General features: G+C 44.0%; 9 protein-coding genes and 1 long non-coding RNA gene across 22 annotated transcripts; 5 read left to right on the forward strand and 5 right to left on the reverse strand.

The window, feature by feature from the left end:
• Positions 1 to 9,624: 9,624 nt before the first annotated feature.
• LOC135259795 (carbohydrate sulfotransferase 11) lies at positions 9,625 to 38,424 on the reverse strand. 4 transcript variants are annotated; one of them, XR_010331378.1, is made up of 4 exons: positions 38,176 to 38,420; positions 21,062 to 21,147; positions 10,492 to 11,480; positions 9,625 to 10,461 (listed from the first exon to the last, which is right to left on the reverse strand). XR_010331378.1 is itself a non-coding variant. In XM_064344538.1 (3 exons), exons 1-3 carry the CDS (start codon positions 38,291 to 38,293, stop codon positions 10,626 to 10,628), a joined length of 1,044 nt encoding a protein of 347 aa, XP_064200608.1. In that variant the 5' UTR covers positions 38,294 to 38,424; the 3' UTR covers positions 9,625 to 10,625. The 4 variants fall into 4 exon arrangements, 3 of the variants coding, with proteins under 3 accessions (XP_064200608.1, XP_064200607.1, XP_064200609.1); XM_064344538.1 differs by having other exon boundaries at positions 9,625 to 11,480; positions 38,191 to 38,424; XM_064344537.1 differs by having other exon boundaries at positions 9,625 to 11,480.
• Positions 38,425 to 41,267: 2,843 nt separating this feature from the next.
• nfybb (nuclear transcription factor Y, beta b) lies at positions 41,268 to 46,492 on the forward strand. Of its 3 annotated transcripts, none has more exons than XM_064344553.1 (7): positions 41,268 to 41,417; positions 42,210 to 42,303; positions 42,494 to 42,612; positions 43,140 to 43,337; positions 43,984 to 44,062; positions 44,506 to 44,594; positions 46,068 to 46,492. In XM_064344553.1, exons 2-7 carry the CDS (start codon positions 42,210 to 42,212, stop codon positions 46,098 to 46,100), a joined length of 612 nt encoding a protein of 203 aa, XP_064200623.1. In that variant the 5' UTR covers positions 41,268 to 41,417; the 3' UTR covers positions 46,101 to 46,492. The 3 variants fall into 3 exon arrangements, with proteins under 3 accessions (XP_064200623.1, XP_064200626.1, XP_064200624.1); XM_064344556.1 differs by having other exon boundaries at positions 44,533 to 44,594; XM_064344554.1 differs by having other exon boundaries at positions 41,269 to 41,417; positions 44,515 to 44,594.
• Positions 46,493 to 48,551: 2,059 nt separating this feature from the next.
• Positions 48,552 to 59,318, forward strand: LOC135259799 (glycosyltransferase 8 domain-containing protein 2-like). The gene is made up of 10 exons (XM_064344549.1): positions 48,552 to 48,812; positions 51,701 to 51,736; positions 54,019 to 54,111; positions 54,655 to 54,919; positions 55,098 to 55,215; positions 55,459 to 55,543; positions 55,973 to 56,079; positions 57,322 to 57,488; positions 58,056 to 58,168; positions 58,552 to 59,318. Exons 2-10 carry the CDS (start codon positions 51,718 to 51,720, stop codon positions 58,722 to 58,724), a joined length of 1,140 nt encoding a protein of 379 aa, XP_064200619.1. The 5' UTR covers positions 48,552 to 48,812; positions 51,701 to 51,717; the 3' UTR covers positions 58,725 to 59,318.
• A 958-nt stretch (positions 59,319 to 60,276) lies between these two features.
• LOC135259802 (G/T mismatch-specific thymine DNA glycosylase-like) lies at positions 60,277 to 63,210 on the reverse strand. The gene is made up of 3 exons (XM_064344557.1): positions 62,734 to 63,210; positions 62,075 to 62,227; positions 60,277 to 61,731 (listed from the first exon to the last, which is right to left on the reverse strand). Exons 1-3 carry the CDS (start codon positions 62,996 to 62,998, stop codon positions 61,592 to 61,594), a joined length of 558 nt encoding a protein of 185 aa, XP_064200627.1. The 5' UTR covers positions 62,999 to 63,210; the 3' UTR covers positions 60,277 to 61,591.
• A 33-nt stretch (positions 63,211 to 63,243) lies between these two features.
• Positions 63,244 to 64,389, forward strand: LOC135259803 (uncharacterized). Its single transcript, XR_010331379.1, has 2 exons — positions 63,244 to 63,277; positions 63,651 to 64,389. It is a non-coding gene; the product is annotated as an uncharacterized LOC135259803 (long non-coding RNA).
• Positions 64,390 to 65,362: 973 nt separating this feature from the next.
• Positions 65,363 to 72,346, reverse strand: LOC135259798 (G/T mismatch-specific thymine DNA glycosylase-like). 4 transcript variants are annotated; one of them, XM_064344547.1, is made up of 11 exons: positions 72,196 to 72,346; positions 71,651 to 71,722; positions 70,715 to 70,890; positions 70,202 to 70,455; positions 69,645 to 69,714; positions 69,363 to 69,498; positions 68,855 to 68,937; positions 68,542 to 68,636; positions 67,811 to 67,982; positions 67,162 to 67,314; positions 65,363 to 66,800 (listed from the first exon to the last, which is right to left on the reverse strand). In XM_064344547.1, the coding sequence occupies exons 2-11, from the start codon at positions 71,704 to 71,706 to the stop codon at positions 66,661 to 66,663; spliced, it is 1,335 nt and encodes a 444-aa protein (XP_064200617.1). In that variant the 5' UTR covers positions 71,707 to 71,722; positions 72,196 to 72,346; the 3' UTR covers positions 65,363 to 66,660. The 4 variants fall into 4 exon arrangements, with proteins under 4 accessions (XP_064200617.1, XP_064200618.1, XP_064200614.1 ...); XM_064344548.1 differs by lacking the exon at positions 71,651 to 71,722 and having other exon boundaries at positions 72,196 to 72,330; XM_064344544.1 differs by lacking the exon at positions 72,196 to 72,346 and having other exon boundaries at positions 71,651 to 72,188.
• Positions 72,347 to 72,613: 267 nt separating this feature from the next.
• LOC135259800 (uncharacterized) lies at positions 72,614 to 98,358 on the forward strand. Of its 3 annotated transcripts, none has more exons than XM_064344551.1 (4): positions 72,622 to 72,730; positions 92,988 to 93,030; positions 94,474 to 94,993; positions 95,566 to 98,358. In XM_064344551.1, exons 2-4 carry the CDS (start codon positions 93,007 to 93,009, stop codon positions 95,925 to 95,927), a joined length of 906 nt encoding a protein of 301 aa, XP_064200621.1. In that variant the 5' UTR covers positions 72,622 to 72,730; positions 92,988 to 93,006; the 3' UTR covers positions 95,928 to 98,358. The 3 variants fall into 3 exon arrangements, with proteins under 3 accessions (XP_064200622.1, XP_064200621.1, XP_064200620.1); XM_064344550.1 differs by lacking the exon at positions 72,622 to 72,730 and adding an exon at positions 92,312 to 92,728; XM_064344552.1 differs by lacking the exon at positions 92,988 to 93,030 and having other exon boundaries at positions 72,614 to 72,730.
• LOC135259796 (proline-rich transmembrane protein 4-like) lies at positions 74,112 to 87,996 on the reverse strand. 2 transcript variants are annotated; one of them, XM_064344541.1, is made up of 3 exons: positions 87,627 to 87,996; positions 82,073 to 83,068; positions 74,112 to 77,688 (listed from the first exon to the last, which is right to left on the reverse strand). In XM_064344541.1, the coding sequence occupies exons 2-3, from the start codon at positions 82,977 to 82,979 to the stop codon at positions 75,764 to 75,766; spliced, it is 2,832 nt and encodes a 943-aa protein (XP_064200611.1). In that variant the 5' UTR covers positions 82,980 to 83,068; positions 87,627 to 87,996; the 3' UTR covers positions 74,112 to 75,763. The 2 variants fall into 2 exon arrangements, with proteins under 2 accessions (XP_064200611.1, XP_064200610.1); XM_064344540.1 differs by having other exon boundaries at positions 82,073 to 83,092.
• A 115-nt stretch (positions 98,359 to 98,473) lies between the features above and the next one.
• Positions 98,474 to 108,717, forward strand: rbm28 (RNA binding motif protein 28). Of its 2 annotated transcripts, none has more exons than XM_064344542.1 (19): positions 98,474 to 98,833; positions 99,067 to 99,213; positions 99,664 to 99,758; positions 99,849 to 99,924; positions 100,059 to 100,151; positions 100,370 to 100,441; positions 100,566 to 100,647; positions 101,107 to 101,315; positions 101,442 to 101,505; positions 101,809 to 101,918; positions 102,418 to 102,491; positions 103,731 to 103,866; positions 103,974 to 104,038; positions 104,451 to 104,609; positions 105,794 to 105,943; positions 106,580 to 106,654; positions 106,989 to 107,233; positions 107,639 to 107,756; positions 108,222 to 108,717. In XM_064344542.1, the coding sequence occupies exons 1-19, from the start codon at positions 98,716 to 98,718 to the stop codon at positions 108,357 to 108,359; spliced, it is 2,226 nt and encodes a 741-aa protein (XP_064200612.1). In that variant the 5' UTR covers positions 98,474 to 98,715; the 3' UTR covers positions 108,360 to 108,717. The 2 variants fall into 2 exon arrangements, with proteins under 2 accessions (XP_064200612.1, XP_064200613.1); XM_064344543.1 differs by having other exon boundaries at positions 106,992 to 107,233.
• Positions 108,718 to 111,857: 3,140 nt separating this feature from the next.
• On the reverse strand, positions 111,858 to 115,188 carry LOC135258625 (leptin-like). Its single transcript, XM_064342074.1, has 3 exons — positions 113,938 to 115,188; positions 112,913 to 113,082; positions 111,858 to 112,609 (listed from the first exon to the last, which is right to left on the reverse strand). Exons 2-3 carry the CDS (start codon positions 113,060 to 113,062, stop codon positions 112,244 to 112,246), a joined length of 516 nt encoding a protein of 171 aa, XP_064198144.1. The 5' UTR covers positions 113,063 to 113,082; positions 113,938 to 115,188; the 3' UTR covers positions 111,858 to 112,243.
• Between the last annotated feature and the right edge of the window lie 26,837 nt (positions 115,189 to 142,025).

The following is a 142,025-nucleotide window of genomic DNA, read 5'->3' on the forward strand; positions in this document are numbered from 1 at the left end:
GCTGTGTAATTCTCTCCTGGATGAGGCAGTCCACTAATTAAAAATAAAGAATGAATAAAGAGATGCTTCTTTGCTCGTACGCCCTCTGCGGTTAGAGTCTAGCCCTGTGGTAACAGGTGGATCTGGGAGAAGCACAGCAGTGTGTTTTTCCACAGTTTCTGTCTTCTGAATTTCGTCACTAGACAGGCCATCTATATTTACTCCTGACAGGAAATGGGGTTTGTGTGTGTGTGTGCTTGTACGCATGTGTGTATGTATGTGCGCGTGTGTTTGTGTGTATGCATGTAGGTGTATGTGCATGTGTGTGCCTATGTGCATGTGTGTGGCTGTGTGTATGTGCCTGTGTTTGTATGTATGTGTGTGTGTGTGTTTGTGTGCGTATGTGTGTGTACGTGTGTGTGTGTGTATGAGTGTCTATGTGTGTGTGTAGGTGTGCGTGTGCGTGTGTATGTGTGTGTGGATGTGTATTGTGCGGTGTGCTGTGTGTGGTATGTGCGTGTTGTGTGTGTGCTGTATGTGTGTGTTGTGGTGTGTGTGTGTGTGGTATGTGTGTGTGATGTGCAGTGTGTGGTGTGTGTGTGCGTGCATCTGTGTGTGTGTGAGTATGTGTGTGTGTATATGTGCATGTGTGCGTGTGTGTATATGTGTGTGTGTGTGTGTGAGTTTTGGGAAGTGGTGTCGGGCAGTTTGGGCCTGTCGTATAAACACTGCCATTTCCTCTGGAAGGTGGAACTTGGTAACTGCGGCAAGCATTCTTGCTTAAGACCAACTGAAAGCGGCATTAAGAAGGGAGGAAAAAACAGCTGGAGCCCTCAGAGCCTGTCGATCTCCCACACATTCACATTCACACACACACATACACACAAACACAGATACATACCCACACACATGCACACATACACACACAGATACACACCCACACACATAACACCACAAACACACCTACAAGAACACACACACGTACACACACACAAAAATGCCAGGGCATGCGCGCACATGCACACACACACACACACACACTCATAGGCACGCATACATGCATGTATACGCACACACACACGCCTGCAAACACACACTAATATTAATTACTTTCACCATCAGAACCTGTCCCTCACTGTGAGCATGCTCAGACCTTAGAGAGACATGAGGGCAGTAGCAGAACCTGAGGAATATTACAAACATCAAAATGGCATCATAAAAAGTCTTTAACCCAAATGTAATGTTCATAAGTCTTTTTCATTTGGATCATTAGCTCACAGATCAATCTCTTCATCCAGCCATTCTAAGCACAGCTGGTCTCATCTCAGGTGGTACTGGGAACCAGGAACCAGCTCCACTTCAGTCCATTGCTCCTCATCGACTGTACTGTGAGCCTGGCCAGGCTACTCAGAACATTAGAGTACTATGAGTCTGACCGGGCTGCTCACAGCCTAACAGTACTATGAGCCCGGCCAGGCTGCTCATAACCTTACAGTGGAAATAGGAGCCGGACCAGGCTACTCATAACCTTACAATTGTATGAGCCTCACTAGGCTGCTCAAAACCTTACAGTAATAGGAGCCGAGCTAGGCTGCGCATAACCTTACGGTTGTATGAGTCTGACCAGGCTGCTCATAAGCTTACAGAACTATGAACCTGACCAGACTTCTCATACCCTTACAGAGAGAGAGTGAGAAAAAGACAGAGAGAGAAAGAGAAAGAGAGAGAAAGCGAAAACCCACTTCATGGTGACCATTCTGCGAAGCACCCGGATGCATTACCGCTTTTAACCATGCGGTGGGGCTGCTGAGTTCAGTAGCAGAACTCCTCCAGCTCGTTTTTTGCTTTGAACGCTGGGGCAGCGCTGCGGTGCTCATCGGTCTCTGTACTGTAGCCTTCCATTACAAACGGGGAATGAATCGGCCCTGAGCCAGCCCAGCCACTAAAGAAATTGATGAGGTCATTATGGCTCTGACATCCAGTGTAACACTCCACCCCCCCCCCCCACCCCCCACCCCCAGAAAACAGCACCCTGGTACATGGTGTGTGAAATCTCTCTCTCGCTCCAGTTCAGTCCTTACCTGCCTCTACTCTGAGGCTAACCAAAAAAATGTTGGCTCATAACTGCCGCTTGAAGTAAAGATTAAAAGAATGATGAAAGTATTCTGTAACTGCGAGTTAAAATGTAAACCTCCTGGTGCTCCAAACAGAAATACTAAAATGGAAAGCAGTCGAGCAGAAAGGGCATTACTCTTTGAGTGTGCGCTTGTGTGTGTGTGTGTTAGTGGACAGGCCTAGACATTGCATGATAAACTAGCCATGTGGGCTTACTGTGCGCTCGAAAAATGTGAGAAAGGGTGAAAATCCTCCGGGTTGTGTCGCTCTTAAATCTTAAATGTTTGTACAAACAGCTGAATGTCACAGAGGACTCCAGAAGTTTAACAGAGGATGAGGGGCAGAAGACATGCCATTGCGTAGCGGAGCAGACTCACATGCATGCCGTCCCATGTGTAAACACGGGCTGTTTTTACAGTATTTAAGCGTCAGGATCCCATCATTTAGAGTTTTAATGGAGAAGAAATGCAGTTCTTCCTTTGACCTGAACACTGACCACCTCAGACATCACGGCGAACACGCTTCACCTGTCCAAATAACGCCCCGGAGACATCTCTCTGATTAATGCGCGGAATCTTAAATGTTCCCGCAAAAGGACGTTTAGCGGAGAGTGGATCGCGCTGAATTCCAATGCAGACGGACCGTACTTTTGATAAACCCTCCTTTCTGGTCTTGGCTCGAGTCCACAGCAGCTGCGAGATGCCCATAAGTAACCCCGTAGGATTACCACGGTAACAGATACCTGAAGAATACGACTACTGGCCTATATTGCTGTACAGGACACACGTGCAATAAGCCAAATTTAATCATCTTTTATTAAATGTTTGTTAAGCCCATCCATTAGATAACTGTTCCCTTTGATTACTATATTAACTGTTTTTGTACTTGCAGGGACTATAGCTGGTCCTCTGGATGTACGGATCTGTTCTCTCTGAGTTAGGGTTTGTCAATGCATAGAGACAGGGTGATTTTCATTGTCTCTGTTCTTTTGATACCTGTTTAATTCACATATCTGCGCTGAACAAACCGGTCAAAAGGAGCAGGCGTATTTATATTCATACGTATTTATACACATACAAATTTAGCTTTTTTGATATCGGGAATTTTTCCGCTGAAGGCCTTTTTCCACGAGCCGCAGTGTCTTAATTAGAAGGCCGGTTATAAACGTGGCTACAGGCTCGCGAAGGCAGCTGCAGACATCAAACGCTGCGTGCTCGCAGTTTCCTCCGCGTCGTACATGATTAAAGCCGTGTGTAGTTACGCCAGGAGCGGGACCGGAGTGGAAGGAGCCTGAGGTCTGATGGGCGGGGCCGCTGTTTCTCTAGACATGTGACTGGCGCTGGTGAGTGTGTGCATGTGAGAGAGGGTGTGTATGAGTGTGTGTGTGTGAGAGAGATGAAGTGTGTATGTGTGTGGGTATGTGTGTGTGAGAGTGTATGGGTGTATAAGAAGTATAAGGATTGAGTGAGGAGAGTAGTCTACAAGAGTGTGAGCGCTTTCTTCATACACACACATATATACACACACACACTTACATGCATGCACACACACGTACATGACCCCCCCCCCCCGCCCCCCCCTCCCCCAAACATATGCACAGACCTGAATGCTCAATCTGTCTCACTGTCACACCATAACTGATGTGTGGCGAACATTCTAACACAACATATGTCCAAGTACTAAATCTCCCAGAGGGAGCTGTACCCTCCTAATTGTGCATATTATTAGAACCCCCCCCCCCCCCAAAACCTATGGAAAGTGCTGTACAAACACAAAGTACAATCCTTCCCCGATCCCGTCCTGGTCCAGGCCATCTCTGAGGTGGTCCGGTGAGTCTGCACCAATATCAAAGATTCTCTATGATGATCAGATACTCAGCCCTTTTTTAAAAAGGAGAGCAGACAGACTGCCCTCCTTTTGCATTTTTAATTGTGCTTTATTCATGGAGGGGAAAGCTGAGACAGAGAACAGATCACAGTACAGAAAGCACCATGGTGGGGAATCAAACCCCTGGCCACATGGGGGGATTAGTATGTTGTAAGTTCCGCTGCTGAAACCAAAACATTTAAACTTGATGTGTCTTTTTAATATTCATTAAGGGGCATGGCAAAGTACAACACTATGACAGTGGATGTTCAGTACAGGACTACAGCACCAGAATCTCCTGTTGCCGACCAGAACCTGCTGTCGAAGCAGGTTGCATGGAAGGAATGCAGGAGCTGCATATCTAGTAAGTCTACAGCATCTGCGCTGCTACCAAAGAGAAAGGAAATCAGCATTCAGCAGCATCCTGCTTCCTCATTAGATATTTCACACAGGCAGACACCCCTGACCGGGGCCGCTATCAGACTGGAATGTATTAACAAGCCCGAATAAGCCGCTCATTAAAACAAATGAATCCTGTAATTCTAATAAATCCAGGTGCATGTCAGAGCCTGGTAGAGACAACAGGAAAAATAAATACCAAGACGATGACAGTTTAATCAAGACAAACAGCATTTGCAATACTTACTATGATTCATTTGACAGGACAGATTATTTACTGTAACAGTTCAGCAGGAAAATGGCCCCCAGATGCTCTACTGTTCTCCCTCCCTCCCTCTAGGTTACAAAGCCACTTCAAAAAAAACCTGTATAGATGACTGCTTAAATGTATGTTGACAGCTGTGGTTTTCCTGTCTCTGGAGGTAACTGTCATGAGATATGATTGGTATAGATCGGTTTAGGAGGTTATTGCTGCGAGATGTGATTGGTTTAGGAGGTGATTGTTGTGAGATATAATTGGTTTAGGAGGTGACTGCTATGAGATATGATTGGCTTAGGAGGAGATTGCTGTGAGATATGATTGGTTTAGGAGGTGATTGCTGTGAGATATGATTGGCTTAGGAGGTGATTGCTGTGAGATATGATTGGCTTAGGAGGTGATTGCTGTAAGACATGACTGATATGAAATATGTAAAGGAGAGAGCACATACTGTAAGCACAAGTGGTCCATGGATTTCCTACATACTCTTAGTAACACTTGAACCTTCCTTGCAAAACTAATACACCTCTGAAGGGAGTCCATCTCTGAGGTTCCTGTTGCCTTTAATGTTATTTAAACCTCAAAAACTCAACAGTAAACTGCTTATGAAAGCAATAAACACTCATATTACTTCTCTGCACTAAAATGGGTTGAGTTATTCTCTGTGGAACAGCCAATTTCCTTTTAAAAAGTACATCATTATTCTCCCAGCATCTCCACAGACTGGCAATATCAGTAAAGAACATTTATTATTTCCACTCTTTCCCAGGCTGACACTCCATGATATTATCATTCAGCTTCACTTTGTGTGTTTATTACTGTCTTTCTATTAAATCTACTCAATATCTGTCTGTCTGGAGGTCCTCCTTTTTTAAATTACGGGAATTGCGTATAAATGTGCTGATTAATACATGTGTTTATCTGACCCCATTAGAGGTTCTTTTCCTCGGGTATTTGTCTCTCAGTTTACTTGCAGCCCAGAATGCTGCCAGAGCAAATGTTGCTGAATTGTGTTGTGGAAGATAATACCTCTGTAAAATTGAGGAATTCAACCCTTTAAAGAGAATGGTGGTTTTTGGAATTTTTTTTTCAAAATTTAAAGTCTGTGTTCTAGAACTCCATTGCTTTCGAATTACTAGAAGTGATTGTTGCATCAGCAATCGCCTATGTGCGATTTTACCCCTTAAGGATTTAACTGCTAATATTGGGGAACCAATAAAATGGTTGCAGAAGTGGGGCTGATGTGGTAAGCGGCAGGTGAGGGGGTTGGGGGGTGGAGCGTGACACATAGTCAGTGCTGCGTCTGTAGCTTCAATGCTATAATCATAGCCAGTCTGTATTGCGGCCTCCCACCAAGGTCAGAATCAGCAGTGCTCCGCAGACAAAATCAATTTCCACACTGTCATTACCTCTGAAAAATGAAACACTTCAATAAGTGGAACGCAGCATGCTTTCCCAAACAAACCTGTCAGTTTGCGATAATATCGGCTCTCTAAATTGCTGCACCTGCCTCCAAATATGACTCGGCTGTCACATCCAATGGCCTTTGTACTCCATATGCGGAGGCTGATATCACTGCCAAAGAAAGTTATGCTGCTTCTGTTGCTATGGTCACAGCAGCCCTGAATTCACCCCAATTTGGTAGACAGATTCCTGGCACCTATTGTTGTAGAGCTATATCCACTCAAACCTGAAAGCTGGCTTACAATACCACTTCATCAAAAGGCTCATTTTGGAGGCGGGACTACACTCTGTGTCATAGACAGGTAGTTGCCGGGTGTATCCACAGAGCAATGTGTGTGTGTGTATGCCACAGTGAGCCGTAATGGCGACTCGAGTTAGTCTTTTTCATTGGTTGTTTAGGTTGGTTTTTCTTCCAGAAAAGATACCCCTGCAAAATCTTCAAAAAGGAACTGGCTCTACAACTGACGGATCACATTTGACAAATGTGCTCCTTAGTGCAAGACATCCTGTGCGTACTAGTACTGTGTCTGTGTGCACTGTAATCTCAGCTTTTGTAGGTGTTTTTTTTTTAGCTCTATATTATCTAATACCATGACAACACTAGCAGTGCAGCCTCTATTGGAACACCAATAAGCAGGGAGAACAGTAGCACCGACACTAAACTTTGCAGTATCCCTCATATAAAGACAACCTCCAGACAAAGGCAGATTTTGATGGATTTGTAGCCTGTGGGATCATGGGTAATTATAACAGTACAGGAGGAACCTAGTGCTTGTGAGAACTATGCAGCACATCCACACAGTGAATTTCCTGCATATTTTAGATTTTAAGATTAAAAAGACAACATCTGTGCTCACAAAACAGATAACATCAACACATTGAATCGTTTTCATTGTGCACACATTGAGTTAATTAAGGGGCAAAGGTGTATATGTACTTTGAACATTTAAACAATCATGTCAAGAACATATTACCACAAGAGTATCAAAACTGCTAGCATCATTGGTTGAACTGAACAATCTTTTAATCTCTAACATGAATAAGTGACCCTTTCATTTATTCACTATGAACTATACAAGATATCCAATATGAACAAGGCATCTAGAAGTGTTATGAAACTTCCACTTTGTCTCCCTGTTGGGTAACATATTAAAGTATACCGGACCCAAAGAGCCTTCACTTCAGTCAGTGAAGAAAAGGAGGATTTTGGAACTTTGGAGGGATCAGAAGTAGTTGGTAACTCATAACTACAGAAAAGTTAATCTGTACAGCTTTGTTAATGTAGTTGTACAGCATTAATTAATGTTAACAGTTACATTAGTTAATGTCACTTCATATTGGGATTTAAAAAAACATTTCACGTATTTGTTAATGGTAAACTAATTATAAATTAATCCTATTATTTGCTAAAGTATAAATAATCATGTAACTAATGCATTAGTTAATGTATTTGTTAACTACTAAATTCTATGCTTAATTAATGTATTTGTGCATCATTAGTTCATGCTAACAACTAAATTAGTTAATAATGATAATTCATGAAACCTCATTGTAGTGTTACTGAAAGTGCTATAGGGGTCATGCTGTTATTCTGGCCCATCTATGCTCTAAGTGAGGTTGAATCTGCTACAGACCTGTGCTGTGGAATCAATTTTTCAGCAGTAAAAACAAACAGAGAATACATTGTGAAGATACTGACCATAAGTTCTCCATATGCTCAAATCTCTGTAAATATTTCAGCCGAGAGTTTTTTTTGTTCACCCAACTCACATTTGGATTAATTTTGGTTGTTGTTTTTTCAATGTAAACCCAAAACAAAACGTTACTAGTATCAGAGTATCATGAGCCAGTGAGTCCACAGTACATCCACATGTCCTGTGCATGTGTGTGTGTGTGTGTGTGAACAGAGCAGGTCACACACCCACACAGACACATCAAGCCTTCTGCTAACAAGGACATCTGCTAGAAAATTTGTGATAATGCCATCAGAAGGTTAGAGTAAGCTAATAAAACAACTAGAATATTACAGTCAGCCGATTATTATATTACAATGTTAGAGTTAACTGATAATGAAATCAGAATGTCAGTTAACTGATAATGTCATTACAATATTACAGTTAACTGATAATGCTATTAGAATGCTACAGTTAACCGATAATGTGATTAGAATATTAGTTAGCTGATAATTCTTATGAACATGGGATTTGGCTGATTATGCTGTTGGAATGTGACAGTGATCTGATAATCCCATTAGAACATGAGCGCTATTTGACAATGTCGCCTGATAATACTGTCAGAAATGTAAGTTCGTTTTTAGAATGTAATGAGTACAGATTGCAGTCACACCAGGCACAGAACCCTGATTACATTTTTGAAGCTCTGTAAAAATATATGAGAAGGTTCATCATTTTCTAAGCTCTCTTTATTTCATAAACTATTACCTTTCAGGAGGAGCTGTAAAGAAAAAATGTTCCCAAATGAAATGTCACTCTCCTAGAAGAGGGAGAGAAACACAAAAAAACTACAGTAAGAAAAGGGACTGAGGGCATCTTCCCAAGGGACCTGTGGGAATGAGGACAGCCTGTGCCTCCGCCCCCCCTTCTCTCTCTCTCTCTCTCTCACACACACACACACACACACACACACTCTCCTAACTTTTTGCAGTGGGAGACACGACACGTCTTTAAGACACCCACTTCCTGCCTGTCTCTCTGTCTGTCACCCCGTCTACAGGATGAGTCAGAAACACCCACTGGATTTACAAGCTTGATCCCACAGTGCATCACTCCTTCACTTCTCCAGGTTTAGGGAAAGACCTGTATGTGGTGTGGGCCAAGCTTCAAGCACAAGAGGGCTCTCGATGATAACAGTGAGCATCAGAGGCAGGATGAACTGGGTGACCAAACGATGGCATGACACAGGTGGAAGGTGCTATATAAGGCTCCAATCCCTAAGAGGACTAGGGATCTGCAGTGGAGGATACTGCATGGGGCTGTGGCCACTAAGGTGTGGTTGGCTCGTGATGATCCTGGGGAGGGGATAGGATGACCATTTTGTGCACACCAGGAAACAATGTCACACCATTTTGTGTCATGTGTAAGACTGACACAAATGTTTTGTTTATTGAGAACAGTGTGTTTGCAGCTGGAGGTGAGTTTTTCTATGCGGGAGTTTATCTGTGGACCGAGGTACAGGTGCCAGCAGTGCCATACGGTAGTACTGGTAAAAAAAAATGTATATGGGCAAGCAAAACTTGCAACATGAGTCACATGCAGGAACATACTGCGTGGTGGTGGGACCATAGATCTGGCTGTGGTGTAAGGTGTGATGCAGGTGGCTACTAAGAAACAGAGAGATGAAACTCCAAAAATGGTTTCAAAAGTGGAGCACCTTTTTTCTCACCATATCACACAGTGGTGAGCTCTGCATTTTCCTCAGCCCCCAGGGCAGGTGAACACGAGCGATCCCACAACCCAGAGGGAACGTTCCGGTAACGCAAGGAGCACAAAAGCATGCAAATGAAACCATCTCTTATTCCTAAGTAATTTAAATAATCATTTATTTTGCTGCTCGCAGCAATGTTTCATCATGAATAATAATAATAAAATAACAAGAAACGGACAAAACAAAAAAAAAGCAAGAACATTTCTTAATTTACAATTAAAAAAACATTTCATCATCGTTCCATCGTGAAAAGCAGGGGTACTAGTTCCGGGTCACTCAACAAGGTGATGCTTTGGGTCGTTCATTCTTCACACTGAGACGCTGTCCCTTTAACACTGAAGGTGACCCTGGACCTGTGGGAGGAGTCTCATCAGCGGGATGAGTCTCCCAAGGTCATGCCCCTCTGTGTCCATCCCACAACTCAAGAGTTGATGGGGGCTTGTGCGTACCTGTGCTGAGGGCGGAGTCACAGAGGAGATTGACAGTTCAGTCAGCTTGGTGACAGGTTACTGTACCGATGGCCTTTCATAGACGTATCCCGCTATTAACCTGTCTGCTTATCATACTTTCCCTTAAGGCCTTTAGAAGTTTCTGGAGAGAAGGTATTCATTAACCACACCACCCCTCAGGGCCGACCCAAACGACCTTCTAAACTAAAGCTGAGACTACCCACAGTCCCACCTGAGACGCCCTGCATCCAGGCAGGAAGGACTCACTCCTTAAATCCCCCCAAAACATAAAATAAAAACTCAGCGGCCACTCCTGTCCCCTCTCACCACAACACAGCAAGCAGTGAGTCCTTCAATCTCTCCCCCATCCGAAAACAGCCAATCAGCTTGTCAGTGCAATCCCAACAGCCAATCAGCACATCCACGCCTTCCCAACAGCCAATGACCATGTCCACGCCGTCCAAAAGCCAATCAGCAAGTCCACACCTTCCCAAAAGCCAATCAGCAAGTCCACACCTTCCCAAAAGCCAATCAGCACATCCAGGCCTTCCCATCGATCTGAGTTCAGTTCTAGTTTCTAAATGAAAACCCCCAGCCTGAATGGCACAGTCAGTACCCGCTGATTGGTTTTTGCTGTTGAACGGGGCGCGTCACTGAACGTTCAGGTAGCTGGGCACAGAGTAGTTGAACATCAGGAAGTCCAGCTTGTACAGCTGGTAGAGCTGAGCTCGCTGGCGTCCGCTGATGTTCTGGAAGAACTGGGCCGCCATCTGGTCGGTGGTGCGGGTGGACTTGGCGTAGGTGGGGAAGCGCAGGCGGTCGCCCACGCCCGCCAGCCGCAGGACGTAGTTGGAGTCCTCCTCCAGGGTCTCGTACTTGCCCACCAGGTCGTAGCGGATGTGGCAGGGGTGGCAGAGCGAGTGCACCGTCTCCCAGTGCTCGTTCAGGGGGCCCTCCTTCAGGGTGGCCGGGTCCACCAGGTACTCGGCGAACTCGGGGAAGCGGACGTCCGCCCCGGACTGCAGGGCCTCCAGCGTGGCGTTCTTGCGGTAGCGGCGCACGATCTTGGTGCCGAAGCGCTTGTGGAAGGAGGTGTTGTACTTGAGGGTGAACTTGTTGCGGTAGGCCGAGACCAGCCTCTCGAAGGGCTCGCGCACGAACAGGAACTTGAGGAAGCTCTTGAGCCGGTGGTTGATCTCGGGGATGCTGTACTGGTTGAGCGTCTTGAGGTTGGAGGGGACGTGCGCCTGATTGGACGGGATCTCCATGGGGTTAGTGTACTTGCCCCGCCCCGTCATGACCATCATGACCCGCTTCCAGTTGGTGCAGGCCACTTTGGGCACGTAGCAGTAGATCAGCTCGTGTTCCTCATCCACCACCAGGTGCCTGAGGTCAGCGGGGGTCAGTACCCGACGCTTCCTGCTGGAGGCGCCGTGCGTCCGACACGTCTCTGCAACCTGATCCCGCCGGGCCTGGTGCAGGAACGCCGCTCCCGAATATTCCGACTGAGAGCGAGAGAGACAGAGATACAGGGTGGGAGAGAGAGGAGAAAGAAAGGGGGCAAGAGAAAGCAGAGCAGAGAAAAGACAGAAGGGAAGAGGAGAGATCACGAGAGATGGGGAGAAAGACAGAAGAGAGAAAGAGGAGAGGGATGAAAGATGGGGAAAGGAGGAGAGAGAGAGAGGACAGAAAAAAAAACACATCAGCTTGTTCCACCATCAGCCCCCTGCTACAGACCTCAAATCAGCACGACATTACAGTCTGACAAAATAATGAAAAGACATCTGAATCAATAATAAGCAAAAGCCGGCGGAAAAACTCAATTAATTAGTCAGTAAAAACGATGTTCCCCCGCAGGCCCATAAAACAGCCATTTGGATTGATTTATAGTCAGAACCTATTTGAATTTTTCCAAAGCAATAAAAATGATCAAAAATGACAAACAGACTGAACATAAGACGCCTGTTCCACATTTCTGAATCTGGCCCAAATGTGCAGAGCTCCATTTAGCCTGTGGTGGAGATGACTGCTACCGGCAGTCTCTGGGGGAGGAGAGCCGGGGGGGGAGCTACATCCAGTCTGCTCTTCCTCCTCCTCCTCATCACCACCGTTTCTCCTGAATCACGTTAAACACTGCAGACTTATGCCATACCACTTGAGACTCAAAGAAACCAAAACTGCGAAATGCTATAATTAAGACGCAGGACAAAAATTCTCGTTGGTCAGAGTCTTCTTCTTTCATCCCGTTGTCCTAAATCTGCAGGACAGAGGAACACTGGAGCACTAGAAGTCCAGGATTTGATTTAGAGTTAGGATTTTAAAAACAATTCATCGCAAACCCCATATACACCATACCATCATATCCTCATAAAATATACTGCAACACTATAACACCATATCCTCGTAACAACATACCATAACAGCATACCATTGTACCCTTGTAACTGCACACTTTAACAGATTTTATCCCATAACACTGTACGACCATCACACCTTATACTGGCTGACTGACAGGACTATGATGTGTGCATACTCAGGCTTCATCTCACTCAGCACCAAAGGAGACTGAAACAGACTCCTTTGTCCCTATTGGCTGGTGCTGTTGACCTGCTTGTTGTTGATGCCACGACTAGCCAAGACTAGCCTGTGGGTTTCCAATTCCATCTAACCCCACAGTGCAGAACCCGCTTTCAGAGATTCCACTGTGACTCTGCAACTTCTGTTTATTTTCTGTGTGACACAGACACAGACAGCAAACACAGTCTGCCCTCTTTCTGGAAACTCCTGCCTGTTTCTCTTTTAGAAACTGTGTGTACCTCTCAGGCCTGAGAGAAAGCACTCCCAGTATTAGACCAACGGTTTAGGATCGAACCCAAACCGTGCTGGTGCCGGCAGCCTTGTAGGGTGGCTAACAAAATTCTCCAGGTCTCCTAAATGGTGCTGGGTTCCTGGGTTCTGATCCACAGTTAAACCAGGCCCAAAACAGAACCGACTGTCCCTGCAGAAGCAGCTGCTCTGTTCAACTGAGAGAAAAACTGATCCAAACTCTAGTCCTTAGTGTCTGCAGGTTTAACTCTAGTCCTGGAGGGCCACAGTGGCTGCAGGTTTAACTCCAGTCCTGCAGGACCACAGTGTCTGCAGGTTTAACTCCAGTTCTGGAGAGCCACAATGCCTGCAGGCTCAACTCCAGTCCTGGAGGGCTGCAGTTCTCTGCAGGTTTAACTACAGTCTTTGGGCCTGAAGCGTCTGCAGTTTTTCTGGTTTCCTTGCAATCAAACAGCCAATTTAGTTCTTGGAAAAAAAAAAGCTGTGTGGACTCCAGTCAATAACGGGCTTAAATTAGAAACTTTAAGTGCTGAAACTCACCAAAAAAAACTGCAGACGCTGCGGTCCTCCAAGACCGGAGTATGAGATTCTGCTTTGTGCGAGAAAACATCTTTAAATGTTGACGAGCTGGCCGCAGGCTACAACGCGGCGCTGTGTGTCTGGTTTTCAGGACAGAGGCGCTCTGGTGCCCAACTCCCCGTTGCTTACAGCGCAAGTAACGCGCCAATCGCAGCTCTCCCACGCCATGACCTCACCGTCAGTCAGGTGGCCTGAAAGGTGAGCGCCACGGTGTCTCATTTCAGCTGCATAATGCATAATGGAGCATCTGACACTGTCCCAGGCAATGGTTACCCCCCCCCCCCAAACGCCTGAAGGACAGAAGGAAGTCAGCAGGGTTGCCAGATAGGAAAATAACCCCCAAATATAAGGACTTTTGTCTATTCAGAGTAAAACTGTATGGGTAAATTTAAAAGGAGATAGAGGGGAAAGGGGGGGAGGGGGTCAGTCTTGGAAGTTTATGTCGGAGTCAGTTGAATGGGGGGTGGGTTTGAGGAATATTTTGTAAGGATGTATTCCCAGGCATCTGGCAACATTATGGGCCAGGTGGAGGTGGTGGAGGACCTCAGGAAAGAAGAGAAATGTAAAAATATGAGTACGCTAAATACTCCGCCCCCCACCGCCCCCCGACCACCTAAAAAAACAACACGGTCACCACTCTGGCTTGCTTCTCTTCTCCCCTGAAAAAAGTCAACAAAAAGAGAGCGATACCAGGGTCCCAGATAAATCCCGCCCCCAGGACACAGCAGGGGACCTAATCCTAAAACAGCAGTGGGTTTACCGCCTCACAGCGCCCCGCTAACAAACCCCGCCCACTTCTCCCCGCGGAGCCCTCAGTGGGAACGACCTGCTGATCTCGCCGCAGACACTCATCCTACAGCTAAAGGCCAGCGGTTTGTTGTGCTTATTTGAAATTCAAAAGAAGGCAAATCCACTGAATTATTAAACGAAAGCCGTCTTGCGGCGTTCTTTGTCCTCCCGGTTTTCCCAGGGCTGTTCTCAGAGTTAATATTATAGCTTTTGGCACAGTAATAAGGACCTCATTGCTTAGGAGCAGGAGTGAAGTTTATCCAATGTGTGTGGAAAGCAAACTTCAACTTCCTCATGTACATTTACATGTGGACTGTTTTTAACATGCCAAAAGTGCACATACACATTTACAAGTGATATGCATTTGACTAGTGCATTCTTTCATGAGACTGGTGTGAATATTAGCGTAAAAGTGAATGACTTAAGTAGTGAATAGTATAAATATATCAATGTTGTGAGCTTCCTCAACTCCTCTCAAGAAGCACAATTTGGGAACTGCTGATCCGCAACCAGCTCTAGAAAACAAAGCTTATATGTTATTTTTCATGGGAAAATCCCCATTTTGTTTATGAGAAATGCCCCCCAAAAACCCCATCCCCATACAAGCCCCATGCTTACATTACGGTCTCCCCATACAAGATCACAGCAGCCCACCTCTGGCAGCACAGCAGGCCTCTCTCCCAGCCTGGGGCTAAATTAGAAAGGCTCACCAGGAGACGTGAGCTCTCCTGAGCTGCGTTGGTCTAGGGCTCAGGGCCATGCACCAGGAATCACTAATTGCGAAGGAGCTTTGGTTGTGAAATATGAGTTTTGACAAGCCAAATGAGCATGCCTGTGATTTTTCTCACTGATCAACATGAGTCAATAATTACAAACAGCTGCTGTACATTATATTTCCAGAGTCGTAGAGAATTCAGACTATTTTCCCACTAGCTGAATGGAGACTGAAAGCAGGGGCAGGGGGCAGTAATCACCAGCAGCTGGACTTGGAGAGGGTTATTGGGGGTTTGGTGGAGTTCTGGCCTTTGCCCCACCCCACACCGGTGGCAGAGCAACTGTGATCACTCAAATTTCTCTTCTCCTAATGCTTCTAATAGCTGGCTTTTCTCCTTCCACTACTTAAACCGTCGAAACGCATCTGAAAGCTCAACACTTCAGCGTGTCCTTTGAGTAAATATTTGCCTGGATGTATGTAGCATCACATCACTTCACTTCCTGTTTCTGCATTTCTTGCCAGTCTCTTTTTGTTTCCTATCATTAGCTTGTATGCAGCATTTATCAAAGTTAGTCTCTGCAGCATCTTATCTTGAGTTTAGTCTATTATTATCATCATCATCACTGTTGTTGCTATGGTCACTGAAGTTCATTCAAAAAGGGCTGTAGACGCCCCCCCTCCCCGACAGAACACAGAGACAGGACCAGCTACAGGAGTCACAGAGATGACCTCACACCCACGGTGAGCTTCACCCACAAGCTGTGCTCTTTAATACATGCAAAAACATTCGCATTTCATGCTGACTGGCTTCTGGGTTGTGGGGGGGTGTTCAAAGGGCTAGCAACTGGGCGTGATACAGCCATGATCACCATGGCAACAGAGAAGAAACCCATGAAAAGAACATGAGGATGATCCAAAGAGAAGGCGGGCCACTTGTTGCTGCTATTGCCCTCCGATTGGCTGGATGCACTGATCATGGGGTGGGAGGATGAGGGGTTAAGCCAACAGGAGCGGAGTAAAAGAATAAAGGAGGTTCACAAGGGCCCAGCCTCAGAACCAAAGTTGTGGGGAAGGGGTAAACGAAGACGGTTGGACTCTGCACAGGTAGGGGCTCATCTCTGACAGGAAACAGAGGGCGTATCCCAGGAAACAGGGATGTGTTTGAGGGCGGGTCCTCCTGTTTAAAATCTGTGCTAGACTTTGACAGCAAGTCTCCCAGCCAACCATTTCTCTCCTCTTCCCTATTATCCTCCTACTCCCCCCACCCACCCCCTGGCATTGGCACAGTATATACATCTGCAGTATAGATTTCACACTGTACCACCCCTTCTCTCTCTCTCTCTCTCTCTCTCTCACTAGTAGGATTCTCAGGGATGTGTCATAGCTTCTCATTGGAATAAGACGGTGTGTGTGTGTCATAGTGTACGGGGTAATCTTCCCTGAGCTTCCTTTAGAGAGAAACAGTGTGGAGCTGCAGATGTGACAGGATTTCCTCTAGGGATGAAAGCGAGGAACAGGCAGAATGCTAATCGCAAACACACATCTAACGAAATTAATGTTTCATAGAGCAAAAGCTCTGCTTGTAAAGGAGAGGGGGAGTGGGTCAATTTACACAATTAAGCAATAATAATTTCTCCTGCTGCTTCCAGCTAAAGAAGCTCTTCTCTTTGCAGTGACAATTCAGCAACCTATCCACACACACACACACACACACGCACATACACACACACACACATGCAAACACGTGTGTATGTTTAAGTACATGTCTAAGTGCATTTGTGTGTGTGTGTGTGTGTGCGTGCCCAGGTGTGTTCTTTTAAAAAAAACAGACATAATGACTGCGTTGGTTCGCCCTGTCCCATCAGCCGAAAGGCATTATCATTGTACATCAGGGAAGGGGGGGGGGGGGAGTAAATGACATACTTGCTCATACTTTCCCTGAGCCACCAGGAATACCTCTTTTATACCATTGTCTGAATTACACACTTCACTGAGAATAATTACACGCATACACACACTGTGTTACAGTGTGAGAGTGCTGCAGGAAGAGCACTGTGTTAAAGTGTAACAGTGTTAATAAGCTGGAGAGTGGTCCAGAGTAAGATGGAGAGTGCTGTGCCGTTATAAATACCACAGTGATGCACTGCTTTTAGATCCCGTTTTACCAGAGCCTGTATTTAGCCTGTATTTAGCAGACTGCTTTATGGTGATTTAAGTGTATAGGCCTGCTTCCACAAACAGAGAGAGAGAGAGAGGAGAGGAGAGGGAAGGAGAGACCGAGAGAGAGAAGAGAGAGGGAGAGAGACAAATGTGTACTTTTCGCTCTCAGACAGACAGACAGACAAACAGACAGCCCGACAGACCGGGGTGGTTGAGTTCAGTTGTTTGTGTGTGTGTGTGTGTGAGGGAAGGACTCTCCAGTTCTGTGGTTCCGCATGGCAGGGTGTGGCCTTTTCAAATAGACCTGCCCTTTCCAGATGCTGCCAGCTGCTCATTGTGGTTTATAAATGAGAAAATGACGAAAATAATAATAACTGCCCAATCGCTGCCCACTTAACAGCAGCTCAATATTCCAGTGCACAGTTTTAATGGCTACCTCTGCTGCACTGAGGCACATTCCAGACCGAACCCTCCAAACTCTCTGCTGAAGAAGCGTGCGGGATCTGAACCGCGGTGACAGAGCGGCTCGTTCCGCTAATGCACGCCGGACGAGTGAGAGAACGAGGAGCAGGAGAGCGACGGCAGCTTCTGCAGACCCCTCTGTACAGAGTTCCACTGCAGCCACACAGGAGCGGCTTCTGCTCCAACGCTCAAATAAAGAAACTAAAGGGGAATTTGACTGAAATCATCAGGGCCTGTCACAGTCATCACACACACACACACACACACACGCCCACGCACACGTGCCCATACAAATGCTCGTACACACACAAAAACACACTTTGGTCCTATTTCACGGAAACCAAACAGGCACCTGAACTTCCACAGCTAAAATACGCTAATGGTGTGCTACTCACACTTCAAGGGGTTAATGGGGAATGGGGGGGAACATTTGAACTAACCCCAGGCAGAGTGCAATTACAGAGAGGAGCTTGTGTGTGTGTGTGCGTGTGTATGTGCATGTGCGTGCGTGGGAGTGTGGGCATGTACATGTGTGCATGTGCGTGTGTGTTCAGTATATAGTATGTGTGAAAATGGGAAATAGATTCATTCAAAATGGAGTCCATAAATCTGCTCTATTTCTAAGCTATAGCAAGAGGAATGTTTCCGGCTGCATTGTTCCAGATCATTCATGAAATATGGCATCAGCGACAGTCATAAAATGCTGCTAAATCATGCATTTCTTCGCTCTGTGATCTACAACAGACAGAAAACATCTGCTCTAACTTTGTAGAGAACAGATTCCATCTATGTTGCATGTAAATCATGCGGAGAAAGACACAGACATTCAGTCCAGTCCTTTAAGATTCACTGTGACAGAAGTGAAAAACACAAAGTCCTTTCAAAAGTAAAACATCTTAATGGACCATCAGATTTAATCTGTGCTCAAACATGCAATGCGGTACACTGCAGAAAACCCACTTGTCTAGTTAAAAGACTGATTGTTTTGAAATTGCAATAGTCTATTCTGGACAAAGACAAGCAGCAATAATAGTTTGAACTAAACTAAATCCTAATTAAATTCCTATTTCACAATTGTGCTATCAAAATAGAAATATACACTATCAAGTCCTGGAGCTCCAATAAAAAGGTCCACAGATGTTGCACAGAATGACACGGTTTTACAAACTGTTATAAAGAGCCATTTCCGAGATAAAACACTCAGCAAAAACCTGTCTCTCCTGCTTTATTATTAGCATTTCTGTTAAGCCACTGGAGGAGATACCCACTCTTAAATAACTGCATACTGCACCAACTCACTGATAAAGCATTACAGTAAAAAAAAAAAAAACCACTGTAGGACACAAGGGACTACAGAAAATAATATAACTTTAAAGGAATTACGGTGGTTGAACAGACACAGACTCTCGATGAGAGTACTAACGACAGACCCATTCCTATGTGTACCCACCCACACACCCATAATAAGCGGGACGAGCATTGCGTTCTCTGTGTGTTCGCCAAGTTTACCAAGAGGTCAAAGGTTACTATGTTAGGGTGGCGTGCTGATGCTCTGAAGAGTCATGAGACGTCTCGCAGTAGATGTGTTAAAACACACAGAGCAGCCAATATGAGCTGACTCAACTTCACATACGCACACGCCGGCACACGCATACACACATATACACTCACACACACACACACATTCACACACACACACGCACAAACACACTCACGCACGCACATTCACACACTCACACAAACACATATCCACACACACACACACACACACGCACAAACACACTCACGCACGCACATTCACACACTCACACAAACACATATCCACACACACACACACACACATGCACGCAAATAAATATCAGAAATTTTTCTGTTAGAGGATTCACCTGAGAGTATGCTACAGAATGTCAGTCACTCAGACTTACAAAGAGACACTCTCTTTGTCTCATTAGACACAGTCTACACTCTCTCAATCACCTGCCTAAGCAAAAGTTAAAGAAAATCTTAAGATGGCTTTTCAGCAGGGACGTGACAGTCCTCGAGAACTGACTCATACTGTGTGACTCGTCCATTTAAGGTAACATATCTTTCATCAGAAAGATAAGATTGCAGCTTTCTATCTCAGCTTGTGTGCGTCTTTTTCAACATTCTCTGGACAGCAGTTTGATTACCTCAGTAAAATTTCACCGGGATTGGAAATCAGCAGAAACCAGCAGGTGTGGTTCCTGTCTGGAAATCTTAATTTAAGGAGCTCTTCTAAAGCGGAAAACACGCTGACTCACGTCTTTCAGACCAACGAGCGACTCCGGAAACTATTACACACCACTGCGCCAGACTAGGAATACACATTCACTCCGCTCCCAGATAGACTACTCACAACATCTGACTCCTTGGTACAATAGAACAAAGTCAAACTTTATTTCAATTGCACTGTAGTCATTTAGCAAATGCTCTTATCTTGACAGAAGTGCGGCTAATGTTCTGGATAGCGCATTAGCGTGGGCTAACCAAGCATGGATTCCAATTACAAAACCTATTATTATAAGGAAGTCCTTCATCATCATTATCTTCATTGGAAGACCTGATAGTAACCGACTATATTAACATCCGCCCGACACCCGCTTAACACAGGCAGAGGAATGCAGGTTTTAGGCTTCAGAGAGTCCGTAATTCATCCAGGAGGGTTTCAGCCAGCAGTGACCATGTTTGTCACATTAAACAGACAAACAGGCAGCTGAATTCCAATCTCTGGCTCTCTCCACAGTAACCTCAGAGGGGGGGGGGGCAGAACAAAACGACCACGGACGCCCACCACACAGAGAAAATTCCCAAAATAACAGCCTTAAAACCTTGGGTATTTTTAAACCGAAGAACAGAGCCAATTGCATTTCCTCTTTCGGGCAGACCCAATCGCAGAGCCACTGAGATTTCATCCTTCAGGCAGATCCAATCACACTGCCCTGAACTCTGAGTTCCCAGAATACAGAACTCAGGCTTAATGATCAGATTCCAAAACCTGAACTCACTAAAAACAGAAGAACCTACTCAAAAGAATCTACTCAAGAGAACCTACTCAGAGAACTTCCAATGTAGTGCAGCTTCCATCCTGCATAACTGCTCACTCTGGTCTCGCAGTATTGTCACCTTCAGTTCATTTAGCATCTCGCTAAATCCTAACAAAACACTTAATGGAAAACCATATTTAAAAACAGCATTACTGGACCCAATTAAAAACAAGTTTCAGCCACTTCTGATCTTAGTCCCCCTGCTCCACATATCAGTCACACACTGTCTGAACTAATAGCAGAACAACAACAGTTCCAACTACATAAAATGTGACAGACATGTCAGAACACACACATGCACATGTGCACACACACTCTCACAAGGACATGCACACATGCATATACACACACACATGCACATGCATACACACACACACACACACACACTTACACACATACAAACACACGCACGCACAAGCGTATATACACACACACGCATATGCACACACACATATGTACACACACACACACACACACACACATTCAGTACCTGTGTGGGGCTGTAGAGTTCCTGCAGTGCGTTCCGGGAGCTTTTTGGACAGCACACATCCGCAACGAATGGACTCCTACGCATGACTGCAAGAAAAAAGACTGCGTCAGAGACAGCGCATTCACTGCATTACTGCAGGAGGACACAGACAATGTTAAAGACAGTTAATTTAGCGCATTGCTACAAAAGGACACAGACAGTGTTAGAGACAGTTAATTTACCGCATTACTACAAAAGTACACAGACAGTGTTAGAGACAGTTAATTTACCGCATTACTACAAAAGTACACAGACAGTGTTAGAGACAGTTAATTTACCGCATTACTACAAAAGTACACAGACAGTGTTAGAGACAGTACATTTACCGCATTACTACAAAAGTACACAGACAGTGTTAGAGACAGTTAATTTACCGCATTAGTACAAAAGTACACAGACAGTGTTAGAGACAGTTAATTTACCGCATTAGTACAAAGGGACACAGAAAGTGTTAGAGACAGTTCATTTACCGCATTACTACAAAAGTACACAGACAGTGTTAGAGACAGTTCATTTACCGTGTTACTACAAAGGGACACAGAAAGTGTTAGAGACAGTGCATTTACTGCATTGCTGCAGGAAAACACAGACAGTGTTAGAGACAGCGCATTCACTGCTTTGCAGCAGGAGAACACAGACAGCATTACAGACAGTACATTTACCGCACTACTGAATTAAGACTGCAGTACGGACGGTGGGGTGGAGGGCACAGGTAACAGGTTCACGCCTTGGGCCTGCCTGCACGTGGACAGAGTGAGTCTGAGCCAGGGGTCTGGAGCAAACCGTGTGTTTTGAGGAAAACGGCTTTCTTATCGAGCCTCATTAGTCAAACGTCCTCATTATCTCACATACCAGCTGCCAAACGGTCACATTACATCATTAACTGTCCCCAGTGTTCAATCCCCGCCTGTCTGACCACCCAGTCACAGTCATTACTGTCACACTCCCATGTGTTTCCTGGCCAAAAAAAACCCAGCAAAAGAGTCTGAGACTATTCACTTCCCTTAATCTTCAGTCACACGCTTTTTTGTTGACAGTCTTGAAAGAAACCCATGTTAATAAAGGTTCAGTTTCAGGTCCATTTGTGGCTGTTTGGTTTAATATGCTGGAAACCTGCAATGATTGCTGTCAGAAGGAGGATCCAGAGGTCCTGTAATGTCCAGTACAAATGCACACGCACAAACATACACGCGCATGTGCACACACACACACACACACACACAAGTGATGGGTGAGCTCTTTGCTCTTTGCTGCTGTGCTTCTGTGCTTTACATCAAAGGTCAGTTAGTGTCCACACTGAAGCCCTACGCACAGAATTCCTCACTGTCTTACACTGCCCAAAAGACCACTTTTACACTGCTGACATTGCTTTTATACCACCCTTATGTCACTCTTACATCACCCTTACACTGCTCTTACACAACCCTTACACTGTTCTTACACCACCCTTGCACCAATATTACACTGCCCTTATACCACTCTTACACAACCCCTATACTGGTCTTATCAACACTTTTACACTGCTTTAACACCACCCTTACACCACTCTGACACTACTCTTACACAACCATTACACCCCTCTTAGGCTACTTTTACACCACCCATACCACCCTTGTGTTTACGTATGTATGTATGTGCCTATGGGTATGTGTGCATGTCCCTCACACGTTCACCCACACACTCACAGATATGCACGCGCGCGCGCACACATAGACACACACAGTTACACAATGACAATACGCCATGGCTGAGTCTGTTTTTTCTTTTGACCTTCATTTGACTTTCTTTTTGTATTTTTATCTAACTCCCAACAAGCTGTCACCATCAAAGGCCAAAGAATGGTGGCCTGGCACAAGAGGGTTCTGGAGCAGCGATGAGCCTTCAGCTCATCTATCTGCCCTCTTATCAACTGATCTACGTTTGATTACCCAGGCCTTGCTCTGGAACCAGGGCAGTAATGTGACTCTGGACAACAGATAAATGAGCTCCCAGTCATCGAGCTGCAGGGTCGTCGATTGCTTATTTGATCCTGCTCGATAGACTCAATGGCCTTCACAGCATTAATGACATCACACACCATGTGTAGAAGAGTTTGTGCCAAACTGGAATTTAAAGGGACACTGTAGATAACAACCTTGTCACTAGCTGGCCGCTAATAATAAGATATTTATTGGTAGGGTCTGAGTGTGCTGTGTCTCTCTATGATGCCATTTAGAAAATCAACACTCTCATCAACAGGCACTCTTGTGCTTTACACCAACTCACCTCTTAAGCAAAATAAGCAGAAGACTTGAATCTGTAAACCTTTCATCATCATTTCAATAAAGATATAAACTGACCTGCTTGAGCTTGGGGTGGATTTTGGTACAGAAATGATAATTGATGAGAGGCAGTCTGTGTGTGTTTGTGTCAGTGTGTCAGCATATATAAGTGTGCGTGTGTGTATGTCTATGTGTTTGTATGTGTGTCTAAGTGTGTGTTTGTATGTGTATGTGTGCCTAAGTGTGTGTTTGTATGTGCATGTGTGCGTGTGTGTTTATGTGCACGCATAAGTGTGTATCTGTGTTTGTATGTGCCGATACAAGTAGGAGAACAGAGGATGTGACAGAGAGGAGGAAAAGAGAAGACATTAGAGAGCCAGGTGATGCAGAGGGAGACAGAAAACTAATGGAGCGAATGAAGGAATGAATGAGGGAGAAAGCAGAAAAAGATGAATGACTCAGAAACTCTATTCGCCAGAGAGAAGGAGGCCAGCTCAGTAACACGCTGTGGCTAATGGAATTTTACCCCAGCGAAAAAATATCTCAACAGTCCTTCAGACTATCAGCCCTACAGAGAGATACAGAGCAGTGATTGATCTGGCAGAATCACAGCTGCTCTGAGGGAAGGCATGGGCACACAGGGGGCAGAGGACCCCTAACCCCTAAGGGCACAGACTCCACCCCTCCCCAAAACCTCAGCAGTGACCCCAAACTCCTGATTCACCGGCTCACGCACCGCCCCTCCAGAGCTCCGAGTGACTAACTTAGCTCCGCCTCGCAGAAAAGGAAACTCCGCTCTAATAGGATGTGGCCACAGGACCTCCCACTTACCGGAGGCTCCGCCCTCCAACCAAGCATGTCTAACAAAGAGAACCCTTTTTCACTGGTTACTAGGTGACAGAACGAACATAATAATACACATTGAAGGGAACAGGCCATTCATCCCATCTAGAACATTAGAACATAAGAACACATAATGAGGAGAACAGGTTAATCAGTCTATCTAGAATATACAGCATAAAAATACATAATGAGGAGAACAGGCCATTCAGCCTGTTCAATACGTGAACTTTCAGTGTAAATGTGCGTAAAGATCCTGGCCTCTCGTCTTGTATAGACACACACTGTCCCACTTAGCAGTTAAACCAGGATCTCAGGTTACCGAGGAACAGATCTGTCATTGACAGACCTACTCCTTCCACAACCTTTAGTGAAAACATCCACCTTTAACCCCAACCCCAAGGGACAGAGAGACAGGGTAGAGAGAGAAGGAAAGGAGGAGGGAGCTAAGGAGAGAAAGATAAAGAAAGTGAGAGAAAAGGAAAAAGGCGAGAGACAGTGAAAGGGAGAGAATTTGAATTTGAAATCTGAATTTGAGAGAGGGTGCCTGAAAGGATGCTCATGGTCAGGGACAGAGTGAATGACTCAACCAAGGACAGGGCTGCTTTTATCATGGTAATCCATCTCATGAAAACAAAGACTCTCAAACTCACACAAATGCACACACACATACACACACACACAGGCACTTGTGCACACACACACAAACACACACACGCATGCACTTGTGCATATGAACATACACACACACAGACACACAATTCTTAACCAGGTCACCGCTACACAGTGTGATCTACTGCTGTGTTGCCAGCCGCTCTTGTGAAGCAAGGTAGCATGTGCATGACAGTCATTCTATTCTATTCTATTGTGTTCTGTTCTATTCTATTGTGCTTACACTCCACAGTGAAGTCTGCTGTGATTACCATCATTTCTGTTCCCAGCAGGTCTGCTTAACATCTTCACTGGGGTGATTCAAGCACAGGTGAAGAGAGAACTGAGAGAGACAGACCAGGGGTGTTTGAGTTTCTTTGCTTGTTTGTTTGTGTGTGTGTGTGCGTGTGTGTGCATATGTCTGTCAGTGCGTGTGTGCACATGCATGTCTCTGTGTGTGTGTGTGTGTGTGTGTGTGTGTGTGCGTGCGCATATGTGTGCCTGTGTTTGTGTGTGCATGTGTGTGGAGGGAGGGATAGTTTCTCATCTCACAGTGTGTATTGACTTGTTTATTTTTAGTAACATGTTTTTATTTATCTAGTGTATTTGTGGCTTTAGCAAACAGCTCTCTTGTGCAAATAAAGCATAGGGAGAGAGAAAAAGAATAAGAGAGAGTGAGACAGAGAGAAGGTGAGAGAGATGGAGGAATGGAGCAAGGGAGAAAGAAAAGTAGCATTTTTCTGTGCAGTATGTGTTCTCTCACTGAGTTAAACAGGTTCACCCTGCAGCTCACCACAGGCTAATTATAGCAAAGTGTTACCATGGAGATGCCTTGTACACGCCCCCGAGACCCAGGGGGGTACAGAAGGGGAACCCCACAGAACCAGTGGGAAGCTGTTTGTTTGGCTTCTTCAAAAAGACAAAAAACATCTGTCATTCTCCCACAGGAACTTCTCTCATCTGCCTCTCCTTTCCCCTGATGTCCCAAAATGCATCACACTGTTTATAACAGTTATATGTTAGCAAAATGCCCACATGCTGCACATCCACCAGCAGTACCAACAGAGCTTTCCTGTGTCTACCAATATACCTGCTGTGTCTTATTGCATCCGCCAACAAAAGCAACACGTTTTCCCATAGAGAAGATAACAAAGATCGTTCCGATTTTGTAATTTCAAAAGCATTTTCTTCTCAATCAGGTTAAAGAAACCAGCTTATTAAAAAATGTATATAAACGTATGGAATAATAAATGATTTTGTTAGTGTGATTATATGAGCCAAAACCATGATAATTAAAATGGGGGAACAGCCAATGCTGTATTTCTGACCTGAGATCTTAACAAGAAGCATTTTCAAATGGCATTATACCCACATATACTCCTCCATACATCTGTAAAAACAGTTCCTAAAAATCTGTCTGCAAGCCAGATTTTCTAGGCTACATTAAAAAGAAGTTACAACAAAACCAATATGCACTAAGATATTTAGCTGAAATTAAACAGGATATATCCCAAAGCAATGCTGCTTCTATTTTCCCAAAAGCCCTTGTAATTTGGTCCTGCATTCAGCGGATAGCATAGCCGTTATCTCAGACGGTGCTGGAAATGCACACATACCGTCTCGTGCTCACTGTATGCATGCATGTACATTGCATTCACTGGAGTCGTAACACTCTGCTTCATCTTTATATATCACTGCTAACCGATTGGCCAATTTGTTGCCTGAATGGCCTGAATGGCTGAATTGCCTGAACGGAGCATCCTCAAATCATTTCCTCTGCATGTACCAACGAGCCGGACTCCGCAAATTGACCGTTTCGTAAAATTTTATGACCCGAAGCGCGACCAATGTGCTACACTGTAGCAGCGTGCTGGTTTCTAATGGCTGGGAGAACGACTGGAAAGCCATTAAAAGAAGAAAGTGGAGCTGATGTCAGCGGAATCCCGGCGGACGCTGTCACCGCCGCGCTCGCGTGAGGCAGCGCGTAATTGGGCCAAACCGGACTTATTCCCATGAGCCTCTGCTACAAACACATTGGTAAATGTTATACACTGCGAGAATCACAATGACATTCCAAGGTCGTGCACAACGCTTTCTCTCTCTGTTTCTCTCTCTCAGTTGAAGCTTTACTTGGAGGACAAATAAAACTGTGTTGGCAAAGCGTATTAAACAAGCTCACAAACACAAAAGTAATAGTATAAACAATAATTATATTCTGTATGTTGGTATACATGATCATGCATATACATACCCACATGCCCACTCACTCGCTTTCTCTCTTCCTCTCAATTTGAATTTTTTTCAATTTCAAGGTGCTTTATTCACATGACATGCACAGTGTTGCCAAAGCAGGAGTTACAAAGTACAACAGTAATAACAAAATCAGAGAAATAAATACAAATAATGATAATTAAAATACTACTAATAAAATAAAAATCAACTATACAGCCTGTAAACTAATATACACACATTATACACACATATGACATAAACAGCATACTTCCATATTTGTGCCATATAATATATACCATAGTATACTCTCTCTCTCTATATTGGTTGCGGTTGAGGAGAGCTCTGATCTGTCTCTCGGATATGGTTGAACAGTTCAACCATGTTCTCTGTCTCTGGACCTACCACTGGGGTTCGGTTTTATCACAACCCCCAATTGTGTGAGCCACACCCTGAAAGAAGGAGGGCGAGTCAACTTCAGGTTGAGAGAGAGAGAAAGAGCTAGGGATGGAGAGGGAGATGGAGAGAAATAGAGGGAAAGGATGGGAGGGGAGAATCAGGGAGGTAAAACACAAGCAAGCCAGTTGCAGACTGTACATGAGGTTATCTGCCTTTATTTAATCTGTGGTATAGACTTTGTTTAATCGTTTCCGTAAAACTTTACAATAAGGACACATGAACTGGCATTAACTAATGTCATTGTTAACATGAATTAATAATGTACAAATACATGAATTAAGCAAGAAATTTAGTTAGTAGTTAACAAATACATTAACAAATGTATTAGTTACATGAAATTATATTTTATTCAATAAGGTACAATTGAAATAAAAATCTGACATTTTTTTTACAATAAGTCCATGTTATTATATGTTAATTAATGATGTACAACTACATTAACAAAGCTGTACATATTAAGTTTTCAATAGTTAGTAGTTAACAACTACATTAATCAACACCAATTCATGTGACCTTGTTGAAAAGAAATGACCTTGTTGTCATTTCTTCTACCTGATTAATTACTCTCTGTGTTTGTTCCGTGATGTGCCCTGGGCTCAGACTCGAACCCGTGCAGCACACGGAAAATGAGCACGGAAATGGAAAGAGGCTGAGGCAGAGACAGAGGAGAGATGAGAGAGAGAGTGAGTGGGAGGAGAGAAAGAGAGAAGGACTGTGAATGAAAGGGTGGGAGGGGGCAGAGCAAAGGTTAAATGGACACAGGCAAAGAGAAAGAGCGTGCGAAAGATTCAATTAAAAAACTGCCATAAACAGCCACCTCGAAGAGAAAATGTGAGGCAATATAACTCTCTCTCTCTCTCACACACACACACACACACAATAAAGAACAGAATGAACAAAATTACAGAACTGTCACACACACACAATAGCGAACAGAATGAACTGAATTGCAGAACTGTGATGAACTGAGAGTGGGTGGGAGGCGAGACACAGAGGGGAAGTAAAGATGAAGAGAGAAAGAAAAAGAGGGAGTGAAGAGGGAAAGAGAAAGGAGAACAGAGTTATTTCGTTGGTAAAGAGGAACCCACAGAGAGCCCCAGGATGTGGAGCCCCATGTAACGAAGTTCCGCACATGACCTCTCTGCAAAAACTCCCCAAGAGTCTAATTTCAGCTGCTTACCAAAACATGCCAGCCAGCACCCTGATGAGAGAGAGCGAGAGAGAGAAAGAGAAAGAGAGAGAGAGAGAGAGAGAGCAAGAGTTAGAGAGAGAGAGGGCAAGAGAGCAAGAGAGAGAGCAAGCTGTATTTGCACTATAATTTAAATGTGTTTTTGGACCTGCCTTTCGCCGAATATAGCTGCGGTGAGACGTGCATTCCTGCGCCACATTTCTTTTTGCACCGTGAATCAAAAGCGCTGTTGTCCCCACAGCTTCGGCTGCACTTACACGCGCGCAGGGAAGCTATTTCTGAGGGGGGCGTGACAATAACAGAAATAGTTTCAATTCAATTTACTTTGCTTCATTAGCAAACCTGTAATTATCTCAACACTCCATTAGCAAGTAATCCCAAAAATTTTCCCTTAACTGTTCACACAGCGTTCTTTCTTCTCGTCAAGTTGGAGAATTATCTCCCCCGCCCCCCCCCTCTAAGGTCACTCTGGGTGGCTTCCTGCTTCTCCTCCAATGGCAAGTCTTCAGTTTGTTCCATGGGCAGCCTGGCCTGCTTACTGATGGCTAACAGGCTCAGGGGAGCTACGATGCTAATCTCCTCAAAAGGCTCTCTAACCTGGTTAGGGCGCTGCATGATCTTCAGCCCTCTGTTCTGTACTCCTGGCTAACCTCCCTGGTCTCCGGCCTCCCCACCTCCAGCCTCTGACCCTCAGCCCACCCAGAGCCCAACTCCAGGGATATACGGCCCCAGTAACAGAATGAATCTGGTGTCCCATTCATCTCCGCCCTGTGGCTGTGGGCTGCATTTGACATCAGTACCCCTCAACTTCTGCAGACGTACCGCTAAAAACACATCTGTACCAAGCCTCCCTCTTACAGGCAGTTCAGGCTGTGGCCCCCACAAACTGCGGCCCCCAGACTCTCTCGCACAGGGACGTCAAACCCCCTGCCCCTGGGGGGCCGCAGTGTTTGTGGAATTTCATTGCGTTTCTTGACTTAACTTCTTAGTGCATGTCACTGATTGGCTACAGCCTAAACTGCATGTGAAAAAAGTTGAAAGAATTGTGGGTCAAATACACATTTAAATTATTTCCATTTAGATGCTGGTAACATCTGAAATACTCCTGCAAATCACTGAGAGGTTCTAACAAATGAATGAGCTACAATCCCAAATGTCATATGAAATCATACAAAATAAGTCCTGAATATCAGGTGAAAATAGATGCTTATTTTACAATTGTCAGTAATCTTCAAGCGTCTTAAGTATTTCAGAAAATGATTTGACCCAGCCCCGGTTGCTGATGAAGGGCGAGAACGGTACCCTGGTCTCCACGAGCGACAGACGTCACGGTGACAGCCCGTGACCCCCGGCGACCTTCGGAACAGGGACCGTCTCCTCGCACGTTCGCGGCACATTCCGGAACGCTGCGGACAAGGGTTCCGTCTGTTCCGCTCTTATGTTGGATAAAGCCCGCTTCTGCCACGGCACTGTCCTAACCAAACACAGTCAGCTGTGTTCTGTAACCGGATCGCATCAAAAGCCTTCTACGCACAACACGGCCGTGGAAGGGATGCTTCGTACCCGCACGTATTCCTATTTTTATATTGGAATTATATTCATATTTTTTAATCTTTTTTCTATATTTCACTGCACGGTGAACACTGCACTGAAGGCAAATTTGAAATCTGCCTGCCCTTCAAGAACTATTCAGTTGGAGTTGTGCTGAAACAGACAGTTTAAAGTTTAAAGATAAAGTTTTAAGGGGGTGTTTTTCACGGTAGGGAGAATTCTTAAAGTCTGTAAAATGCACACACTGCTCTGTAGGATACTGACTCAGTTTGATATCCACTCATCTGCGCATCGTTGTGATAGAAATCACCCCGCGAGGACAGAGGATGTTGTCTGTCTTCATGCTTCATGTGCGGGTGGGAGAATCAATGCTCCCTGACCTCAGGCGTCGCAGTCACACGGGAGTCTGAATGGCAGTGGACGTGGGGGGGTCTGTACTGATCCAAACACCCCTCCTCTGATACCTCCATCAGTGCTGTCAGTCTCCTGTCAGTGTCTCAGTGACTCTCGTATCAAACGTGGAGATCAGAGACCGTCTCTCTCTGCGCCTCTGACCCATGCAAATATACACTCCCCCTGACCTCTCTCTCTTTTGCTCTCCCTCTTACTCTCTCTCTTTCTCTCTTAATCTCCCACTTGCTCCCAGTCTCTCACTGTCTCTCAATCTCTCTCTCTCTCTCTCTCTCTCTCTCACACACACACACACACTGTCTGAACTTCTGCTGTGGGAGACATGACATGTCTTTAAGACAACCACTTCCTGCCCGTCTCTCTGTCTGTCACCCTGTCTACAGAATGAGTCAGACACGCTCACTGGATTTACAAGCCTGACCCCACAGTGCAGAATGAAAAGCTGTTTTAATGAACATGTGTGGCGCACATGCCTACATGTTTGTGCATGTGTTTGTATGTGTATGTGTGTGTCTGAGTGCACACGCCTGCATGTGTATATATGCGTATGTGTGTGCAGGCCTGGATGTGTGTACGTGCATGCGTGCACATGCGTGTGACACACATGAAGAATGTTGATGCCATTAGTGTGGACGATATTTGCCCTGGGGAATGCTGGCTTATAAATCCTAAGAGCCTCCTTGTTTCTCACAATATCTTCCTTATTATAGAGCAGGAAATTACAGCATCCCTTAGGAAAGTAGAATGAGATCACTGAGAAACCAGTAAAGCATGTATACCTACTGTTTCACTGTACCTCTGTATCGCTGCCATCATTAAGAGTTTACCTACTGAGAACATGGTCAGCTGTCAATCACAGCCTGTAACCATGGCAACCCCCAGTCTCATCACTGCAGGAGAGTATGTTCTTAGATCACTGTTTCAAAGTTTTCACAGGTACTCCAGGCATTATGTAGATCACTGACTGAAAGAACTGCAGGTGCCTGGTGCGGGCCATCTCCATGGCAACCGTTAATAAAGTGTCTCAGGTTAAATGCCAACTGTGAGGAATGAATCATGAAACACCGCATGACTCCACACCACACCTGGACCAAACACGTACCTGAAATACTTTAACTCGCCCGCAGATCTCTAGAAAATTGCAATGAAAACCAAGATTCACAACCACATGAATACTGGTGAAACCTGGTAAGTCTTTTAAGATTGCCAGTAATTTACAGAATTGTACTGTTGACTTAGAAGTCAAAACATTTCAGGAAAATCATTTGCCAGGTCTGCTTCAGGCCAGGATTAGCAAGCAACTCCTTCCATAATGAGGAGCTCACCAAAGGGCCGGAACATTCTACCAACCGCATGTCTACCAGCCTTCCAGTCCAGCTCTTACAATGTTTCCACTTCTTCAGAAATGTGACATCACACAGCGGTGTGAATGAAGTAAAGATTGACTCAACAACCCTGAGAAGGTGGGGGGGGGGGGGTGAACGTTCAAGCAAAACGTTCCCCAGATGAAGGACGCCACTCAGGTGGACGGTGGGCCGAGGGAGGTTTTCGACCGAGCGGGACAGGTGCGCACGCGCACATCTGGAGCACATAGAGTTAGGAAATTGACGCTGGTATCCAAACCCAATTTATGTCTGAAAACCCCAGAACCTAGCTGCATTCCCCGGATAGAGAAAGCTAGAGACATTTGCCCCATGTACACAGAGCTTCTCTAGGGCTTTCTCCTGGCTCAACAGTCCACAGTTCCTCCAGCATCAAGGTATCAACGTGTTGACTGTGCTGTGCAAAGTTACGAATTGTAAAAAAATTTCCATGATGTTCCTTGGGGATTTTTTTGATTAACAAAACTGAATTTCGGTTTAACTGCTGCATTTAAAAAAATCTATGTTCCTTCTCATTTATTGTGTTCTGACAAGAATTTCCTCATGGGGACAATAAATGTTCATTCTGTTTACTTAGATTAAGATCTTTTCTCTTGAGCAGACGTGCACGGTTCCGGCTCTCCTGCGACAATCATAGTAATCTGTAACAGGAAGTCAGCTCGCTTCCCCTCGCCGCCCTCCTCAGACTGCTTGTGCGTGGCACGCCACATCACATCAAAGCGAAAGGTCACCTCCTTCGAGCCTCAGATCTCGCACCACGGTTCGATGCCAGGGTGAACCTGCTTGTCCTCGCTGTTCTAGAACACACTGAAAAGCTTTTTTTAGCACTAAGATGAAAACGAAATGGATACTAACAAACGACAAATCTTCGCTGAAATTTGCTTTTCGAAAGTTGAGGCTCGAAACCTCCTTTTGCGAACAACCACAGGCATAAATCAGCAAACGCTGACAATTTTTCAAGCTGTAATGTAATGGGGTGCGGCTTCCATGGTGGAGGCTGGACTTGGGGTGGGGGGGGGGGGGGGGGGGGGGGTGGGCGAACAAAAGGAGGTGTGCATTTCTACGACAACATGGGGGAACAAACGCAGTGACACAGCTTGTCGTTTCCTGTTAGGGGGTGCTGTGGAAGTCCAGGAAATTGTCCATGATGGAAAAAACAGCAGTCAACTGGACAACAATAAAGAAACAGAAACAATATATAATCATCTCAAATGGAATATCTTCACCAGTAAACCACTACACATCAAACTGCATAAATAAAACATTGACATCATAAAAATTAAGAGGAAGGCTTCAAAAAAAGCCTCAGACGTCTGCTGCATATATGACTGGGTTGTTATATTTCTAAATTTGGGTCCCCACCCTGTCTGTCCTGTTCTGAAAATAAGACAATGAGATGAAAAAAGAACACAGGAACACACACGCGCACACACACACAGACACACACTATCTCTGTTGCCGTGGGTGAAAAGGAACAGTAGACTCCTTTAAATAGGCTATTTTGGCACTAATTAAAAAGTCAATGACCCCCTTGTTGCACATGCTAATTGGGTAACTTTCTATCCGAGAGGCTGTATGCATCTCTAAGGATACGTGACAGCAGGGCCATCTATGGACAGGAGCCTGCTGTCTCACACCCTGAACTGCCCAGAACTTTAGCAGTGGCTCTGAGTGTTGGTGTGGAGTGGGGTGGGGGGAAAGGGGTGGGGGGGGAGGTCTGTATCGCTGCAGTGTTCCGGGAGTCTGCTGGACTTCACGTTCTGTCACACAGAAAAAAAACCTCGCTTTGGCTGGGTGCTGGTTGCCACACAAGCACCAGGCACTGTGAACCATGCCCAAATGTGGTTAAACGTTTCCAGCTCTAAACCTGGAGCCTGCTAACTGGCTCGCAATCAAATCAATATTTACCGTGAGTGCTACTGCTCTCTTACCAACACTTTAAAACAGGCAGTCCGCGCTCCCCTGAAGACCTAAACCAGACACGTATCTTTGTGTGTGTGTGTGTGTGTGATCACATCTGGCAGATATTTGTGTGTGTGTGTGTGTGTGTATATGTGTGCGTTCCTGTGTGTGTGTCATCACATTGGTGGGTACAGGCAGATGCTTGTGTGCGTGTGTGTGTGTGTGTGTGTGTGTGTGTCTGACCATATCGGGCAGATATTTGTGTGTGTTTGAGTGTGTGTATGCGCGAGTGTGTCTGATCGCATTGGCGGGTACAAGCAGATGTTCGTGTGAGCGTGTGTGCGAGAGAGAGAGAGAGAGATCATCAGACACTCGAGTGGAGAAGGTGATGCTTACAGTGGAGAGTGTGTGAGTCACAGGAAACAGAAGCAGGCAGTCAGACAGAGTCTTTATCCCTATGAAGAGCCATGTTCAGGCACCCACAGCTTTTTCTGCGTTCAGTTTATTTTAAACTGCAAGGACACAAGGCTTGTGGGAAGTTGTTGAAAAGCAGATGGCTCTTCAGTAAACACCATGGTTTATGAGCCATGAAACACAAATTCCTTTTAATTCCGCGGCACACGGTTGCCAGGATTTAATTTGTATTTAATAAAAACACTAATAAGAACACTCCAAATTAACATACTGATATGCATCCTTCAGTGACAATCCTGAGAAGAAGAGAGGAAAAGAAGTGAGAATCCACAAACACCTAGCAGCTCCGACAGTTTGGGTTCCAGAACCACAGCCTTGGAAGTCTCAACTAACAGACCCAGTGATGTACTTGGGATCAGAACCTATGACCCTGTGGCTCACAGACTGCTCATTCACATGTCCAGTAATGTCCATCAGATTTTTCCTGTTAGTGACCTCTTACAGATGTCATAGCTATCTTATTAGAGTGCACACACACACACGCACACACGCACACACACATCTTAGTAAAACAGACAAACAAAAGACACTCCTAGACCACTGTCTGAAATGGGGGGGGGCAGGTATGTAGTAATCAGACCCTACATATGAGTTACATACCACATTCTGCCTTTAACAAGCATGGTGAGGAATTTAGAGTTTCCCAAAGAAATTCCACTTCAAGCTCCACCTCTATGCACCCCCCCCCCCCCTTCCCCAGAGGTCTACAGAACCAGGGGAGGGTCTTTTCCCACCCCTCCTGCTTAAATTTCAGCTCCTTCTGCCCCATGGATGAAAGGCACTATATAAAACTCTATCCAAACGCTAAACAAGGCAACCCTGTCATTTGACACCCTTGTATTACTCTGAAGGCAGAGGTGCATTATGGGTTTTTTGTAACATGACCTCCGTTTCCCATCCAGTTCATGAGTCCACCGTGTGTGGGTGTGTGTCACCTCCACATGCCCCCTCACCTCGTTTCCATATGGGGGCTCACAGACGCAGTTACTGCTATATACTTCCCTAAATAAAAATATCAGAGGACGAGCAACTGCCAGTTTTACACACACAACCTGTCCATTATTGTTTTTATATTTGTTATTAGCTATATAACTGGTTTCTGCTTAAATTGTTACAACTGGGATAGGCATTATTCTTGCTGTTAAAGTGAACTGCATTGTGTCTCATGCACACATAATTGAACAGTTTGTGAGATGTTGTTTAATATTATGGTATTTTGAGTTTTTGTGATGCTGCTGAATTTTGTGAGGAATTATAAAGTTCATCTTTATCATAATCATTCCCAAAAGAATTATAACAGCAACATATTTCAGGCTGATAAACGGATTTCTGTTTTTATTTCCAGAGGCAATGTTGTGAAACTCCATACCTGGAGCATCTGGTCTCTGCTCAAATGCACCAAATTGTTCAAACTGCTCCCAGTGGTAGCCTCATTTTCAAGCTCATAACTTCACAGTACTATGAGCCTGACCAGGCTACACATTAACTTACAGTAGCCTGACAAGGCTGCTCATAACCTTACAATACTATGAGCCTGACCAGGCAGCTAATATCTTTACGGTACAATGACCCTGACCGGGCTGCTCATAACCTTGCAGAAGCACGACTTGGCTGTTCATAGCCTTATAATACTATGAACCTGACCAGGCTGCTCATAACCTCATGCCACTATAAGCCTGACCAGGCTGCTCATAGCCATACGCCACTATGAGCCTGACCAGGCTACTCATAACCTTACAGTACTACGAGCCTGACCAGGCTGCTCATGACCTTATTGTACTAGCCTAGCCATAACCTTATGGTACTATGACCCTGACCGGGCTGCTCATGACCTTACAGAAGCATGACTTGGCTGCTCATAGCCTTTTAGTGCTTTAGTGCTCATAATCTTTCGGTATTTTTTAGCCTGATCAGGTTGACAGTAATGCAAGATGAGTCTGTCCAAACTGCAGAGAAGCGCTTTGTTAATAAACAAAAAAAATATTCTGACCATTCAAGATCTTTTATAGGGTGGGGCAGTGAAGTCAAGTTGACCAGTAACCTGTAAGATGACTTGCTATACCTAATTGGAATGCTAGAAACTGAACTCACAACTCCAACTTCCCTTTTCCAGACACTGTAGAGACATCAGATCTGATGACTAGTCTCTCCTGCGCATAACCAGCGCCCTTCGGCAGTCCGCGCGCTGAGTCAAACAGACGCGCTTGACCGCTGAGTGCCCCGTCTGAGTCTCAGTGGGGGGCTCGCGCTGCAGACTTCTGCTGGAAAGCCACGGCTTTGGTGGAAGTTCCCGATTGAGTGGAACATTTCACGGTCCTGAATATGATATGTGAGGCCATCTCCGCTAATACCACCCTTTTCTTTTATAACAGGCACACCTGTGTGACTCTGTCATGCTTCACTTTATGTCTTTGAGGGCCACTGTCTCTGCCTGGCTCTTTCGGAGACAGCGTTTACTAAAGGAAAACAATCCTATGTACAAGTCGATTCCTGTTAGTTGTACTGAGACTGAATTATGGAGACAATTCAGGGAATTCCAGAGGCTCGAGAGAATAGCATCAGCTATATCACTGAATTACTCACACCCCCCCCTCCTCCGACTGATAGTTTAGATTTCGTATTTGACTACCATAATAACATTACTCTAAAATGTAGCAAGTTTCGAAGGTTTGATATCAATGTGTAATATATAAACACCAGACTGCAACATGACACCTGTCGCAACCTACTGTGCAAATAAGGTGTTTAAAGTAACAGCAGTTTTGTCAGCTCGTCCAACGCTAAAGTGGATACAGCATTATCGCGAAACAGAGCACAAAATAAGGCAGAAATACCGACTTATGTAAACTCTCTGTGAATTAACCTTTAAAACATTTTCTTGGAAAAGGTAGTTTCCGTATAGTCATGTTTTAATACTTTCAAACGTTGAGGATTTGTTGTAACAGTTGGCATACACGCCTGAATTCCTTGTTTAAGCTTTATATTTATTTTGAAATACGGCATGTAACCTATCCGTTTATATGCAAAGCTGCCAAGTTGCCAAAAACAAACTAATATTGACAATTACGCTCATTTAATTTACTCCAAGCATAAACTGCGCTAAATAAGCCAGATCACGTCCAGAAACCACTTCACTGCAGTCCAGTCAATTAAAAATTCCTCATTCCAAGTTTTTTTTTTTTTAAACAAGTCGTGCAGTGTAAATACATACTGGAAAATGTATGTTTTCACTGCAAATAGTCTAAATGTGGTTCGTCGATGCCAACAAGGTACAGTACGCCCACTGTACTGGATAACTTCATGTAGTTCATGCATGAGCCCCGCGCTACATCACAGAAACAATGGTCGTTTGCGAGAGTGATGCATCTACGATTTTATGCGCTGTACAATAAAACACAGCTGCGCGTAAAGTGGAAAGACGCGTTAAAGACAAGTTATTGCGTTTTCTTACAATTTACTTAAGTACCAATAAAGAGACTTCCGTATCAACGCATAGACCAATACAGCCATAAAGCGAGTGACGCACAGAGCAAAGGATTCATTGCAATCGCTTATCACCAGAAAGTCGACTGGTTTATGATTTAGGAGATAACGTTACATCATTCAAAAACGACACGGTCGTAGAAGCAGTACGACTGCGGTGCCAGGGGGGACGCAAACAGTTCAAATACACGAGGAAATGAATGAGAATGTTATGTCCTAGGAGACGACGATGCAGGGTCCTACCTGGTTGGAACATACTTTGGAAATAAAAGATGACCAGAATGAACGATCCCAAACAAGTGGCGAGTACCATCCGGCAAATCCTGCTCATCCTCGTTAGTTCTAGCAGAACCTGTTTCATGGCAGGAAATCGGCCAACGGCGGTGGAATATATTTTTGGAAGCTTAATTGTCTCGACCGCCGGTGACCAACGCGCCTGGATGGTGCTGATGATGATACTAGCGGGGTGCGACTCTCAATCAGCTCACTGCTACCCCCGGAGCGTACTACTCTTATCCACACGCTCAACTGCGGGGGGAAGCCAAACTCTGCCGCCCCCTCTGAAAACAGAGAGAGTGAGCACGCCCGGTCGCTCACTGAAAGGAAACGTCGGTCTGCTTGAAGAGGCAACCGCACCATTTCACAAATCGAAAATATGAATTAGGGCTGACCATTCATTGCTCTGAGGTTTATTGGACGCTTTCTCAAAATCCAACGTGGCTTACAGCGTTTTGTTCCAGTAAAATTCAGAATGCTCATGACTTTCTCGGTGCCATTGGATGCATTTCTATTCTACTCACACGTTGCAAGTGCATCCTGCAGACATGTAAGGTTAGAGACAGTGATCGGTTTGCTGCATTTGCTAATGATAGAGAAAGTGATCGACTTGCTGCATTTGCTAAAGAGCCCAGTTCATATGAGGGATTCATGGTAATATTAACTGAATTTGAACAATTAGTGCGCCCAACATTAATGACAAAATTTGCATCTCCTGAACTCAGCCCCAAACCCCCCTCCTCCAGCACCCCCTAAAAAACAGAAACTGCAGATTAATGGAATCAAAGCATAACAGACTCAGAGCAGGCTAAAGGAATCAAAACAGCCTCACAGAATTAGACCAGACTAATGGAAATAGGGCAGGGTAACTGTAACAGAGCAGGGTAACAGAATCAGAAGAGGCTGACAGAATTAGATCGGGCCAACAGAATCAGACCAGGCTAAGGGAAACAGGGCAGGCTCACGATATCAGAACAGGCAAATGGAATCAGAACAGCCTCACAGAACACAAAAGTAACTCTTTTGTTAGTCCCAAGCAGCAGTGAATGCCTCACTTCTGTGTGCTATGGCACCCTCTGCTGGAAACATGACATTGTATTACATTACATTTACTTGGCAGATGCTTTTATCCAGTGATGTCCAATAAGTGCATACTGAAGGTCATTGGAACAACTACATAACACAGGTCCGATAATGTACAATACTCATTATGTAACAGTTATTCATAGCCATGAACACATTAAGTCCAGTTCACACAGTAATCATACGATAGGTCAGAGAATAATGTTAAGTCAAACTAGGAGGTATGACAACAAGCTACACCATCAAGATAACGATTCAAGTGCAGTGTAAGTGCTGGATGGAGGTACATGCAACATGAAAGTGGTACAGGAGGTACATGTGTAACATGAAAGTACTACAGGAACAAAGCAGAACGATAAAAGTGATCCTAGATTGGGAGTGCCCTGCAGAGTGGTTATAATTAGTTCAGGTATTGTCTGAAGAGATGGGTCAGCAGTGTCAGACCACACAATGTCATATGAGCACTGTATACACACACACACACACACACACACCTACACCACCTACCCACACACACACACACACACACACACACACACACACCATGTGTTTTAAACGGTGTGTGTACAAGGCTGCAGCTCTCTCACCCCTGCAGAGCAGAGATGCAGGACCTCCAAACAGAGGTGAACTGCACCCCTGACAGTACCGCTGTAAGACCAAAACCCCTCTACTCCAAGACGCATTTAATCAAATGTAAAAAAAAACAATGGAGAAGTACTTCCCTCTGCCCTGCACTGACAGCTCAAACAGCTCAGTTTGCAGCAGAACAGCATGAGGGCCCAGCAGAGCTCCTCCGCTGATTTCACAATCCCCAGAACTGAAATGGTGTAATCTGTCATCCAAAGAAAGCAACACTGTGACAGTGCAGTCAGAATAAAAGCCAATACCTGGAGCACTGTTTGTTCTGTAGAAAAGAAGAACAAAAATTAAGAGAGACAAAAATGGAAATAAGCTTTTCAGGTGTCGTTGGAAGCATTAAAGCAAACATTTTATTCAGGAGTAATGTTTTGTATGTTGTTCCACACAGCTGATGTCATCATTTGCTTGGAAGGTGTCTTACGCAACATCAGCTAATAGCTTAATTTCGACATCCGAAAGGTATCAGGGCCTATATTATTAGTCACTCTAAGCATGGAGAGTTAAGATACTGAAACAGCTGAAATTGACACTGAAGCTGATGCTCTCAACAGCAAATTAAAGACAAGAGGAACTGAATGAACATATTTAACTTCAAATCGATAGTACGCTATAAGTTGTGTCCTACAAAAGCGGAAGACTTGAGATGTATGCAAAAGATTAGCTCGAAAACAACCTGGGGTAGCCACCCGTGCGTTAGTTAAATGGCTGGCTACTTGCCGCTAATCTTAGCTGTCGATGTCTCTCCATAAAATTCAATGGATGTCAGCTTAACGTCTACTTTTATTTTTATTGCATATAAGCACCAATTGTCTTTTGCTGCCAATCATGCAAAGCTCATTAGTTAAACAGTCCCCATGGATTGTGCCTTGAATAATTCTGAAGGACAATTTGTGCACCACAAGTTTATCATAAACATATTTCTATTCTCATATTCACTGTTTAGTATTTTTATACGTTATTTTAAATTTAGTTTTATATATTTTCAGTCAGTCATTTTTTGTTGTACTGAGACATGTGGCATGGCTAGGTGGTGGCAAGCTTACGCCGTTTCACTCCGGGTTCAATATGTTTGAACTGCCATTGCTGTTATTGCACACCAAATAGCTCATGTTATTAAATAGTAGCCTACTACCTACATTAGTTCACAACTAACGTCTACTATAGCCTACTAACATGTTGAAATATGCAAAGCAGGCTTTTTGCAAATTAACCTAAGCATTTCGTTAGATTAAACAATCGTATTTTGTCTGTAACTCAAACACAGTGCGACGTGTAAACTACCTAAGTAACGTTAGTAAGTAAAATATGTCCTGTGGACTTGTTATTGTCGGGGTCACCCTGGCAGAGAGGGGAGGTGGTGGCGCAGGCGGGCATGGGGGACCGGACTAGGACCATAGACCGTATAAAAGCCTAGGACACGACGCTCCGTGCTGGGACTGGTTCTTTTGCAGCCATTTTCTGTCCAACCAAACGGCCGATTGGAGAAGGTAACCAACCAGGGTTGCATCGCAGGCTTGTGTCTGACTCCGGCCAATGATGGCGAACCGATTTCTCGTCAGCTCGAATGGAAATATCCGCCTCTGTCTGTTTTTTATGTTTGTAGTGGAGCGGGAACTGCGAAGAATAGAGAATAATAATGAACAAAAATTCTGTTTTAAAACCATGCGTCGCGTCTCGGTTTTAGAGACAAACAGCAGGCCCTTTGTGGATCTTATCAGACGATGTGGATGTGGATAAAATGATTAGCCAGCTAATGATTTTGATATCTTAATTAAGTCAGCCATAATGTAGAGCTGGTGGATATGAGTCAAAATGATGTTGAATGTTTTGTATTATTGAGCGAAACAGCTGGGTATAGATTCAGTAACGTTGGCTTTGTGGAGGCGCTACAGCTACTTAGCTGCAACTCCTAGCAATGGTTGGCTAAGGCTACAGACAGTGTACTGCTGCTGGTTCTCCTTGCTTTTTAAAATGATAATTTTAACCACAGCTTTAGCTTAGCCAGCAACCAGTAACTCTATCTTGGAATAATGCTAAGTTAGCTAGCTAGTTCTTATTAATGAGCTTAGGCTGTTATTTCTGTCCCAACGCTGTAGCTAGCTGTAGTCTGCTAAATTAGCTATCTAGTTTCAGGGCCATTGTTCAGAGATATTTTAAGGCTTCAAAACCATGGTTAGCTTAACTACAAAGATCGATTACTGCTACAACGAAGACATTCTTTGCCCGTGCTTGGCGTTGTGTTTTTGGCAAAAAGACAAACCGATCTTTTATTATTGTAGATGGACGGGGATAATTCCACCACCGATGCCTCGCAGTTGGGCATAGCTGGTGAATACATTTCGGAAAGCAGCTACGTGCTCCAGTCTCAGGACGGTGAGTCGGAGTTTCCTTACTTCAGGTTTTCGGTAACAACGAATACCAATAAGATCCTACCACCGAATAACCCTGCCATGGATGTGGGGTCCCTGTCGATAATTGCTGTGAATTTAACTGAAAATGAATCGCCGCTGGCGGGGCTAATTAGCTATATTTATTTTTCTCCCCCAATTGCTTCTTCATCAAGATGATGGAGAGGACGGGGACGGGAACGGAAGCAAGGAGAACTTGCGCGAGCAAGACATCTACCTCCCCATCGCCAACGTGGCCCGCATCATGAAGAACGGCGTTCCTCAGACAGGAAAGGTACCTGCTTTTACCTGACATAAACGGCTAATTATCTCAACCTGTTCATACAGGTGTGTGGTTATTTACACAAGTTATCCTGGCCACTGTGCGTAGTCTGTATATGGCAACACCACATTTACAGTAAACCACCGTAAAATGCTTAATTTAGGGATGCACGAAGTGTCTTTGTGAAGTATTTTGTGAGCTTGTCATTAAAAGTATCAACAACAATGTCAGATCATGCAAATGGCTGAGCTGATGAAGTCTTCCAAGGCCCTGTCACTCAAATACAGTGAATACAGTCTGGCCAATCAGTTTCATTAATTGTTCAGTTACTTACCTGGTGGATAAGAGAACCAGGGCCGGATTTGGATCTGAGGTCCAGATTTGAGCACCCATGCTATAAGTCGTTAAGAACAGAAGTTGGTATGAAATCCCGAAGTGGACTATATCCTCCCGCAACAGGATTGCCCCCCACCCCCTTTTCAGTCGGCTTATTCTGCCGTCCCAGTACCCTCTTTTATAAACTTCTCCCTTGTTCTCAGATCGCGAAAGATGCCAAGGAGTGCGTTCAGGAGTGCGTGAGCGAGTTCATCAGCTTCATCACGTCGGAGGCCAGCGAGCGCTGCCACCAGGAGAAGCGGAAGACCATCAACGGCGAGGACATCCTGTTCGCCATGTCCACGCTGGGCTTTGACATGTACGTGGAGCCGCTCAAACTCTACCTGCAGAAGTTCAGAGAGGTGAGCTGGCGCCCGGTCCCTCTCCTGATTGGCAGCCCAGTCGGTGCGGCTGTAAATGTGCTCTTGCCAGACCTGGGCCAAATATGCATTTGAAAGACTTCCACACTTTAGATGGTGGTTTGTTGATGTGTGTAATGTTTTTTCTGTGTATTGGTGAAAATAGATTGGAATAGATGAAATTTATTTCATTCTGCAAGAATTGCAATGGTCTAAAGGGTTAAAAGTACATTTTTCAAGAAGTCCTAGGTTTTTGTCCCAGGTCTGTTTGTGTGGCCGGGGAATAGTTGGGTTCACATTGCTTCCCAACCAGGTGTGCTCAACCCTGATTGCATGTCCAGTCCAGTCCAGTACTTTGTATTTAGCAGATATTCCCAGTGTACCTTAACATGTAGTCCATGTATGCAGCTGGATGTTAACTGAAGCACATCAAATGGAGGGCCTTGCTCAAGGGTACAGTGGCTGTGTTCTAGCAGTGATTTGAACCCTGGAGTTTTTGAGTTATAAGCCCAGTTGCCTAATTATTATACAACACAGGTGCAGTAAATAGTTTTTCGATACTGATTGCGGGAGTACTTGAATTGAACAGAATCAAATGTAATCGGAGATGATGCAATAATACAGTTGTGATGTCATATCCCTTTTCCAGGCAATGAAAGGAGAGAAGGGAATCGGAGGCATGTCAATGGGCGAAAGCCTGGGAGACGAGCTCGCAGACGACACCTTCAGTGAGTGTGTGTGTGTGTGTGTGTGTGTGTGTGTGTGCGCGGGCGGGCGGGCGGGCGGGCGTGCACCCTCTGGTCATGTATTTGTTTTGGATTCAAATACTTTTCTACGCTTTACTGATATTGTCTGGTGTATTGGAACCAATGAAATACTCTTAAAAAGTCCAAACCCCATTTTCTGGCCATATTGGCAGGCTCAGTTGCACCAGGCAGGATCAATAGAGCACAGAAATAAGTATTTGAATCCAAAACAAATACGTATTTGACCCAGGTCTGTTGTAATCATTACCTTTCCTTGGGTATTCCTTCAGTTTGCAGAGAATTTAGATTTTTTAAAAATTGGTTTTACACTGAATAGCATCTTATGTAATTAACCTCTGTTACTTTGCCATAGGATAGCCAGATTAGTTTGATTTATTCTCTGATGTGTCCTTTAAAAAAAAATGATGTTGCAGCTAACCAGCTACCTGCAGGTATAATAACGACGGACGGTCAACAGCAGAACGTCATGGTGTACACAACCTCATATCAGCAGGTGAGATGTGTGTGAATACACAGCCTTCGGTTCACCGTTTTGCCCTCTGTAGTAAAATGCTTTAATACAAGAAGACAAAAACTTTACAAGAAACATTAAGCAACATATGAAGTATTTGAATATTTGACATTTTTAATCAAATAGGTATTAGGCTACTATTGATAATTTATTTTGTAATTCCTACCCAGTTTAAATGCTATAGCCTGGATACTCGAACATGGCCATGGAGATCAGTTGTGCTGCTGGGTTTTTTTTTCTTCTGCCTGACAGTTAATTGATTAATGTCACTGATTGGCCGGAGATTCCTCTCACCTGGTGTCTCAGGAGGTCTAAATCAGTCCCTGATTAGAGGGGAAGAATGAAGACCAGCACCACTGGTCTCCAGACCATAAGTGGAGGAGTATCCCTTACTCTGTGGAAAGAGACCAGCAGCCAAATATGTGGGCTACAGCTGCAGGATTATATAATCCTATTGGAAAACGGACATGGCTGCATTTTGAGCTGTGGTCCTGCCTAAAAGCATGTAGCCTGGCCTCTTTGTCAGTTGGTTGTAATTATTTGAGCCATTACAGTAACGGCATTTGTCTCTCTTCCCGTTTGTCTGTTGGTGGTTAGCGCTGTAGCTAGCAGAGCTGGAATAACAGCTACCATGTGATTTATTACACACCTCCCTAAATTAGCTAAACTCTGTATTTATGAAAACTGAAAATTATCGTAAATGTACGACAATGCAGTTTTTTTTGCCTCTAGAATTGAAGTCTCTGCTCAAAGTAGTTATTTTATCATTTTGATGTTAGTTTACATAGGTGACAGAAACTTGGAATATTCCATAAACTTTAAAATCCCTCCTGAGCTTCTTCCCCCCTAGCAACTGGGTGCGTGTTCTACCTGCAGACAACAGTCTATTTCACCTGACTCATCTGCTTGGTTTAGCTACTTGACTGACCTACTGATTCATCTACTGACACATGTACTGACTCATATACTGACACTGCAGTTTTCCCCTCCTCAAATCTCCAGTGATGTGTTGATAAGTAGCAATTGGGCGAGTGTGTACTACCTGAAGACAACACGGTCTATTTCACCTGACACATCTACTGACTCATCTACTGACACTGTACAGATTTCCTCTTTTCACATCTCCAGTGATGTGTTGATAAGTGTAGTATATGATCTATATTGCAGTCTACTTCTAAAATCTGTAGTCTGTATTATGGAGTTATGCAGTTCCAGTCTTTGTTCCTATAATGGATTGTCTTGTCACTAACAACTTTATGGTTGTTACTGTGTAGGACAGTAACATATGAGTACATGCGTGTTCAACAGGGACGACATGTACTCTGCAAGAACCGATTTAACACTGAACATTTGACTGTGTCGGAGCTGGAATTCCATTGTGGACGGTGTCATATGAAATGTGATTACAGGTCACTATGGTGATGATAAACGATGAAGCCGATGTTCTCTTTGCAGATACCTGGGGTGCAGCAGATTCAGTTCTCCTGACGTCTGACGGGACAGTGAGAAGTGGCGGTGTCTGTACTGTGGGCGCTGCGGAGTCCCGGGTGTATATATGCAATTCATCCTTTTGGGGGCGGACCTCAGTAACTGGGTTACATAATGATAATAGGGAGTGTAATTGGGTTGTGTGGTTATTACTTGTAAGTGTAAGACAGTATAAGGCAGAGGCTGTGTGTGTGTGTGTGTGCGTGCGTGCATGCGTGCGTGCGTGGCATTTTCCCATTTTTTTGTGTTTAAAATAAGACTCTTTTCCTTCCTCTGCAACAGTGTGGGTGGGGGTTACTCTTAATTTTGTACTGGATCATGTTAATCTTTTTGTAATTTGAGTATGGATATTGTGTGATTTCATGTTAATCCTTTTAATAAAAATGAAAATATGATATTTCCTGACTTTTATTAATATGTGTCTATATCATAGACTGTTTATGTATATATTTTTAGTCTGCACACAATGAATGCCATGTTTACTGAATCCAGTCAAAAGCAGGCATGTGGAATAGGTTTGGTTCAAGATAACTCATTTTACAGAATCTAATCAAATCTGTATTTTGGCTCAAAAAATGGACAGAGTTTACATCCCTTTCACAGCATACCTTTGAAATGTACCCAATTTGTGTTTGCATTGTCTCCTGGTTTTTGCTTAAAGCCAGAAACTGTGAGGTCTGTTGGTTTTTGGTGTTTCATTGTGCAAACGCTTGTCCCTGATTGGCTGTCCACATGCCTTGATTCCAAGGCCTGAATTGGCTGCTTATTGAAAGAAAATTGAAAAAGCTTGCAGACACCACAAAAGGGTTACAAAAGGTTCCTCTGTTTCCTTAGAGGAGCCCAATATACTGTAGTTCAGGGGTTCTTTGTTAGGAAAAGTGGTTAAGTCCAGGAGCTTCACACTTAACGCCTACCACAGAGGGAACGTCATAGGGATCCCCTGTGGAGACAAGTCAAATAAACCTTTTTTGCTGAGTGTAGAACTGCAGTTTTAGGTCCATGCGTTGATGGAGCGGTGGTGAGGTTGGGGGAGTAGCCAAGTCAAATGGAATTCCATGGGAACGCGCACTGGAACCCCGTGACGTTTTGATTGATAGCCTGCGCTTTTACGCGTCCCCAAACCCACGGTCTGGTAGAGGGAATCGACTGGTGTTTGAGGCGTCTGACCGAGAGACCGCTCACACGGGGAGTTTGTACAGATCCGCTGGGCTCTTAACATTTAGGATTTGACCTCACATTAGGGACCCACATAATAGACCAGGGAGAGAGGGAGGGAACCACTCTGTGCTACCATAACACATGACATCAGCGCTACAGTATCTGGACTGTAGCGTCTCGGCGCAAATTTATGGCTTGGCTAAGGCGAATACTTAGTATTAAAACAGCGGGAGCTGACGCTAAGCAAAGATATAGAAACGTGAAAACCTATCTAAGTCATGTCAAACCCTGGAGAATGAATAAGGAATTGATTTCTGTCGGTTACAGCCTCCGCGGCCTGCATAATGCAGAACACAGATATACAACAAGCAATTCAGAAAGAATCAAATAATGCTTTATTAGAGCTGAATTGTGTTGTACAGTAGTTATTCACAAAGTATTATTATTTGTTAGAATGCAGTATTATATAACTATAGCATTATATTATTACAAATACTTAGTAAGTGCATTATACGTACTCACAGTGCCTGGGAGCCGCTCACAATATACAAATTTAGCTGCGGTTAAGAGCGATCATATTGATGCGGGGCGTAGGATATTTCTAGGTGAAATCTGAGTAGGTACTTTATCATTACTGTGCATACCGTACTGTATCATTCGGAACTCGGACGTAGAGATTCTATGTAATTAATCTGCGGTTGCGGGTCGCTCACTTCACCACTGGGGGGCAGGTCGGTCTGTGCGATACTGTTCTGCTCAGCAACTGGCATATGTGTGATGTTCTACATTCTGCGAACAGCGGAGGTATGTTTCGTTATCGGACTGGGCGACCACGGAAAAGAGGAACCGATTATTATCCACAAACTGCAGGACGGTGATGAATGTTTATAAAAACCTTAATCACCAAGTTATGGAGCACAGTGGCTGTAGGCCTAATCAGTTTTTCAACTTTTCAGGAACCTTTTGTTGGTCAAAAGCAGTCTAAAATTCTACTACTGGAAACTGAAGGCTAATATATAAGCTCATATATAAGACAGGCATTCTTTCAATATTGTAAAATGAAACGGTGAATTCGACCTGTAGCTACAGAAAGTATGTGTTGTTGGTGGGAGGTCATATCAAGGGAGGCTTTGACTGTAAATGGACTGTAAAAATACAGTAACTTTTTTGTTTGTTTTGTTTTGCTGACTTACCAGAATGTAACAGCCAATTTATGAACCCTGACACAATCGAATGAAACCCCATACCTCAGAGTTAACTACTGTTTCCTATAATATACTTTGCGCGCCACCTTCTACATCCACATGGTCCCCGCGGGTCTGCTCCGAAGGCCCAGGGGTTGGGCAATATATGGGGCACATCTGGAAGGAACTTGGTGAAAGCCAAAGTCCTTTCGGGGAGCCTCTCTAATCGTGCTGTATGGAGCACCCCGCCTCCCAAAGAAACGCCGCTGACACGACACTCATGCCAATGGACACTTCGCTGCGGATTTCGGGGCATCTGGACTAACTGGAAAAATACATATTTTCCATCAATTATTGCATTACAAAATAGGTACGTGAAGTGATTTTGTCATTCTCGTAAATTTACTGTCGTGCGGTGTGTTTTTCAGCGGATGAGTGACACTTGAAAACCGTGTCGTAAAGATGCCGGAGCTCATCTCTGCCGGACTTCTAATTAACAGTCACACGTTAAAAAATCGAAAATACGCGTAAGTGATAATAAAGTAAAATAATAATTTAAAATAATCAATTTGAGAGGTTCACTGCGGTAGCCTACCATTACCTGATGCTTTATTAATAAAATCACTGTTCTAATAACCAGCTATTTAAATTACAGATTGAACTTCAAAAGATTGATGAATCAAAGTAAATAGTGGCAAGACAGCACGAAAGGCATCTGTAACTCAATATTGTGTTTCATTGAACGAACAGCCTTCCTAGATTTAATAGTTATAACATTTTAAGCACCAAAATGACCGGTCCATCTTTAGTGGTACAGTTGTACAGGCAGTTTGTTCTATGACCGTGGGTGCTGGCACCAAGAGTGCTATAATTCAGGCATTTTTTAAATATGTAAGTGCAGACCCTGCTGTGTTCGAATAGCTACCCTGCCTCCAAAACCAGCGGTTTTACTGCACTGGTGGCCGATCGTGACCTGCGGTTAAATGCTATCTTAAACCTTAGGTTAAGTGTTTTTTGGCAGATCATTCAGCATGCAGGGACAGTAGTATACCGATGTAGATTAGGCTGTAGCACAGTACATTAGCGTTTTGTGTATACTGAGCATGAGATAGATTAGCGTGTTGTGTAAAGTGAGCAGGGGTAGGTAAGTGTGTTATGTTAAGTGAGTGTGGGTAGGTTAGTGTTTTGTGTTGAGTGAGCTTGGGATACATTAGTGTTTTGCATTGCTGTGATCATGTTTTTTGTTAAGTAAGTGTGGGGTAGATAAGTGTTCCGTGTTAAGTGAGTGTGGAATAGATTAGTGTTTTGTATTAAGTAAATGTGGGGTAGGTTGGTGTTTTGTGTTACTGTAATAGATTAGTGATTTGTGGTATGTAAGCATGGAGTCGATTAATGTTTTGTGTTAAGTAAGCATGGGGTAGATTAGTATTTTGTGTTACGATAGTGTGTGGTATATTAGCGTTTTGTGTTAGCTAAGCATGGGGTGGATTATTGGTTACCCCACAGTGAACCTAGAGAAGCATTGGAAATTAAATCTTGCTGCATCATGTGGATTTAAACTGTGACTCAGTGAAAGATTGATCTGTGGTTGAGGGAGCAAGAGAGGGAAAGTAAATTAAAGATAAATAGACACATGAGAGAAAGAATAATTTGTGATTTGTGTGCATTGTTGCAGTACTCCTCTTTTTGCAGTAATTTATTAAACTTTGGGGGGGAAAAAAACCAAAGGAAAATGAAGTTTGCTGTGTGGGGTGTCAGTGTAAAGTTTTTGTTCTCAGTGCAGTGAAGTAGCTCGCACTGTTGGGAAACCTACTGCCAGATTCACACTAAAAACACATAAAAATACATATTCAAGACATCTGAAATAGCAAGAGGAACGATTGTTCAAAAATCAAGAGCTGGGAAATTAAATATTTTTGGAGAAAAAAATTTAGAATTTGAAACAAGGAACACAGAGGTTGACCTTTAACAGAGGTGTTTTTGTTTTCTCAATAATAATACTGCCTAAAAGTTTCCTGTTTTAAGGTCACACTCATGCGCTCATATATGCACACACAAACACACTCACAAACACACGCTGATGCTATCACATGCGGACGCATGCACACACACAGACACGCACGCACACATGTTTAAGTGTAAGATTCTGGGTATCGTTTTTACATATCCTCTCCTCTCTGCCGATGCTGGGTAGTTCTCCAGGTCGTTATGAGAGCTGTGTTGCTGTTATTAATATTTTCCTGTGTTTGGCGCTTGGGAGCACAGGACCCCCTGCTCTGTGTGCACGGTTTAAAATTTCATCCTTGAGCTTCAGCCCTGGTTTCCTGGCGTATCAGCAATTTGGGCTGGAGGGTATTGCCACGGAGAGAAATTGTTTGAAGGAAAAGTACACATGGTGGAAGTTTGTTCGTCTGCCTAGAGCTTTCATGTAGCTAACACATATCGACACAGTTCAGCTGCTGTGGCTGCTACACACTGATACTGAAAATCTATTGTGGCTATCACACACTGAAATAGCACATATAATGTGGCTATCACACATAAGGGTTGTCAGATTTAGAATGAGTTAAAACCGGGGGTTGGGGGCCAATTGTAGGTAAATTTATTCCACCAATTACTCAGACCGGACATTACATTTTCCGGTTGGGACCACAAAACAGACCTTTACGAATGATTTGAAAACCGGACATTCTGGTTGAAAACCAGACTTTTGGCAACCATATCATACACTGATATAGCACAGCTAATTTGGCTATCATACACTGATATAGCACAACTAATGTGGTTATCACACGCTGATACAGCACAGCTAATATGGCCACCACACACTGATGTAGCATAGCTGATATGGCTATCACAGATACAGCAGAGTTAATGTGACTATCACACACTGATACAGCACAGATAATATGACTATCACTCACTGATACAGCACAGATAATATGGCCACCACACATTGATATAACATAGCTGATATGGCTATCACAGATACAGCAGAACTAATGTGACTATCACACACTGATGCAACACAGCTAATATGGCCACCACACATTGATATAACATCGCTGATATGGCTATCACAGATACAACACAGCTAATATGGCTGTCACACTGTGAGGGTCAGTCTGAAAGTGCGGCGCTTCTGCAGATCTGGCCCTGTGTGGTCAGCATACGCTCGTTAGCCGCGTCCGCATGCAAGATGTACCGTACAGCAGCTGTCCCTGATTCATGACCCAAGTTTTAAATCTTCCTTTACAGATGGTGCCTGAGGAAAGATGGTCCAGCTGAGGAAGTGTGAGTGTTGCGCATGTTCCTTATTAAACTTTGTGTGCGTACAATGCAGCTTCGCCCTCATGCCAACAGATTCTGTGCTACCCGCCGAAGCTCACTGCGTTTGACATGGAAAAACACAAAAGGACGATCGCACTGCGCCCGTCCTGTAAACAATAAATCCTGCAGGATCATAAATACTGTAAGACTGTAAATCCTGTAGGACAGGTCCTGTGGGATAATGCATAGAGCTTGGTGTTTAGGGGGAACGGTGTGAGAGGAGTCTGTAAACAGAATAGCTGTGTGTCGGGCGGCTGGTAATGATGTGTTCGGCTCTGGCCAGACTCCGCGGTGGCGGCCCCTCTGAATGCAGGCTTTGTGCTCTGGGCCCTGCTGCTACCTCCCAGGCTTTCCCCCCGACGCTACTGGAATGCTCCCATACGTCTAACTCGCATGTGTGTGTGTGTGTATGCGTGTGTGTCCGTGCGAATCAGCGTGTGTGTATGTGTGTGTGTGTGAGAGAGAGAGAGAGAGAGAGAGAGTGCTCCTGGGCAGAACTGATGATGTAAGAGATGAATGTGTTAAGAGCTTGCATATGTTAGTGTATAACGTATAAGTGATGATCTAATTACTTTTGTGTGTGTGTGTGTGCATGGTGCATGTGTGTATGCATGTTCATGTGTGTGTGACTGTGTGTGTGTGCATGTTCATGTGTGCGTGTGCGTATGTGTGTGTGCATGTTTATGTGTGCGCATGTGTGTGCATGCTCCTGGACAGAAGTGATGATGTATCTACAGGGCTGCTTTAAGAGTTGTTGAGGAGAAATTAAAGAACCCAAATCTAAACCTTTTCCCTGAGCTACTGTACACTCACATCTTGCAACAGGCCCATAAAACTCTGTGGCGGCAGTTTATTAGCACTATAATGAAACCAGTGACTCACGAGCCCTTCTAATGAATGAAATTCTGTTAAATGTCACATTTTTAAAACACAGTCATATTTCTGTCATTAGTTTACCCATTACTGCATTCAAATTTACCAGCCTGTGGGCCACTGTGAACTGGGAATCAGGGCATTTCACACACCCTTCTGTCCATGTACTCACACAGACAATTCCCTAAGAGTGTGTTTGTGTGTCTGTGTGTGTTTGTGTGTGCACAATTGCACATGTAAGATGAGTGTTTGTACAGAGAGAATGAGATTTATGAATTTTGTGATTTCATTTCAGATAATAAATAGCACCATTCTCATGATTATATGGTTATGTTGTAATGATGTGATTATGTCTTTCGCTGAATGTATTTTTGAGGCTCAGTATACTGTGTGTTTAAGCAGTTACAGCTGGGTGCTTTCAGAAATAAAGACCCCGCTCACATTTTTTCTCACATTTAAAATGTTCATTAAGGCACAAGCGAGAGATTAACACTTTATTTTCACCCAAATTGTATTACAGGAAAGTAACACATTTTCCCATAAAGTTTGTCATTTCTGAGCATTAGCGTTTGATACATCTGTATTTCTTTTGCCCTTCGTGTATATTTTAACTTGCAGGATGTTTAAAGAGTGAAGCCGTCTGGGAAGGGCAGTGGTAGAGATCAGAGGTCAGCACTGCTTATTTAGACAGCCAGTCCGAGACTGATAGCTCAGCTCCAGGGCGGTCTGAGATGGAAGTTTGAAATGAAGGGAAGAAGGTCTTCATCTGGGGTGTAGACAGGTTGTGTGTCCCAAAGCACTGACCTGAGCGAAAGTCTTGTGCTTGACACGTAATGACGGGAAGTTTGGATCGGAGTGTAAATTAGCTGAGCCTAGATTCTCCTGCATTTCACCCTATTCACACTGACATGGTCAGCTTCACAAATCTCGCACACATTTCACAAGTGACTGCTGACTTTACAATGGCCAATGAGGTAAATTCTGAAACAGAGAGGAGGTAAAATAGGTATATTTTGAAACAAAGAGTAGGTAAAATTGGTATTTGTTGCACCTCCCCCACCTCAACAATATGTCCACCCCACCTCCAGTCGTGTCCTCTGAGTGACTGTTGTGCATTAACATTCAACTGCGGGTGAAATGTTGAGTAAATAAACCCTGTTTAGCCATTATTGAAAAATATGATTGTATGCTTGTGTCCACTGGCAAATTCTTTCTGGAAGGTTCCTCAATCTCTTTCCTGCATCACTGTAAATTAGATCCCTTCTCTCTGCCTTGTTACACTAAATTAGGTCCTGTCTCTTTCCTGTGTTGCACTAAATGAAGTCCCCTACATATACATGTATAATATACATTATTGTTCCTCCCTGTTACAGTAAACCGGGTGCTCCTGATGTTGCTGATTTTGATGATGTATATAATCCTGTACAGCAAGGTTCACAAAGTCCAGCTCCCAAACAGCAATACAGGTATGCTCAAATTCCTCGCAGCTAAAACTACGGTCATTCTGTCCCAGTCAGTATTGCAGTAGATTATCCACAGGGGGGATAGGAGTCAGTTACTTCACTTGAAATGCTTTACCTTCAGGGATCTACCATACTCCAGTCCTGGAGGATTTCAGAATGTTTTTGTAGCTTCTTTTTTTTATCAGTATCCAGTTTAGACCTTGGAAACAATTAGCCAATTAGCCAGTGACTTCAATTTAGCACTGCAGCTTTCATGCTTTAGATGTTAAATTTGGTAGAATTCAAACACTTTTAGAGATCTTTGAGAATATTCACCAAAACCTATTTCTAACCAAAAGGTTCTCATGATAGAAATAATTTTGTCCTGAATATTGATTAAAATAAATTGATGTTTTTTTGAAAATGATCAATAATCTGTGGGATTTTTTACTTATTTTTTTTTTACTAAAGGTTAAAGTAGTCCCGATAAAAAATATTGAACCTGGGTCTGGTTAGAATGTGTGGTCATGTGATGGTACCCCTGTCTGTGGGTGTTCCCTTCGGAAGGAGAGTCGGGCGGAGTCAAGATGGAGCCGGGAGTCACACACAAGGCAGCAGGTAGAGAGAAGCCGGAGGAGGCAGAGATGTTGGAGAAGGTGGAGACCGTAGCACAGGTGGAGGAGGTGGACGGTAACGCCATCCTGGTGGTCATCTGCGCTGCCAAGGAGAGGATGGGTGGTGCCATGACAACCATCAACAGTGTGCGCAGCAACACCGAGGCCAACGTGATCTTCTACATTGTCACCCTGCGCGACGCCGTCTCCTACACCCGGTACAGCACATAAACACTTCCCCCTCTCCCTCAGCTCCCGCTAAGGTTCCACCATCAAGAGTACCTACCATAATTTGGTCAAATACTTTTATTTGAAATGCTATAACCCTTTAGACACCAGTAATGTCTGCCAGGTTACTGACCATTTCAAAAAGAAACCTCTATTTTCATTTAATAGACAGTATATTGAGAACTCCGATCTGAAGAACATCAAGTTTAAAATCCTGGAGTTTAACCCAATGGTTCTGAAAGGGAAGGTGAAATCGGACTCCACCCGCCCCGACCTGAAGCACCCGGTGAGTCCAGGTGTTTGCATAATCATGTAACCTGTTTCACATACACCTGATTTACAAATTTCCTGCATAACTATCTTCAGCTTATGTTCTAGAGTCAATACTGAAGAGAAAGGTGATTTTGGACTCCATTTTGGCTCTCTATAAGTACACGTTTTTTGACACTGCAGTGCATGCTTATGTAAGAGACCATTTTGGACACCATTTTGGCTTAGTATAAGCATGGGCTGCTTTCCTGTTTTCTAGCTCAACTTTGTCCGCTTCTACCTGCCGCTGCTTGTCATCGGACACAAGAAAGTGATCTACTTAGATGATGATGTCATCGTGCAAGGTAAACACCTCAAGGTGAAGGTGCCAAGATAGCTTATGTTCCTTCTGCACTCAACTCCAGCTGAAAGAAAGGCAGTTCCGGAACATTTAAAACTCTCATTGTTTCAGTGCTTAAGTTGAACTCGCAGTGGCGGAAGAATCCAAGGCTTTTGTATATATTTAAATGTACTGTTACAGTGCTGTGTATATTTACAATTTACAAGTATGTGAATGATAACCTCTATGGTGGCAGCATTTCAAAGACACTTATTCATTTATTCGTCCTGGTTGAAATGTGTCATTTAGTCCTGTTGAAATGTGTGATTGTCTCTTTAGAGCTTTTAATTGCACACTATGTATGAGTTTACTCTGTCATGTATGATCAATGCACTGAACGAGCAGAGTCATTTACAGTGGTAATGGAAGCGGATGCCTGCTCTCTCTGACTCAGGGGACATACAGGACCTGTACAACACTAAACTGGACCCAGGACATGCTGCTGCCTTCCCCACCGACTGCGACCTGCCGTCTGACGTGGTCCGTAGCATGGGCATGCAGGTAAGGACTGTGACCTGGGGTTAGAGGAGGTCCAGAGCATGGGCATGCAGGTAAGGACTGTGAGCTGTCGTCCACATGATGTACATGCAGGTAAGGACTGTGACCTGGGATTAGAGGAGGTCCAGAGCATGGGCATGCAGGTAAGGACTGTGACCTGGGGTTAGAGGAGGTCCAGAGCATGGGCATGCAGGTAAGGACTGTGACCTGGGGTTAGGGGAGGTTCAGAGCATGGGCATGCAGGTAAGGACTGTGACCTGGAGTTAGAGGAGGTCCAGAGCATGGGCATGCAGGTAAGGACTGTGACCTGGGGTTAGAGGAGGTCCAGAGCATGGGCATGCAGGTAAGGACTGTGACCTGGGGTTAGAGGAGGTCCAGAGCATGGGCATGCAGGTAAGGACTGTGACCTGGGGTTAGAGGAGGTCCAGAGCATGGGCATGCAGGTAAGGACTGTGACCTGGGGTTAGAGGAGGTCCAGAGCATGGGCATGCAGGTAAGGACTGTGACCTGGGGTTAGAGGAGGTCCAGAGCATGGGCATGCAGGTAAGGACTGTGACCTGGGGTTAGAGGAGGTCCAGAGCATGGGCATGCAGGTAAGGACTGGACCTGGGGTTAGAGGAGGCCCGAGCATGGGCATGCAGGTAAGGACTGGGACCTGGGGTTAGAGGAGGTCCAGAGCATGGGCATGCAGGTAAGGACTGGGACCTGGGGTTAGAGGAGGTCCAGAGAATGGGCATGCAGGTAAGGACTGGGACCTGGGGTTAGAGGAGGTCCGTAGCATGGGCATGCAGGTAAGGACTGGGACCTGGGGTTAGAGGAGGTCCAGAGCATGGGCATGCAGGTAAGGACTGGGACCTGGGGTTAGAGGAGGTCCAGAGCATGGGCATGCAGGTAAGGACTGTGACCTGAGGTTAGAGGAGGTCCAGAGCATGGGCATGCAGGTAAGGACTGTGACCTGCCGTGCGAGGCAGTCTGCCGCATGGGCATGCAGGTAAGGACTGTGACCAATTAGCTATATATGAAATACAGGTAAGATAGATGTTATCTGGGTGGTATACAAGTAAGACACAGGACATTTACAGTACATGAAATAGATTGTTTAGAAGGTATGCAGGTATAAAAAAGGTTGAATATGAAATGCAGGTAGTTTAAGTGATGAAGAGGTGTGATATGAGGGTACAGGCAGTTTAAGTGATGAACATGTATGTGTGTGTATATGTGTGCGTGTGTGTGTCTGTTTCTCAGACGACGTACATGGGTTTCCTGGACTACAGGAAGATGCAGGTGCGGGATCTGGGGATCAACCCGAGCGAGTGCTCCTTTAACCCCGGCGTGATCGTGGTTGACGTGGAGGAGTGGAGGAGGCAGAAGATCACCAAACAGCTGGAGGGCTGGATGCAGAGCAACGTCAGGTTTGCGTTCAACCCTGCTGGGACTCAGTCTAAAATCTGCCCCTGCACGCCCCACAACTGCCCCCTACATCTATCACCTGCCCCTCTGTATTCCACATGTACTCCCTACATCTATCACCTGCCCCTTGATCCCACATCCCCTACATCATCACTGCCCTTGCACAATTATCGCGTTTCACATCCACCCCCCATATGCAACACCTGCCTCTCTGCATCCGAAATTCTGCCCCTCTCAGGACATGGTACAGTCCTGCTGAAAAGTTGCCAGATCAGACTCTGCTCTTTCATTTCCTCCCTCCCCCGCATCCTTCTGCACTTTCATTTCTTCCCCCATCCTTCTGTGCTCTTTCATTCTTTCCGCTGTCCTACTACACTCTTTCATACTTCCTCCCATCCTCTCAACCGTCAACCCGTCCTCCGATATGACACTCTTCACCTCTGGCTGCTTTTAGCTGTGGAAACAGCTTTTCAGTGTCTGGTCGAACGGTTAAAAAGTTAAAGAGGGAAAAGGAGTTACTCCGTGCCTTTAAAGAAGCATTGCCTCCACCACCCCCCCTCCCCCCTCAGGGACAACCTGTACACCAGCTCTATGGCAGGAGGCGTGGCCACTCCCCCCATGCTGATCGCCTTCTACCAGAAGTACTCTGACATCGACGCCAACTGGCACATCGGACACCTGGGTGAGACCAGATCATTTCACCTGTCTAACGGGCGTCGATCTCATGAACATGGTCTTGAATGGCAGGGGGAAGAGCACTTCCTTGCATCAACTGAAGCTATAAATTCTGACCTTCAGATAAATATATATGCTTGAGCAGATCCTGGTATGTGTGTGTGTGTGTGTAAAATACAAAGTAACTCCTGAGACTGCTCTCTCCTTGAATATGGGCTAACTGTAAAAATACTGAACCACTGCTGTGTCCTTTGACACAGGAGTCTCATTTACATTTATTTGCAAATAAATTATCCTCCCTTATTTTTTATGCTTTGTTTATTTAAACTCCAAGGTGGGCCTACAGCGAATTTAACATAACCCCCCCTCTCCCCCCCCCCCCCCCCCCAGGCTGGAGCCCTGACACTTGGTACTCCGAGGCTTTCCTGCATACAGCTAACCTACTGCACTGGAACGGCCGGTTCAAACCCTGGGACTTCCCCTGTGTGCACATGGAGCTGTGGGAGAAGTGGTATGTCCCGGACCCCACGGGCAGATTTGTATTGGTACGACCCGAGAGCTGAGACAGAGGAGCAACAGCACAGCCGACGAACCACAGCAAGCTGGTGCTCTGGACAAGGGGTGGGGGGGGAGGCAGAGAGGTGGGGGAAGAGAAAGAAGACAGAGAAACAATGAAGACCATGAAAGAGTGAAAGAGAATGTGTGAGAGTGAACAAAAGCGTGACCGCAAGTGTAAACCAAAGAAAGACGGAATAACTAAGAGTGTGAAAGGGTGAATAACTAAGAGTGCGAGAGAGGTAATGACAAAGAGAAACGCAGAGCATGGCGTCTCTACATTTCCCTGGCCGGTCCTGTACAGCTGCATGTGTGAAATTCACAAGGAACAGAGTTCTGAAAAACACCACATGGAGAAGAACCCAAGGGTTTGGATCTTCACAGTATTGAACGGTTTACCCTGACTGCTGCACTCCCCGTCGCCTGCAGGGGGTGCTGCTCCCATTCTGAACCACTTGGCATGCTGGAAAACTCAGAACACTCTTTGTCAGGTAATATAAATGAAATCCACTATGGACCGCACTCCGTGGGAGAACTGTTTGTTTTCAACCATTTTAAGGACATCCTGGCATTATTTGCAGGCTAATAAATAATAAAACATTCACCTTTACTAAAGCCTTTTTATTCAGTGACGCAGAGTGCTTCGTTTTCAACTGCTTTCAGACCCCAGATGCTTAAAGACTGCACCTTGGAAATAACGAGGCTAGGCTAACGGGCGCCTGTAATTACAAAGCTCATTAGCCGGCTGCACTTACATATCCACGTTCTCGCACTCACATATGCCACTGATTTAAGAGGTTTGCACGGTCCCATTTCCCCCAAAATTCAAGCGGTCATTACAGCAGCAGCTGGGTACATCAGAAGGACATCAGTTCAGCGACACACAGCGTCAGTGTCCCTGAGAACGAACGCTGCACCAGAACCAGCTCTTTCTTTAACCCTCGTATCGTCTTCTTGTTTTGCACGTACCCCATGTCTACAGGGTCAAGAATGACTCACCCTCACCAGACCCCCTGTTATAAAGCCTCTTCATTTAATTTGAAACCCTAAATCAATATTTTTCATGTAGAAACTACTTGTCGCTCATCAATACATAAAGGAAAAACTGTTTTCAGAATTTTAAACCCTGAATCAATATTTTTCATGTAGAAACTACTTGTCGCTCATCAATACATAAAGGAAAAACTGTTTTCAGAATTTGACACCACAAATCAATATTTTTCATGTAGAAACTATTTGTCGCTCATCAATACATAAAGGAAAACCTGTTTTCAGAATTTGAAACTCTGAATCAATATTTTTCATGTAGAAACTGCTTGTCGCTCATCAATACATAAAGGAAAAAAATGTGTTCCGAATTTTAAACCCCAAAGCAGTATTTTGTAATGTAGAAACAACATCAATAAATCACAATGTTTTCCAAGTTCACAGACCAGAAAGACGGTGTTTCTTCAGTCCACACACACCACTCGTTTTTGCGACAAATCGCAATGTCATTTCTGTTTTTGCTGTACTACATGTGTGGTACTTAACTTTGCTAAGAATGACAAAACAAAAATCTCACTACTGGGACCTTTAATAGACCATCAAGGGTCATCTAAAAAAATGCTAACATTTTTAAAAACATACATTGGAAACAGTAAAACATAACAAACAAAAAATAAAATAAAAAATACAGCACCAAGAGAATGTAAATATTGTAAACATACGATGAAGGCCGCCGGGACAGATCAGCGCGGACGCACTGAGCACGTGCAGTGTGGAGCAGCAGAGGCTCAGGGGGGAGGGGCCAGAACCCCCCACCCCCCCTTCCTCTCGTAGCCTTTTATTCCTGAAGCTTCTCTTCCCTACAGGGCGCTGCTCTCTAAAAGAGGCTGCAGGTGAGCGAGGCAGACAGTGGTTTTGACCTTTTTGGTGATTGGAAGCTAAGAACGGGGACATGGTGTGGGAGAGGTGGCAGAGGTCTGTATGTTTCTCTCCAAATACAAGATTTGGATATTTCCTGGTTCTGAACATCATCACAGCCATTATATTACCCCATTACCTGGGGGAATATTATTCAGAGCAACACTCTATACACTTTCTGTATGTGTATATGCGTACATATAACCGACTGTAATTGGTCATAATAAGAATGTTACAACTTTAAACCAATATCAGGTGTTCTCCTCGACCAGCCTACTGTCCTTAAACTGCAGCTTTGCATCTCTTGTTACCGCGTAATTGTCGTGGGTTTCCTCCCACAATGCACCTCCAGCAGCCATTTCAAGTAGAGGAATAACACATTGCTTTCACCCTGCGTGCATGCAAATGTGTGTGTGTGTGTCTGTGTGTGTGTGTGTGTAGAAGGGTCAAATCCTGCAGTCTTAGCAGGATGCCCTTAGATAAATGGCATCAGTCAAGTTTGAGTTGAAATCCCTGATTTAAGACAGTCCTGAAATTAAACCTGCAGTCATTTCTTGGCAGCAGGTCATTCACACTTATTGCAAAAAATGTTACTTTCTTAAAAAGATTTCTTTAAAAATCTTCTCATTATTCAAAACATTGCATTTAAAAAAATCTAATCAATGTATTACGTTACATTTTTATATATAAAAACTACCATTATCCAAAGCAATTGCCCAATATGGTAAACTAATCTATTTCCAATTCATAGAGGGAGCAGTTTGTGACATCATCCTTCTGTGGTCCCTGATTGGCTGGTGAGCATGAGGGGAGACCCTTCACTGCTGACAGGTAACCCAGGTAACTCGCGTGAGGCCTTTTCCGAGCAGGAAGCTGCGTTACACCTGCAGCCTTTGTGCATTTCCTGGGAGGAGTCCTGAGAGGCTCCGCCTACCGCACTGTCTCTGCCCTCTGAGAGGCTCCTCCCCCCTCAGGCAGTCTCCGCCCCCAGCTGAGGCTTTGCGCTGCCGCCGATGTCGGGGATCTCATCGGCGAACGACTGCATCATCCACCGTCCTTCTGGGACACTCCCCACGCCTGCTGCGGGTGGGGCCTCCGTGCCGGACACATCTGACGGTAAAAAGAGACAAACAATTGACGAGACGGTCAAAGTGCGCGTAGACGGCAGAGTCCACAGCCCAGCTAAGGACCGTGCCTAAGCATGCATGGGTTTGCCATTGATGTCTACACCTGACTGAGGTCACTGTGAGAAACACTTCACGAAAGCTAGACTGGCTCGAGATGGGACTATGGACATAACTGGGTGTTGGCTTTTAAACAGCACTTTTATCATAAGTCATCAGATGGTGAATGTGTTAGGTGAAGCATACAGTATGAGTGTCAGGGGGTGTGTTTACATTTGTGCGTGTGAGTGTGTGATTGTGTGTGTGCGAATGTATGTGTCTGTTCTCACCAGTCTCTCCTGCAGCAGAGAAGCTGCAGTGCCCATTGCTCTGCTCGGCTCCGCCCCCGGGCACGCCCACTGCCTCAGAGTACGCCCCCCCGAATGCGTTCTCGTACCCGGGGTCGTACTGCTCCTCCTTAATGGCGAGCCTCTTAGCGTCCTCTGAAACGCACATAATCACAGACACACGTGAGCATTAGCATAATCACAAACGCATGCGCACACGCACGCACACACACACACACACACATGCGCATTACCACAATCACGCACTCACACAAGCACACACACACGCACACAGTGAGCATTACTACAATCACACACACACACACAAACAAGCATTACTACAATCACACACGTTCATACAAGCATTACCACAATAAAGCCTGCACCAGCATTACCACAATCACACACATGAGCATTAACATAATCACTAAACTGTATGTGAGAACACAGTCATTAAAGAGCAGAACTGTGAATACAATCACAGTTATTATTATATAAATAATATATAAATATTTTTCCCCCAAGAACCTTCCAACTGAGAGTCCATTTCCTGTCCCCACAGTATTAGCATCAGCCCCACACCAAAAATCAGCTTCCTTTGACCCCACCCCTCACAGTGGTGGTGCTACCCTTAGACCCGCCCCCTCCCCGGGTCACGTTACCTTTGGCCAATCCCAGGTCGAAGCTGTACTTGACCTCCTCCACTTCCCTGTTCTTGACCACGCCCTTCAGCTGGTCGCGCAGCTCCAGCAGCTTGATGTAGAAGTGCACCTTGTCCTGAGCGCGGGGGAACTGCGCGCAGCGGGCGCTGGACGAGGGCATCAGGTAGCACACCTGTACGGAGGGGGCGGGGTCAATGCCAATTACCAACAGGCCCGCCCGCTTCAAACCCCTCATATCTGCACACGCGACTGGTGAAAAGCTCATAAAAATGATGAAGCCCTAATTAATAGCAGTGCTGATATCTAATGGTGATTAATGCCAGGAAAGTGCCAGTCAGTTTACAGCACTTCTACAGACATGCTTAATCGATTACAGAATGCGATTTCTAGCCTACATTAGCGTCGCAGAACCACATCACAATCAAAAATACTAGAACGACGGAGACAATATCAGAAGCTAATGTGACGTATGTTCCCAGGAAAACTAGATTGAAAAACACTGACCGGGTTGAAATCGACGCCAACTGGCACATCGGACACCTGGGTGAGACCAGATCATTTCACCTGTCTAACGGGCGTCGATCTCATGAACGTGGTCTTGAATGGGAGGGGAAAGAGCACTTCCTTGCATCAACTGAAGCTATAAATACTGACCTTCAGATAAATATATATGCTTGAGCAGATCCTGGTATGTGTGTGTAAAATACAAAGTAACTCCTGAGGCTGCTCTCTCCTTGAATATGGGCTAACTGTAAAAATACTGAACCACTGCTGTGTCCTTTGACACAGGAGTCTCATTTACATTTATTTGCAAATAAATTATCCTCCCTTATTTTTTATGCTTTGTTTATTTAAACTCCAAGGTGGGCCTACAGCGAATTTAACATAACCCCCCTCTCCTCCCCGCCCCCCCCCAGGCTGGAGCCCTGACACTTGGTACTCCGAGGCTTTCCTGCATACAGCTAACCTACTGCACTGGAACGGCCGGTTCAAACCCTGGGACTTCCCCTGTGTGCACATGGAGCTGTGGGAGAAGTGGTATGTCCCGGACCCCACGGGCAGATTTGTATTGGTACGGCCCGAGAGCTGAGACAGAGGAGCAACAGCACAGCCGAACCACAGCAAGCTGGTGCTCTGGACAAGGTGTGGGGAGGGAGGCAGAGTGGTGGGGGAAGAGAAAGAAGACAGAAAAACAATGAAGACCATGAAAGAGTGAAAGAGAATGTGTGAGAATGAACAAAAGCGTGACCGCAAGTGTAAACCAAAGAAAGACGGAATAACTAAGAGTGCGAGAGAGGTAATGACAAAGAGAAACGCAGAGCATGGCGTCTCTACATTTCCCTGGCCGGTCCTGTACAGCTGCATGTGTGAAATTCACAAGGAACAGAGTTCTGCAAAACACCACATGGAGAAGAACCCAAGGGTTTGGATCTTCACAGTATTGAACGGTGTACCCTGACTGCTGCACTCCCCGTCGCCTGCAGGGGGTGCTGCTCCCATTCTGAACCACTGGCATGCTGGAAAACTCAGAACACTCTTTGTCGGGTAATGTAAATGAAATCCACTATGGACCGCACTCCGTGGGAGAACTGTTTGTTTTCAACCATTTTAAGGACATCCTGGCATTATTTGCAGGCTAATAAATAATAAAACATTCACCTTTACTAAAGCCTTTTTATTCAGTGACGCAGAGTGCTTTTGCATGATGTGGCTTCGTTTTCAGCTGCTTTCAGACCCCAGATGCTTAAAGACTGCACCTTGGAAATAACGAGGCTAGGCTAACGGGCGCCTGTAATTACAAAGCTCATTAGCCGGCTGCACTTGCATATCCACGTTCTCGCACTCACATATGCCACCGATTTAAGAGGTTTGCACGGTCCCGTTTCCCCCAAAATTCAAGCGGTCATTACAGCTGCAGCTGGGTACATCAGAAAGACATCAGTTTAGCGACACACAGCGTCAGCGTCCCTGAGAATGAAGGCTGCACCAGAACCAGCTCTTTCTTTAACCCTCGTATCGTCTTCTTGTTTTGCACGTACCCCATCTCTACAGGGTCAAGGATGACTCACCCTCACCAGACCCCCTGTTATAAAGCCTCTTCATTTAATTTTAAACCCTAAATCAGTATTTTTCATGTAGAAACTATTTGTCGCTCATCAATACATAAAGGAAAAACTGTTTTCAGAATTTGAAACCCTAAATCAATATTTTTCATGTAGAAACTACTTGTCGCTAATCAATACATAAAGGACAAAACTGTGTTCCGAATTTTAAACCCTGAATCAATATTTTTCATGTAGAAACTGCTTGTCGTTCATCAATACATAAAGGAAAAACTGTTTTCAGAATTTGACACCACAAATCAATATTTTTCATGTAGAAACTATTTGTCGCTCATCAATACATAAAGGAAAAAACTGTGTTCCGAATTTGAAACCCTAAAGCACTATTTTGTAATGTAGAAACAACATCAATAAATCACGATGTTTTCCAAATTCACAGACCAGAAAGACGGTGTTTCTTCAGTCCACACACCACTCGTTTTTGCTACAAATCGCAATGTCATTTCTGTTTTTGCTGTACTACATGTGTGGTACTTAACTTTGCTAAGAACGACAAAACAAAAATCTCACTACTGGGACCTTTAATAGACCATCAAGGGTCATCTAAAAAAATGCTAACATTTTTAAAAACATACATTGGAAACAGTAAAACATAACAAACAAAAAATAAAATAAAAAATACAGCACCAAGAGAATGTAAATATTGTAAACATACGATGAAGGCCGCCAGGACAGATCAGCGCGGACGCACTGAGCACGTGCAGTGTGGAGCAGCAGAGGCTCAGAGGGGAGGGGCCAGAACCCCCCCCCCCCTTCCTCTCGTAGCCTTTTATTCCTGAAGCTTCTCTTCCCCACAGGGCGCTGCTCTCGAAAAGAGGCTGCAGGTGAGCGAGGCAGACAGTGGCTTTGACCTTTTTGGTGATTGGAAGGTAAGAACGGGGACATGGTGTGGGAGAGGTGGCAGAGGTCTCTATGTTTCTCTCCAAATACAAGATTTGGATATTTCCTGGTTCTGAACATCATCACAACACCTGGGGGAATATTATTCAGAGCAACACTCTATACACTTTCTGTATGTGTATATGCATAAATATAACCGACTGTAATTGGTCATAATAAGAATGTTACAACTTTAAACCAATATCAGGTGTTCTCCTCGACCAGCCTACTGTCCTTAAACTGCAGTTTTGCATCTCTTGTTACCGCGTAATTGTCGAGGGTTTCCTCCCACAATGCACCTCCAGCAGCCATTTCAAGTAGAGGAATAACACATTGCTTTCACCCTGCGTGCATGCAAATGTGTGTGTGTGTGTGTGTGTGTGTGTGTGTGTAGAAGGGTCAAATCCCGCAGTCTTAGCAGGATGCCCTTAGATAAATGGCATCAGTCAAGTCTGAGTAGAAATCCCTGATTTAAGACAGTCCTGAAATTAAACCTGCAGTCATTTCTTGGCAGCAGGTCATTCACACTTATTGCAAAAAAATGTTACTTTCTTAAAAAGATTTCTTTAAAAATCTTCTCATTATTCAAAACATTGCATTTAAAAAAGTCTAATCAATGTATTACGTTACATTTTTATATATAAAAACTACCATTATCCAAAGCAATTGCCCAATATGGTAAACTAATCTATTTCCAATTCATAGAGGGAGCAGTTTGTGACATCATCCTTCTGTGGTCCCTGATTGGCTGGTGAGCATGAGGGGAGACCCTTCACTGCTGACAGGTAACCCAGGTAACTCGCGTGAGGCCTTTTCCGAGCAGGAAGCTGCGTTACACCTGCAGCCTTTGTGCATTTCCTGGGAGGAGTCCTGAGAGGCTCCGCCTACCGCACTGTCTCTGCCCTCCGAGAGGCTCCTCCCCCCCTCACGCAGTCTCCGCCCCCAGCTGAGGCTTTGCGCTGCCGCCGATGTCGGGGATCTCATCGGCGAACGACTGCATCATCCACCGTCCTTCTGGGACACTCCCCACGCCTGCTGCGGGTGGGGCCTCCTTACCGGACACATCTGACGGTAAAAAGAGACAAACAGTTGACGAGACGATCAAAGTGCCCGTAGACGGCAGAGTCCACAGCCCAGCTAAGGACCGTGCCTACGCGTGCATGGCTTTGCCATTGATGTCTACACCTGACTGAGGTCACTGTGAGAAACGCTTCAAGAAAGCTAGACTGGCTCGAGACGGGACTATGGACATAACTGAACATTTTATTTAAGAGGGGGGTGTTGGCTTTTAAACAGCATTGTTATCATAAGTCATCAGATGGCGAATGTGTTAGGTGAAGTATACAGTATGAGTGTCAGGGGGTGTGTTTACATTTGTGCGTGTGAGTGTGTGAGTGTGTGTGCGAATGTATGTGTCTGTTCTCACCAGTCTCTCCTGCAGCAGAGAAGCTGCAGTGCCCATTGCTCTGCTCGGCTCCGCCCCCGGGCACGCCCACTGCCTCAGAGTACGCCCCCCCGAATGCGTTCTCGTACCCGGGGTCGTACTGCTCCTCCTTAATGGCAAGCCTCTTAGCGTCCTCTGAAACGCACATAATCACAGACACACGTGAGCATTAGCATAATCACAAACGCATGCGCGCACACACACATACGCATTACCACAATCACGCACTCACACAAACACACACACGCACACAGTGAGCATTACTACAATCACACACACACACACAAACAAGCATTACTACAATGACACACGTTCGTATAAGCATTACCACAATAAAGCCTGCAAGAACATTACCACAATCACACACGTGAGCATTAACATCATCACTAAACTGTATGTGAGAACAACACAGTCATTAAAGAGCAGAACTGTGAATACAATCACAAGTGACTACACTCATTTTTCCCTCAAGAACCTTCCAACTGAGAGTCCATTACCTGTCCCCACAGTATTAGCATCAGCCCCACACCAAAAATCAGCTTCCTTTGACCCCACCCCTCACAGTGGTGGTGGTAACCTTAGACCCGCCCCCACGTGAATACTGCCCGCCCCTCTCCCCGGGTCACGTTACCTTTGGCCAATCCCAGGTCGAAGCTGTACTTGACCTCCTCCACTTCCCTGTTCTTGACCACGCCCTTCAGCTGGTCGCGCAGCTCCAGCAGCTTGATGTAGAAGTGCACCTTGTCCTGAGCGCGGGGGAACTGCGCGCAGCGGGCGCTGGACGAGGGCATCAGGTAGCACACCTGTATGGAGGGGGCGGGGTCAATGCCAATTACCAACAATCCCGCCCGCTTCAAACCCCTCATATCTGCACACGCGACTGGTGAAAAGCTCATAAAAATTATGAAGCCCTAATTAATAGCAGTGCTGATATCTAATGGTGATTAATGCCAGGAAAGTGCCAGTCAGTTTATAGCACTTCTACAGACATGCTTAGTCGATTACAGAATGCGATTTCTAGCCTACATTAGCGTCGCAGAACCACATCACAATCAAAAATACTAGAAAGGTGGAGACAATATCAGAAGCTAATGTGACGTATGTTCTCAGGAAAACTTGATTGAAAAACACTGACCGGGTTGAAATCATGTTATACGTGTAGCAGCTTTGTCTGCATTCATGGCGTGCATTTTGACATGTATGAACAGAGTAACTTCAACTGAAACTATTTTTACAGGATTTTTCATGGAGAGAACACACCTGCTATAATAAAGTGTAAACATAACGTGTTATCACATGCAAATAAACCATACGTGCACACTTTTTTTCTGTGGTCCCTCTTTTGATTGGAGGGCTTCTTACCGTGTCAGTTTCTGGAACCTTCTGTGGCTGAACGCCAAATTCCAATTTCTTTGGCTTGAACCCAAAGATCTCTCTACTGAACATTTCATAAATACCTGAAAAAAAGAAAAAATAATACAGGCAATCCACCTTTATACCACATTCAATCTTGACCAGTTATCCTCATAACTTCACAACTGTCACATAACATTTTGTTCCAAATTTAACCATTATATCTACTGATGTCTAGTTTCAGGATACATCTATTAGTTATGAGACATGAGCAGTGTTCGGTTGAAAATACCGCACATTTCCTGGGTAATTCTTTACTCACATTTCCCATTAAAGACAGCAATACGAGGCTTGTATTTTTGAAGCTTCTCCACCAGGATCTTCCCTCCTTCCCTCAGCTCTTTGCTGTGAACAGTCACATAGAAAATCAACATGTTTCTTTAATCTGCATACTGCACATGCAACATTACACGGCATACTGTAGATGCAACATCACATACAACATACAGCACAAACAACATTATATACAACATACTGCACATGCAACATTACATGGCATACTGTAGGTACAACATTACATACAACATACAGCACAAACAACATTATATACAACACACTGCACATACTGTACATACAACATTACATAGAACATTGCATACAGCATAGTGTACATACAGCATTACAGACAGCACAGTGTATATACGTTACATGCAGGATACTGTACAAACTGAAAACACAGACCAGGACATCAGCTCTAATACGTCAGCAGACCTTAGTGCTTTTATGTTTGCCCCAAACACTCACACAAATACGCGCACACACACACTTACGTAGAGAGGTCTTTGCTTCCGGGAGTGGTTCTCTGTACCATGTTGGTGAATCCGATGCTGTATTTCTCTGGCAGGGTCTCGTCATGCATGTGATTGAGCTGCTCTTCTGTGATCCCAGCTAAGTACAGGCACTTCCCTGAAGGCGCAAACAGCCATTAACACATTCCTTCACAGCACTGCACATTGAGATCATGCTTCCTACATGGTAAAAACATGAAAAACACAGAGGTAAAATGAATCATGTTTCATAATGTAGAGTAAAAAAAGAAGCATGTAACTCACAGAAATGATTTCCCGGTCCAGGAAACCACCTTCCAATGTAGGCTGCCATCAGTCCTGGGTTGATTCCAATCTAGAGAGAAAATTCAGCATTGCTCAGTATCATTTCCATTGTGAAAATACTATCACATACATCCTGGAGAGCCATAGGGTCTTCCAAGGTCATGATTCCACATCAAAATGACAGTAACCAAACTGCTTCAAAGAATTATGACAAGGCTGAACAAATATACCTTGTTTTTAAACTCTGGACCCAAGATCAAACATGCTGAATCATGAAGACTACATCAAGAGCCAGGAAAACTCTCCTCAGACAATCTGAATGAGTCCTTCAATTAACGCCAGCATCACTGAATATGTTGCAGTGTAGCGGTTAGAGAGAACCCCAGAGTTTGCACGTTCAAAGCCAAAACAGGACACTGCAGTTGTACCCTTGAGTAAGGTGCTTAACCTGAATTTTTATCGAAATATCCACCTGAATAAATGATTTTGTGTAGAAGTGAAAGGCGTGCAAGTCGCTCTGGTTGGACAAAATAAATAAGGTATGTGTGTAAACTCACGATGACAAAGTCCAGGTTTTGGGTGAGGATGTCTGGCAAGGTTTTGGTCATGACCTCGGCCTCAGTCATGCCTTTGAACCGGTCCACCTTCCTCTTCACCTTCTTGAATGCCTCGTCGATCTTCTCCTGTTTGCCCTCCTCTTCCTTGGCCTCCTTGGCCTTTTTGGGTTTGGGGCCGGGCTTGGCTTTGGGTTTGGGCTCCTTGCTTTCCGCAGGCTGTGCCCTCTTCCTCTTCCCCTTCCCCTTCCCCTTTTCTGCAGGGTGGGGGTGACAAGAGGCGCGTCAATCCCAAAACTCACCCCCAAAAATACTTGGGTAACCCCCCCCCCCACAAAAAAATAAAATAAAAAACTACCTTGTTTTGACTACCTTGTTGTAGAGTACAGTGCAAAAAACACGAGGGTGAACTAATAACTTTATAGAGTAAAGGGGGTCCAGGATGTACAGCAAGGCTATAACAGCATGTACCGAACAACACAAAAAACCGACACACTCTCCAGGACAGGACCGCACCTGGTACAGGGGCTGGGGTCTCCGGTTGGGGTTCGGGGTGCAAGTTGGGCAGTGGCGGGACCCCCATCACAGGCACCGCTCCTGGGCCCCTGGGGGCCTCCATGAGCTGGACAGCACTAGCCATCTGCTGCAGTTGCAGGGCCTGGAGAGCCTGCATGTGCTGAGCGGACTGCACCCTGCAGGACACAGGGAGAAATGCACACACAGATAGGCAACTTCATAAAACAGACAGGCAAAGAAATAGGCCTACTCACTGATATACTGCTATTAAATAGACAGGCACAAATAAATACTCACAGGTATACCTTTATTAAATAGACTTGCAGATAAATACTCACAGATATGCCCTTATGAAATACTCACAGGTATAACTTCAAACACACACACTTTTTTAAATATATAAATGCAGTCCATTTACTTTTATAACACAGGCTGGCAAGAAACAGACACCTTTAAGTTAACACCTCTAGACAGTCAGATGGACAGACAGGCCAACACACACGCACGCACACACACACACTTACAACACCTACATCATTTTAACACTTGGCTGATTTATAATAATTACAATGTCCGAATTGTAATTGTTGCCGAAGAAATACTTGGTATAGACAGCAAACGCATGTGGTAACGAAAAAACACACCATAGCCAAAAGCGGGATCCCCAAACATGACAGTTTAGGGATAGCATGTCCCATTTAGCGTACAACGCAAGGCAATAAGGGAAACTGCAAAACTTGTATATGCTTTATGTTAACATATCGCAGCCAGTTCGAGGTTCGGGTTATTGTGAATGGCCAGTTTATAATTCATAAATGAGGAAGAAATAAGAATAAATAAGTGACAGATATTGTCATGGCGGGTTCGTATTGTTGTGGACTAATTAATGCAGATTCCTGGCGCCTGAATCTACGAGGATGCAGCGTTATAACTCACCAATGTTGAAGATATTCCGCAGGAAGCCTCATAGCGGAATACTGCTTTTCTTCCATCTTAATGGTGGATTTACTTAAATGGATCAATAACATTCAGGAGGATGTTACAGACAGCTAACCGATAACGATACTACTGAACCCTCGAATTCACAATGGGCGCAAAATTCCGAGCAGCTATGAAACCCCACTTATATACGGATGGCTGACACTCCTAAATAGTTAGCTTAGCTAGCTAACATTAGCTACACAGCTAGCTACACGAGCAACAGGCAAACGTTAGCTGGCTGGTAAACAGCAATTTTCAAACACTGAGGATATTTCCCCAACTATCGTTACAACAGTAACTGTATATAACAAAATACACCTTAGACAGTTAGCTAGGAGTCTAATAATACAAGACAATTAACAAGTTAAACTGCTAGCCAGCTAATAATGGCCTGCTACTGTCATTCAAAATTACAGCTAGCTAGCAAAAATAAAGGACATAAAAACGTGATGTAAGCTTAACCGGTACAACTACAATAAGCACATCGTTTAGCTACATACCTGTTAAAAATGTCGTCAAAATTAGTTTCTCATGAGAAGGAAAAAGTTTATAATAACCCAATATAATCAGCCAAGCAGGTCCGGTAGAGTAACAAAAGAGCCACTACACCACACAGCCAGTCAACTCTGGCATCAGAAGCTACCAACAGCAAAACGGGGGGTTCAGAAATCGATGGCCTTCATGTCAAATAGTAAGATAACATTTACAGTAACTAAATGCACAAAACTTGACAAATAAGCTCCTTTAATTTATTTTACAAAACTGAGAAACGTGTAGTGAACCCGTAAATGTAGTATTGCAGCACAATAATAATAAAATACCCCTTTTGCTCTTTTGGTTTAATCTCCTTGGATGTTTGAACTCTGGTGCTTACGGCGATTGGTTTAGAAAAGACAGACTGTCACTAATCCGGAGCTCAGTTCTGTTCAGTGATCTTTCTACAATCTGCACATGATTTCCATTCATCTGTTCATTGTTACCAGCGATATTGGTATAACACTCCGTGGGAAGTCCCAAAGTCTCGGTGCTGTATAGGTATGTGCATACCCTGATAAACCTGTAATCACATCCGTAATTTGGTGGGTAGCTACCTGCCCTTCCAATAGTTATAGGTTTATCTCTGAACCACGGATATCTTCATTGACTGTAGTAATCCATCACCGGCCACCGGTCTGATTTCATCATATTTATGTTGCTAAATTGCTTTCTTATCACACTTGAACGATTGTCTCTCCCATAAGTAGCCTATTCCACGTGATCGGGCTGATCTGCTTTTTCGTGTATTTGGGTTGATTGGGTTGATTTGGGTTGATGGGTGACTACACTGTGTTACATCATGTTGTTGAGCTATTTCTGCCGTAATTTACATTGGAGTATAGTGATTTAACTTTCTGGTTTATTGCAAAACAGGACACACGTTGGAAAGGAAATATTAGATTTAAAACTGTAATACATTGTATCATATACATATATAATGACAAAAAAGAAACAAATATTAACGTTTGACATGTCATGTCAACTTGACATGACATGTCATGACATCTGTGGGATTGAATAGCCTATTTGCATATATTACTCTCTCTTTGCACAAAACAGGTCCACCTATCAGTCCTGAGGTTCTAATTAGGTTAATTTTGAATATAATATCAGAACCATTTTTGTTAACAGATCATTCGATAGAAATTGGTTTATTTTTAATTTAATTCTTCCCTGAAAATTGAAGTGGTTGGAATTGTCCCTCTGTTTTTCTGTTATACCATGCCACAGCACAAGAGGGTGGTGTTAATGTTGAGGTGATTGAATGGTCAAAAATGTGTGTCTGTAAATGTTTTGCTCCTTTGGATTGCTTTGTTTTTATGCCCTCAATAAAATCGATGAATGGGGTGTATTCCCTCTTTCAACTTACAGAAAGGACGGAAACGATCCACCCTACTATGAAGCTAGTGTTGGGTGGCCATTTTGCGCAAAACCCACACCACTTTAGAGGGAAGGGTTTCCTTAATCTTTCTGCTTACAATCGTGGGGAATGGATGGATATTCAGACTGAGCTTTATGTCAGAGCTTCGGGTCGTTGCTGCTTCTTCTCTTATCAGACATCACGTGACCTCCGTCTGGCCTTGATTTAATAGAAATCCAGCAGATTGGTCTAGATGCAGTTGTTTTGGTCCAAGAGCAGCGCTGTTTCTTCAGATATGAAAATGTTGTCTACTTTCATGGAATTAATACATCCTCTTTACTGTTTATACACTTGCCAGAATGAGACAGAATGGGCTGCAAATCCCCTTTTATGGAAGAAAGCATACTGTTAATGAAGTTACAAATAAGAATGAGCCACTGGCGATAGGAATACTTATTATTTAATTGTTTTGTTACTGTGACTTTGATTAATTTCCAAAATAGGACTTGTCTGTAAACATATTCTAAACAAATTTTATTAAAATGGAGCACATCATACAGTAGCTTGCATTTATATGGCGCTTTTCTCACACTTAAAGTGCTTTACAATGATGAGGGGAATCTCTCTTCAGCCAACACCAATGTGTAGGCATTGCATGGCAGCCATTTTGTGCTAGAACACTCACCACACATGAGCTGAGGAGGGAGGGAGAGAATGATTTTTAGCCAATTAAACTGGGGAATGATTAGGTGGGAATTGGGAATTTAGCCAGGACAGTCTTTGTGATTAGTGTTGCGGGGGCTTCATGGGCCACAGCCAGTCAGTACCTCAGTTTAGCATTTCATCCAAAATACATCTCCTACAGCATAGTGTCCCCATCACTGCACTGGGGCTCCAGGTTTACTGTATTTGACTAGAGTCAAGATCACCCTCAATTGACCCACCAACGGCACTTCCAGCAGTAAATTTTCCCCTCAGGCTCTCCCACAAAAGTACTAACCAAGCCCACACCTGCTTAGCTTCAGCCATTCAGCAGTAGCAGGGCACATAGTGGTATGGCTGCTGGCACACATTGGTGTTTATATTAAAAATATATATCAAATCCAAGACTATTCAATATGATATATAATATTTTATTATAACACAAAACACTTATCCTGTTGAATCATTTTGACCATTTTCTATATAATTCTTGTGCTATAGCCTATTATCTTTCTGTAAGCATCTCTTTGAAACATGCACTTTTTAAATCTCTGTGTATACTCAATGATGTAGAAAATATCCCTTGTCAATAAAAATATGATCCTGTGATCATAATCCTGGAAAAAATAACAGGGTTACACTGTTTATGTGAATCTAAATCATGATTTGAAAAGCAATATTTCTGAAAGTGAGCACAAGGCACAACATTTTAGCCTATGTTTACCAGTAGATGGTGCTGCTGTTCTGAAAATTCAACTTCCCTAACATAAATTAATACATCTTCATAATTTATACAGAAATATTTCTGGGCTTGAGATTTCCTTTGAGAATTTTTGAGCAAGTATAATATTTTAATAAAAGTTAAAAGTTAAAAAACAACAAAAGCAATTTGATGTGAGGAGAGGATGAGAAATATGATTTGATTTTATCTTCCATAAATAAAGCAGCATCAGTTGGTTATACATCAATAAATAGCAGCCTCTTGTTAATAAGTGCTTGTTTAGAATTTCCCTAGATGAGTGAACTGTGTAAGTTTTCTTACTGAGAGATTAGGGAAAGCCAGAAATATGGTCTAATTTCTAAAACTAATCGCAGCATCCCATGACAATCGTAGTGGGCATCTAAGAGTCTGTAGCACTTTTATTTTCCAAATTGGTCACCAAGGGAACCCAGCACTCGAACCACGCCCTCAGTGGCCATTCTGTACATCCTCACTTTTTGGATTTTGGGAGCTTTGGTGACATCCAATTTGAAAAAACTTTCACATCATGTCACTGCTCATGAAACTGCAGGTGGACATGCTATGAGGAAAAAAAACCCAGCACCTTAGCATACTGTATCTACCTCCCACTCTCCTGCAAGGTTTCTGTGCTGTTCCTGGTCTGCATGACTGGGTGGGGTCACATCCTGCTTGACCTTCCTGGATGAGGTCATATCTTGGTTGATCTTTCTGAATGGGATCACAGTGCCTACAGGTCAATGGTGTCACTGCTAATGCTCAGAGCGTCGATCTGTCGACACACCCTGATGAACTCCTCCTGGACGGCCAGGTCCGTCTCGGCTTGCTGGTCCAAATTTTCCTGAGAGGTGGAGGCTAGGCCCAAGTAGCATCTGTGGAACTGCGTCCCCTGGTCTGAGCTGCTGGGGGCGTCTCGGCAGTGACCACACGCCTCACGGCTGGGACAAAGGACCACGGAGGAGCCGTCCAGGGAATGCCTACCCAGAGAGCTGGAGCTGCTGCTGCCCCTCCTGTGCTCCGCCCACTGGATGAGGCCCGCTTCCCCAGGGGTGGGGCCTGACAGGGAAGAGCCAATCAGGGGAGGCCCAGCCTCTATCGCCAAGCAGGAGGCGGTGCGGTACAGGGCCTGGTCACCTGAGCTCTCGGCGGCGGGTGGGGTCAGGCTAGTGGAGCCGCGGCGGGGGGCGTGACGGGGGGCGGGGCTAAAGAGGCTGTGAGGAAACAGGGCGGGGCTGAACAGGGCCTCGTCGATGCTGCGGCGCAGGTTGATGGGGGAGGGCGGTCGCAGGTCGCCCGTGGAGTCGCTGTCCAGCTGCAGGCTGGCGTAGGAGGAGCCTCTGGACCCGCCTATCACCTTGAGGGGCGTGTCCGTGTTCGAAACGGAGCGGGACAGAACCCCGCCTCCGTGGTACAGCAGGTCCAGCCCCTCCAGGCTGCTGAGGTTGGGGTCCACCAGGGCGTAGAGGGGCAGGAGCTCGGACCCCACCCCCTCACAGATCGCCAGCTTCTCGTGCTGGCGCAGCTCCCATTCGCTCGCCATGGGCGGGACCGCCTGTTTGGCGGACACATTGCCGCAGCAACCCCGGCAGCAGAAGTTTGTGGCCCAGCAGCGGCAGGGGCGGAGCGATCGGCGGAGAGGGGGCGTGGCGGCCGAGGCGAGGGTGATGCACACGCCCACCTCGCACAGACGGCAGCTCAGTTGGAATGCCCACCAGGGCCAGGGTTCCAGGGCGTGGGGCGGGGCGGTGGGCGGGGCCAGGGCCAGCGCATGGAGCATGGCGTAGAGCTGCAGCCCGGCGCACGCCAGCATGAAGAGCGCGGAGAATCCCGCCATTACCGCCGCTCGATCCCACCCCCTGCGGATGGGCAAGGTATTGCTCAGGTGGTAAACGTGCTTGGCGTCGGCCCGCGTGTAGCAGCAGAAGATGAGGTACGTCACGGACAGGAAGGCGATCAGCACCACAAACACTCCTTGGGATATGAGCAGGAGCCAGGGCCACTGGGGGAATGCCTGCAGTACCAGCAGGGAGCTGAAGGTGGTGCCAAAGTGCAACAGCAGCAGAACTGCCAGGGAGCAGGGCCGATGGCAGGGGGATCCGGGGAGTCTCACGCGGGAACGCAGGGACAGGAAGAGGAAGGCCGCGGCGAAGGCCCCTGTCAGGCAAGGGAAGGGCACCTGGTGGAGCAACAGGAAGTTTGCTGCCGGCAGCTTGTCCAGGTGGGCGTACGCATCATAGAAGAGCGAGAAGGCGCGGCTGGAACTGGCAGCCAGCAGGAACAGATGAGCCAGTGCCAGGTAGCTGCCTCCTGGGGGGCGGAGCAAGGGGAGGAGCAGCAGGTCGAGGGCAGAGAGCAGGGCCGCCACGACGAACAGCGAACCCACCCCGAACACGTGCACCTCCCAGGCCACGCCCCAGGTTGCCATGGCGTTGTTCCAGTCTGCGTGCAGTGGCACGAGCAGCAGAGGCGGGGCTGGGGGCGGAGCTGGGGGTGGGGAGGGGCCGTGTGATTGGTTGTAGGCGATGTCTTCAGAGAAGGCGGGGCTCCAGGTGCTGTTGGGTTTGCAGGCGCCACTGCTGTCGCCATTACAGCGAGGGACATGAGCAGAATCAGGGTCTCCTGGTTCTGATGGCCAAGCCTCGCCTGGGGCAACATCTGCAGAACAACAACAGCAAACATTCCCTTAAAAAGCATCAAATATTACCTTTAAAGTAAATATGATCATAACCAACGGCAAATATGACCATATCAAATGGTAAATATTACCTAGCAAACTGCAAATATAGTCTTGAAAAACTGCAAATATTACTATAAACAACAGCATATTTTATCATAGATTGTTGGTTCCCAGCCCTGGTTGAAGAAAGATCGTTCTCCTGGTTTCCCTTATTACTCAGCACTTATTTAGTCAATTAAAGTAGCTATTGAACAGTTAACTCGCTTCACCTGTTTTTTTTATTATTAAATAGCTTCCAAACGCAATCACCCAGGAGAACGCATTAGAGAGGCGGCACTGCCAGGAAGCCGTGTTAACGTAATGCACTCGCAGTTATCCACCGTTACTGCGGAAAAGCAAACTGGCCCAGGTCCAAGCCCAGTAAAAGCTAATGGACCCGTTAGGAAGTGCTACTGGCGTGGGTCAGATAAGTTCGCGCTGAGCTGCAGTGCTGACGTTCTCATCCGTGCCCGTTTTTAGAAAAGAAACTGCTTGCTACAACAATTCATTAGCCATGTGCAGTAATTATTCATATCTGTGATCACAGTATCCTAGACTGAGAAACTCTGAGAAGTGGCAAACTTTGGGTGCTGCACAGGGTACGGTCCACCATGCTATAACTTGGCGTATCTGCCAGTGTAATATAACGGTAAGATGTTGATAGCAGAGGGGTTTATTTTTTCCGCTGCAGCTTTAAAAGTGCTCTTGTAATTTTTCATCGTGGGACTATAGACGTTTAAATTTTAATCTTGAGCTTTACCAGAGCAACAAAATGTGCACTGGAGGTCCAATGCAAATGTGCTATTAGCACCGAATGTTCTTTTTTATTACTTAATTATGCAAGAGAACTCTACATCAGCACATATTTAAATATATCCAAAGTAAGGATTAAAAAATTACGATCACTTGGTCTCAGTTGACTCATTTTTATCGGAGCATAATACTGTATACAGTACTGTGTACATGTAGAAAATATTACTATTTGGACAGCCAAAATGTATTACCTATGAGAGCATGTCAAGCAGCCAATGCCTGTTGTCTGTGTCATTACTGGTAGCTGCTGGTGACGCGTCGGACCAGTGCAGGCATGGTTAAGATGTGCTGAATATACATGAAAATTTCCACATTGCATTAAAGTTGATTTATATTCAATATCTTTTGAGAACACATGTACTCGGAAAAAAGACAGTGTAATTTAGAATTTTTCTTATTTTCAACCTATCCTATGAAAAAACCAAAACCTACAATGCTTCTGCCTGACTCTCAAAACGATATTATATTTTCATCGGATATGTTGATCATAAGAAAAATATTAATATTATCTTATAATTTATCTTAAAAATACAAATACAGTGCTGGTTTCAGCTCCATGCCTCCTGAAACATGAATACATCTGTGTGTGTGTGTGTGTGTGTGTTTGTGTGTGTGCATGTATGTGCATGTAAAACGCCCTTAGTGACAGTACGAAGTTCTGACATTTGACACAGATGTTTAGAATAGCTGTGCGTGTAAGACTCATTGTGCCGGATTTATCCAGACAGGGTCAGGCCTGTGAAGACTGCAGTTATAATATAATAAGGCTGGTAATCTGAGCGCCATGTTACCGTCGTTTTCTGAAACAAAGCCTGCATTGATGTTCCTGCTGCATTTGAGTTATAAACACAAGAACACCGCCCCGTCCCACTGAGTATAGGCTATCACTTAGCCTCCTAAAGGTGATATTCTTATATCTTGCATTAAATAAACAAGCTGTATTATGATGCCATAGTGGACATAAGATCCTATTGTGGGTCCTGTTGGTTACTTGAGTTATCTAAGCTGTTTTTTTCTTTTTGGATCACCTGAGTGAGTTATTGGGCCCGTATTTTTGGTTACCTGAGTAACCAAACACATACACATACTGTTTATTCTATAACTGTAGGGCTATGTTAATAGCTTCCTTGCACGGGGAGCAATTTGTTTTCCAATGAAGAGATTAAATCTCTGAAAGAACCAGAGACAGAATGTCTGTCTCTTGTCTTCCTGTGTCTGTGCCGGCAAAATTCAATTAGTCTCCGAACGTACTGTCAACTAATAGACTGGAGCTGTACTGCTGTGGACAATCTGCAGATGAATCAATCTCTGTGCCATTAAAGATACTGTATCAAAGATACTGGAACAAAACCAGCAGACGTGTTGTTATCAGCCAGAATATATATATGCTGTGGCCACTATTGCTTAAGTGAAACAATTAAAATGGGCGTATTTCTGTGGTTACTGTTAATTAAGAAATAAAACACATGATCATATATAGGTATATTTCCTGTCCTTGATATTTAAGTAATTAAACACAGATTAGGGACAGGTTACATTCCTTTGCTCACTGTAAAGTAATTAACCATAGGTTAAGACTTAGGTATTTTTCTACAGTTACTGATAATTAGTAATCCCTTGCTGATAATAAATAGTCCCTCATGAAGCAGCTAAATGCAGATTCAATCTGTGTATATTTCTGTAAAGGATATGAATGTCAATATTTGGGACAAAACAGATAAAACAGATATTAAAATATTCTTAATTTTCATGACCTCTCTCCTGAGTTTTTTTCCATTATACCAGAGGGAAATAAGTCCTGATTAAAATATCTTTTCTCAGATACCCAGATACCCCCCCACTTCTGCTCCATATAACACTATTCAGTGGACCATCTGACTGTTTATTACACATGGGAACAGCTTGACGTATACTGTATCACTGTTGTATTAATGTTGTACACTGTAATAAGAATACTGTAAAATTTACTAACCGCTAACCGCAGTTAGCTTGTAAGTTATTGTTATACATTTTACAGTATGTTTACTCTCATAAAATTTTACAGGATTACTTTTTACACTGACTTGCTGGCAGCTACACAATTATTTAAAAGGATATTTTTTTACTTAGGCCTAATTATACCCATGCATTATCTCACCTGCTTATTCCTAGTCAGGGTTGCGGGGAGGCTGGAGCCTATCCCAGCATGCATTAGGCAAAAGGCAGGAATACGCCCTGGACAGGTCAACAATCCATTGCAGGGCACACACACATACCTACTGGCAATTTAGAGTCCCCAATATTTTTTATTATTGTGGGTGCATCCACCATTTTAAAGTAGGCAGTAATCACTGTGTCTTAGAAATCTACCTGGGCAGCTGTCTCCCTTACATGCAGTTCCTTCCGGTCCTGATGATTTCAGCTGAAATGGTCTTACCTAGCAGAGAAATAGCGCACACGCTTGTTGTAGCGGTAAAACCGCGCCAGCGTCGAACCAGTGCCTGGCACCATCAGTGCACCCATGATGCAGTGCTGTATCCTAGACATCACTGCTTCCTGCTATTCCATTTCTGCTGGGCCGTTGATGAAAGCTTTAACTGTGCCCAGTCAAACACATAACAAAGCGCTTTAATTTCCGCTTAATTGATTTTAAACGGCTGCATTGGCTGGAATACTAACAACTGGAATTTTAATCTAGTCCAAAGGGGCATGTGTGCAAGTTCTCATAATGCAAACTGGATAGAATAAACTCTTGGGTTACATTTTGCTCTGTTTTATTTTCTGTAAGTTGTGTCGTATGAACTGTCTGGGATATTGTGACTTTGACCTGCTGGAAAATCCAAGAATGCACAAGCACAGCGCACTTAGCTGTTAAAAATACATCAGTTATATGTTTAGAGAGTGAAAATTTCACAAATGCATTGAGTTCAAACGAGTTATTAATGTTAATGTAAACCTATTAACCTATTAACCTAAATCTAAATATACTTACCTAATTAGCCTAAAATGAAGGCTTACCTTTGGCTGCTGAAGACTTTACTATATTCTGTCAAAATTAATTATTTTTTTTATCTATTTATCTACCTAAACTAAATAAGAAAATAAAATAAGCTGATTGAATATAAGTGAATTTTAACATATAATTTGACATTGAGAAATAGAGAGAGAGAGAGAGAGAGAGAGATGGTAATTGTGTAAGAGACTGCAGCACACTCCCGCATGACTCTGTTCGCTTGTGGAATACTGATCCACGCTGCAGCACTGAACTCAATACTCAACGTGCCGGTTCTTTTGTAACGCACAAGAACAATAAAGTCTGTGACTCTGCACACTGTGACGGGCTCTATGATTGGTTACCTTTGCAAGCACACCCATGTTGGCGCACACACACACACACCCACACAAACACACACACACACACAGGATTTATGAGGCTTTATTGCCTCATAAATCTGAGACCGAATCATGTAAAATTAATGAATCACTGGTGAAAAAATCACATAACAGGAATGGAGCGGCTGGTTGGCTTACATCCTGGCGATTCGGCAGCAACCGCCAGCGTTTGGGTCGGTTTTTGTTCCTCCCCCTCCGGGGCCCCTCCGTCACCGGGCGCGGTCGCCTTCGCTTCCCCGTCCTCCGTAGAGCCGCCCCCGGCTTGGGGCATCCGCTTTCGCGTCCGCGCGCCCTTCCTCGTGGGTCTCCCTCCAGCCGGGCCTGCGGCGGGCCCCTGCCCCCCCGCCTGTGGATCTGGGGCCGCTGGTGCTGCAGACTCGGGAGGAAGAGGAAGGGCAGGTACCTTCCTCTCCGGGGTCCCTGTGGGAGGTGGAAAAGCCGCTAGGGTTCTGTTTGGTGTGGCGGCAGATGGCGCTAATTCTGGCGTAAGCCCCATTGGTGTCTGGGAAACAGTGCCCTCCCCTTTGAGGCTGTGAGTAGGCTGGGGCATGAGGTGAGGAACCTGCCCCTGGGCTGGGCTTAAATCTGCAAAATCACTGGTCGAATCTGTTGGTAGTTCTGTATCCCACAGCCAGGGGGCAGTGTCTCCACTTATGGAGGTGGATTCTTTGCCCAGGGAGAGTCTTGTACCCGGCTCAGGTAGCAGAGCTGTGCTTTTGGAGGTGGAGTCTGTTAAAAAGGGTGGGATGGCTGGCCTCAGGCTCTGTGTGTTTCCTGCGTGGGGCAGACCTTGCAGGTCAGAGGTCAAACTGACAGGAAGTGAGAGCGGAGAGGACCCTTCGGGCTCTGAGGGGACGTCTACGGAAACCCAGAAGGGCCAGAAGTCACTGGCGTCCGAGGACCGGCGTAGGACGCTGGGCTCTGCGGCGGGCCGTGTCCAGGGCGGGGTTCGTGCCGGCTGGCCTCCGGTCGGGGGCGTGGCCAGACAGGAGCTGAACTGCACCTGCCACAGGCCCAGCAGCAGCACCCAGCTGTGACCGCACATGCTGGCCTCATTAACACAGGGGTGCCCCTTCACGCTGTGTCTCCCATGTTTCCCGTTCTCCTGGGCCTCTGGGCTGCTTTTGGGAATCCCTGGTGAGGGAGGAGGGGGGTCATCTGGTAGCAGACACAGAGACAGAGCACACAGGCTATGTCTTAGTATTTTATTCCCAGCAGAGCTACAGTACAGAACCGTTACAGCACAGCTCAGTTCAGCTCAACACAGCTCAGCTATAGGCCAGCTACAGTACTGCTTCAGCTTCAACTGAACACAGCACAGCTATAGCACAGCTACAGTATAATACAGTTACAACACAGCTCAGTTCAGCTTAGCACACTTACAGCACAGCTCAGTTCAGCACAGCTACAGCACAGCTGCAGCTGAAGCTCAGCACAACACAACCCCCTCTCTTTAAATTCTGAGCCGATTTGTGCTTTCTGCTTTTCTTCATCAGGAAAAGTGATTACTGTCTGAAGCCATTTACTTCTTCAAATGTCTTGCTACTTTTTTTGCATTAAAGCAAAGTCATTTATTGTCTGGTGTTTAACTTTGCTAAATCGGTGTAGGTAAAAGTAGTGGTGCTCCATTTTGCCGACCTTTGAAGCACATTTGACTGCATGCGGAATCTAGAGACAGAACAGAATCAATTATTGACTTGGAGGAGATACATAATTCATAATAAACATTAAGCACTGCATGCTCAACTTTGGTAAGCCTGCACCGTACTCCTCGTTGGGTGTGTTAGTTAGTCTCATTTCAGGGACGACAGCAAATGTGACATTCTTTCCTGCAGATTACCGATTTGCCAGCCTGTCATGTGGAAACAGTGCCCTGAATGATGACACATGACCTACATATTACCCCGCTATTTGGGGAGATAGAGACACAGATTCTACAGAATTCCCAGACAGCCAACTCCTGAGTTCTGTCCTTTGGTTCTTAAGTACAGGAGTTTCTGTTGGTATATCACAGGGCAAAACACCCATCACCACAGTATTGTCCTTGGTGACACTCCTTAATGGCTTTTCAAAAGATTCATCAGAATGGATCGTTTTGTCCTCATTGCTTGGAGGCATAACTTTCAATGTTCTGAAGCTGGAGCTGAGAATCTGGTGACTCTACAGAATCTGCAGTGCTGAGGTGCTGCTGTGTTGTGGTGCGTAGCGGGTGGAGTGCAGCTTTTCTGATATATTTTTACTGCACTCCAATCGGTCTTTATATGTGTCTGTCCTGCCTGAAAGTAGAAATGTGTGATTTACAGAGCTGGGTTGCTCCAGATGAAGCAGGGAAAGACGGCTCTCTGCTTTATGAGGCAGTTTGGGTTTTCAGCAAAACTAGCTATGTTCAGGGACAATAAGAGCTGCTAACACAGGGAGATAAATGGGAGCACAAAGATGTCTTCCAAACCAAAGAATTCTGGGTAATGTTGTACATAGCACTGTGCTCAGGGGGAGATTCTCAATGCGAGAAGAGAGAAGTACACCTACACTCGCATACTCATGTATACGTACACACTCACACATGCCTGCACACACTTATATTCACACACTTGCACACACATACCTACACTACATATACTCACATTCCCACACTCATGAATACACGCACACACACACATGCTTTAAGCCAGTGCAGGACAACATGACTGTAGATATCAGCTGATAGATTTTTTTCCCAGCTGTGCCTAATTGAATGTCCTTACTGACTAATAACCAGGGGCATGTTCCCATTATCCCCCCCCCCCATTTTCATTGGCTGAAAATAATCATCTCCTGTGAGGCCAAGTCTCTCTGCTTAACATCAACCATGCAGTGCTCGTACTGGGTGCTTTTAACTGTTGGCTATGCCTTTTCGTTCCGAATTGGTTTCATTTGAGCAATCATGAAGCCATGCTGAATTGATTTGATATGTTTGGAGTCATGTAGCCATGTTGAATTGTCATTTGCTGTGTTTCTGTACATCCTGCTCAGAATAAGCTTGTTATCTGGAGCACAGTCTCCAGTGCAGGTGTTTTCTGTGGTGTCTCTCGGAGCAGTGTGTGCTGCTTCCTGTGGTCTCTCTGAGCAGTGTGTGCTGCTTCCTGTGGTCCCTCTTGAAACAGTGTGTGCTGCCTCCTATGGTCTCTCTGAGCAGTGTGTGCTGCTTCCTGTGGTCCCTCTTGAAGCAGTGTGTGCTGCTTCCTGTGGTCTCTCTGAGCAGTGTGTGCTGCTTCCTGTGGTCTATCTGAGCAGTGTGTGCTGCTTCCTGTGGTCTCTCTGAGCAGTGTGTGCTACTTCCTGTGGTCTATCTGAGCAGTGTGTGCTGCTTCCTGTGGTCTATCTGAGCAGTGTGTGCTGCTTCCTGTGGTCCCTCTTGAAGCAGTGTGTGCTGCTTCCTGTGGTCTATCTGACCAGTGTGCTCTACTTCCTGTCGTCTATCTGACCAGCGTGCACTACTTCTTGTGGTCTCTCTGAGGAGTGTGTGCAACTCTTAGAGTATATAATATGTAGAGACAGCGACACCAGTAGAAACCTATGGAGAGCACATCAGAACCACGAAGTACATTTTTTTCACTCAACAGACATGCTCAGTTGTGTCTTTGGTCACATGCCTAAATCACGTGTACAAGGAGGATAGTGCATACATAGGCTAAAATAAATAATCAATAAAAAAATTTATATCTTTGTCTGTGTGATAAGAAAACAATATTTTACCTCGGAAAAATAATAAGTGATTTTTCTTCCTCCATCCATAATGCATGGAATTAACATCAATATTTGAATGGAAGTACTTTATTTTTGCTGTCAAAAATGAATGGAACCCAATGGGGAAACTTGCTTTTTGAGCGAGAATCATAGGTATCAGCAGGGGGCAACATTACATCCGTTGCTGAGGTTGAGAACCGAAAGCTGGCCCCTCGGTGCAACTTCCTGTGGCCTCAGAGCAGTGCGCACCACTTCCTGCGGTCTATCTGAGCACAGTGTGCTGCTTCCTGTGGTTTCTGCTACACTCTGAATCTCTGTCAGCTTGAAAATGTATGCCAACAGCTTCTTAAGAAACAAGGCACTGAAAACAGGAATCAGACCCCCATTGGAAAACAGACTATGTTTACAGTGCTGACAGGGAGTCACAGGTTTTCATAAAGAGACAGTACTCAGTTGAAAAACATCCTACTGGATCAGCATTATGTAAACCATATGCTTTTTATAATACAGTGTTTAATAATACATTTTTATAAAATCATGTTTGGTATAGTTGGAAAGCCAGTTTCATGGGGAACAAATTTGTGTCTTTGGTAGTGTGGTACAGTGGGCACTGACTAAATATCTTGGTACCTATGAGTCAGCGCCCAGCCCAGGCTGTGCTACAAAGGTTAACCCTGTGTGATAGGCTTGCAGAGATAGCGCAAGCAGGATCATTGATGTACTGTTTTGCTCTGATTGTGACCTTCTTTGATGACCAGTGGGCGTTGTTGTTTGATCTTTGGGTGTATAAGCGGAAAAGTGGAATGGTTCGGGGAGACTCGTCAATACGACCTCCTGCCTGACATGCACGTATAGTCATTTCACCATTCACATTTTACAGTGCACATTGTGTATTGCTATTACCGAATACACGTTACAATAAATTGCGTCCACTTTAACCTGCCATTCCTCTTTGACTCTTACCACTCACCATAACTCAGGTTGCCAATTGTATCTTTGCAGGCTACACATGCCAGGGGCGCATTCGCATCTACCAAGATAGATAACATTCTGTATAGAGCCACAATACTGGTGGATCATTTGGTAAATGTTAAATGGTAAATGGACTGCATTTATATAGCACTTTTATCCAAAGCGCTTTACAATTGATGCCTTTTTGCAATCATTTGCAGTCTCCTTCTGTGTATAACTGTTAGCACAGAAGAAAGGTTAAAATGTTATTTTGGAGTCAGATAACTGAGCTGTCATTAAATTAATCCCATTCCAGTAGTACCCTGTAAGACTACATGTGTTCCTTCACCGCTCAGATACTTCTGCTGTTTGGTGTCTGAGGGGATTCTTACACCATGATGGCACTTGCAGACAAGCTTACTACACAAATGCACGCACTCACTCTACACACATGAACACTCTCACACACACTCTGCTCACATGGACACACCTACTGCCCTCATACACACCCAAACGCACTCATAAATGCACACATACTGCACACATACACACTTATACTGCTCTATACACACATTCTGCACTCATACACACACAAATACTGCACTCATGCACACTCATGCACACCAAAACTCACTCATACTGCACTTACACGCTCACATACTACATACATATAACACTCATATACACTTGTACTGTGCTCATACACTCATACTGCACACAAACACACACACACACACACTCATACTTCACTTATGTACACTGTATGCTGGTGCCCACCACAGGGTGGTCTTGGTATTTCTTCCATTCTATTCTCCTGCCTCCTGCTACTTCTACCCACCACCCTGGTCCACCATGATCCAGTTTGATGTAACTTGCTGTCCCTCTCCTGGGAACCCAGGGCATTTGTACATTTTCTCATTCATTCAGTCTGAATTACCCCAGCCCCCCCAGTCCCCCCCCCCAAAAAAAACAAAAAAAAAAACAAACAAACAAAAAAAAGATAATCTGGGCTCACCTCAGGAATCAGAAGGAAGGAGAGACAGCCTGCTGAGAATAGAGAAATCCTGAGATCCTTTCACTGAGCCACCACAGATATCCGACTGTGTGTGTGTGTGTGTGCGCGTGTGTGCATGCACGCATGCATGCGTGTGTGTGTGTGTGTGTGTGTCTGTGTGTGCTGTGTGTGAAATGGGTGTACATCTGTGCGTGTCTGAGTGAAATTGAGTTCCAGCTTCATGCATTCCCTCTGACTCTCTCTCTCTGTCTCCTCCTCTCATTCTGTCCCATTCCCTCATTCTTCCCTATCTCTCTGGCATCAGTCTCCTCCCCTCTCTCCCCCTCCCGCTCCTCTCTCCCTCTCTCCTGCCCCACAGTCCTCCGTTCTCATCTGTTTCTCTGCTGGTCACATACACAGTGCTTGTGGTCACAAATCAGTAAGTAAATTATTCCTTTGCAAAAGCCTATCAGTGCTCTGTGCAGGAGAAAAAAAAACCTGCCGTACATGCACACACTGACACACGCATACATGCACATACACACGCATACATGCATGCCTGCATGCACACATGCACACACATAAGCAGCAGAGGCAGAGTTAGTAGTTAGGAATATGAACAGGTGATGGAGTGCAAGCTTGTTGCCCTGACTGGTGAATTCTGTCTTTGTACTGTGATATATCAATATTATTCCTCTATAATGAAGTCCTGAGCGTCCTGAGTCTACCATGAAAAAATTTGATTCCTCTCTGACAGAGTTCTGGGTCTATATACTGTGATGTAACAATAGGGTTTTTGTTGCTGATGGCGCTCTGGGATTCTGTACTGTGATGTAACAATAGGATTTTTCCCTGATAGTGATCTGGGCCTTGGTTCATTGATGTAACAGTAGGATTACTCTCTGATGGAATTCTGGGTCTCTGTACGGTGATGTAACAATAAATCTCGATCTTGAAATCACAAAGCTCAGTTTAGTTTGAAAGTGAAAGAAAGTTTGAGTACGGGGTAATGTGAAAATTTTCTGGTGTTATGTTAGTGTGATGCTAGTGTTCACATTAACGGCTAATATGTAAATGCAACACACAAGTAACATCGTACCATTAACTGCGAAGATAATCTAATGCATCACACGGTAAAATCCTATGGGTTAATGTGACCTATGAATGTCTCCCCTAGTCCACTTTCAGAGACATCACTATTCTTTTTGGTCTTCAGTAAGTAACAAAACCAAAAAGGGGACATTGACACATTGGGGATATCGGACCCCATAATCTCACATCATCTCTAAACTTAAAAAAATTATATTGGAATGAATTTATTGTTGGTTTAAAACAGTGGTATTCAACCTGGTGTGGACTCATGGCCACTAAGACTAACAATTTTGTAGATAATGAACAATTCAGGCGGTGCAAATGATAATGAGCGAAACCTACATTATGTTAATAAGTTTAAGGAAAAAAGAGAAACAACTTAAGCACATGTGTTTGGCAGCCAAATTAGTTGCATTAAAATATTCATTAATCTAATGTTAATATGGGGCAGCAGCAGGGTCATGTGACTCATGATGCTGTGCATGCCCCGCCCTCTCTGACAAGAGAACAGCGAAGTAACTCTGCAGCTGACTGTTCCTGCGGGTGGGTCACATGGTGCCTCCAGTGGGAATGGGGGCCTTAATGGAAGTCAGCAGGGCTAGTTGGTGCAGAGAATTACCCGGGTGGGGGGTGGGGGGAGTCTGTACAGCAAAAAGCACCTGAGAATGCACTGCATCGTGTGAGGAAATATTGTAGTGCAATTTTTCTGTTTATGTAACTGTGAGTGTCCTGTGTGTGTGGGACTATGGGAGGTTATTTATATGAACCATAATCTAATGAGTCCGAATGAGATTTATGAAAACCTGTGGTGCAGTTGTGTGCCTTCATAAGAACATTTTGTTGATGTTCTCAATATCAGTAAACTTCTTGCTTTTCCCCTGTTGAAAGAAAATGTAGAACAAATACCTGGGGATGGCCCACTGTGCATTCTCCTTTTATGGAGTTATTCCTGCCTAATTAATGTGTTCCCATATCTTGTTATGTTTAATATAGGGTATGGGGTAGTGTGTTAGAAGTTACAGGTTAAGTGCTGTTGAGGTAACACATGTAAAATAATCACATGTGCATTCTATGTAAGTGTGGCTCCTTGAGTCTGGCCACAGAGAAAGTACAGTGCTCTAAATGCTGATAGATTGCCTTTTCTGTGATAGCAGATATTAGCAGAGGATGTCTCCCAAAGAAAAACACATGTTGATGTGGTTTATTGTTGCTGCGCAACAGGAAATGTAGAGTTGAAGGTTGGCATGATAGCAGGGCATTGTGCTTTATCCATCGGTCCACTGTGCAAGGGACCTAGAGATGACGAGGCATGCTGGGATGGGGAAACAAGCTGACGGAACACAAGCCATTTCACAGTATTCCGGAACTCGGAAGACAAGAGAATGGGTGATTGTCATGTAATAATACCTCTTTGTTTGATGACAACAATGCATTGTTTATTCCACTTTGTTGTAATACAGTATAGCGTATGCACATTCAAAACGTCATCACCAATGTTTTATGCCCCAACAAATATAATAAATGCACTTTGAACAGTTTTAAGGGAACTCTTGTTCATGCATTTTGGGGCTTTTTTTAAAGCTGTTTGACCATCATAAATTTAATGTCTAACAGAGTTTTGGGCATAGCTCTTTGGTGTCTGTATTGTATTTGTTCTTATGTTATTTTGTTGTTTTTATATACTGAACGAAGCTTTAAACCAAGATACAGTTTGTTTGCACAGTACTAGGCTTCTAATTCATTTTTATTGCCAGGGTAACAGAACTCAATACGTTTCAAAGAAAAGATTGTTTTCACAAAAGACATTAGTCTTCACTTAGTCAGCCTGCAATGCCAGTATCTATCAATTACCAGCTGTCATAAAGGGGTTCTAATATAGTGGGATGTATGTGTGTATGTGTGTGTGTGTGTGTTGGAATCATGGGGGAAGAGAAATGAACAGACCAACCTGCCCAACACAGCAGCGTTAATCTGCGAGGAGGAAACCTAACGCCACCATACAAAGGAGGTCTCGGAGGGACAAAGGACTAGATGGCGCGGGTAAATAAGTGACCTCAGCAGCGGTCCCGGACCAGGGGGTGTGGTTCCTCTGCCTGGATGCCTCCGAAAACCGTCCTGCTGAGGCAGGATCTACCAGCTTTACCCCATCTGCTCCGCTTCACAGCCCAGACCCACAAAGATCCCCCCTGTGCCTCTGTCAACAATGACCACACCGCCGGCCACAGACTCTATAGATGCACCAGATGCTCTACTCCACCCTCTCTGCTCCCATGCAGCAGACTCTGGTTAGTAACCAAAGTTTCTGGTGCTGTGCTACAGCACAGAAGATCAGCTGCCGTGGTGAATTTCCAACTGGAAATGTCCAATGGCAGGGAGAGAGGGAAGCCTGTCAGCGCACAATCTGTGGTGGAATCTAAAGCCACGTTTCTCAAAACCTCTGGCCTGCCAATAGCCAACAGCTGAGTGACCTGGAGCTGAAACCCAGACAAAACCTCTGTGATCCCCGGGGGTCATTTTTAAATAATTTACCCCAATCAACTGTTTCTACACCAAAAGTAATTGTGTAGGCTTGTGGAACGTGTAAATGAATGGTGAGAAACCAGAAGCTATCACAACTGCCACATGACAGTGTTCAGTTAGATCATATATATATATATATATATATATATATATATATATACAGTATATGGCTGTACAGTGGTAAATTAGGCAGATACATTTACGTACCTTTAAAGTCAGTCACAGTTTGATGACAATTCATGAGATTATGATTTGTGATAAAATTGATGATATATTTTGACGATATAATAGCCTTTTGATAGTGTCTGTCGGTTTGTCCAACTTGTCCAAACAAAAAAGGACTTAACAGTAATATTATTACTGAAATACTGCAGCCAAAAAAACAAACAAACAAAAAAAAAATCAACAACAAGCAACTTCTAAGTAGTTTCAGAAAAAAAAATTGTCTACTGACGTAACTCTCAGGAGATATTGTCGCCTTATATCTTTAAATAGTACCTGAGCCTGGAAGTGCATTTGACCAGTGTGCTAAAGTTGTCAAATCCCTTGCCGCTGCCAAGGGGAATGATGGAATGTCGTCTAATGCAATATGAACTGTGTGAAAAGCACATGATTGCCATTGGACAGGACACACAAGAATCATATTCACGTTAATTGCGTCACCGCTGGATTCTGAAACATGAGGTGGAAACCCAAAGCCTGAATTGTTATGCAAAATTGCTAGTTATTATTTGAATATCCAGTGCCGTTAATGTGTGCAACGTCATTATTGATGAGAAGTACAGTAAGTGACGACAATCTTGCCATTACTAGTTCTTTTCCAGGACCCTAACCCAAAAATGCGATCACTGGGTCTGTTCCAGGACCTTTGACGGGTGAGGGCTGACTCCTTTGAGGGGTATATCGTACTGAAAATTCCTGCTTAAACCAGCCTGACTAGCTAAAAATTAAAACATGTACAACTATGAATAATTTGTTCAAATAGCCGATATCATACGAAGCCCATATAAATCGAGTTTAACACAGATACTGAACTCCTCGGCTGCCCCTCCCATAGAGCCTACGTGTCTATGGCCCCACCTACTGGCTCTTCAAGTAACTGCTTTAAAAGATTCACCGTAATTACGCAACGGCATAGCATATAACCCATTTAACCCCCATTTAAATTGCCGAAGTCTCTACCAATCTTTTTCCATCTGTGAATATTTTTTGGATGACTAAATGCTTATGTAAGAAATCGCTGGGAAAAATCTGGGCATTAATGGGTTAATACTGATTATTTACAAAGATGAAACACTTCAAAACGAATATCCACTAATTTATTAAAGTGTATTCTGGACTACGGCAGTTTCACTCCAGAGGGACACATGCCCATAATAACGGTGCTTGTATGGAGCTCCGCATCTTTGTTTGACTGTGGCAGCTACGCTCCAGTTCCGGGGTATATTTGCATTTTTGCGGAATGGGCCTGTGAGGGGAGCAACCGGAGTGGAACAACCAGAGTGGAACAGGTAATACTGGCTGCTTTCTTGAAGAAACCTAGCTGGATATAGAGTTTACATGTTGCTAGCGGCTTTAAAGTTGATCTAGGACAACGTTCGAATGCATGCCTTTAGCTAACCCTTTGAATGAGAAAGATAATAGGAACTGGAGTTTAAGCTGCTTGTGACTTGACTACTGTACCATTAGTGTAAAGCTGACTGAACGTATGTCTGTGGCTAACTATAAACACGCAGTCTAGGCTACTTCTAAAACTCTGTTCTCGTTTAGACTCGGGCAGCCGTCGGATATGTTGACACATTCCTTAAAGAAGGTAGGCTGTGAATCCTATTTTTAAAAAAATCTAAACTGTTCATTTATCGAGTGTGCGGTTGTCATACAATACAGCTACAATTCTGGATGCACACATTGTCGATGGATAACGTTTTCGAGAATTTGCGTTAATTTAGGCCTCCTCATTCATAATATCTCAACGTTTGCTTGAAACTTGTTTTCCTGTACAAATTCGCTATGCATAGAGAGAAGCAATCCAGCTGCAACATTTTACACAAGTCATTCGAATGAAAACGTTGGTACCAAACAACACGTGGACCGTGCAATAGCCTACGTCTGGTTCGGTGTTAATAACCACAAGATCATATATTTTACCGTGGAACTTTTGAATGGCTGGGCATCAAATTTGTTGAACAGTTGGTATCTGTTGGGGTTTACAGATGAATACTGTTAAGAGTACAATACTGGAGATCTTTTAACTTCACCAAATCTCAATGTCACGGTCACGGCCAACACTTGAATCACATAGGCTAATAGGTGTGACCCAGTGTAAAGATACATAATATGAATATGATTATACTGTCGAGGGTTTTAATAAATCAGCATCAAAGTTGATAGTATTGCAGTTTCAGGTGAACGCTGTTAAGGGTATCATGTCTGAGATCTTGAACTTCACAAAATCTGAATGCCCCTTACGGCCAACTCTTGAATGGCATAATAAACGTGACCTTGTGGAAGGAAACATAATATGATTTCACTGTGGAGTTTCAGAATTGAGCATCAAAATGGATACCTTTTGCAGTTCACATGCAAAAACTGTTAAGGACACTGCAGTGGAGATGATATAACCCCACCAAATTAAACAGTCTGTCCAGACTACCTCTTGAATCCGATAATAGACATGTCCTTGTGTAATAAAACAAATAACAAATACTAAATACAAAATGATCTTACTGTGGACATTTTTAATAACAGAGCATCATATTTGGTACCTAGTGCAGTTTACAGGTGAAAACTGTGTGTGGAGATAATATACGGTCACCACTGAATCTGAAAGTTTGTGCAAACCAATACTTGAATCACATCATACGTCTTATTGTATGGAAACCTGTCATGACATTATATTATGGTGGACCTTTATAATAAATGAGTGTCAATGCTGGTACCTATTGCAGGTTACAGATGAAAACTGCTAAGGGTACCACAAAGTCAAGAAGTATTTTCAAAACAACACTTCAATCATAGTGCCTGTTTTGAATACATTGTGTATTAGTGTAATGAAACTCAAAATGAAAAAAAAAATTTATTCTCTGAAATATTAAATAGGTTACAGGAAAGGTGGTGATCTTTGCTTTACCTTGGTTTACTCCTATCTACCTTATTGATTATAATATTAAATGGCCCGTTCTAACTATTTTATGGGGCTGTTAGCCACTTCAAAGCGAGAGCATGCCCTGCTTAAATGTTTACCTTCTCTTCACAGGTCTGGCTGGTTTATAACATTCGGACCTTGGGCACGGCCATCTCCATGGCGGCCAGGCCCGTGACGGCGAGCGGGGTCACCGCTCACAAAATAAGCAAGAAGGTGACGTTCTACGCGAACGAGTCCGCCGCCGCCCACGGGCCTCCGCAGGTGGGCGGAGTCAGGCCGCTGCTGGTGCTCTTTCCCTGGCTGGGGTCCCGCCCCAAAGCCCTGAGCAAGTACTGCGAGATCTACTTCCGGGTGGGCTTCGACGTGCTGATAGTGGAGAGCGAGCTCAGCCAGTTCTTGTGGCCCCGCTGGGGGCTGGAGTACGGGGCCAACATTCTGGACCTGCTGCAGGACGACAGGTTCATCTCCCGCCCCCTGCTGGTGCACGCCTTCTCCATTGGTGGGTATCTGTTTGCCCAGATGCTAACGCACATAGCACAGGACCCCCAGCGCTACCGGGGCGTGACGGAGCGGGTCCAAGGTCAGGTATACGATAGCCTGGTGGACGGATCGCTGGAACGCATCGCTGTCGGTAAGTTTTCCTGGAATCCCTCCCCCTCCCCCACCCAGCTGTCTGTGTGCAGCTGTCTTTAAAAAAACAGTACATGTCTGCTGAAATAAGTCGGTCCAGAGTTCTGCTGCTTGGAGTTTATTTTCAATGAGAGTGGTTTGCCACACAATCAGTCCAGCCATGCATTTTCTCTTATTATGCGTAGAAGTGTTGTTAAGACACGTGCACTCTTCTTATCCAGCAATACACGTGGTGTGCGTTAGTGTAGTGTAGTGTTTAGTGAACTGGACTTTAATATTCTCTGGTGGGAAGCTGCTGTTGTATTGGTGATAACCTGAGCTGATAACAGCATTCTCTAAATGCCTGAATGTTCAGGTCACTTCCTCCACAGTGTAAACATGAACCTAGAGCATGAATACTGCTGGCTGGGCACCAGCTTTGCTCTCTGACTAAACCTGCATGTTGCGCTTATGCAAGTAGTGCTGGGTAAGAATGTAAATGTGTAAATGTGTGATTGTAAATACACAGATGATGGGCAGTGAGTTTGGGGGGGTGGATGTGAGGCCTTAGAACCTATGCCTTCTTTTGTTTAGGGCTCGGGAAGAGCATGTTCCCCAACTTTGAAGGCCTGGTGAGGTGGCTAAGCCTGCTCTACTTTCGAGCGTTGAAGAAACAGACCCTCGAGCAATTAAACAGCGCCGTGGTGGAGTTCTGGAACAACCCCATCACGGCGCCCTCGCTCTTCTTCTACTCCGAGGACGACCCTCTGTGCGACCCCAGGAAGCTGGAGGAACTGATGGAGCTGTGGAGTAAGCGCGGGACGCCCGTGCAGTGCAGGAAGTGGGCACGGTCCATACACGCCGGTCACCTGCGCCAGCACCCGCAGGAGTACCTGACCACCCTGGAACACTTCCTGTGCACCCACAACCTCATCCCCCTCAAAGCCAAAATGTGAAAATGCCACTCACCCACTAAATCAGAACAATAATAATGGTTTACATTTGTCTCTTCACCGTGTGTCCACGACTGGAAGATAAAGGTCTTTTCATCACTTAGGATTGGGTTAGACAATAAAAATGACCATTCATACTTACTATTTTGGAAGCAGTTACAGTTGAGGCCAAAAGTTTAAATGCACCTAGGCTTAAGATATTCAAACTCAGTTTTTCACAGCTCTGCACATTTCACGTTACCATACCCTAATTGACTTGCCAAAAGAAATGTATCTACCTTGTTCACATCAGAGATAATGTTAAAACAATCGATTAGAGACTAGATTTTTATTTCATAATTCCCTATATCAGAATTCCAGTGGGTCAAAAGTTTACATACACCAAGTCGACTGTCTCTTTAAACAGTCTGGAAGATTCCAGAATTTGATATGATGACATTTTAGAAGCTTCTGATCGGCCAATTGTCATAATTATGAGTTAATTGTGAGTTAACTGGCACCTGTGGCTGCATTTAAGGGCCTACCTTTAGAGTCACTGCCTTTTTGCCCTTCATACCATGGGAAAATCCAAGCAACTTAGCCAAGAAAAGAATTTAGGATAAAATTGTGGACCTCCACAAGTCTGGTTCCTCCTTAGGAGCAATTTCCAAACAACTGAAGGTACCAGGAGCATCTGTACATACAATTGTATGCAAATATAAAAACCTTGGAGCCACACAGACACTTCATCGTTCAGGAAAGAGGCACAAATTAACTCCCAGGGCTGAGTGAACTTTGTTTCGAAAGGTTCAACTGAAGCCCAAGACAACTACAAATGAACTGGTGAAGGGGTTGGTTGGAGGCATCGGGTATCATAGTATCTACATCCAGCATTCAGAGAATCCTGCATCTCCTTGGCCTGAAAGGCTGTCGTGCAAGGAAGAAGCCCCTACTCCATGACCAGCATAAAAAAGCCAGAATTAAGTTTGCAGGTGATCACCAGGACAAAGACCTAGCCTTTTGGAGGAGTGTTCTCTGCTTGGATGAAGCAAAAATTGAACTGTTTGGCCATAATGATCAGTGCTATGTATGGAGGAAAACGGGTGGGCAATTCAAAGGCAACGCCACCAAATACTAACAAAGTGTATGTAAACTTTTGACCCACTGACAATTTCATATAGTACATAAAATCTGAAATAAATCTCTCTCTTAGCTGTTATTTTTAAATGACCTCATATGAAAGTAAAGTAGATACCCTAATTGACTTAACACAGGAAATGTATTGTGACATGCATCTGACTAGCAAGCGTAAATGCACGAGTGGTTATTTTCTGGATACAGTCTAGATACAAGTTGCATGAAATGACCAGGTGTAAATGGGGCCTTGGAGAGCTTTACCAGTGAAATATATTATTTTGCATTACATTTGTTTTAACTGGCACTCAAATGTAAAGTGTCTGCAAGAGGACACAAGTACATCCGCCTGAGTAACAGAATGAAATAACTCACTCATTTGGTTTTACCTCTTGGTTAGTAAAGTGTTTTATTGAAAATACTCAGGGATCTGCAAGAGTGTTTTCTAATTTTACCTCCATCGAACGAGCTGCAGTCTTTCAACCGATATGTTTGACCCAGGTCCCCCGTCGTCCTCATACATTGTTTACAATACAGGCTGTTCTCACTGATTTCTGGGAACTTCCATGTTTTTGGTTTGTTACGCACAACTGAAACACTATTTCACACTGTCTTAGTTCTGCATATATGCTTGTTATGAAGGTGCCGGAATTCCAGACAGGTGTTTGAAATTGTGTGTACTTTTTCTTTTAAACTACAGAAAAAATGTTTTCGATATTTTAGCCATAACAGTAGTTCATAGTGTCTCAGCGACTGAAATACTGCCTCATTATTTTGTGTAATGTTCTGCCGTGTTTCTACTGATTGGACCAAGGTCAGGGTCAGTGTATCTGAATGACTTCAGTGTTATCTTTAGCTGTTTTATAAAAAGGCAAGGCTGAACCATTCATACAGTCTGTTTGCTACACTACGTGTGAGCTTTCTGCAGTTCCAATGCAACAGCCTTTATGTTTGGAGCATTTGGTGGGATAGATATAATTGCTGATTCACTGTTTTGTGTGTGTTCTAGTTCATGAATATTAAATAACAGTTCTTACTTTCAAAGTAAATATTTATGGTATATGCTTTATAATATTTCTGCAAAGATCTCTGTCAAATCGAAAACAATCCATATAGTACTGTTTAGATGTGAGTCAAATGTATTTATAAAACAGACGCATAAGCAAATATTCCAAGTTTTTGAACTAATTTCATAAACGTAAGTTGTGAAATGGTGCTACATGTTTTTTTTTTCACGTTCATCTCATTAAACGATGATTTGTAAGCGAATGACCTGAGGTTCCCCTGGGAAAAAATAAAGCTATTCCATTCTAACTGCCAATATTTTGTATTGTTTGATTATTTAAGTTTAGCTTCAAGAAACAACCCGGAACGAAAGAACGTTAGTAATGTTTTCAAACGGATGTTTTCAGTAGAGAACTTCCGTTTCATCTTAAAGATGGCAGCCGCCTGTGACAGGCGTGTGGCTTGCATGGCTAATATATTTAATCATTTTTTCGTTTGAATGTACGTTTCAAGAGTTATTAAACGTTTTGTTATTGCTAATTCTACGTTTTGTCATCACTTACTATCACGACGCACGGCAAGGAAAGAAGTCAGAAAAAAGTTTGGCAACGGGACACCGTTTAGCTGTATTCCCTGCAGTGAGAGCATTGCTCCGGGTGAATAGTAGCTAGCCATGGCTGCCTCAACATTATTCGTTAGGGGTTTGCCAGCGTCAGCAACAAATGGACGTTTGGAGGAAGTATTTTCTGAAGTTGGGCCGTTAAAGCACTGTTTTGTGGTAAAAGAAAAAGGTAAGCGAATAAAACAGCAATGCACGTGCCGGTTTATAGACAAAATATAGCCTGCATGGACAGCGGCGTTTTAGCTAGCTTGCCACCCCTGGAAGATGCGTAGATGTCTACTCATTCCTAATGGACACATTTCAGTTTATTTCGTTGCATTCATTAATTTGCATCTCCAGTTCATAACCAGGTTCTAGCATAATTCTGGTATTTTGTTCAGTTGTAAATTTGTTAAATTCTAGGTGCTGATAAATGCCGTGGGTTTGGATATGTAACTTTTGCTATGGAGGAGGATTCTCAGAGGGCACTGAGTGAGATTAAGGAGTACGATGGGAAGAAAATATCGGTGGTTGTGGCAAAGAGGAAACAGAATGACAAGAAGAAAGCAGGTAAGATCTGCCTCACCCTGTTACCACACAGATGCATTGTCAAAATTTGCTCAGATCTGTTCTAAGACGTGTTTTTCATTTTTTCGGTAATTAGAAATTCACTGCCTCAAAAACTCCCACATTAATTTTGTGCGCTGTGAAGCTCAAATAGTGTTTTTATTTTTCTCTTTGTGAAATGAACTGTGGTGAGATGAAGGCTGGAGCTCACAGCTTTGCCCACCCTGTTCTTCACTTACCTGCAGTACTTTGGGGGGTGGGAGTTGTAGTCTGACCACAACCAGAAGTATAAAAAAAAAGTTGGAAATTTGGAAATGGGGATGAGGGCCAATTGGGGATCCGGTTACACGACTAGTGCTCCCTCTCTCTTTCTACGGTTCGTTTGTAACCCCAGGACAGGAACCTGATTGTGTATTTACCCAATAACATCTGCTCCCTTTTCTCTGAATTCAGCGCCCAAGGAAGAGGCACCCGTAGAGAAGAAGCCTAAAGATTTGAAAAACTACCAGAAGAAGGCCAGACTGATCATAAGGAATCTCAGTTTTAAGGTAGAGGACTGGGAACTCTTCATTCAGATCTGATCCAAAACCTTCCAGGGTCTGGGTTGTGCATTGAGTGTTTGTCTCTGTACTTCTTAGTGTTCTGAAGAGGACCTGAGGCAGGTGTTCTCTGAGTTTGGAACAGTTCTGGACGTTAACATTCCTCTCAAACCAGGTATGACTGCATTAATTGTGTAACCATGGTGATGAGCCAAGGGTGGTTGACTTGTTGAATATTCACTGGTGTATATACCTGTGTTTATGCATATGTATTTGTGTGTGTGTGTGTACATGTGTATATCTATACAGATGGGAAGATGCGGGGCTTCGCCTTTGTCCAGCTGAAGAACGTCCTTCAGGCAGGAAAAGCCCTGAAAGCAACAAACCTGAAAGAGATCAAAGGTTCATATCATTTACTTCCTGTCTCTGTGAGTGTGTCCAATCAGCACTGGACTGCTCATTTTGACGTCATTTCTCATTGGAACAAGAGATGCCAATCCCATGTTTAATTTGTAAACACTGAAGAGCCTTCACTTTAAGGGTTAAATAGGTTGGTCAGTTTCCTGTTCTTGTGGGACAGCATGTCTGCCCGTGTTTTAAAAGCAGTCCTGTGTGTGCAGGCAGGAAGGTGGCGGTGGACTGGGCCGTCGCTAAGGACAAATATGTTTCCACTCAGCCAACAACCTCCTCAGGTGAGCTGCAGCCTTCTCAGCTGTGTATAAAACAGTCCAATGTGGCCTGGGTTCATGACCAGGCTGTGATTATGGGTGACAGCGCTGTTTGTGTTTTACAGCCGTTGTTTTTCCTGTTACACAGGAAATGCCCAGCAGCCCGAAGAAGCGGCAAAGCAGGTTGAGGAAGACTCTGAAGAAGAAGAAGAGATGTCCGAAAAGCCAGGGTAGGAAGCTGTAGTGTCTCACTCACCCTGCTGTGTCTGTTTCAGACACCCTGGGGCATAGTATAAGGACACTAGTATTCTAGCTAGGGCTGTCTGAATTGATCCTGGGGTTCTAACAGTGTCTACACACTCTGCTCAGGGCACTCGTGGGCAGGTTTGCCTCTGAAACGAGTCAAAGGTGTGGTCTACCTGTAACAGAACTGGCCAATCAGGACGTTTTCCATATTAACCACAGTTTCCCCTGTTTGTCTGTGCAGTGTGTGTTCATGTCATCTTGGGTGTTGTTTTTGAGGTTTATGGTTCAGAAGTTAAGAATACTGCTAGGGCAAGCTTCTGCTCCAGCCTCCCCCAAAAAACGAGCCCATTCCAGCCTTTGCTGGGCAGCTCTCTGAGGCATTCCCAGTCTGCAGGGGTGTGGAAGATGGCGGTCTGAATTTGAGCTCTCGCTCTCTGACACAGCGGCAAGGCTGTGGCACAGGAAGTCCAGCACAGCGCCAAGGCTGTGGAACAGGAAGGGGAGTCTGGGAGTGACAGCGAGGAAGTCGAGGAAGACGAGGACTCCGATCACAGCGACGTTGGATCTGATGATGACGATGGCGATGATGATGACGACAACGACGATGATGACGACGACGACGATGATGATGACGACGAAGACGACGATGAAGGTGCAACCATGTTTTGACAATTCATTCACTCAGCCATTCATTCCCATATTTGATCTTTATTGTGCACTTTTAAAATGATCAGTAACAGCTCTATCATTTCATTATATTCTGTAATTCTTCTTAAAGAACGTCCTGCCAAAAAGAAGCTGTTGCCATCAGACGTCCAGGAGGGAAAGACTGTGTTTATCAGGTGAGGAAGATGAGGAGAGGCGTAGCATAGGAGAGATGTGACTTGCTCTAGGGTACAAGAGGAGGCCCCGACCTGGGAATCAAATGTATAACTTTGGGGTTGCAAGCCCAGTCTGTGTTGTCCGTTGTCTCTCTCTCACTTTCTCTCCTCCCTCCCTCCCTCTTACTCTGTCCTCTCTCCTTCCTTGTCTCCTCCCATCCTCTCTCCTTGCTTATCTCTCCCACCCTCTCTCCCCGCACCCACTCTCTCTCTCATGCCCTCTCTCCGTCCCTCTTTCTCACTCTCTCTTGCTCCCTCTTTCAGGAACCTCTCCTTTGACACAGAAGAGGAGGGGTTGGAGGAAGTTCTGCTGAGGTTTGGGGAGCTGAAGTACATCCGCATCGTCCTGCACCCTGACACCGAGCACTCCAAAGGTCTGTGCTCCACTGCCTGAACACACTGATGTACACTTGTGGTGTGTATCTGCTGTGTTTGTACAAGTTGTGTGATGCATATTTGCTGTGTTTGTGCAGGCTGTGTGTGGTGTGTATTTGCTGTGTTTTTACATACTGTGTGTGATGTGTATTTGATGTGTTCTTGCAGGCTGTGTGGTGTGTATTTATTGTGTTTGTACATGCTGTGTGTGATGTATATTTACTGTGTTTGTACATACTATGTGATGTGTATTTGCTGTGTTTGTACAGGCTGTGTGTGATGTGTATTTGCTGTGTCTGTACAGGCTGTGTATAATGTGTATTTGCTGTGTTTGTACAGGCTGTGTGTGATGTGTATTTGCTGTGTTTGTACAGGCTGTGTATGATTGTACAGGCTGTGTGTGATGTGTATTTGTTGTGTTTGTACGGGCTGTGTGTGATGTGTATTTGCTGTGTCTGTACAGGCTGTGTATGATGTGTATTTGCTGTGTTTGTACAGGCTGTGCTTTTGCTCAGTTCAAACTGAAGGAGGCTACAGATCGGTGCCTTGCTGCTGCTCGGGACGAATCAGAGGTGAGAACAGATCTCACCCCCCAGAACAACCTGCTGCGCCCTGCTGCAACCTGCTCCGCAGCGTGCGGTGTGGTGTGGCTGTGTGTTTACAGTGAGTGTCGTGGTTCAGGCGAGGGTGTGAGTTTGTTGTGTGTTCGAGTGGTTCTAAGTGTTGCGTGGTTCAGAGCAGGTCTGTGTTGGGTTGTCAGCGGGGTGTTTGTTGGTCCTCGCAGGTGTGTTGGTTGCTTGAGGGAGGGTGGTGGTTTGCTTGAGGGGGTAGTTTTAGTGTGTCTCTCGTGGGTTGTGATGTTTGGTTGTTCTCAGGCAGTGGATGTTGTTGTGGTTCGTGCGGGTGTTGAGCGTTTGGTTGTGTCTTCAGGCGGTGTATGTTGTTGGGCTTAGGCAGGTAGGTTTTGTGCTTTCAGGGGGTGTGAGTGTTTGGTTGTGTCTCTCAGCGGTGTGAGGTTGTTGTGCGTTCAGGCGGGGTGAGTGTTTGGTGTGCTCTCAGCGGTGGAGGTTGTTGTGCGTTGGGTGGTGTGGTGTTTGTTGCTCTCAGGCGGTGTGAGTTTGGTGTCTCGGGGGGTGTGAGTGTTTGGTTGTGTCTCTCAGGGCGGGGTGAGGTTGGTGTCGTTCAGGCGGGTGAGTGTTTGTTGTCTTCGGCGGTTGAGTCTTGGTGTGGTGAGGGCGGGGGTGTGAGTGTTGGGTTGTGTGTTTCAGGGCGGGGGTGTGAGTGTTTGGTTGTGCGTTCAGTGCGGGGGGCGTTGGTTGTGTCTTAGGCGGGGTGTGAGTGTTTGGTTGTGTCTCTCAGGGCGGGTGAGTGTTTGGTGTGCGTTTCAGGGCGGGGTGTGAGTGTTTGGTTGTGTCTTCAGGGCGGGGTGTGAGTGTTTGGTTGTGCTCGGGCGGTGGATGTTGTTGTGTCTCTCAGGGCGGGGGCGTGAGTGTTTGGTTGTGTCTCTCCAGGCGTGATGTTTGGTTGGCGTTCGGGGGGCGTGAGTGTTTGGTTGTGTCTCTCAGGGCGGGGGTGTGATTTGTGTTCTCGGGGGGTTTAGTGTTGTCGTCTCTCAGGGCGGGGTGTGAGTGTTGGTGTTCTCAGGCGGCGGTGTTTGGTTGTCGTTTCAGGCGGGGTGGAGTGTTGGTTGTGTTAGCGGGTGGTGTTTGGTTTCAGGCGGGTGTGAGTGTTCGTGTGTTTCAGGGCGAGGGTGTGAATGTTTGGTTGTGTCTCTCAGGGCGGGGGTGTGAGTGTTTGGTTGTGCGTTTCAGGGCGGGGGTGTGGTAGTCGACGGGCGGAAGCTGAACGTCGTGCTGGCCGTCAGCCGGGAGGACGCAGTGAAGCTGAAGGATAAGAAAGTCAAAGTCCAGACCGGAACCAGGAACCTTTACCTTGCCAGAGAAGGCCGTGAGTGTCTCCGCCTCCCACAGAGATCAGCCAATCACGCGCACGTACACGGTAAAATGACGTTTGCTGGCTGTCCCTCACTCTGACGGTGTGGTTTTTTTTGGCAGTGATCCGCGCGGGAACCAAAGCCGCCGAGGGCGTGCCGGCAGCGGACATGGCGAAAAGAGAAAGGGTGGGCTTCACCGGAACACAGATCTCATAACCGGAATAACCATAACTCACACATCCATAACACAGCTTTCTGAAATAGGATCATAATGCTCACAACTATAACACACTGATAGTGGTCATAGCTATAACACTATTATAGCCACGGTATATTTCTCATAATCATAACCAGGCCTGGGTCAAATACGTATTTGTTTTGAATTCAAATACTTATCTACGCTATACTGATCTTGTCTGGTGTATTGGAACCGATGAAATACAAACCCCGCCTTCTGGTCGAATTGGCAGGCTCAGTTACCCCAGGCAAGATCAGTAGAGCACAGAAAAGCATTTGAATCCGAAAGAAATACGCATTTGAGCCAGGTCCGGTCATAACCGTGCAGCGCTGATGGGAGCGCCCTCTGTTTCGACGGCAGTTCGAGGAGCTGAAGAGGGTGAAGCTGCGGGACATGAACGTGTTCGTGTCGAAGACGCGGCTGTGCGTCCACAACCTGCCCAAGTCGGTGGACCAGAAGCGGCTGCGGGCCTTGTGTCTGAAGGCCGCCGGCGGGGGGAAGGGCGTCCGCATCACCGAGGTGAGAGGGAGAGGGGCCACGGCGCTCACCTGCGAGGGAGGAGCGGGCGGGGGAGAGGCCACAGCTCTCACCTGCAGGGAGGAGCGGGCGGGGAGGAGCGGGCGGGGAGGGGCCACAGCTCTCACCTGCGAGGGAGGAGCGGGCGGGGGAGAGGCCACAGCTCTCACCAGTGAGGGAGGAGCGGGCGGGGGAGGGGCCACAGCTCTCACCTGTGAGGGAGGAGCGGACGGAGGAGGGGCCACATTGCTCACCTGTGAGGGAGGAACGGACGGGGGAGGGGCCACAGCGCTCACCTGTGAGGGAGGAGCGGACGGGGGAGGGGCCACAGCTCTCACCTGTGAGGGAGGAGCGGGCGGGGGAGGGGCCACAGCGCTCACCTGTGAGGGAGGAGCGGGCGGGGAGGGGCCACAGCTCTCACCTGTGAGGGAGGAGCGGGTGGGGGAGGGGCCACAGCGCTCACCTGTGAGGGAGGAGCGGGCGGGGGAGGGGCCACAGCGCTCACCTGCGAGGGAGGAGCGGGCGGGGGAGGGGCCACAGCTCTCACCTGTGAGGGAGGAGCAGCTGGGCATTGTTTATAGTCATGTAGAGCGGTGGGATTGGGTAATGTTGTTAGAGGAGGTGGTGGGATTGGGTAATGTTGTTAGAGGGGGTGGTGGGATTGGGTAAGTTTGTTAGAGGGGGTGGCCGTATTGGGTAAGATTGTTAGAGGGGGTGGCAGGATTGGTTAATGTTTTTTTTTGGGGGGGGGGTAGGATTGGGTGAGGTTGTTAGTGCTCTGCACTCGGTACACTGGAAAAATGATCCTTAGAATTATGGGTAATTTAGATATTCACAACAAGATGACTATCTGTAATGAAATGATTTGTTTTCAAACAGAATTTGTAATGTTTTAATATTTTAAAGTGTGACATTGCTCCAAACGGGCAGAGTTTAGTATAAACCTAACCACAACTTAAACCTAACCGCAACATAACCCTCCTGCTTGGAATTAGGCCATGCCCCTTTGGAGCTAGGCCCCTCCTACTTGGTGCAGCTCCAGGTGCCAGAAATACATATGTGGGATTCTCTCTATGTAACTAAATAAGTCTGGTTTAGAGTCTACATGGATTAAATGGTCTGTCCTTTTCATTATGTATTATTTTGCTTTGTTCACTCTCTCTCTCTCTCTCTCTCTCTCTTTCTAGTGCCGTGTGATGTATGACAGGAAACCGGAGGGCGGGAAGGTTTTGGGGCGTTCGTTGGGGTACGGCTTCGTTCAGTTTCAAGAACACGAGCACGCCCTCAGCGCCCTGCGACACCTCAACAACAACCCCGAAATCTTCGGCCCGCTGAAGGTGAGCGACACGCCCCGCCTGCTGCCATGGCAACTGGCCACATCCGTTTGCACATGTCCGTTGTGTGTGACACTCTTAGTTCAGTCTGTGTGGTATTACTTTTGTTTATCATGGTACTAATTTAACTAAATATTCCAGAGTTCTTTTTTTGTAAATTATGCAAACATTTAAAAATGTCTGTTGTGTCTGCCGATTGGGCACTGCACTACAATTCCCATTTGGCTTTTCACCAAAAACATCACAAAAAAATTTTGGCAATGAATTATGGGAGCCTGAGTCAAATTTAACTATTATTGTATGTGAATTGGCCACACTACTGTGTTTAAATTGATCAGTCTCCATTTTTTTCACGGGTCGAACTGCGTTACAGGAAAACACACAGTAGGTTTTGCTAGTACATGGGGATGTGTACTTTTTGTTCTGAATAAAACATAATGTTGTTTCCTCATGGGTTAGTCTGGTGTTTGTGTATGAAGTATGATTGCATAAAAACAATGTAATTAGCTTAATTTCTGAATGAATCTTCACGTTCATAATAGCCTTGAATTCTGATTGTTTAAATTGACTGTAGTCATGCATGACAATGGAACTGTGCTGTGTTTGAGTGTAGTCTGACCTTTGACCTTGGTCTTGCAGAGGCCCATAGTGGAGTTCTCCCTTGAAGACGGTAGGAAGCTGAAGCTGAAAGAGATGCGCTCACAGAACTACAAGGTGAGAGACTTCAGTAGCCGTCACCGTGGAGACGCTGTAATCCGCTGCTTTTAAAAACACTGCTTTAATTCTGCATTCAAGACCGTATAAAGCTGTTCAATATGGCTGCCACCCGCTTTAGTTGACATTAAGTGGGCATGTCTACTGTAGGAGCGAGTAGTTTGTGGGCGTGGCCGGGCTCAAAGCATGTTGTGAGTGTGAGTGTGTGTCCCGCCTCAGAGTTGATGGTGGGTGTGGCAAGGCTCAGTGTAGATGGTGGGTGTGGCCAGGCTCAGTATGGAGTTGGTAGGTGGTTGGGGGCATTTGAGTAAATCTGGGTGTTTCTGTTTTGCAGCAGCGTTTGAAAAAGGGCGGGGCCCAGGGCGTGGCCCCAGGCGGGGCAGGGCCTCCGCCGAAACGGGGGAGCGGAGGTCCTAAGGAAGCGGCACCTCAGGGCGGAGCCAGGGGTCCGCGGGCGGGCGTGTCCACACCTTTCTCTGGGTTCAAGACCAAACCCGAGGTGGAGCAGGTGGAGTTGCCCGATGGGAAGAAACGCAAGAAAGTCCTGCACCTCCCCTCACATCGAGGGCCAAAGATCAGGTAACCCCGCCCCTCCCCTCATACCAAGAGCCAAAAATCAGGTAACCCTGCTCAATCCCTCAGGCAGTAGAACAAGATTCTTGTAAGGGAATAAACTTGTACTCCAGAAAAGTAAAGCACAGAGTCAATGTGATATTATCTGGAAGTAAAACTTAAAACCCCTGTCATTTTATTTAATTGTGACCTAAGGGGTCAAAGTGTTGACCAGCACATGGTCAAGTATAAATTTCCCTTTTTCTCTGGAGCGTCAGTAAATGTGAATGTTGTTACTCTGTTTGGAGCAGGGCTCCTGTTTCCCACTAATGTAAACATCAGCCTTGGCTGTGGGGACTTGATAATTCAGGTGATGTTATTAGTGATCTTGTGGTTGTTTGTTAATGGTAATTTTTGAAACTTGTTTCCCAGGAAACGGGACCGGGGGAAAGCTCAACCCGCCCCCCCCAAGAGGAAGGAGGGCCGGCCTGGCAGGAAGGAGCGAAAAGGTTCTCTCTCCGTGGAGAAACAGATACAGCCCCAAAAACGGGTAAATTCTACTGTTCCCTCAGCCTGTTTACTGCCTCCACAGTCTCTCTACCTGCCCTCAGTCTTTTTCTCCCTCCCGTCTTTATTGCTCCCTCTTTTACTGTGTGCTACAACGTAGAAGGCAGCACAGAAAGGTCCGGTTTAGTGCATTCATGCATACATTACAGAGCACTTTAAATTAAATGTATATTACTAATTAGCTACTAAGTGCAGATGGATAGGAAACGGTCCACGAGAACAGGTGAGTTTTTTACGACCTGATTTGGACGAGCCAGTCGAAAGCTGCGCTTCTAGTGGGGCTCAGAGACGAGGTGGAGACCAGCCAAAGCCCCCCGTTCTACTGTGAGAGTCCCCGAGAACTGGGTGTGACTGGGAACGTAATGACAACGTTGACCATGACGACGTTGATGGTGGTGGCGAAGAGGAAGGGAGCCGTGTGAGTTTGAATGACAGTCTGTCTTTGCAGGCTGCCAAGATGCCCAAGAAGATGGGGCGAAACAAGGAGGACCAGCGGTTCGACAGTCTGGTCGAGCAGTACAAGAAGAGGATTCTGGGAAATCCCAAAGCACCAGCGGTCAAGAAGAGCAAGTGGTTCAGCAGCTGATTCCTCAGTCGTGTGTGTGTGTGTGTGTGTGTGTGTGTACATGTGTGTACGTGCTAATGAGTGAGCGTGTGTGTGCTGCTATTTTGAAAAGATTAGGAGCTGTGACTGACTGGTGTCCTGTTTTGTATTTTTACAGATCAACATACATTCGGAAAGTGTTTGTACAGGTAGCCACATTTTAAAAATAGTTTGAAAAGAACTAGGCTGTCCTTGTTTTTGAAATATTTCTACTGTAACAGGGATAATTCAGTACAAGATGTTTTTACTTTTGAAGTTTATGTTGGGATATTTCATATTTAAAAAAAATAGAAGAAATGAAACTATGCTTCAGAATAATAAACTGCTATTCAAACAGTGACCACAAGTATGAGATTTTGAATTCTTGGAAGATTTCCTCATTGTTCAATTTCAATAATATTTTTATATTTTCCAAGAATGTTTTTCATGGCGAACAGTATTGCTTGTGCTTTTGGGTTGGCTGGGGGGTTGGGGGGGGAGGTCGGGGGGGTTGGTTGCAGTGGTTCACTGGGCTTTGGGGTGGTGGTGAAGGGGGGGGGGGTGGTGGGGGGGTGTTAAGGAAGTTCTTTGGGTGAAGGAGGGGAGATGTTATGTTTTGAACACACAATTTGAAGCTGTTTGTTTTTAGCATATTAGTTCAAACACAAATCTGATTATATCCAGTTAGGCTTTCACACAATCTCCTTTGTCTCATCCTGTTATGATCATAAACATTTGGGAAGTTATGTTTTTGACTGTTGGGAGGTCTGTCACCTTCTTACTTCTGTTTAGGTAAAGCAGATAATTCAGGTAATTTAAGAGAAAATTGCTGAACATTTTATTCAGTGAAATATCACCTTCAAGTGTAAAAAGAGAAGAATTGTTATGTAGTCTAATTGTACTGTAATGCTCTAAATCAGTTTAAGGTTGAAAGCTCTAAAGTACTAAAATCCTTTTAGACTGGTGTATTGTTGATCATTCCTGTCTCTCGCCCGATGAATGCTGAGAGAGGCTCCAGCGTTTCCCACGACCCTGAGCAGGAATAAGCGGGTAAAGATCATGGATGGATGGATGGGTGGATGGATGGATATTGCTAATCAAACACACTGAATGGAATGGCACACAGGGAGCCCCCAGCACCGAGGTCATGCACCTCTGTATTGAGGTACGCTGTATCAGGGCAGCACCATGAATTTGATTTCTATAAGATGCTTTGCGGTAGCGCACGGCTAAGACCGCTTCGGTCTTTATAATAATCTACACAGGATATAATCCTGTGTAGATTAGGATATAATCTACACAGGGACCAAACACCCCGCAGATTTGGGACATAGGGACGCTCTGCTTACATACCATAGGTGCGTTTTACGGTCTTATTTTAGCCCTGTCCGAAGTCATAAACTGCTAATCCACAAGGTGGCACCCGTGGCTAATCTGAGAAGAGCAGGTAACCTTGGAGTGGGGTGTTTAAAAGTGGCGTTCTTTGTGCACGTCCTCAAAGATTAAGGCTACGCGTCTGCAAGGTGCAATGCCCACGGAAACGGTGGGAGGCAGTATGTGTTTTATGCCTGGTGATGCGACATGCTAGGAGTCTAGGAAGCCAGGAAGGATGGCGGAATCATTCAAAGAGAAGCCCTGATCCTCCCACTAATGGATATACTTTTTAAACCTCCACCCCCAAAAAAGTAAGCGGACGGGAATGTGAACAATGTTGCCCGGGACGCATCCACTTCCTGTACACGTAGCGCTAAAAAATTCAAGTATGATTCCAGCCTTATTGTTACAAAATAGACGATACCTCCTTGCACTGCTCTTTGTGTCGTTGTACACGATTGGAAACAAAAATATTTTGGGCCTGATAAAGAGAAGTCATCAAATCAGTCTGCTGACTCAGAGTTATCTTTACCAGATGTCTTAAAATGGCTGTATTAGCTTGTATGTGTCAGCCTATTTTAGTTTTTTTTAATTTTTTTTTTTTTTTTACAATGTTACAAGCATTTCTCAATACTGAGTTCACTTTTTCAAAACACACACAGCACAACAGTCTATGGGGAACAAGCGGCATGATTATGTCATTGTTTTGACACAAAATGCATTGAATGACCACAGCTTTCTTCTTTTCTTGCTCAAACTTCACCATCAGCAAAACTGAATGTACAGCCCATTTTGCAAATGTTTGCAATAAAAAGGGGAGAGAAATTTCCAACATCACAAATAGCATATTGAAATTTATTCAAAATCCTGAAAAAAGCAGATGAACGGGTTATGGAGACATTAGTGAACAACTGTTGATTGATGCTATGAAAACAGACCAACCACAGCAGATTCCCATCTCAGTTGGAGACTTACCCTGGTGTTTTCAATTTAATTACCATCTATACAGTTAAAAACGACATCTTCGTAACAGTTTTTTATATGAAGGTGGATTCAGCAGGTAGAGATTAGGACTACTATAATTGATCATGTGGTTAATCGTGGTATTAATCAAGGCTAGTCTGAGGAGCCATATCTGGACTGCTCAATAGTGGTACCCATTGTGAGAATTTTCTAGTTAACCAACAAATAAGATATGCATTCTGCAAGGCCATCTGACTACAAAGCACATTATATAATCTCTACATTTGTTATACTATCAACAGAAACAAAAGAAAAAACTTCTACTTCAAAGACTGCATCTGTGGTAATCTACTGTAATCTGTTGTTATTGTTTTTTTTAAGGTCTTTGTGTTATGATTGAAAAAGTGTTCATGTTGGGAGAAAACTAGTGCTGGTGTTTTTTTTTTGTTTTTTTTTTTAGAATTATTTGATTTTGCAACATGCATGTATTGTTTTGGTAGTTTTGATGCATCTTGGGCATGAATTTAACTGTTGTGCCAAGTTGCACGTCGGTGCAGAGAACTGAGTGAAGAGTTCTGAAAAAGTGAACTCCGTATTGAAAAATGCTCATAACCAATTGTAAAAAAAAAAACTGTAAAAGAGTGACTGTCCACACAATTTTGGAAGTGCCCAGTTGAGATTTGTGTTTAGACATGCTACTTGTTTCTTATTTTTGTTATGAAACAGTGCACATAAAATGTTGTTTGAGAGTGACAACAAAATAAAATAAAATAAAATAAAATAAGAATCAAACCAGTCAATTATAATTCACATGACCGAGCACCTGATATGTGTCGGATTTAAGACCACATACTAATATGATCCAATATCTGCGTCAATATCATTATTTGCTGTTGAGTTTTCAGGGAAACCATCTGATATGTATACGATTTGTGGAGAAAATCGGATTTAGGTCATTTCAAACGCCCTGTTTAAGCAAAGTATGAGTCTAACTTGAAGTTCTCAGTACTGTTTTCCTTTGATCTGAAAACAGTACTTTAGCAGAATGTCAAATGATGCATTCAAATAACAACTCATTGGCAATGTAAGCGACATTCAATGAACACACACTACAGAAAAATAGAACATTTTAATATTCTAGAAAAAACATTCTTTGGTCAGGATATATACTCATGTTGCCTGGAAATAGGATTCATAAAATACAAAATTATAGAAGGAAAATATTTATATATATATAAATGCCACTGTGTGAGAGAGAGAGAAATGCAAAAATATGCAATAGAAATATAAAAATGCTTATCACAAGTAATCTAAGTACTTGAATTCTTCACAAATATGTTTCATGATAATAATAATAAATGTTTCAAATAGTTGTAAGTGCTCTCGTACAAAAATGTTAATACAGTGTTTAACCTTTTATAAATAGGCAACCTTAAACCTTACCTTACCTGACGAGAGAAAATCACATTTACATGCATGTGCACGCGCACGCGCGCACACACACCGTGTTTTCAGAATTGCAGGATTTCACTTTCGACCCTCAGAAGCGATCAACACTTTTTCAGCTGGTCTAGGTTGTTGATTAGTTTGTTTAGGAACTCCTGTAGTCGGGTCAAGACAATGTTGGCAATTGAGAGTTGAAAAGGCATGTTGGTCTTGAGAAAAGTTTCCAAGTGTCCGTCACTTGCTGGTTTCTTCATGGGGCAGCTACTGGAGGCCGCTAGCCAGTGCACAATGTCCAGGAGGCCTACAATGTCACTGCGGATTTGGAGCGTGCCATCCAGGGTTAGGTTCAGCAAAATGAGCTGGAAAGTGTTGAGGTTCTCCGCTACGGAGGACAAACCCAGGGGTGTCTCCAGCGTGATGTTGGGGATCAACTCTGCACCGCTGAACACCATGTTAGGAGAAATCTGGAACTGTTGCAGTGGTACGGTGGTCAAAATATTGCAAATGCGATATATGAAAGATATATATGGAATATTGCCAGTCCACAACCTGTACATTTCTTTTTAATTTTCTTTTGCATTTCTGTTTAATAACCAAGAATAAATAAAATACATTCATATTTTACATTATCTTTCCATGTAATATTTTCCGCACTTTATGCTCAAATTATAGCAAAGTACGAAAAGTTTTACAATGGTAATTTTAATGGTAAGACTTACGTATTTACTTTGCATGTATGGTGTATTATTTTTGCACAGAGAGGGAAGTATTACCTCATTCGTGAATTTTTGTATCCGTATTAATGCTGTTTCTCCTAGCATTTTGACGTTGTTCTTCATTTTGTCCACAGGGGGCGGTGTACTTTTACCCATTGTCAGTAGAAAGAGGAGGGAAGTGCAGTGAAGAATGATGAAGTGATGCATTCTTCAGGTGAGAGTGTGTCCTGGAACAGCCCATTTTCTCTTTAACACTCATGGCCATTACAACAGCAGAGATCAGAAATCAGAAATCAACAGAAATAATGCTGGTCCCCATGGCCAAGGAGGAATGGTACATTCCTTTCAATAAGTGAACATGGCCAATGGCTTTAAATTGTATGCTGTTCTTCCTTTCTTTTTTTTTGTTTTGTACAATGAAATTCTCTTTTACACGCCCACAAACATCCTGGCCGCAAATATTACCTTACATTTTAAACTCTTCCTGTTGCGCAAGCAGGTTTCTTGGAAATACTGCAATTAGGACAACTATTTTGGGACAGAATGAGAAAAACAGCAGCACAGCATTCCATGCTATGGCAGAATACTGGCTTTTATATTTGACCTTGAGTTTTAAGCAAAACAACAAAAAACTGCACTGATTCAAGGTGAGAAGAGAGAGATTCATGAAAATGGATATAATTCATTCTGTTGTTTTTGTTTTTATGATTGACTTTTAATCCTTCAGTTATTTTAATAAAAATAAAAATAACAATATGAACTTGTACTACAAAATATGTCATCCCAATGAAGAATTTACAATGACAATTTGAGTGGAGGGAAAGAAGAGAGGGAAAGAGAATGTGTATGAGATTGTGTGTGTGAGAGATTAGGAATTGAGAGCAAGAGAGTGAGACGAAGAAAGAGATTGAGAGATTGAGGGAGATAGAAAGTTTATGAGATTGTGTGTGTGAGTATGTATGAGAGAGAGAGAGAGAGAGAGAGAAAGAGAGAGAGAGAGAGAGAGAGAGAGAGAGAGAGAGAGAGAGAGAGAGAGAGAGAGAGAGAGCAAGAGAGAGCACTAAGATGAAGTGAACTCTTACCTCTGTGGTAGTTTTGGAGGTTCAAGTCTTCTCCAGTGTCCATCAGTGGGCATGTTTTATACTGTAGCTGTGGGATGTTGACTCATGATTGTGACTCACCTCACTCTTACCCCCAGTCCACTGCTCCTCTGTCTGGGAGATAAACAAGCCCCCTCCTCACACACAGGTATACATCTCCCTCCTTTCTGTTCTCATTCATATGGATATTTATTAATAAATACTAATATATGGACCTACTCCATAAGTCACATGTTAATGGTGCAAAAGGTGTTTTTTCTATGTTTTAAATAGCTGTGTCAAAGGTTAAAATAAAGAGAAGACAACACCAGCATAACCTCAGAGGGTACACCGTAATCTGCAAACCACTGGTAAGCCTCAAGAACAGAATGACCAGGTTATAGTTTGCTGAAAAGTACAGTAAAATCTAGTTCTGGAACAAATTCCTGTGGACAGATGAGCTGAGAATTAACTTGTTCATTAAGTAATGGAAAGAGAAAATTGTGTAGAAAGAAATGAACTGCTTATGATCCAAATGACCCCATTCATTTTTGAAACATGGTGGAGGTAGTTTTGCCCTGCGATAGATTGGCGGCCTGTCCAGGTTGTATTCCTTCCTCTTGTCCAATGCACGCTGGGATAGGCTCCAGCACCCCCTGCAACCCTGCTCAGGATAAGCGGGTATAGATAATGGATGAAGGGCTGAATAAAGGTACTGTTATGACTTGGGCATGTATGGCTACCACTGGAACTGGCTCATCTGTCTTTATTTAGGATGTGACGGCTGACAGCAGCAGCAGCAGCAGCAGGATGAGTTCTAAAGTGTGCAGAAACATCTGCTTAGATGCAACCAAATGCCTCAAAGCTCACTTGACAGCACTGCACCTTGCAGCGGGACAATGACCACTGAATGTGGACGTAAATACCTTCAATTAAAGCTGAAATTCTGCTCTTTAACCTGCTCATTGTTTTATTTCCAGTCTAATTTTCTGGAGTACAGAACAAAAATTGTGTCCCTGTCCCAATGCTTACAGGCTGTTATAGGTTTGTTTTCCACCAGGCTTCTGCTCCCATTAAAAAGGAAAGGAATAACATGCCAAAGAAATGACGCACAGCAGAATCAATCGGTGCGTAACCGGTGCGTCACTGCCTCTGGGACGGTGTCACAGGTGTGCTTTTCCAAAGCAACCCAATGACCATATTAGGCGTACTCAAATATTAATGTATGCCGAACTAAAGAAATGCTGAAATATTCATGTGCTTGGGACATATTCACATGTAGGTTCCTGTGCGCACAAACACATACACGTGCGGCCTGTGAATAGCTCGCAGCCACATGCTTCTTATTTTGACCACCGGCAGAGCTGTGCAGTTGCTGCGCCAAAGGGCTGTGCAGCTGACACAGCTGGGGCAAGAGGCACAGTCAAATTGCAGACCTGCTCTTCTGCAGAAACGCCACAGGAATGTGGAATTTATGCAAGCACACACCCACGCTGTCATCATTAGGCCTGTTCATGTCATGTCTGGATTTTACACAAAACACATTAAAAAAATTATTATTTTTCATCGCCCATATGAAACAGTAATTGACCCCTTAAACTCAATAAATGGTTGCACCACCCTTAGCAGCAATAACTGCATCCAAACCTTCCTATAATTTCATTCAAATTGTTGTGAAGGAATTCTAGCCCACTCTTCTTTACAGAACTGCTTTAATTCAAACAAATTGGTAGATTTTCGAGGATTAACTGCTCATATCAGGTTCTGCCACAGCTTCTCTATTGGGCTGAAGTCAAGACATTGACTAGGCTACTCTAAACTTTAATATTGTTTCTGGTCAGCCATTCAGATGCAGACTTGCTTTTGCGGACCATTGTCTCACTGTACAACCCAATTACGCATCAGCTTCAGCCCATGGACAGGCAGCCGGACATTCTCCTGAATTATTTTTTGGTACAGAGCAAAATTCATGGTTCCTTCAATAATGGCAAGTCATCCAGGTCCCAAGGCAGCAAAGCATCCTCACACCATCACACTGTCATCATCATGCTTGACTGTTGGTATAATGTTCCCACAGTAAAATGCTGTATTTGCTTTACTCCAGATAGTGAGACCTATGCCATCCAATAAGTTCCACTTTTGACTCATCTGTTCATAGAACGTTATATCAAAAAGTTTGGGGATTATCCTTTTTTTCTTTTTTTTTGCAAATGTGAGACAATGATGTTTGATGTTTGTCTCGGTTAGCAGTCGTTTCTGGCTTGCTACTCTCCCATGAATCCCATTTTTCCCCAGTCTCTTTCTTATTGTGGAGTCATGAACACTGACCTTAGCTCAGACTAGAGAGGCCTGCAGTTCTTTGAATATTCTTCTGGGAAATATTCTTTTGTGACTTCCTGGATGAGTTGTTGCAGCTCCCTTGGAGAAATTTTGTTCCAAGTGTTCCCTATCTAGAGATAGTGACTCTCACTGTGGTTCAGTGGAGTCCCAGAGCCTTAGAGATGGCTACGGTTCAATATGAATACGGTTCAGATTCAACAGGGCTGGCTGCAGTCAGGCCTGTGTGTGTTCATTCAGCTGAATCTAATGTCTAATATTACATTTTGTATAAATTTAATAGTGTGACAAATGTGCAATAATAGAGGAAATCAGGAAGGGGGCAATATGTTGTTGACCAATGTTATAAATTATAGGAAGTGCCACGTATATAGAGACTACTTGAAAATGAAATAGAATCTTGCTTTTGATATTCATCTCTGTACTGTATTGTTCAGCATATGCATTCAGAATTTGCAAAATTTTACACCCGTCCTTTATAACTGATTGGTGGACCAGTTATCTTGTTTTTAAGTAGGTGGTGTTAGTTCTTAAGGCAAATGTTATTTATTTATGAGGGGATTGGCTATGTTGCTCAACATTCCTTGGTAAAGTACATTCCAAGTAAAGTATTTTTAGAAATCCTTGTGGTTGTGGTTTCATTTTAATGAAGTGTTATGTGTCCATGTTCTTCAATATCTGTTTACAATATCAGTTCACTATCGCCACAGAAATGTAACTCAGGATAATGTATCTGACCTGAATTAGTTTATTTATTTTTTTAGCCTATTTATAGAAGCACATGCAGGTTTTAATACCAAACATCAACATTGCCAATTATAGATTTATTATTTTTGTTCACATTGAAAATCTGTCTCAGCTTTGCTGCTGTAACTTGCGTAGGTAGATATAGGGATCAAAAGATCGAAACGTAGCCTACTGCGTGGTTTGGAGAGCGCAGAAACACTTAAATATGTAGGCTAAACAAATCAGTAGCAGATGCTTTTCAGGGCGTGAAACACATACAGCAGGTGCTTTTCACAACGTGAACGCCGAGGTTATGATAATCATTCTCAATGGCTTATGGAAACAGTAACTTGATAAACCGCCGTACACCACGTCTTTGGCAGAATCTCGTTGGACGAGGTTCAGTGGTTTCCTGAATTTTGGAGCCGTTCTCACGGGTGCAGCCTGATCGGCTGAATTGCACACCGTTTATTGGCAGTCGCAGATGCGAGCAGATGAAACGTCTTTGTGAAGAATAGTATTTTCATAATCGTTGAAAACTGTCCAGTAAATTTACAAGCCCTGCAAATGTGAGATACAAAAGTAAAGGTTACACTTGTTTCGTCGTCATTAGGTGAAAAGAACAGCTTGGGATTTATGAGCGGTATTCTTGCGCAACAGCTTGACAGAGGCCGGCGACATGGACTGCAGCCTCGGATTTGAACCTCACCTCCCACAATCACTTTGGTGAAACATTGTGCAACATTTGCTCGCCGAAGACACCCTCGGGTTTACATTTAAAAACACGTGAACCAAAACAAACCGGAGTTGCCCTGGCAGTCACATGGACGAACTCTGCCCTATCGATCCGTTTTCTCACACTATAAACTATAAAATCCGGTAGCAGTGACTGACAACTGTCTGTCCACTAAGTAAATGATAGTTTGATCTATCGGATACAAAATTTATGTTACATCTGATACTCGTTCGTGTGAAGAATGAAAGGAATGTTTTGGCCAAGACGGATGTGTGTAGGGAGAGAGGAGGGATGAGTGAAAGGAGAGACGAGGGATGTGTAGAATGATGGATGGATGAGAGACGTCTGGAATAATGGGGGGTATGGTGTTAAACATCTGTGTGTGGCCACACAGCCTCAGTAAATGATTTTCTGTAACATCTGTCCAACAGACTTTCAGGAAACATATAAAGCATGAAATGACTGTTTCCTCCGTGAACTGTGTGTCCACCTTTTCTGTGGCATTACCGAAGTTTTAGTGATATCCAGTAACTGAGTTTCCCCTTACCACTGTTAAAATGGTATGATGCCCACGCTTAACGCACTTTTTTCCGGATACCTTCTTGGTTTAATTAGTCTGACTCTATATCGGATTTTAGGCGCTGGATGTAGAAATATGTGGGCTGAATTAACAGGTAGGAATCGCGCCTCCTACATGTGGTTTGTGTTGTGATGTCCGGTGAGACAGACTATCTGTAAAGGTGACTCGCGTCATTCATGAGACAGAAAAATGAGTCGCACTTCCGCTCGCGGCCTCTAGGGGGATCTAGAGGCAAGGGAAGGAACTGGACTAGCGCTTTGTACAAACAGAACTGATTCATATGTGCCCAATGGATTTGGTGATTCCGAGGCCTTTAATAGGAACCAGTAGCGGAAAAAAGGAATGGGCGAGCCTAAGGTCCATGTCCCTATCGTGGAGAGCGGGCCCAACGTTAGTAAGTTTGTTCACGGGTCCTTATATTATAGACACTGATCAAGCATTGGAGGAAAATTATTAATATGTGGAAAGTGGCACTTGTTTTTTTTTTAACATTCTTAAATAAGCAAACTCATCTCTGTCATGGTTATCACACTTTCTTTATACAATAGTCCATGGTCAATGTAGCCTATATGCCTATTCTACAGAAACAGTATTACATAAATTATTCAATTAAATAATGTGTGGTCATTTTTTTTTGGTAGTATGATTTTCTGATATGTAAAGATTGTTGGGAAATGTGTCTGTGTGTTGTCCATTGTAAATTGTCTATTTTTATCATGTGATGATGCAGAATGACATAGCTGCCAGCTAGTTTTGGTGGTGAAATTTCAAGGTCTGCAAAAAGACAGAGAAAAAAGTAGACTAATTGCCAAATTTGGATGGCATTTTTAAAAGCAGTTGCCAACCCACAACTAAACTGTGTCAAAACATCTGTCTGATCACTACAGTAGGGTTATGTCAATGACCTTCCTTGCTCACCTGATGTCATTCAGGACCTAAGTTCACTCAACACACACCTCAGTCGCCCAATTACCAACTTCCAACAGTCTCCAGCATGTGTGTGTGTGTGTGTGTGTGTGTGTGTGTCTGTGTCTGTCTGGTGATGGAGATATAGCACACTGGTTCTGGTGATGGAGATATAGCACACTGGTTCTGATGAGGGAAATACAGCTCACTGGTTCTGATGAGGGAGATATAGCACACTGGTTCTGATGACAGACTACAGGGCGGGGCTTATATACCCCTCTGAGGGAGACTACAGGGCGGGGCTTATATACCCCTCTGAGAGAGACTACAGGGCGGGGCTTATATACCCCTCTGAGAGAGACTACAGGGCGGGGCTTATATACCCCTCTGAGAGAGACTACAGGGCGGGGCTTATATACCCCTCTGAAAGAGACTACAGGGCGGGGCTTATATACCCCTCTGAAAGAGACTACAGGGCGGGACTTATATACCCCTCTGAGAGAGACTACAGGGCGGGGCTTATATACCCCTCTGAGAGAGACTACAGGGCGGGGCTTATATACCCCTCTGAGAGAGACTACAGGGCGGGACTTATATACCCCTCTGAGAGAGACTACAGGGCGGGGCTTATATACCCCTCTGAGAGAGACTACAGGTCAGGGCTTATATACCAGTCTGAAAGAGACTACAGGGCGGGGCTTATATACCCCTCTGAGAGAGACTACAGGGCGGGGCTTATATACCCCTCTGAGGGAGACTACAGGGCGGGGCTTATATACCCCTCTGAGGGAGACTACAGGGCGTGGCTTATATACCCCTCTGAGACAGACTACAGGGCGGGGCTTATATACCCCTCTGAGAGAGACTACAGGGCGGGGCTTATATACCCCTCTGAGGGAGACTACAGGGCGGGGCTTATATACCCCTCTGAGACAGACTACAGGGCGGGGCTTATATACCCCTCTGAGACAGACTACAGGGCGGGGCTTATATACCCCTCTGAGAGAGACTACAGGGCGGGGCTTATATACCCCTCTGAGAGAGACTACAGGGCGGGGCTTATATACCCCTCTGAGGGAGACTACAGGGCGGGGCTTATATACCCCTCTGAGGGAGACTACAGGGCGGGGCTTATATACCCCTCTGAGAGAGACTACAGGGCGGGGCTTATATACCCCTCTGAGGGAGACTACAGGGCGGGGCTTATATACCCCTCTGAGAGAGACTACAGGGCGGGGCTTATATACCCCTCTGAGAGAGACTACAGGGCAGGGCTTATATACCCCTCTGAGACAGACTACAGGGCAGGGCTTATATACCCCTCTGAGAGAGACTACAGGGCGGGGCTTATATACCCCTCTGAGAGAGACTACAGGGCGGGGCTTATATACCCCTCTGAGAGAGACTACAGGGCGGGGCTTATATACCCCTCTGAGGGAGACTACAGGGCAGGGCTTATATACCCCTCTGAGACAGACTACAGGGCAGGGCTTATATACCTCTCTGAGGGAGACTACAGGGCGGGGCTTATATACCCCTCTGAGAGAGACTACAGGGCGGGGCTTATATACCCCTCTGAGACAGACTACAGGGTGGGGTTACAGGGTGAGGCAGTTGCTGCTCCAGTGTTTGAAAATACCTCCTGTTATTTCAGCCACACGCTGTCTCCTGAACACGAAGGCAGTTGTGACTCCGTAGCTGGAAAGCTGTGCTGACCTTATCAGATGGGATATTAATATTACAGCTACTGCAACTGCTGGACTATTCAGACCGTCACCGCGCTTCTGTGGCAAAGGCAGAGCTGGTTAGAGAGCAGAAGGGTCTGCTGCTGAAGTTTATTTCACCTTAAACCAGAGAAACCAGATAAAGTAATCCACTGCCTGAATGGATCGATTAAGTGCCGATGAACAACCAAAACCAGCAGTCACCAGGGCTGGATCATACTGCAGCAACAGACCTCGCTATCCTTATGATGTTCACCCAGCTAGCAAAATAATGTTTTAAAAAATATTTCTTCAGGTAGTGTAAAGGTGTGAAAATGTTGTACTTGTGATTTTTTGGGTTTGCAAATATTTCAAATGTTTTTCTGCAAAAAGCATAGCTGTAAAGTCTGACTGATAAAAAAAAAAAAAAATTGTCAAATATTTTCTAGTGTTATTCACCACTACCATACACACTCTTGTTGCAATGTTGTAAAATAACACAGGTTCACCCATTAAACTCGAAATCATGATTGGTAATTTCTTGGGTGACATTGAAATGAGGCTAAAGAATTCAAACAATTTGCCATATTGCCTTAAACTGTGAAATGTTGTGTGCTGAATTTTGTGCTGAACTCTAAAGTGTCATCATATGTGTATGAACTAATTAGAGCCTACAGCTTCAGTTCAGTTACCACTGAGTACTTAATGCATGACGGTGAATGAAAAAAAATATATATACTTCATATATTTTAAACAGTGTGTTGTGAGAAGCAACTAAGATGACTGTTCTTCCTGTTTGGCCACTGTCAACTTCCTGCTGTTTCCCAGTGATAATAAAACAGGAATAAGATTACCCACTCCCCCCATCCAAATGCTTGGAAAATCTGTCTCTTTGTGCATCTTCTTACAGCAAAAGGTAAACAGATCAATAGACAAACGTAAGTAGATAGACGGACAGAAACCAATGATCTTGTCTTTAGGTTTTATTGTTTTCTATGATACACATTAAATTATACAGGGAATAGTATTTTATACAGAAAAACAGCCCAGCTGAAATGCCCAAGTGCATTGATTATTGTGTGTGTGTGTGTGTTTGTGTGTGCATGTGTGTGTGAGTGTATGCATGTTTGCGTGTGTCTATGTGTTTGTGTGTGTGCATGCATGTACGTGTGTGTATGAGTGTGTGTCTGTGTGTACGCGCGGGTGTGTGCGCCTGTGTGAGCGTACTGAGTCCAGGATCAGGGATGACTCCTCGAGGCTGGGGTCCTCTGCAGATGCTTTTTGGGGTAAGGGCTTCCTGGCTGCAGGCTGAGGGAACAGCAAGCCCAGACCGCAAAAAGATCCACAGAGAACAAGAGAGCTTCTGTGACGCATCTTCTGAAACACACACACACACACACACACACACACATACATACGTGCACACACACACAAACACGCACACACAGGTACAAACTGCCATTCTCAGTTTTCAGCATCATCTGCACACCATGTGGTGTATTGCTCTGTATTCACTGTGGTGTACTTGAAATTATGAGAATATAATTTAATGAAATTTATTAATTCTGGTTGTTTTGAAATTCATACACACAAGCACACGCATAGAGATGCACATATACTCAAATAAACACACACTCACACATAAGTGCATACCCATGCACACATATGCACATACACGTATACATACATGCACTAGCACATGGGCAGTGTACGCAGTCACACATGTGCACACACACACACATACATACAAACATGCACGTGCACAGATGCATGCACAGACGCATGCACGCACACACACATTTCTAAACGATGTTAATCCCTTCCGCTACCTCTAATTAGTCACATGTGACTCTTACTTATACATCGTATTATACTGCAACTCCACACTGCTGCTCTGACCACTACACCACAATACTTTATTTGTTTTATTTGAGTTACAGGTGTAAAATTCAGTTTTTGAAAATTCTACACAGACACCACGGCCAACAGTTTCAGCATAACATTCAAATTCTGACAGCGCATTTGAACACTCAAAACTTTCGGAACCTGACCATAGTGTCATCAGCACTAGATTAGGGTCCTACACTGCAGAGTTTTACTACAGCATTAAAAGACAGTGTAGACTTACAGAGTCTAACAGTGCAGTGTACTACAGTGCAGATTTATCATGCAGTCTCACTGGCCGTGTGATCAGTCATACATTTCTATGTTTATTTACTCTCGCTGCAGCTGTTGTACACAATGAAAAGCTCTTACTAATGCAGGCTACTGGAGGGATCCTACATCTTTAATGCACGGGGTTCATGAACAGTGATAATGTCAGAAACTGCAGGGCAGAACATTGCAGGAAACCAAAACCTTGAATCTTAAACACTGTTAAACATACACTATGCTAATGTTACCACTGACACTGATTGCTGAAGTGCCATGCTTGTTGCTCTTACACAATTTTTATAATAACTTCCTTTAAAACTTGTAAGTGACATACAGTGTTGAGTTCTTTCTTGATGAGTTCTTTCTCTTATTCCTTCCATGGCCCTCAAAACAAGACACTCATCACAGATCCATGAACAGTTGATGTAGAAGCTAACTTTGTACAACACCTGATGTTTTGACAGATTCCACACCGTGTCAGAGCAGCTTGTGGAATAACTGGGTCCGCAGCTGCCGAATGATGCCAGTATGTCTGTGCTCTTATTGTGCTGTACCATCTCTGTGCCCATAACATGCTGTACGTCTCTGTGCTGTTACCGTGCCATACAGTCTCTGTGCTGTTACTGTGCCGTAACATCTCTGTGCTGTTATTGTGCCATACAGTCTCTGTGCTGTTACTGTGCCGTAACATCTCTGTGCTGTTACTGTGCCATACAGTCTCTGTGCTGTTACCATGCCATAACGCCTCTGTGCTATTACCGTGCCATACAGTCTCTGTGCTGTTACTGTGCCATACAGTCTCTGTGCTGTTACCGTGCCATACAGTCTCTGTGCTGTTACTATGCCATACAGTCTCTGTGCTGTTACCATGCCATACAGTCTCTGTGCTGTTACCATGCCTTACAGTCTCTGTGCTGTTACTGTGCTGAGCTGTCTCTACACTGTTACCATCCCTGTGCAATTAATCATCACTACTTTCTTTGTGCTTCAACTGTGCAGGCTCTGTACTACTACTAGGAATAATAATAATAATAATAATAATAATAATAATAATAATAATAATAATAATAATAAAATAATGCATCTTCATATACTCAAAAGCTTTGCTGAGTAAAAGCAAATATAGAAAGATCATAATAAAAACTGACACTGAAATGACCTGAACATTGCAAGAAGGTATTTTGCAAATGTAAAAAATAAATAAAATAAAAGCCTTCTTCAGAGGGAACATTTGAGAACCACTTTAAAGGGGAAAACAACTTTTAGTTAAAATCAGCCAAGTTAACATTAGTTAAAAGCAGCTTAGTTAAAAGCAGATAGGTCAATGTCATCATAATATGTTAGCTGGCTATCTAATGTTGTTTCTTTAGGATATGATGTGATATGTAACAAGTCTAGCTATGCAGCTATATGTCACATCACATGCTAAAGAAACAAATTAAACAAACATACAAATAGCTGTTTATGACACAGTGGTATTTACTGGTGACAAAATGGCTAATGTTACCACAAATATAGAAAAAATAAATAAAAATCTGCCACACCACCCCTCTCCACCCAGCAAATCAAGTTGTAGAGCTGTGCATGAATGCTGAAGTAAGAATATTGCTTTCTGAGATTTGGACTGTTTTTTTTTTTTTTTTTTTGGGGGGGGGGGGGGGGTGTACATATTCATGATGGGCTTACAGAATAATGGGTAAAACATATTTCAAAGTGTCTGTGGTTGTGGCGGTGTGTGTGTGTGTGTGCGTGTGTGTGCGTGTGTGTGTGAGGGTGGGAGGGTGTGTATGATCCGTGGCAGTGTGTTCCTCAGTCACAGCCTGCTCTCCCTCACGCATGAGCTCACAGCTTACAGTGGCTTACGGACACTTGCTGCATTACTGTGCAATGGACGCCATGTCATCTCCCCATCGCTGTCGCTCGCTGTCATCGTGCTGTGGCTGGTCTGTGTCTCTGCTGTTACCATGGCGTCGCCGTACCGACCCTGTGCTCTCACAGGGCTCTGCGTGTAACGTGCCTGTGCCGCGCGCTACTGCACCATATCTCTGCCATCGATACAGCCAGCGCAGGGCTGTCAGACTGCAACTGGGCTGTGCTGGTAACAGCACCGGGACTCTCTGTCACTCACATCCCTTATTAATGGAGAATATGAAAAAAAAGCTGTGTTTTACTGCAAGCACAGAGACTTTCCATACACACACACACACACACACACTCATACACCCACACACTTATGCATATGCACGCACACGCACACACACACACGCATGCATGCACACACACACACACACACACACAAAGGTACATACCGCCATCCTCAGTATTCAGCATCCTCTACATACCATGTGGTGCATTGCTCTGCATTCACTGTGGTGTACTTATTGAAATTATAAGAATATAATTTAGGGGAATTTATTCATGCTGATTATTCTGAAATAAAATTTTTACCAGAATGATGAAGTGTAATTTTTGTCAAATTATATCTCTGTACTTCAAACAAAAGGTTGCTGTTTTGGGATGGAAATAATATTTACTTTTGAAAAATATTACTAAACATGTTGTCAGATTGTATTTTAAATTTAATTAAAAATTCCCCAGTGAAGGTCGGTGACCTGAATTTCCTCACACAAGACCAGTGCATTTTCTTTCCCATGTCCCATCAGACTTATAACCGAATCTTCTCTAGAAACACCCGGCTCGCCAAATGCGTCATACCTCGCCAAATGCGTCATACGTAATTTGGAACTGTGTCACAATTTCCTCCTCTTCATATGAACTGCGGGAGCGATGCCCTAATTGGTCAGTTTCTTGTACTTTATTGACTAATGACTGTGTTTCTCACTGTCATATTTAATATATTTAATGGACGTGGTTATGTACTTTCAGTCGGGAAATAATGGCTTGTTTTGACATACATTTTGCTATTGTTTACCCAAAACTTCACTGGTGTAAGTCGAGCCATCAGTTTCTGAAGCCAAAGAGGGCTACATGATGTTGTCAGTCATAACTGCTGTGACAAAGAATATGCCATAATTATGTTGCTTTATAGAATTCAGGCAGCTAGAAAAACAAATGAACAAAAATACAACCAAAACTGTGGGACTAATTAGAGGTGAATGTGCTGTGAATGAGAGCTGTCCCTGGTGCTGAAATCAAGCTCCTTCCCGCTGTGGAAACCCCCCCCCCCCCCCCACATTTCAATTTATGAATGAGAAGCAAAAGGTTATTTTTAGTTTGTTATTTTATATATTTTCTATTGCCTGGTCATGAAAACTTTAGTACACATACGTGTTGACGTGGCATTTGCATTTACCTAATGTCTTAAGGTGTACATTTTAATATACTGTATTTGTGACTGTTTATGGGATGGGTGCACGCTGTTCTAGGCAATGGGCAATGTCATGAATCAAAGCCATCGGTGTGCATAACGAAATTTAGCCTTACAATATGAACACCCTCCCTCCACACACACCCCGAACCCCGCGAAACACCCTCCCACTGCCTGGTCTCTTAGGGGTGGGAAATCTCACATACCACCAAAATGTACCTAAATAAACAAATAAGCATAATAACATGTTTCAATAAAAACACATACAAAACATATGTAAAAATGTGTGCATATGTGTAGACGCACACAGCCAGATAAGTCTAGATGTGTGTGAAACCAATGTTTTTCAGACCATTAATTATTCAGTAATTAAAATTTGCAGTATTCCTATTGCATCATCATATGCTTAACATACAAAAAGCCATATTTTGTTGTTTTACTGTGCCATTGCCACCACTGCCACCATGTTACCTCTCCATCACTGTGTTATTTGCCTTGTGCTGTGGCTGGATTGTGCCAGTGCTGTCTGTGCTGTTACCGTGATGTCACTGTGCTAAAACTGTGTTTTTACAGAGCTTTGTTTGTAACATGCCTGTGCTGTGGGCTACTGCACCTTCTCGCTGCCATCGTTACAGCCAGCACAGGGCTTTTGTACTGCAACTGGGCTGTGCTGGAAACGGCACAGGGATTTACTGTTCTCACATTTCTTATTAAATGAGAATATGAAAAAAACACCTGTGTGCACAGGGACTTCACATACACAAGCACACACACACAATAATCACACAAACATGCACACATGCACAAACACACACACACACACACACACACAGGTACGTACTGACATTCTCAGCTTTCAGCATCCTCTACACACCATGTGGTGTATTGCTCTGTATTCACTGTGGTGTACTTAATAAAAGTATAAGAATATAATTTAATGGAATTTATTAATTCTGGTTATTCTGAAATTAGTTTTCAAAGGATGATAAAGTGTAGCTATTGTAGAATTGTGTTTTTGCTCTTTAAACAAAAACGTTTCTGTTCTCGGATGGAAATATGATTTACTTTTAAAATTATTACTAAACATTCAGATTATACTTTTTAATTTAGAAATAAAAAATTCCTCAGTGAAGGCCGGTGACCTGAATTTCCTCACACAAGGCCAGTGTATTTTCTTTCCCATGTCCCATCGGGCATATAACCGAGAGACAGAATCTTCTCTAGAAACACCTAGCTCACCAAATGCGTCATACCTCACCAAATGCGTCATACCTCACCAAATGCGTCATATCTAATGTAGAACTGTGTCACAGTTTCCTCCTCTTTATTTGCACTGCAGAAGTGTTGCCCTCATTGGCCAGTTTCTTGTACTTTACCGTCTAATAGCTGCGCTTTTCACAGTCGTATTTGATAAGTTCAAAAGACGTGGTTATGTGCTTTTAGCTGGGAAATAATATGTTGTTTTGACGTACGTTCTGTGAAGAATGTTTACCCGCAACTTCATTGACGTAAGCCTCGCCGTCAGCTTCTGAAATCAGAGGACTACGTTAAGTTGTCAGTTATAATTACTGGGATAAAGAATATGCTCTAATTTTGTTGTTTAATAGTATTTAGGCCGCTAGAAAAGCAAACGAACAAAAATACAATTGAAAATGTAGGACTAATTGGAGGTGAATACACTGTGAATTAGAGCTGTCCCTGGTGCTGAAATCAAACTCCTTCCCGCCGTGGAAAACGCCCTACATTTCAATTTATGAATGAGAAGAAAAAGGTTTAATTTCAGTTTGTTGTTTTATAAAATTTTGTCATCTGGGCAACAAAACTTATATGTGTTCACGTGGCATTTGCATTCGTCTAATGTCTCAAGGCGTACATTTTAATACATTTTTGCCTGTTTATGGGATGGATGCACACTGTTCTAGATACCGGGCTGTGTCGTGAATCAAAGCCGCCTGTATTCATAGTGAAATATAGCTTTACAATATTAACTCCCCCCTCCCCCCACACCCCCGCCAAACACCATCCCACCCCCTCGTCTTAGGGGGGAAATCTCACATACTTACCAGAAAAGATATACCTAAATCAATAAATAACTATAGTGAAATATATAAATAAAAACATGTACCAAACACATGCGAAACTGTGTACATATGTGTGCGCATACTACTGTATTCAGTTTGATAGCATAAACGTTCGAACAAATGAATCCTTATTCTTTGCCTGGATGATTCCCTTCGAATACCGTTAAATCTAGATTTGTGAGACCAGTGGTTGTCAAACCATTAATTATTCAGTAATTAAAATTTGCAGTATTCCTATTGCATCATCACTTGCTAAAAAAAGCTAAATCTTGTTATGTTTTTGTTTGCATCATTTTGGACGAACGTTTTTATGTAGGCTATACATAACGGTGACAAGAAAAAAAAAAAAGATTTAAAAATTCAAATTCCATATAATCTAATATAGCACATGGCGTACCGAAATGTGATCTTGCACACTGCTCATGTAACAACGAAATGCAGTTTTGATAAAGCATCAGCATTACCTTTCTGTGCAAGCGCCGGGAGGCTCGGAGGGTCGAGGGTCCCCGGTCTGCGCGAATAAAAGCGACCCCCTTTGCTCTTCCCATTAAAGCGGAAAATTCTCAATGGTTGCGCCACGCCACAGATATCTGAAACACAGAGTGAACGTACTGCACGAGGCGCCCCCTTCGCTTTTTTTGTAACGCTAGTTTTATCTTACCCTGCAACCATCGATCCGGGTTCCTGTGGTATTTTACAAAATCCCAGGGAAATTCAGAAAAAACACACATCCCCTTGAACATATTTTTGTTATTTTCTTTGTCGCACGAGACGGTTGCAAATATTTTCATTATGGATAGCATTCGGCGCATTTAAACGCATCCATTTTCCTTTCCTCGTTTCTGAAAATACTGCAAAATCTAGTGGAAGCAGTCCATTCCTCCGGTCTGCTGTTGACCTGCATTGACGTCATTGCGTCATTAGGTCTCCCCTGGAAACACTGGGGGTCTAAAAATAGTAACACATTAATTCAGCCCAGGCGCGAGGTTGGCGCGAGTGACTATTTGTATCAATCCATAATCCTGCATATGATTTTTTTTTTACAATATGCAGCTTTCAAGGACAGACTGATCACGACTCTCTCTTCTATTTTAAGATACCAGCCGGTTTAGAAAAAAAGGAGTCATTGGTTTGTTTTATTCCGGCCTGAGATAAACGAGAAACAGCGCCACTGGGATAAAAATAGAACGTGCCTAACAGTCAGCTGTCAGGAGGAGATCCTACAACGGAGGCACGAGAACACGAAATAGAAAAAAAACATCAGAAGTAATCACACCTTTATTTTCTACATGGTAAACGATCGTTCGGTATAGTGCATTGTTTTAAATTCGGGCAGCAGTTCGGCGCGCGCGATATCAAAGTCATGTGCTCAAAATGGAGCTGTAATCCATGTATCCTGGGGGTTATAAATAAACGAAACATTTTAAATTCACTCTACAATGGATCTGGCCAATCCTTGAATACTTTTCTTTTAAACTGAGTTCATACTTAAACCTTCATCATAAACAGTACATGGCATTAATTCATTTATTCATTCATGCACTCATTCATTCATGTATTGAATTATTCATTCTTTATTCAGGTGCCTGGTTTTAAAAAGAGAGCTCAGAGCAGCAAACAGTTTCCTATAATGACATTACAATAGAAAAGCTTTAATTTTGCATTTCAAATGCACTATGAGACAATATAAAAAATAAAAAAAATAAAATAAAAAAACCCCCTTTTTTTTTTGTTGAAACACACACATGCATGCATTAATATGGTATGCTCTGCTCCAGAGAAACCTGTGAAAATGTGAACATGATATGCACTGTGCTAGAGCAACGTGCAGACAGGGGAACATGTTATGGTTCGACCAGCACTAAAGAAGCATGCACTAGTGTCAAAATGGTACACCCTGCACTGGAGAAGCATGCATAAATGTCAAAATGGTGTGCACTGCACAAGAGGAGTGTGCGGACATTACATATTATGCACTGCATGTTATGTGTTGCACATTTCAGGGAGGTATTGAATTTGTGGCTGGCAACCCCACAGGGTGGAACATGATTGGCCGAGCTATAACTGAAGGGTGGGTCCTCAGACGGCAGGATGTGGAGCGTCTCATCACTGAGGAGCGCCCCCCTCTGGGCGTGACGTGTCCTGCTCCAGAGTGAAAGGACGCAGTGGCTGACATCACGCTTTTCAGAGGAGAGGGTGCACTCATCTGTGCTCTCCTGGACTCACATGATGCAGGATGTTGCAGGGATGAACTCGTCTTGCTAATGCGACAGGCAATTCCAAACCGAGAGGAATGATGGGTAAAATAAAAAGGAATAGTCTAGACCAGGGCTGCCCAGCTCTGTTCCTGGAAATCTATTGTCCCGTAGGCTTTCATTCCAACACTAACAAAGCACACCTCATTTAATAGCTAGAGATCTTGTTGAGCTGCTAATTAGTGGAATCACGTGTGCCAAATAAGAGTTGAAATGAAAATGTGCAGGACGCTAGATCTCTAGGAACAGGGTTTTGCAGTGCTGGGCTGAAACCAGGCTAGATCATACAGGCTAACAGGCATGCAGGTCACCGTAGTTACATGGCATGCAACTTGATAACACTCATCCACATTCAAAATGTACGAGATGGAAAAGAGAGGAAAGTGAAAGGGCAGCTGTGCAAACTATAAGCAAGGGCCTGCTAATGTTGCCAGCTAATTCTGTGCTCCGTGGTTAAAATAGGAGAGCAGAGGCCAATTCTGTGACCCTGGCATAGAGGCTGATGTTCTCTATATTCCGGGTTAGAGGTTGTGAAAGTTTGTTTTACGGATGTTTTTGAGCCTAAGTTTACGACCTGTCCCAGGTTAATGTGCTGTTATGAAATTGCCTGACTCCAACTGGCACACCAAGACAAAAACCATTACATACAATTGATTATTTTATCACTGGGATTAATAACAACATATTATGTTTTATACACTTGGCTGAATTGAACTGAGTTAAGTTAAAATCTGTCTGCTCTGAGGAGTAAACTGTTAAAAATCAGTCAGCCAATTAAACAATCAATCAGACAATTATTCAATTTATCAATGGATTTTTGTTTAATACAGCATAATCTTAAGAAATGCATTGAGATAGTAGGATGTGAGTTATAGAAGACACAACAGGGATATACACATGGTGACTTCACCTGAGCGGCATCATCCAATGTAATTTAAAGGCATACTATGCAGGATTTTCCCCTTGAATATATTATAAAACAATCATGCTCAGTCATTACTTTTATGCACTGGCAATCTGTGTCTGTAAGCACTTCTACCCAGTCCTTGCTTTCCTGCCTGCATTTGTTATTTTAAGAAGCATTCAGGACATTCCTGGGTGTGGCCATTTCTTCTTTGTGGGCTGTATCTGAAAACCATGTGACCAGTAGAAGAAGGAAAAGAGGAGGAAAGGCTGCAATGAGTCATGCTTTTCAGCTGGGTTAGTGCTGGAGAGAGAGAGTCGCCTTGGGGGCTAACGTTACGCAATCCAAGTGGTTGGTCAGTGTTCGGGCTAGGTAGCTGCTATTATTAGCTAACTAAATTTAGTTATGTTTGCCACCATTAGCTGGGTGGACATGATGGCCAGGAAATTTGTTGTGGGTCTACCATTTTACAAAGTAACAAGACCAGACAATAATATTCCAATCCACTTCTGTAGGCTCATATGGGCTAGTTAGCTATTGTTAGCTAGGTAAGGTCCACCAGTTGGGAAATCCTACTATCCCGTATAAGTTGTGTGCCTTTGTTGTCACAGGGGATGGCTGGTAGGCTGTAGCCTGGAACTCTTCTATGAATGCAGCTTTTGCTGTATTTCTGAAAGAGACGTGATTCCGACAGTCTGCAATACAATGTTATAAATCTACGAACATAGCTAGCAAGAGCAAAAAAAATATATTTGTTTTGTTCGTGCATTAGCTTCATCATCCCGGGGGTATAGGCAGGGTTGTAAATAGAGGAAGAGACATTTTTGATTGTAAACACAGCGAAGCCAGGAAATAAATCCTGCATAGTATGCCTTTAACACAGCGAGCAGGTAGATAGGCAGATGTCCCGCTCCATAATCACACAGGACAGCATTAAGGTCAATTCTAGACAGGATGAAAAATCACAAAACAAGTGGGAAATCAATGTTTGTGTTGTGTCTATAAAGTATACCAAAGAGAAAAAAAAACTTTTTTGGATTGTAGAATTAAACAGAACAACCTCTATATGAATGAAAAAGTATTTTTGCAAGAACGATGTCCGGAAGACATGTAGTATATTTATAATCTATAATGCCCGTTTTAGCATCCAAATTGAGGAAATGGTGCCTGAAAACATCTGTTTGTGATCCTGTACGTATAACTGCAACATCTGTGCATTGATGCTTGTAACCTTTTTCTGTGCAATTATAATAAAATGTGAACAAGCAGCCTCTACAACAGTTCAGCTCCCGTTGTTCCTTTTGGGCAAGTACTGAAGTTGTACTGAAGGTAATTAAATGAATGCACTATATGTTAAAACAGTGGTTCTCAAACCTGGCCTTGGGGACTCCTGCATATGCTGGTTTTTGTTTCAACCACAATTGCAATCCCAGCATTTTAATGAGCTATTCATTTATCTTAAATACATATTTCATGTTTTGAGGAATTATTTGCCCTCTTAAGCCATGTTATGTCAGAAATAGCTATGCATGCCATTAAGAACAAAAGTTCCATATTCTCTGTATGCTTATTGCGCTACGTTTGTTGCAAGCGATTATCTAAAAAGCGGTAAAAAAATGTAACTGGTTAAAATGAAAGACTGAGGTGAATCTGTAGGCTCTAACCATTTGGTAGAAAATGAAGAATTCAAAGACAAAGTAAATGCTAACAAGCCAAACCTGCTTTGCATTGATACTTTTAAGGAAACAGTTCTGAAAAAAAACATGCGTTTAACTACCTCAATTGAGCAAGAGTTTGGCTGTAATAAAAACCAATGTACACAAGCCCAGGTTTGAGAACAACTTTTTTATATGGTGATATTCCATTGGGTAATCTACAGTTCTTAGAGTAATCCTTGTAAACTGTAAACCCTTTGATACCGTTAAACAACCTGTAGACATACTGCGAACAGACCCTTAGCTGTGCTGCTACCTGACCCTTACCCATACCGCTAACAGTCCCTTACCCATAATGCTAACAGTCCCTTAGACATACTGCAAACGGACCCTTAGCCATACTGCTTAGGGACCGGTTGGCAATTTGCTTACAGACCCTTAGCCATATTGCTAACAGACCCTTACCCATACTGCTAGCAGACCTTTTGCCCTACTGCTAACATATCCTTAGCCATACTGCAAACATAGTCATCAGTTTCTTAGGTTATAACACTGCACTGCAGTGTTACGGTGGAAAGGACCCTTCCCTCTGTAGTCCTGCAGCTGAACTTGCTGCAGAGTGGAGTACATAGCACCCCCTATAGGACAAACAACTGCATAGGCACAGCAGTATACTCATCCCTAAAGGACAGATTCTCCTCTCACACAGCCATGATGGATGTTTGATCCGTTGCAGGTCACTCTCTGGCCACAGAGGGGATCTGCAGAGAATGGCGCAATGGCTATGATTACATGCACATTAATAATTTGATCTCGACCTGATTAAGGCAATACTCTGGCTATGGACGTCTTCATTTAAACACCTTTATCTGATTATCTTAACCGAGTTATGATCAAAATCAAAGTAAATGTAACTTGATTAAGACACCTAGATTTTTTCTCAATCTTTCTCAATCTTTCCATTCATCGGTGCATGTAAACATCTTCGACTTTTTTCAGCATTTTTTAAACTGCACATGTGAAAGGTCACCAGACGCACTCAACTGTATGTTTTGTTTGTACTATCCAAACTCAAAACAACATGATGAACAGTGACACATTGAGGTGCGGAGGTGCAATTATTAATAGAAGTAGTCATTTTTGGACAAATGAAGAAATTTAGCATTAGTATTAAATCTGAGTATTTATTCAAAGCCATTAATACCATAACCTCTTTAAAAAGGTAGTCTCATCATGGTTATTTTTTTTACCTGTTTACACAGCAAAGACTGCACATCCTTAAATGACTAGAATGAACCTGTGAATACATAAAATTTTAATGGCAAAAATGTGCTTGCTGACTTGTTCATTTTTGACGTGTTAAAATTTGACATGCTCATGTGATTAAGGTATTTAGAAAGATGAGTATAGGTTACAAAAAAGACACATCACAATCTCATGAATATACTGTAGCAGAATATATCAGTGTGCTCAGGAAGTGTCATAGAGGTGATATATACATTTATGCTATATTCTAATCTACACACATTACCTGCATTGCTTGGTTGAGGTTCCTTTAAGTGTGGTGATGTGAGAAATCCTTCCCTGTTGACATGCCAGTTTTTGTCAACAGGTAAAATATAACTGTGACGACATGACTTTTAAAGAGATTTTTGCATCGATGGCTTTCCATAGGTATTAGACAAATTGCCTTTTTCTGAATCATGTAAATGTTTACTCAATATATTACCACAAAATGATTATTCCCAATAATCGGGGTATTGGTATGCATGTTGATTCAGAAAGGATATTATTCTGTTCCAACAGCTGGTGGCTGTATGGAACACATTCATGTTCACGCAAACACATACACACACACACACACACACAGCACACAAGCACATAAACACAATTTCTTAAGCATGCACATGCACAAACACTCGCTCAGTCCCACGCATCCACACACACAAGCTCACACACACATGCACACTTACACACACACACACACACACACACACACACACACACACACACACACACACACACACACATATAAACACACACAAAACCTCTCCACACAGTTTTAACGTGTGAACTGCACTGAGGGAATACATGAACTGTGCTGAGCAAACACGTTCACCATGCTGAGCAAATAAGGGAAAGAAGGCTAGAAGGCTTTAACAGTCAATGAACCTATGAACTGCACTGAGTGAAAGCGTGCACTGCGTCGCGAATGCATGAACCGCAGTGAGTGAATGCATGAGAGTTGCTGACTTGACTTTCCATATCAGATTGAATGTCAGTGAAGGACAGGGCACCTGCTCGCTCTGTCCCCAAAACAATGAAAGCCACTGGGAAATCCTGCTCTTTAAACTACTACTGCCATCTGGTGGCCAGTTAAGGGCTCAGCAGGCTCACCGCTCTTCCTCTTTCTTCTCTCTAAGCCAGTGGTCTCCAACCCTGGTCCTGGAGAGTTACAGGGTCTGCTGGTTTTTGTTTTCACTGTAAAATCAGCACCCAGCTGAGACCCAATGCACCAGGTGAGTTGAGTTAACTGTGTAATCAACTGCCCTAATTGATTCATGAAGTGCAGAGTCACAATGAAAACCAGCAGACCCTGTAGCTCTCCAGGACCAGGGTTGGAGACCACTGCTCTAAGCCTTTTGCTCACTGCAGTCACTCCAGGACCCATCTGCACAAAGACTCTGTTAAATGGCTGTGTCGCTAAGGGTAGAAATACTGGTGTTCATCAGGCAATTCAGAGAACACTACACTTGTTTCATCTGGAATTGATGTTGATCTATTTCATTTGACATCACAAGAAAATATGACTTTGTATTACTGTTGGTATTCAAGTTGGTTATAGGGCAACTCAGTGTTGATCTCAAACCAGTGATCAACTGGTTATTATTGTTTAAAAACATTTTTATTCATCAATATGAAGGGGTACCTTATAATAATATAATAAGATAATATAATAATAATTTTACTGGTGGACTGAAAAGGAGACCTCCCTCGCCGCTGCCCACAGTCTAGCTGTAACTTGAAGGAGTGAACTGAAGGTGAAAGAGACAGAGGACCAGTCTTGAATTGTGAAGGACTTCGGTGCAAGAAAGGAAATGAAGCCCTGTTATAAGATCGGCTTCACCCTCACGGTCAATGACAGGGAACAACCACCAGGTGGCAGAAATGACATCATTTAGCAGTAAATCCAGATAGACTCTCATTTGCACATTCTCATTACATTACGGCATGCAGTAGATGCTCTTATCCAGAGCGAGTTACACAGCGTACATTCTTAGCATACAATCCGTTTATGCAGCAGTATATTTTGCTAAAGCAATTACAGGTTAAATACCTTGCTCAAGCCCATTTCCTTAACCATTATCTTACACTGTTGAGGCACACACACAAACACATACACATACATGCACACACACGCACACATATACGGACACGCATGCACACACAAGCACACACACGCGCGCACACACACAGCATTCAATTCCATGTCTATTCCTCTGACTGTTAAATTTATGATCATTTTATTTGATAATTTCTTGTTCATCTATACAATTAAATATTTCACTGTACCGTGTAAACTTTTATGACAAGTGGTAGATTATAATAAAATTTTAATAATGATACATTAATTAAAGAAATAAATATGCTGCATCACTCTCCATTTATGCATGCGGAGAGAAAATGCGTAGTCAATTGCCAATCATAAGTTGGATGGTGTCTTACCACAGGTTTCATATATAGTGTGCAATAGGCTGTGCTGTAAACTATAGCCATTTATGAAATTGTAAGAATCCTATTCACTTTTAAACTGGATACTGCCATTCCTGTGAAGTCTTTCAGCCTTGCTCCTGTGGGTCAATGAATACTGTTCAGACCTCTGGAGAGCATTGTGTGTGTGTGTGTGTGTGTATGTGTGTGTGTGTGTGCATGCATGTGTGTGTGTGTGCGCACATTCTCTGCTCCCTACCATCACTATGAGGACCCACTCTGGTGGCAGAAGTCTCTCTCTCTCTCTCTCTCTCAGACAGACAGACAGACACACACACACACACACACACACGGGCACGGTCCAAGCATTGCTGACTCTCTTCTCTCTCATGCGTATGTCTGGTCCGAATGGTGATTTCATCTACTGTAATGTCAGACTTTAGCTGCTGCTCCAGCATGTTTGGAACATAAAGCCTGTGGCCTGCAATATGGGTATTTTCTGCCCCATTAAACACAGTATCGACTGAGAGCCAGATCCCAAAGTGCAAAGTCATATTCCCCCAGACAGAAGTGTGTGTGAATATATATATATATATATATATATATAATATATATATATATACTCTCACACTCTCACTCATGCACTCTCTTACATTCATAGTCTCACTCATTCACTCTCTCACACTCACACTCTCACTCATTCACTCTCTTACACTCGCATTCTCTCTCATTCGCTCTCTCACACACTTTCACTTTTGCACTCTCTCCTATGCACTATCACTCATTCACCCTCTCTCACACTCTTCCAATCATTTTATTATTAATAATTATGAGGTTGATGATGATAATGATGATTATAATTTTTATTCAATCTTTCTGTCAGACAGTCACTGAAAACTGATGATGATCAGTGGTATAAAGTTTCACGCACAGAAACACTGAAGATTTCCTTAATCAATCTTTAATTACATTTTGTTTGGTGTGTGTGTGGGTGTGTGCGTGCGGTGGGGGGTTGGGGGGCTTTGGATAGTAGGTGAGGGAGGTAGGAGAAGGGTCAGGCTTAGTATCACTGTAAAAGACTCTCTCTGTGAGTAGAGTTTCTTTGCCACTGCTTTAATTTCATTACTCACGCGAAGCAGGAACTACACGATTCAGTTTCCAGAGCATTTGCACTGCGGCTGCTTAATATTTCAGAACTCATGTAAGGATCAGTTTCTGTTAACATGGGTGTTTTAGACGGAAGAGAACTGCTGTGTGGTGAACACTCTAGGTGGAATAAACCAATCAGATCATTACCGGCTGCCGCTGGAACCAATCAAAGCATTACTGGCCCCTGCTGGAGCCGATCAAATCATTACTGATCACTGCTGGAACCAACCAAGCCACTTTCTGAAGCCAGATTGATGTAGTCTGTGAATTCCGATCTTCAGGGAATCAGAGCAGGGAGTTTGAGTGACAGCTGTAACTTCACCCTAAATGCGGACCACTGGACTTCACCTCAACATTTATGTTTTAATCTCACCAAGTAATTTATTGAACTACGTAGGTCTGAGGTATATCTGATTGAAAAGTTGTGAGAAGCTGTTATCCTGATGAGTTTGGAGAACATGCAGTGCTGGGCAATGTTGGAAAATTAGCCAGGCTCATCTTAAGAACATTGTTAATTGTTAATTATTGTTAATTGTTAATTAACTTTCTTAATTATGCCTCTGCACTGACTCTGCACAGATATTCCACATGCGTGGAATCACCTCCATTTCATCCGAACGAACCACGGTGTGATCGCACACAACTTTCTGCTCTGATATTCGTTTCCTGCTTCCTTGTCAAACAAGTCATTTATTCCTGAAGAGGAGAAATAAAATACATTTTTTATTTTTGTTTATGTTTTAAAAAATGCTGCTCCTCTGTTGATTCATTTTTTTCACAGCAGTCAGATCTCGCCAGTCTTGTTAGCACTCTGGCTTGTGTGTCAGCCAGATTGTTCATAGTTTGCTAATGAATTTATGGGTGCAATCTTTAATTGGGGCCTTGTGTAATTTCGGGGGGAAATCAATGCTTGCTGTGAGGGTTGCACACTCGAGACCCATTGAGCATTTACTCCAGAAAATGTCAACTCTTGGAAAATTGACTCACATAAACAAAACTAACTGCAATTAACATTTAAATACTAATTAATTTTCCTAGAGGGCTTGTAATACATTTCAGGCTCCATTTGGGAAATTATGTGAAACCAATAATAATGGTGTTCTACAGAGCAGCTAAAGGCAGCTTATGGTTTATTAGGCATTGATGAACTGTAATAAGAACTTCAGTTCTTTGAAAACAAACTGCAGGTAATGCAACAACAGTATATCGTCTTAGTTTGCTATTGTATCATTTGCTGTAAGACTGTTTGGTCTTAAAATTATGGGAAGTAGAAGGAGGTCATGTGTCCAGTCAGAACTGCCATTTGATGCATGGGGGCTTACATGAGTCCAATCAGAACTGCCATTTGATTCATAGTGGTTTGCATGTGTCCAATCAGAACTGCTGTATGATGTATGGTGGTCTGCATGCATCTAATCAGATCTTCCATTTGATGCATGAGGGTCTGCACGTGACCAATCAGAACTGGTGTTAAATGTGTGTGTGTGTGTGTGTACGCATGTGTGTTTGTGTGTGTGTGCATCTATTCAGTTATATTGCCTGTTCATTAAGGCGCTTGAGGCGAATGCAATTAGCCAGCTCAGTGTGAGTGATCACAGTCTTAATTTTCACCTTACACTTGCTCGAGCAGAAATCAAAGCTCTCTCTATCTCCACATGTAAAAGCATTTTAATGAGCCATTCCTCCATTTGCCACCAGTCTGGCTCCTCTGTTTCATCTTACTCTCCGTATCAGAATCTTCGCTGCTGGGTTGGGCTAAAAAAAAAGCAAACTTCGCTTCACCGTTGTCCATTAAAACATAACAGGAAGTGCTAATCCCATTTAGAACTGCAACGTTGATTATCAGCTGACTAAAGAACCATCAATGGCCATCAATTAGGTCCAACTAAAGAGGACATTTTAATAAACTTATTTAAAAAATAAAAAAAAGTACACAGCGCAGTTGGTTGTACTCCTAGGGTGGGGTCCATGGTCTTGCCAATGTGTCTCATTATGCTAAAATCAAAAATCAATCTTCCCTGACAGAATGTAGGTCAAGAAAATCTTCTGTTCTTTAGAAGCTGTTTGTACACATTTGTACACATTTGTACACATTCCAGCAGATCCCTGAGAAATAAACGTGTTTCTAACATAAAGCCATAAGAAAGAAATGTTTTGTTTTGAACATTGTTGAAAATTGATCATTTATTTCTTTTAAGGTTGTCAGTAATTTGCACCCCAAGCTGGACCAAACTGTTCGCACCCAGTGAGAACAGAAACGTTTCCGGCCAGAGGGGCTAGCTGCAGATATAAGGTTGTTTCAGGTCATGTATTAGCATAGTGCTTACATCACCCCCAAGCCAATGTACTCGCGTAATTGCATCATGTTTTGACGGCTCTTCAAACATAGTGTTCCGTAAAGGCCGTTGCAATTTCCATAGCGCAATCCACATGGTTCTTCCATACGCTGAGATGCAAGGACAGATGCACGCCTGCTGTAATGTAATGTTTGGTCTCTGTTGGAAAAAGATTCACTACATGAATGATGTGATTACACAAGTTCTGCCATGCACCGCCTCTAATTAAATATGCAAAAATTAATTTTGACCCTCATGCTGCAGCCCTCACTGTTATTGAAGCCATCAAAAGAGGGTAGCCAAATAGGATGCTCAATATTAAAACATGAAACAGAGTGTTAAGATATGCATCATGAGCATATCAAGGGAAGAGCTGATTGGCTGTTATAACAAATTTAAAGCATCGGCTTTGTGGACCGTAATTCAATCTCCCACAACAAGGGAACGGAATAGACTGATTATTATTATTATGATGTCACTCATGTTTCTATGGCAACCAGTGATGTCACGGTATGGTCTCTCTCTCTCTCTCTCTCTCTCTCTCTCTCTCTCCCTCTGTTTCAGATGTTTTATTGCACCTCGTTGCGCCAACCCCGTCCCAGAGCTCTGCCATTCAGTAACCACGCAAAAAATTATTTTTCATGTATCAATCATTTTCTCCGCTTGCTCGACAAGCTGTTATGAACTGAAGCTGCGCTTCGTGAGGCTGTGGATGACAGCGCCGATCTCCCCGGGGAAACCTGACGAGCCCCGCTCTGACACGGCCCCGGAAGAGCAGATAACCGCCCGCCATTCCACTCGCAGCTGCGCCAGAATCTGATCAGAGCAAAACTGCGGAAAACAGACAGGCAGGAGGCTTACCAGCCACTTTGATACGGTTCGGCTATAACGGTGTGAGGATCACCCTTTTTAACACAGCCTCGTGGTCCTAAACAAAGTTCGATAAGCCGGCAGCTTTGAGGCAATCGCGCGGATATCCGTCGAATGTTGCCGGGGGAAGTTGCGTCCCCGCGCTTAAGTTTGCTCAAACCCGCGAGAGTCTCTCCCCCGTCAGAAGATTGTTGTTGTTTGCGGTTTCCAGGGCAGTGCGGTTTCCAGGGAAATGCTGTTTCCAGGGTGATGCTTCTCTTCGCCGTGACGCGCGCCGCGGAGGGCGCGAGGCCGATCCGCAGCACAAGGAGGTTTTCCTGCTTTCTGCTCTAAAATGGTTTGGCCCTCGGTGCTCGGTTTTAATAGATGTTCTCGGTTTCCGCTGTCAGTGGCTGACCTGCTGGAGCCCTTACAGCAGCAGGGACACCCGAACAGAGCGGATGTGTTTGTGTGAACGCTGTGTGTGTACAGCCCCTTTATCCAGCGCCGAAATTACTCAATTCACTGATCTCTGCAGGGATTAAAACTGTAAAATCACTGATTCCAAATCTCTGCCAGGATTAATGCTGTGAAAATCACTGATTCCAAATATTTTCAGGGATTAAGCCTGTAAAATCACTCATTCCTAATCTCTCCAGGGATTAAGTCTGTAAAATCACT

This window comes from Anguilla rostrata, chromosome 7 (genome assembly GCF_018555375.3).
Source record: "Anguilla rostrata isolate EN2019 chromosome 7, ASM1855537v3, whole genome shotgun sequence".
Classification (NCBI taxonomy): domain Eukaryota; kingdom Metazoa; phylum Chordata; class Actinopteri; order Anguilliformes; family Anguillidae; genus Anguilla; species Anguilla rostrata.

Excerpts from the sequence above, each read along its gene's own strand:
- rbm28 (XM_064344542.1), top strand. The coding sequence starts at position 98,716 with ATGGCTGCCTCAACATTATTCGTTAGGGGTTTGCCAGCGTCAGCAACA. Across the intron at positions 104,039-104,450 it reads ACATGGCGAAAAGAGAAAGG|TTCGAGGAGCTGAAGAGGGT; the intron begins GTGGGCTTCACC and ends TTTCGACGGCAG. Across the intron at positions 104,610-105,793 it reads AGGGCGTCCGCATCACCGAG|TGCCGTGTGATGTATGACAG; the intron begins GTGAGAGGGAGA and ends CTCTCTTTCTAG.
- nfybb (XM_064344553.1), top strand. The coding sequence starts at position 42,210 with ATGGACGGGGATAATTCCACCACCGATGCCTCGCAGTTGGGCATAGCT. Across the intron at positions 42,613-43,139 it reads GCGTTCCTCAGACAGGAAAG|ATCGCGAAAGATGCCAAGGA; the intron begins GTACCTGCTTTT and ends CCTTGTTCTCAG. Across the intron at positions 43,338-43,983 it reads ACCTGCAGAAGTTCAGAGAG|GCAATGAAAGGAGAGAAGGG; the intron begins GTGAGCTGGCGC and ends TCCCTTTTCCAG.
- LOC135258625 (XM_064342074.1), bottom strand. The coding sequence starts at position 113,062 with ATGCATCACTTCATCATTCTTCACTGCACTTCCCTCCTCTTTCTACTG. Across the intron at positions 112,610-112,912 it reads TACAAAAATTCACGAATGAG|TTCCAGATTTCTCCTAACAT; the intron begins GTAATACTTCCC and ends CCACTGCAACAG.
- LOC135259800 (XM_064344551.1), top strand. The coding sequence starts at position 93,007 with ATGTTGACACATTCCTTAAAGAAG. Across the intron at positions 93,031-94,473 it reads TGACACATTCCTTAAAGAAG|GTCTGGCTGGTTTATAACAT; the intron begins GTAGGCTGTGAA and ends TTCTCTTCACAG. Across the intron at positions 94,994-95,565 it reads GCTGGAACGCATCGCTGTCG|GGCTCGGGAAGAGCATGTTC; the intron begins GTAAGTTTTCCT and ends TCTTTTGTTTAG.
- LOC135259802 (XM_064344557.1), bottom strand. The coding sequence starts at position 62,998 with ATGAGCTTTTCACCAGTCGCGTGTGCAGATATGAGGGGTTTGAAGCGG. Across the intron at positions 62,228-62,733 it reads CGACCTGGGATTGGCCAAAG|AGGACGCTAAGAGGCTCGCC; the intron begins GTAACGTGACCC and ends TGTGCGTTTCAG. Across the intron at positions 61,732-62,074 it reads CTCTGCTGCAGGAGAGACTG|ATGTGTCCGGCACGGAGGCC; the intron begins GTGAGAACAGAC and ends TTTTACCGTCAG.
- LOC135259798 (XM_064344544.1), bottom strand. The coding sequence starts at position 71,742 with ATGTTATTGATCCATTTAAGTAAATCCACCATTAAGATGGAAGAAAAG. Across the intron at positions 69,715-70,201 it reads AAAACCTGGACTTTGTCATC|ATTGGAATCAACCCAGGACT; the intron begins GTGAGTTTACAC and ends TTTTCTCTCTAG. Across the intron at positions 69,499-69,644 it reads TGGACCGGGAAATCATTTCT|GGAAGTGCCTGTACTTAGCT; the intron begins GTGAGTTACATG and ends TTGCGCCTTCAG.
- LOC135259795 (XM_064344537.1), bottom strand. The coding sequence starts at position 38,293 with ATGAAACAGGTTCTGCTAGAACTAACGAGGATGAGCAGGATTTGCCGG. Across the intron at positions 21,148-38,175 it reads CCAAAGTATGTTCCAACCAG|TCATGCGTAGGAGTCCATTC; the intron begins GTAGGACCCTGC and ends TTTTTCTTGCAG. Across the intron at positions 11,481-21,061 it reads AACTCTACAGCCCCACACAG|TCGGAATATTCGGGAGCGGC; the intron begins GTACTGAATGTG and ends TCTCGCTCTCAG.
- LOC135259799 (XM_064344549.1), top strand. Across the intron at positions 54,920-55,097 it reads GACGCCGTCTCCTACACCCG|ACAGTATATTGAGAACTCCG; the intron begins GTACAGCACATA and ends TTCATTTAATAG. Across the intron at positions 55,216-55,458 it reads GCCCCGACCTGAAGCACCCG|CTCAACTTTGTCCGCTTCTA; the intron begins GTGAGTCCAGGT and ends CCTGTTTTCTAG.
- LOC135259796 (XM_064344541.1), bottom strand. The coding sequence starts at position 82,979 with ATGTGCGGTCACAGCTGGGTGCTGCTGCTGGGCCTGTGGCAGGTGCAG. Across the intron at positions 77,689-82,072 it reads TGCTGCCGAATCGCCAGGAT|ATGTTGCCCCAGGCGAGGCT; the intron begins GTAAGCCAACCA and ends GTTGTTCTGCAG.